Raw genomic sequence first — 121,111 nt, 5'->3', positions numbered from 1 at the left:
GATTTAAATAGAAAAAAATCGATCGAATTGAATTAATTTAAAATTTTAATTTAATTTTTTATTTATTTCGGTTTGATTTAATTTTTAATTTCAAAAATTTTAGTTATTTCAGTTAAATTTGATTTTAATATGAAAAAATTAAAAAAAATTAAATCAAATCGATTAGTAATAATAATATATTATTTTTCATAATATAAAGAGATTAGACCATAATTAAGATTTGAAATATTTCAATTAAATTTTAAAAAGTTTATTAAAAAGTCCAATCGATCAAATCAAATCGAATCAAATTAGTTCAATTCAAATCAATTTCTATCTAAAATCGATTCGATTTTTACAAATATTAAAATTTTGATTTTTAATTTATTCGATTTAATTTTAAATCGAATCGAACGAATATTTACCCTAATTTTCAGAGATTAATCAGAAGATAATAGTATTTAAGTATCCATAAAAAAAAAAACATTTTAGAATACTATATCTCCAATTTCAAGTAAAAATATTTTGTGGAAACTCAATTTAATTTAATAGATTTTTTTCATCAAAGTAATATTTCTTATTTAATATGAAAAAATTCAATTATTTATCCATTTTGAAAGGAATTAAAATCATAATTATTTTATAAAAAGTAATTTTATTTTTCAACACCAACCATTTGAAATGAAACCTGATGATCTGAGATCCAATAGAATAGAGTTTTACAAGGGTTTTTGTTTTAGAAAATAAAGCATAAACATTCTGAGGAGGGGACTCCCCTTTTATCCATTTCGTCTTGCTTGCTGGTGATGTGTAAAGGTCTCTCCAGGATTGGGTCATGCGTCTCTGCCATACAGATTCGGGCGTACGAGGGTATCAGGTGCCTGCCCCATGCGTAACGGCCTCTGATTCTCCCTGTGCGTACGTTCGAACGGATCTGCCAGGTTGTCTGGTGAGTATCATTCTGGATACTGGGTCGGGCCGAGAGTTGGGCCAGAGAGGAAAGGGCCTGTTTTGCACGGACTGAGTCCATCTGGGTGAGGAGGCTTGGTCGAGCCCGACCTTGGAAGTTGGATGAGCCGGACCTGCTTTGGGTGCCAAGTACATGGGCCTTTACTTTGTGGGCTTTAGGTTGTGGTCGAGGCCCTGGGCCGGGATGAAGGGATCTAGCGGTCATCAATTGCCCCTTCGCCTTCTCGGTAGTTATTGTTTTGACTGCCGAGGGGGCGAATATCGAGAACCATTATGACCGCGTCTGTTCGCGTACAGATGCCTTCATAACTCCCTTTCATCTTTTTGTCATTCCTCATTTCTTGAATTCTATCGGCCTCTTTCCCTTTCTGGCCTTTCCTTACCTCTCAAATACTCTGCTCTTCTTTACTTTCTTGTCATTATTGCCTGGACGCGCTTCTTTTTCCTTTTCCATGAATATCTGTTAAAGATCCTGACATTGTGGTCTTAGGGTCTAGAGTTACTTTGCGCTAAGACTTCAGATTTCGAGTATATATCAGTGTGGACTCTTCTTCACTTCTAGGCCCTTTGTCGGAGAAAAGGAGTCTTTCCTTCTAGCGAGATTCTCCTGTTTTTTCCGCAAAGGATGTATTTGATGTTTTCTTCACACAGATTAAGGTGAGCCGGAGGCTTCATTGCTTTGCTGCCCCAGGAATTTGCTTTAACCTTGCTTTCTTTATCCTGACTTCTCTGTTTGAAACTTTTTGCAGTACCTGAGATAAAGATGGATCAGTCCAAAACTCTTGAAAATCTGATATTACCTCGAGGGAGTCTGAATGTTGCTTCTGAGGTCCTTCTAGCAGGGCGGTTGGCGGGTGAAGTCATTCGGCAGGTCGTTGAAACTGTTTTACCCCGATCGTCTGGCTGGCCTCCCCCTTTGGTTGTTGTTTGGGCTCCAAAGAGGCTATGGGCTGCTGGGAGGTCTGTTTTGACTTTATCTTCCTTCAAGAAGGAAATTTTCCCGATGTCCATGTTGTCCGCTTTTGATATAAATGGAAGTGGCGAAAATGATCAATTTATTACCCCCTCTGGTGTGAAGTACCCGTATTATGAAAGGCTGAGATCTGCTGCACTCAGTCAAGCTTTCGGCGATGCCTTCGAATATATGCTCTGTGATCTTCTTGAGGCCGTAACTCGAAGACTTATGTTTTTCATGCGCGACATCCGGACAGCATATAATATCTGAGCTTGTTCGTATGTATCGCGCATCACATTTGGGCAACCGAATGTTTGTCCATAGGGGAACAGTGAGAAATGCTTATGGGAATCAACTTGTTCAGTTCTCCTATAATAACGACGCAGGGTTCGGCCGTCCTACTGAGCTCGTTTCCCGTATTCAAGAGTTCCTCTGTGTCGAAGACTAGGATAGTGATAGGTGATAGTGATGTAAACGTAGACGATGTATCTGGTCATGTAAATCCTCTAAGGATAGCTTTTTGTTCTGTAATGTGGGTATTTGTAACGCGCTGTAATGAAACTTTCGTTTTTTCGTTCATATCCGAACTGTTCTTTATTATGCATGAGATGACTTTTTTCTTCGTGGTTTTCTCTGATCCGACCTGGAATCTATTTAGCCAGTCTGAGTTTTTAGTTTGCTCTTTCCGAGCTGTACCGACCGACCTGCGAGCTTACTTTCAGTTTACTTTGTCCAAGCGAGACTAATCCGACCTCTGAGCTCTATCTGTGTTCAATGATCCGAGCTCTAAGTTTCCTTAACTTTCGATTTTACTTTTTCCGAGCTGAACTGACTGACCTATGAGCTTTTCTTTTAATCAAAAAGGTTGAGCTCCTGACCCATAACTTTGTAAGATTCCGAGGCGCCTTCATCGCGTCGTTCTGGGCTCCTGGCCTTTGCTTAATGATGATCCTTCTTAGGTGATGGGCTGTTCTGACCTTTATCATGCTTCCTCCTGTTTGTCTCCTTGGGCTTTTCTATGACTTATTCTTTTTCCTTGGTTTTTACTGCCTGAGCGGTGATGATGTGCATTTTGCGCGTCAGGTCGTCCTAAGGGAGAGATTCGACTGGAGCTCGGTTTTAAGGTTTTGACAACTTGTTTGTCTTATGCGAATAGCGTGCGGGCCTTCAGCTGATGGGCCATTGTCGTGGGCCTGGCCCTTTGTAGAGGTGGAGAAGCCTAGCGGTCATCTCCATGCCCCTTTACCTTCTCGCCGGTTACTATCTAACCGTTGAGAGGGTAAACTTCGAGAGCAATTAATGATCGCACTGCTCCAAGACAAAACTGCTCAGAACAACGTTTCATCTCATTATTGCCTTTCCCTTCGAATTCTCCCTGTCTTCTGAAGAAACTCGCTCTCTTCTGCTCTCTATTTTCCTGCGACTTCTTCTGCTTTTTTCATCCTATTGCATTTTCAGGTACGCTTTTGTTCTTCCATGGAAGGTCCAAAGCTCCCCGATGTCGTTAATCTTAGGTCGCATATTACTTCTTCCAACATAACTAAGCACATTTCCCAGAGGCTCTTAGATACTCCTCTGTATCTTATTCGAGCGCCTTTTCAAAACGAAAGGATAGTCCTTCCTAACCCTCCTCCTCCTGGTTTGACGGATCCCCAAAGGGGTCGTTGTATAGTGTTCTTTCTCAAACAGAGGGATTTTGGTCTACCGTTTCCTTTTACCCCTTTCTTTATTGAGGTTTTCGAGTACTTTGGGGTAACCCCTCGAATGTTATCCCCAAATTCGATTTTGTTTCTGTCCTATTTTGAGTCTATCTGCCTGAGTTGGGGTTTTACCCCCACAGCGTGTCTGTTTGTCACTTTTTTCCGTCTGGTTAGGGCGGTTCAGAATTTTTATTACTTTTCCCCCGTAGTGGGTTGTCTCTTTTCACGGGCTACAAGGATTCCATAAAGGGATGGGTAGAGAATTTCCTTGTGGCGGAGCTGAAATTAGAGTCCGCCCGATTGTGGGATGTGGATCTAAGTTGGGAGGAGGTCCATCCGGGTTGCAACGAGCTGCCCCAATTGAGCCTTATTGAGCAGGTGGGGTTGCTTCGACTGACTTCCGTTGAAAGGAAGTATGACGTCGAGAAGTGTATGTTCGTGTCCAATCTTAGGGATATCCGGGACACGGGTATATTGCTTTGTCTAGTGATTCTGGTTCTTCTTTACTCATGATATCAGAAAGTATGCTGACTCTTTATAATTTCGTGTTTTTTGCAGCTTCTGAGGTTAAAATGGATGAAATCAGGTTCCCCAAGAACTTTGTCCTATCTCGGGATAATATGTACGCTGTTTTCGATGCTTTTTCGGTTGGGCGTTCGGTGTCTGAGGCCGCTGCGGAGGTGGTTCAAGCTGTTTCCTCCAAAAAGGTTAGCCGACCTCCTGCCAAAGCTTCTTCTCAAGCTTCTAAACCAAGCTCTCGCGGCAACAAATCAGGTCGGCCATCTAGCCGTGGTGGATCGAGCTCAACTCTTAAGCCAGCTGAAGGGTCTAAATCTACTCCAGCTTCCTCGGAGGGCGTGAGGGAAACCTCCCTAACCATTGTAGAGTAGACCCAAGTCGTTGAACAAGTGGAAGCGGGTCTTGTCCATTCTCCTGAAGGGGTGGCAGGGGGAAAATCTAAGTCCCCCGTTACTGAAGACAAGGAGGTCTCTGGGACAGGGATGGAGATCATCCTCATAGAGGACCAAATCCCAGATGTTCCTACCCAAGATGCCCCTGCCTCTGTGGGGACTAGGCCTGAGGGATCTGAGGGCATTCCACTAAAGTCCAGGGATAAGCGCCCAGCCCCTACTGGAACATCTTCCCCATCTTCTGTTCGGAAGAAATCCAGGGCCGCCACAGGATCTTCTCCAGCTCTTCCTCCCATTGGGAAGGAGAAAGGTGTTCCTGTTGTGCCTTTGTTGTCTTCTTCTAACAACGCTCTAAACGCGTCGGACATTACCTCTGAATCTCCGGCCAGTGCCGTTGCCGAGCTGCTTAGAGAGCGAATGTTCGGCGGAATTTCCGAGGCCTCAGATCCGCGTCTTCTTGCCCTGACTGGTCTCTTATCCAGTTATACTAAGGAACAAGCGTCCTTTCGGTCTCGCTCTCGGGAGGAGCTCGGATCGACAATTAGGGAGATGCTTCTGATGGTAAATTACTTTTCCACTTCTCTTTTAGTTTGCTTTATTTCTTTCTCTTGACGATTGTTATTCCGTGCTAGGTGACGGGCCTCTTTATGGAGGTGGATGCTCGTGATTACTCCTTTCGGGAGTCTGTAGACCGTCGGATTGAAGAGGCACGTCTGGATGAAAATTTGTCTGCAACTAGTGATGCCAGGAGTAACCTTGCAGCGGCTCGGGAGCATACCCAGTCCCTCCAGGTAAAGTTGCACTCTGCGCTGGAGGTCATTAAAAAGGCTGAGGAGAAGGCGGCTGAGACAGCATAGCACACCAAGTCTTTAGAAGCAGAGCTGTCTCATACTCGCAAAGTGCTCAAGGAGTCTGATGAGAGAGCAGCTGCCGTGGAGGCTCATTGTGCAGAAGTTTTAAAGCAGTTGTCCTCTATGACGGGGGCCCTTCGAGAGAGAGATGAGGCTGTGAGCCAGAGAACTGAAGTCCAGCGTCAATATGAGGCCTTAAAGGCTGATTCTGAAGGACTGCGGGTTCACCTGAAGGAGGTGAAAGCTCAGAAGGAAGGGGCCCTAGCTCGGGTGGAGGTCCTTGAGCAGGAGTTGAGTACGAGCTCTGATCGTATCAGGGACCTGGCTTCGTCGGCTGAAGAGTTCAACCTTCGCCACCAACAGCTGAACCATGAAGTCAGGACCTTGGAACGTAAGTGTTCAGCCCTGCTCAAGGTAGTAAAACATGTTGAAGACAGGGCTCAGCTGGAGCGTGAGCAATGTATAGCGGAGTACCAGGAGTCTGATAAACTGAAGAGGAAAATCGAGCAGGCTTGTGAGGTTCACCTTCAGGACTACAAGGATTCTTCTGAATTGAAGGCGTTTGTAGCTGAGGCTTGTGAAGCACATCTTGATGAATATAAAGCTTCTGCTGAGATGGGGTCGGCTATTTTTAAGAAAGCCTTCCGTATGTACGTAACCGGTTACAATCGCGGTTTAAGGGAAGCTAGACACGCTCCTGATATTCCTTTGGAAAAGCTTCGTAAGCCCGAATTGGACTCGGATGGCGAGCAGGTGTTATATGGGGAAGATGACTTCCCTATGCCCAGAGGAGATTGTCGCGTCGTAGGCCGGCCATCTGCGTCTTCTTCGGAAGAATCCGAGCCAGAGGGGGAGGACGAGGAAGTCCTTGGGTCAGAGGGAGATGACCCTAATTCTGAGAAGGAGGACCCCCACCTAGGGTCAGAGATTGCCCCCGTTGTTAATGTTGAGAGGCCTGATCCAAAGGAGGCCGTGCTTCCTCCATATGTAGTTGTAAATACAGATAGTGTATGCGAGGATGTTCTCACAGATGTGAGTCTTTTAAGGACTATTTTTCCTTCTACTTCGTCCGAAAAATAGATTGTAACAACTATTTTAATGAAACTTTGATTCCTTTTTCCTTGAACTATTCTTGTTCTTCATATTTATCTCTGCTTTTCGTACTAGTAATATTTACACTACGTATTCTCATTCATAAGCTTTTTTTCCCACTGAATCAGTCTTAAGTTGTGAGCTCGGTTCTTAGCTAATTGTCTGAGAGATCAAGTCTCATATTTTTTAATAGCGACTAAAATGTTTGTTTTCCTGTTTTTAACCCTTTCTTCTTGGTTGTGACTTCGGATGTCTATTCCAGACAAACTGATTTGGGCTTTGAGTATAGCCTTTTTACCTTCATTTATCTTCCTGCTGGTTTCTTCGTTTATGAGCCTTTTTATAGAGGGAGCTTGGCTTTTCGCTCGGCCTTTATACTTCGAGCGTTAGGGTTCAGGACTATCCGAACTGGGGGCTCGGCCTTTTCTTCCTACCCAGGCTTTAACTATTAGCAGTCTTTTCGAGGTCGGTGTTTTTTAGCTGTTATGCCCTGAGCCTTTTCAAGAGGTCGGAACCCCTTTGGGAGATCGGAATCTGATTTTTGCTTGATAGCTTTGAGTCCTTCTTTTTTGTGAAGTTGGAATAGTATTTTTATAAGTTGTCCCTGCATATGATATGAGAAGTTTGTACTTCGGGAGGTTTTTGAGACCTTCACCGACCGTTCTTGTTTTGTTTTTCCGGGAGTTCTTAGGGGATCCCGGTTTTCATGCTCTGGGAGGTCTTTTAAGGTCCTCACCGGCCATTTTTGTTCCGAGGTGACCTCGGAGCCCCGTCGGCTGCCTTTTGCTTCAGGAGATCTTACGGGATCCTGATCTTTTTTTGTTCCGGGGGGACCTCGGGGCCCCGCCGGTTGCTTTTGCGCCAGGAGATCTTACGGGATCCTGGTTATTTTTGTTCTGGGGTGACCTCGGGGCCCCGCCGGTTGCTTTTGCTTCAGGAGATCTTACGGGATCCTAATCTTTTTTTGTTCCGGGGTGACCTCGGGACCCCGCCGGTTGCTTTTGCGCCAGGAGATCTTACGGGATCCTAGTTATTTTTGTATTTTCGGGACGACCTCGGGGCCTCGCCGGTTGCTTTTGCTTCAGGAGATCTTACGGGATCCTGATCTTTTTTTGTTCCGGGGTGACCTCGGAGCCCCGCCGGTTGCTTTTGCGCCAGGAGATCTTACGGGATCCTAGTTATTTTTATATTTTCGGGACGACCTCGGGGCCTCGCCGGTTGCTTTTGCGCCAGGAGATCTTACGGGATCCTAGTTATTTTTATTCCGGGTGACCTTGGGGCCCCGCCGGTTGCTTTTGCGCCAGGAGATCTTACGGGATCCTGGTTATTTTTGTATTTCCGGGACGACCTCGGGGCCTCGCCGATTGCTTTTGCGCCAGGAGATCTTACGAGATCCTGGTTATTTTTGTTCCAGGGTGACCTCGGGGCCCCGCCGGTTGCTTTTGCGCCAGGAGATCTTACGGGATCCTGGTTATTTTTGTATTTTCTTGAGGTTTTGCACAATATTTAGGCACTTTGGCCTTACTGTCGCTTCGTCATCTCAGCTGGTTTTGTGTCTAACTGAGGTCTTGTTTTTCAAGGGGTCTCTCTGAGCCATATTCGTTCTTTTTCACGGAGGAGTATTATTCGCAAAGATAATCACATTGTATAAACAATTTTATTCACTCATGTGTGTCAGAATACAATGTTTTTCTTTACAAATATATTAAGGAAAATACCTCTTTAAGTGCTGGATGTTCCAAGCGTGGGGCTCAGGGTTTCCTTGCATATCTTCGATCCGATATACCCCTGGCTTGACCACTTTTGTCACCCTGAATGGACCCTCCCAGGTCGGTGCTAACTTGCCCGCGACCGCTCTTTTCCCTGTAGCTTCTAGGTTTCTTAAGGCCAGATCTCCCACTTTCAAGCTTCTCTCTCTAACCTTTTGGTTGTAATATCGTGCTGCCCGTTGTTGATAAGCAGCAGTTCGGATTTGGGCTTCTTCCCTAACTTCTTCAAGAGCATCTAGGTTGCTTCTTAACTTGTCCCCATTAGTGTCTTCACTAACGAATTGGACTCGGTGAGTGGGAATCTGCAACTCAACTGGGACTACGGCCTCCGTGCCATAAGCGAGTGCAAAGGGTGTTTCTTTAGTGGGTGCTTTGGGAGTGGTTCGGAGTGCCCACAGGATACTGTTGAGTTCTTCAGCCCAATTCTCCTTTGCGCCATCTAGCCGTTTCTTTAACCCTTGGAGGATAGCTCTGTTAGTGACTTCTGTTTGGCCATTAGTTTGAGGATGGGCCACAGAGGAGAATTTGTGCCATATGCCCATGTTCATCGTGAAGGCTCTGAAGGTACTGCAGTCAAATTGTCTGCCATTGTCTGAGATAAGCACTCTAGGTATGCCGAATCTACAGATGATATGCCCCCACACGAAATCTATCATCTTGCGAGCTGTGATTGTGGCTATCGCTTCTGCCTCCGGCCATTTTGAAAAGTATTCTACAACCACCACTACGAATTTCCTTTGCCCCGTAGTCTTGGGGAACGGCCCCAGGATATCGATTCCCCACTGTGAGAAAGGCCATGGACTAGATATACTTGCTTGAGGAGTGGCAGGAGTTCTGATGGCATTAGCAAATCTCTGACATACGTCGCACTTCCGGACAAACTCTTCTGCTTCTTTTTTAACAGTGGGCCAGTAGTATCCTTGCCTGAATACTTTGTTGGCCAATGTTCCTGCTCCCTCGTGGGCTCCACATAGGCCTCTATGTATCTCTTCCATTACCTTTGTAGCTTCTTCCGGGCTCACACATCGGAGCCATGGACTGGATTTTCCTTTTCTGTATAAGGTCCCCCTTATTGCTTGGTAGTTAGCGGCACGAGCTGCTATCTTTCTGGCTTCATCTTTATCTTCGGGGAGCTCGCCCTTTTCCAAGTATCTCAGGTATGGGGTCATCCAAGTTGGGCTTTGTTCTACCTGCAATATCGTGTTAGTTTTATAAAAAGCAGGTGTATGGACCTGTTGTATGTACACTTCATCGGGAAGCTGTTCCAGTTCTTCTTTGGATAATCGGCTGAGCAGATCTGCTTCCTCATTTTCCTCTCGGGGTATTCTTTGAAACCTGATGGTTACTCCTCGACCCATGAGCTCGGCTTCCAAAGTTTTTACTTTATCAAGGTAGTTCTGCATGATGGGGTCTCTAGCCTGATATACTCCCGTCACCTGGTTGATCACTAGCTGAGAGTCACTATTTACCTCGAGGTCGGTTACCCCTACCTCCAAAGCTACCAACATTCCATTCACCAAGGCTTCATATTCTGCTATGTTATTCGAGGCCTTGAACTCTAGACGTAGGGCGTAACACACCTTAAACTCCTCTGGCCCCTTAAGCATTATTCCGGCACCATTGCCCTCAGTGCTTGATGCTCCGTCTACATACAGCTTCTAGTTAAATTCTGGATGAGGCTCCCCTTCACACTGCTGTCTTGCTATCCCCAAGGATGATCCTCCCCACTCCTCGTTGAATGAGCACTCTGCTATGAAGTCAGCCAAAGCTTGAGATTTTATAGCTGTCCTGGGTCGATATTCTAGACAGTAAGGGCTGATCTCTACGGACCAAGCCAACATCCGACCTGAAGTTTTCGGCCTTCGTAGAATCTTCTTTAAGGGTTGGTCTGTCATCACAACTCCTTGGTGGCCCTCCAAGTAAACCTTGAATTTCCGAACTGCTAGCAATAGGGCGTAAGCCATTTTTTCAATGTTTGAGTATCTGACCTCGGTATCTCTGAGTACCTTGCTGACGTAAAAAACGGGTTTCTGCTCCCCCTCTTCCACCCTCACTAACACTGCGCTGACTGCTTTTTCTGAGGCCGCCAAGTATATCAGAAGCTCCTCTCCTTTTACAGGGCTGCTGAGTACATGGGGCAAGCTAAGATATTTCTTAAGCTCTGTGAAAGCTTTTTTGCAGTCTTCCGTCCATTCGAAGTTCGGTACTTTCCTCAACTTTTGGAAGAACGGCAAGCACTTTTCTGCCGATCTTGACATGAATCGGTTGAGCGCCACTACTCTCCCAGTTAGTCTCTGGACGTCCCTTACACAGGTCGACTCTGGCATATTCAATATGGCTTCCACCTTCTCCGGATTAGGCTCGATGCCTTTTCCGCTCACCATGAATCCCAAGAATTTTCCTCCTCGAATAAAGAAAGCACACTTTGCTGGGTTCAACTTCATTCTATACTGGTTTAATACCCCGAATACTTCCCTCAAATCTGCCATGTGCTGCTGGAAGTTTGGGCTTTTGACCACCATATCATCTACATAAACTTCTACATTCCTGCCAATCTGATTTTTGAAGATTTTATTCATCAGTCTTTGGTACGTTGCCCCGGCATTCCTCAATCCGAATGGCATAGCTCTGTAGCAATAAGTCCCATCTTCAGTTATAAACGAGGTCTTTTCCTCATCCGACCTTTCCATTGGGATTTGATGATAACCAGACATAGCATCCAAAGAAGACATATAATCAAAACCGGCCGTAGAGTCGACCATTTTATTAATATCAGGCAGTGGATAACAATCTTTAGGGCAGGCCTTGTTTAGGTCAGTAAAATCTATGCACATCCTATATTTGCCATTGGCTTTTTTGACTAATACAGGATTTGCTAACCACTGTGGGTACATAACCTCCCTAATGAAGCCTGCCTCCTCAAGTTTTTTCACCTCTTCCCTGGTGGCCTGCTGCTTCTCTCTTCCTACCACTCTCTTCTTCTGTTTTACTGGCTTGGCCTCGGGGAGTACATTCAGCTTGTGTGTCATTACCGTGGGGTCAATTCCAGGCATGTCGGAGGGCTTCCAGGCGAAACTAGACGCATGACCTCGGATCAGGGCCATGACTTCAGCTTTCTGTTCTTTAGTGAGGCCGGCGTTGAGACTAAAGACCTTTTCTATCTCTGCTTCTGATAAAGGGAAGGTCTCCAGCTCCCCCACCGGTTCTGTCCTGGCCTCTGTTTTCTCATCTCAAACCTCTAGGACTTCCGAGTCAAGAGCTTCTCCAGTGGAGCTCGGTTCTGCTACTGTGGCCAAGTATACTGCTCTTGCCTCTTCCTGGCTGTCCCGGACTATTCCCACTCCTTCTTCTGTTGGAAATTTGAGCGCCAAATACCTGATACTGGTGACAGCTTCGAAATTGAACAGCGCAGGCCTCCCCAAGATCACATTATAGCTTAACGGAAGTTTGACTACTAAAAATACCTCGTGGTGAGTACGAGTTCTGGGTGCTTCACCCAAGGTGAGAGCCAGCTTCACCTTTCCTTCTACGACCACCGATACTCCTCCGATCCCCTTGATTGGTGCTTGGTCTCGGACCAACTGTTCTTCCGGAATTCCCATCTGCTGAAAAACCCGGTATGGTAGCAAGTTGACTTTGCTCCCATCATCCACTAAGACCTTCTTTACCCGATAATTGTGAATGACGGCTTCAATGATGAGCGCGTCATCATGGGGCATCTGAATACCCTGAGCATCTTCTGAAGAGAAGGTGATTGTCATGGGAGAGTGGTCAACGATCTGCATGACCTCGGTGCTGCTGGTCTCTCCCTCCCGATTTCTCTTCTTCCCTCGGCGGCCCATCCGTCCTCCAGTTCCTCCAACAATCATGTTGATGGTCCCACTGGATCCATCGTTCACTGGTCCCGCTCCTGTTCTCCTCGGCGCCTGAACCGCCGGGCTGGCCTGAGGCCTTTGTCCCTCTGATTTCTTTACAAAATTCTTTAGGTGCCCCCTCTTTATCAACCTCTCGATTTCTGCTATCAACTGGAAGCAGTTGTTGGTATCGTGGCCATGCATCCGATGATACTGACAGTATTTGTCAGGATTCCGATGATCTGCTTCCGACTTCATAGGTTTGGGCCACTGGAGAAAATCCTTATCCTGGACAGCCATGAGCACCTCGGCTCTGGACGCATTTAATGGAGTTGGCTTCTCAGGGACCCAAGGGGGAGGCAATCTTGATTCAGGGACCCATGGAGGGGGAGGCCTTTGATCCCTTCGCTCCCAGGCCTGCTTGTACGGCTCGAGCCTCTTGCCGTGTTTCCTTTCATGCTTCTCCGGCCTCCTTTCTTCTGGGGCCTTTTCTTTTCCTGTCATCCTTTTGGCAAATCGGCTTGTTACTAAGGCGTCATCCTGCCTTATATACTTCTCCGCTCTCTGCATCAGCTCGGCCAGGGATGTGGGAGGCTTCCTGCTTAAGGAACCGAAGAACTCGGTAGAGGTCGTTTCCTTTTGCATTGCCTCTACCGCCCTTCCTTCATCAAGATCGGGAATCTGTAGGGCCTCCGTATTGAAACGAGCGACATACTCTCTGAGTGATTCACCCTCTCTCTGCCTTACTGTCTCCAAGTAGCTCGTCTTCCTCTCCGCTGGCACTCCGGCTATGAATCGACTGATGAAGCGAATGGCTAGGTCTCCGAAACTCCTGATACTTCCGGCCTCAAGGCTGTTGAACCACGCCCGCGCTGGTCCCGAGAGCGTCGTCGGGAATACTTTACACATTAAGGCATCAGATAGAGTTTGCAACTCCATGAAGGTCTTATAGTTCATGACGTGCTCCCTCGGGTTACCAGTTCCATCATAAGCCGCCATTGATGGCATCATAAACTTCTTAGGGACAGTCTCTTGCTGCACCCACTTGGAGAAAGGGGAAGAAGTAGGCAAAGAGGTTTGGCTTTGGTCTTTCTTACCTAGCTCGGCGAGGAGCTGTTCTCTCAGTTTCTTCAACTTTTGGTCTACCTTCTCGTCTTCTGGGCTGAGTTTTTTCTCCAGGTGGTACTCCTCCTCCTCTTCTTCAGTTCCTGTCCACCCGGTTATTTCGGCGGAATAGTTATCCACCTCCTCATTTTCTATCATCTCTCTCGCCCTCCTCCCGTGGATTCGGGCCTCCGGTCCTTCCTCTTCGCCGGCTCTTCTTCCTCTTTCTTCAGTATCGCGGCTGCTGGTTTGAAGACGGTCGGGTGCGGGTCGAGGGTCATTGGTCTGAGGTTCCTCTACAACCGGGAGTGTATTTGCTGGGGTGTTGAGGCCTCTCTGTTGCATTATCTGCCCCAACCAGTGGGCTGTATTTTATAACTGGAAAGCCATGTTTTGAAGATCTTGGTTAGACAAGGTGACAGCGGGAGTGTTCCCAGCCAAACTTGGCGAGGGATTAAGAGGAACAGGTGTTTGGTTGTTTAATGCCGTAGGACTAGAAAAGGAGAATTGTTGCCCCTCTTGGGCAGAGCTTAGGTCATTTGGGACGTTAAGGTTACTTTCTTGGTGATTAGCCATCGTGGATCTCAGTGGGTTTCTTTAAGAGTGAAAACTCCGGTGATGAAAAGATCTCCGTCGTTTCCCACAGACGGCGCCAATTGATGATCTGAGATCCAATAGAATAGGGTTTTACAAGGGTTTTTGTTTTAGAGAATAAAGCATAAACATTCTGAGGATGGGACTCCCCTTTTATCCATTTCGTCTTGCTTGCTGGTGATGTGTAAAGGTCTCTCCAGGATTGGGTCACGCGTCTCTGCCATACAGATTCGGGAGTACGAGGGTATCAAGTGCCTGCCCCATGCGTAACGGCCTCTGATTCTCCCTGTGCGTACGTTCGAACGGATCTGCCAGGCTGTCTGGTGAGTATCATTCTGGATACTGGGTCGGGCCGAGAGTTGGGCCAGAGAGGAAAGGGCCTGTTTTGCGCGGACTGAGTCCATCTGGGTGAGGAGGCTTGGTCGAGCCCGACCTTGGAAGTTGGATGAGCCGGACCTGCTTTGGGTGCCAAGTACATGGACCTTTACTTTGTGGGCTTTAGGTTGTGGTCGAGACCCTGGGCCGGGATGAAGGGATCCAGCGGTCATCAAAACCTATATAAAAAGTATTACCAACCTTTTTCTTTTGTTTTCTTGAAAAAGTTTAATTTGTGTTTTATCCATTTTTTCTCTCTCCCTTAAAATAAAGAAAATTTTATTTTTATAGTTAAAAAAATATAGATTTCATACTATATATAAAACATATTTATTATGAATAATTTAAGAATAGATAATTTAAGCTTGCTTAATACTTACTAATAAATTAACAAAATATATATAATAAATTTTTTGATGATCAAAAGTTTTGATTTTTCTCTTCGATCTGATCTGATCGGTGCGAACAAAATTGAAACACTCGTGTTACATATAGCGTAAAGGATTTAAATATTATTTTTTATACATACAATTCATCACATCATAAGTGTGGAGATTTTTTTTTTTTTTTTTAATGCAAATGGTTAATCCCTTTAATTTTAGGGAAGAGAGATGGCTTTTTGCTTTCAAAGAGATTGCTTTCTACTTCCTTTCTAATTTGTAGCAAATTAATTAATAAATTAATGTGAACATAAACAAGAGATGATTCAAATAAAAACTCAGCACTTTATAAGAGTTTATGTAATATTTTTATCCGATTTTTTATTCAGAAAAATATTATTCGGAAATAATTTAAAATTGATATATAAAAATTATAAAGATTTTATTGAAATTTTTTATTAGATAAAAAGAGAGATTTATTATTTAGTTTCTGGATATCACCGTCATTAATGAGTCAGTCTTATCTTTTTTTTTCCGTCAATAAAATAGTCTTTTTATCTATTTCTATCGTTAAAAATATAGTAAAAGACCAAATTATCTTTCTTCTTCTTCTTGACACTTTCTCCTCTTTTTTTTTTTATGCTTTTCCCTCTTCTTCTTATTTGATTTTCATGATTCTTCTTCTTTTAAACGCCTTTTCTTTTTTTTTTTTCTTTTTCTTCTTCTTCCTTTTTTTTTGAGGAAGAAGATTATTTCGTTGATAAAGAGAAAAAACAATGATGTTTTAATAGATTGAAAAATGATAAATAAGTTTTAATAGATTTTTAAAAATATAGGAACTGACTTATTAATAATGGCAATACTCAAAAACTAAATAAAGGATTTTATTTAATAACAAAATTAGGTTTTAAAATTTTTTTCTCCCATTCTTTATTTATTTTTAACAGAAAATGAGATAAAAAGACTATTTTATTAACAAAAAGAAAATATAAAAATAATTTAATAAATTTTAAAAAATATAGAAACTGATTTATTAATAATAAAAATATTCAAGAACTAAATAGTAAATCTCCATGTAAAAAAACAAACAAAAGCAGCTTCAACTTTCATTCCACATAGTCAGAGAGTATATAAAATCAATGGTGATCTTCACACTACATGGTGCAAAAGCTAAAAGCTATAGTGGTCCAATCTTAAAGAACTGCTATTGAAAAATACATTTCTTAAAAATTATTAGTTAAAAAAATGTTAAATAATAATTTAAAATTATTTTTAATATGATTTTTTTTGAAAGCATTTTTAATATGATTTAGTAATAAGAATATTAAAATAAAAACAATTTTTCCTAAATTTTTTTTAATAAAAGCATTTAAAATAATATTTTTTTTAAAAAAAAAAAATACTTTTCCACCTCCAAACTCAATACCAAAAACGGAGTCTTACTTGCTTCTCAATTCATTAACGTTCCAAGTATTCATAATGAAAAACAGAAAACAAAACCCTAGAATTTTTCTTACACAGACCAAGTAAAAGCCCAGCATCTATAGAAGCTTGGGAGCATTTTTGTGGAACCCATGTCCAAGATTTGTGGGACCATATATAAATGAAGTAAATATATTTGTAAACTTTGAGGTTAAATATATATATTTATAGAATAAGGTTATTAAAAGATTCAAAAGAATTAATATCAATAAAAGGCTCCAACCCATTTGAGCATGTTCCAAACTACAATCATAATTGTCCTCTTATGCTTCAATCCCATCCCACCATCTTCCACTTTCCACACTTCAAGGATTGAAACCTTTGCAAATTTTTTCAACCATCTTTTTAATTTGTGTGGCTTTCTCCTCTTTTCTAACTAGCCTTCCTACTTGTTAATCATTAATGGTTGTAGCTGGCTAATTAAGGTTATAAAAAGATAATTGTATTTACTAGATCTAACTTTGATTTTATGATATTTTCATATTAAAATGGGAAGAGATTTTTTTTTTAAAATAGAAATTGAGAATTGAAAGAGTAGAATATGAAAATTTCTCAGATTTATTCAGATACACTTACCATCAGGTTAAATCTGTGAATACGGAAGAGACTACCTTTATTATCCATTAAATATATATTTTTTTACTTAAAATATAATCCCACCCTTTAAAATTTGTGAAGTAACTACTACTTCGTGGGAATTCAACGCAACTGAAAAGCAAGCTTTATATCTCCGTTCGGCAGAATTCATTTTGTTAAAAAATAATTAAATGAATTCTTATATGATTTTATAAAAATTTAATTTCTTTAAAAATAAAAATTTTTAAATTATTTTTTTTTTCATTTCAAATAAGAGTATTATTAAAAAAAAACTCAATTAAATTGAATTCGTACCAAATTCTTCATTTGAAATGTAGAATATATAATTAGCTACTTTAAATGCATGATATATATATCACTTAAAAAATTTTTGAAATCCAATAAATTTTTTCGTTAATAATCCTATAAAAATCTGTTGGTAAATGAATTATCAACGGATTATGATATGTTGTTAAAAAACTCGTTAGTAAATTTTTATCAATAGCTTTCAAATCCGTTAGTAATATTAAGAGATTTATTAATAGAGTTTCCGTTATTATTACTAATAGATTTTAAATCCATTAATAAATTTGATAGAAAAGTAATTTATTAACAGATATAAAATCTATTGATAAATTCGTAAATAAATTACCAGCGAATTGAAATTCGTTAATAAATTTATTAAAAATTTAAATAATTTTAAAATAATTATTATTTCGATTAAATAATAAATTTTATTATTAATATTATCTTTTATTAATTTAATAAAATATAAAATTATATTATTATTTTTAGTAAGTTTTTAATTTATGTTTAATATTTATTAGAAATATATAGAAAGTGAAAATAAGAATGAGAGAAAATGATTAAAAAAAAGGAAAAAAAATAATAGAAAAATAAAAATTATAAAAATAAGAAAAGTGATTAGAAAAATGAAAGAAAAAGAAAAAATAATTAGAGAAGGAAATAAATGAGAGAAAATAATAAAATAATATAGATAGAAAAAAAATGATAAAAGAAAATGATATGAGAGAAAATAATATAAATGATAATTATGGAGAAAATAAAGAATAAGAGAAGAAAGGGAAGAAAATAATGGAAAAGGAAATAGAGAAAGTGATTGAAAAATTATGGAAAAAAATAAAGAAAATAGTAGAAGAGGCAAGAGAATGAAATAAAAAAATAAAAGAGATGAAAGGAAAATAATAGAAAAAAAAGAAAATGATAGAAAGGGGAAAAAATACAATAAAAAAAATAATAAAATGAATGAATGATAAAAGGGGAGAGGTAATGTTATATTTATAAATGTAAATTATTATCGGATTTATTAATAGATTTGTAACTTGTTATTAAATATTTTTAAAAAATGGGCTTTTTTCTCTATAAAAATTATCAATGAATTTTAAATTCGTTAATAAATGTGTTGATAATTAAAAAATATAAATTTTTAAAATTTTAAATCCGTTAATAAATATGTTGATAATTGAAAAATATAAATTTTTTTTAAGAATGTATAAATTTTATGAGAGATGTGATTTTAAATTTATAAATAGATTATATTTATTGATAAATTTAATATTTTGTTTACTTATTAAATGTTCAAATCTATTAGTAATTTTTTAAATATATTACTACCAGATTTAGAATTCATTAGTAAATCACTAATAAATTTATTAACGAATTTTAAATTAATTAATAAATTTCAGCTCTAATTATTTTATATATTTATAAATTATCAATAAATTTTAAAATCCCTTAATAATATTAATAGATTTCAAATCTGTTAATAAAATTTTACATAAAATTTTTTATATTAAAATTTACTAATAAATTTTTAAATTTATTAAAATTACTGATGGATGAAAATTTATTAGTAAAATCCGTTAGTAATCCAAAATTTTTTATAATGTATATTTTAAAAATATAAAAATATATATAATATTACACATTAAAAGTCTACCGTGAAAAAGGTATATATAATATATAATAATTAAAAATTTTATGTAAAATTGATATTTAATTTAATACACTCACGGACTTACAGACTTAATCTGATAATAAATGTATCTGAATAAATTTGAGAGATTTTAAATTTTACTTTTTAATTCACGATCTTTATTTAAAAAAAAATTAATTTAATAGTTTTTTTTTTTTTTGAAATAGGGGATTGGGGGAGTCGAACCTTAGACCTCTCAAGATTACAAGAATGCACTTTCCACCAGACTAAGTCTCAGAATGCAATTTAATTTAATAGTTGTAAGACTAGTTTTTATATGGGATGGAACTTGGATTACTCGATTTCAATAAGCCTGTATAGGCAATTAGGTAGAGAAGGATTACTTTGCTATTATTATTAATAAATATTATTTCTACACATATTTAATTAAATAAGACATTATTGCTAATTAATTTCAGCAATCATTAAGAGATGAAGTGTGTAGATGAGATTATTATCACGTGATCTTCAAACAATGGAGTAGTGATTGCTGAATGAAAATAGGAGAATAGGACAACTATTAATAAAGTCTTGTATACTTGTACATAATTTCTTCACATCATTAATATATAGTCTAAAGAATTTAAATTTTATTTATATATAAAACTCATTAATTATTTTTTTAATTTTAAAAAATACATTAAAAATTTATTAATTAATTTTAATTATAAAATATTATAAAAAAGTCTAAAGTGTTTTAATTATGAAGATGGTAATTAGTAGATTTAACTGTTAATATAAGTATTGAGCATAACAGCGAACAGAATCACTTTGCAGTTTGCACTTTTATTTTTTGTACGACATTAGCATTTTCTTACGTTTTAAGGAGACGTACAGTTTTATTACTAGACAGGCTCCATCTTGATGGCTCTAGGTTTTCTCTTTTGTGCTGCTATATGTATTTTTTTAATTACTTTTTCCAATAGTTTACAAAGAGTATTATATTTTTTCATGTTTGATTTTAATATATTTAATATTTTATTTTAAAATATTTTTCGATAAAAACATTCAGAGTTTTAAAAATAAGAGAAAAAAGATAGGTTAGAAAACTAAAAGTTTTATTAAAATTCCTCAAAAATTGAAAAAATGAGTTTTTAAGTTTTTAATAGTTATGAAAAACTATTTATAATAGAAATAAAATTTTAATAGGCAAAATTAAAATATCCAAAATATCTAAAAAAATAATTAAAATACAAAATTGACTCCCTAAATAATGAAATTTTCATATTGAACTTTGTAATAGGCCTGCGGCCCTCATCACACTTTTTAAAAGTCGTGAATTATACGGATTCAATAGGGCAAATTTCTAACAATGGTGTAAAGCAAATTTATGTCATTCAAATGGATCTAAAAGGAGTTCAAAATCATATTTATATGATTCATATATATTAGGAGCATGCTTCAACTCATATGGGACAGATTTGGTGCAACACTTGCAATCATAGGCTTAGGGAGCCTAATCAAACCTATGGGCTAAAACTACACAAAGAGAAGCCTAAAGTGAAGATCAAGTAAGGCTTTTGTGAAGATTCAGCTTTGTTATGATGGGCTTGCTATATTTTTATTATTTAACACTTGTTTTATTTTAGCTTTGTTTTGGCTTGTATTCTGACCATACTTTATCTTTTAAAATTTAGAGTGTTGAGCCATGCTTTGAGCTTATGTTTTAATATTTATGTGTTATTTTAGTGTGTGATTGGGTTTGGACCTTATGTATTTAAGTCAGGTCCAAGAAGAGTGTCTTAGGGTTTTATTTGTTTTTCTCCTTACTATATAAGGATAAAAAACAATTGTAAGAGGGAGCTTTTAATCAAAATTTCAGAATTCTTTTCATGCCTTTGGCGTGTATTGCTTTGAGTGAGAGTGAGGATTTGCTTTCATCAATTGCACCAGGAATCTTAGCTAACTTATCAACTATTCGTTGGGGCGTTTGTCAGATTCTCATCTAAATCCTTCGATCATTGGTGTTTCAGCTTCTCTAAGTTTGGGGTGCCATAGGAGGTGGGTTTATCAAATCTTTGGATTCCATATCTACTTGTGCGTGTGGGTTTGAGGCTTGTGCCATAGGGTTCCGTGTCAGTTGGTATCAGAGCCAAAGTGAGGTAAATTCTGATTTATCTTAGGATCTAGGGTTTTTGAGTTTTTATTTTCTTCCTTGTTTTCGGTGAAAGTTTGTGTGTCCATGGCTGCACCTTCTTGATTATTAATCATCAAAAAAAAAAAAATCGCCTTTGCCTTATTTACCTTGATCTGGCCGAAATTGTGATATGCTTCCTTTTTCATCTATATTGCCTTACCTATCTCAATTAATTGCAGTAATTTATGGGAATCAATTTGAATATTGAATTTTGAATTTGGTCGAATCCAGATTAGAAGATAAAAGAAATTCTGCCTATTTCCTAAAGTGCACATTTAGAGCAATTGCATCTAAATTGATTTGATGTCAAATCATTCTTTTAACACCAGAATTTTCGTCCATATTTCTGATCTGAGAGAAATTTATATTTTTCTTTTCTGATTCTATTTGTGGGGTTTTGATACTTTCCTTTTTGGGTAGATTTAAATAGATCTATATTTAATTTGCGTTGAAGTGAATTAAATGCAATATTTTTTGTCCAAGTTCTTTTTTATTTGATTTCTAAGTTTCTTTTTTTGGTTTAAGCTTGCTTTTGCTTCCTTTACATTGCTGGAGTATTGTTTGCTTGTGTCTATACTCTAGGTGATATTTTTCAAGTAGCACAAAACCTAGTTCATGTGTTACTTTCCAACTTGTCAGTGTCTTCTTTCTAGTTTTTGCGCGCTTCCTTCTTTCTTTAGGATTTCTTCTTTGTTTCATTAAACGCACCTTGTGATTAGTTGGTTGACCTTAGTTTCTGAAGTGCAATTAAAGAATCAGCAAAAGAATGGTAAGAGTGCAAACACTTGAGTACTTTTTTTTAACACAATATTTGCTAGTTCTTTTTGTTTTTTGTTGATTTAAGGTAGGATGAGTAAAGACAAGAATGTGGTGGATCGTACTGATAGAAGTGAATCGAATATGGGTAACGATTATAAGCTCTTTAAGAAGTCAGTCAGTGGTGAGTTACAAAGGCTCAATAAGACTCTTGAGAGGTTGACTGAAACTATGGAGAGTTTGAATGTCTCACAAACTTCCACTTCTACAAGAATACCTCAAAAAACTCCTAATTGCAATAATGACTATGATGATTCGGATGTGTTGGTTAATAATGTGTTGCTTGCTGCACATTGTGAGATGCTTGTTGTTAGGCATGCTCTGAATATGCAGGTTAAGGAAGAAAGCCTAGAATAATGGAAAAACATATTTCACACTAGGTGTTTGGTTAATGGAAAAGTGTGTACTCTCATAATTGATGGAGGTAGTTGCACAAATGTGGCTAGTATGTATATGGTGGAAAAATTGGGCTTGGCTTCTATTAAACACCCTAAGCCATATAGATTGCAATGGTTGAATGATTGTGGTGAGGTTAGGGTTACACGCCAGGTGGTTATACCATTTTCTATTGGTAGGTACAAGGATGAGATATTGTGTGATGTGGTACCTATGCAGGCAAGCCATATGTTGTTGGATAGACCGTGGCAACATGATAGAAAGGTGCAACATGATGGGTTCAATAACAAGTACTCCTTCACTCATGAAGGACAGAAGGTTATACTCGCTTCTTTATCACCTCAAGAGGTATATGTTGATCAAATAAAGATGCTGGAGAGGGAGAGGGAGGCTTCGGCCTTGGCCACAAAGGGGAGTGAGAGCTTGAATTCTGCGGAAAAGATGAGAGAAAAGAGTGAGTTTGAGGGTAAAGAGGCTGGAAAAGAATCAAGACTAGTTCAAGGAGGGAAGGTGGAGAAAGAAAAGGAGAAAGAAGAGGCTAAAGTTCCAATCTCAACTTCCATAGAGATTGAAATTGAAGAGGAAGTTGTAATGCATGAATCTAATGTAGTTGTTGTTGAGAATTCCATCAATGAACTTATAGAAGACGTTGTGAATGATGAGGGACATGGGGAGCACGTGATTGATGAGGTGGAGGAGGCAAATGAGACTGTTTTAGAAGTTGTAGAGGAGAATGGGTCACATCCACAGGATCTTTCTATGACTAATATTTCTATGCCTAGTTCATTTGTTCTTGATGTGCAGGTTGTTGATGAAAACATTCATGACGAAAGTTTTATCCTATTTCCACCTATTCAAAAGGAGGTCTTTAAAGATACATGGGTTCCTAAAGCTTCCCCTTTTGACATAAATATCAGCAAGATTCGAGGACAAATCTTTTTTAAAGAATGAGAGAATGATACGAATTCAATAGGGCAAATTTCTAACAATGGTGTGGAGCAAACTTATGTCATTCAAATGGATCTAAAAGGAGTTCAAAATTATATTCATATGATCCATATATATTTGGGGCGTGTTTCAACTCATATGGAACAGATTTGGTGCAACACTTGCAATCATAGACTTAGGGAGCCTAATCAAACCTATGGGCTAAAACTACACAAAGAGAAGTCTAAAGTGAAGATCAAGTAAGGCTTTTGTGAAGATTCAGCTTTGTTATGATGGGCTTGCTATATTTTTATTATTTAACACTTGTTTTATTTTAGCTTTGTTTGGGCTTGTATTCTGGCCATACTTTATCTTTTAAAATTTAGAGTGTTGGGCCATGCTTTGGGCTTATGTTTTAATACTTATGTGTTATTTTAGTGTGTGATTGGACTTGGGTCTTATGTGTTTAAGTCAGGTCCAAGAAGAGTGTCTTAGGGTTTTATTTGTTTTTCTCCTTACTATATAAGGATAAAAAACAATTGTAAGAGGGAGCTTTTAATTAAAATTTCAGAATTCTTTTCATGCCTTTGGCGTGTATTGCTTTGAGTGAGAGTGAGGATTTGCTTTCATCAATTGCACCAAGAATCTTGGCTAACTTATCAACTATTCGTTGTGACGTTTGTCAGATTCTCATCTAAATCCTTCGATCATTGGTGTTTCAGCTTCTCTAAGTTTGGGGTGCCATAGGAGGTGGGTTTATCAAATCTTTAGATTTCATATCTACTTGTGCGTGTGAGTTTGAGGCTTGTGCCATAGGGTTTCGCGTCAGTGCATCTCAAAATTTTTTTTCCGAAAAGCTATCGTGGATCTCGTCGACCGCAAAAATTAAGTCTGATCCAAGGCTACCGTATAATTTAAGACTAGTTGCACACGTCATTTATTAACTAATAAATTAATTTTATTGAGCAATTTCATTATTAAGGTTAAATGTCACTACGTTGTTTTTCCTAGTTTAAACATGTGGATGTGTTTCTTGTTTACGTAATTATGTATTGCAATATTGTCAGTATTAACTAATGTTAATATAATGGACTGAGAAAAGCCTTTAACCAATCACTTCACATCAATAACTAATTGACCAACTAAAATTGGAACCATAATTGACTAATAACCCTCAAGCTCTAGTAAACTCCACCTTCTTTCTCTTATGGGGATTCTTTTTCTTGCAAAACATTCCTAGCTTATTTACCCTCCCTTTACCTCCACTCAGATCCCAATCCCTTCACTACCAAACACATGCATATATATAGTAAAACAATCTGTCCAAGGAAGAGTATATAGATAGTGCTTACATGCAATGGAGATTAAGCTAGAAGATGGAAACTCTCATGATCACCATCTTAAAGAGAAAAAGCTTCCCTTCCTGGAATCTGCAGGCTTGCCCATGCCTAACACAGAACAGAAAAATCTGATTCAGAAAGCTATTGCTCAGACATTTAAGAGCACAGCCTATTTGGCCAATCTCTTGCCTACAGGAACTGTTCTTTCTTTCCAACTCCTGTCGCCCATATTCTCCAACAAAGGACACTGTGACTCAGTTAGCAGGGTCATGACCATAGTGCTAGTAGCTCTCTGTAGCTTCTCATGTTTCTTGTTGAGCTTCACTGATAGCTTCATAGACAAGACTGGGAACGTTTGTCATGGATTTGCTACAGTTCATGGGTTATGGATTATTGATGGGTCTGGTACTATTGCACCTGAGCTTGGTGTCAAGTACCGGCTGCAGTTTATAGATTTCATGCACGCCTTCATGTCAATACTTGTGTTTGTTGCTATTGCGCTATTTGATCAGAATGTGGTGAATTGCTTGAATCCAACACCATCAGCTGAGATGCAAGAAGTCCTCGGGGCATTGCCAGTGGGGATTGGTGTAGTTTGCAGTGTGTTATTTGTTGTTTTTCCTACACAGCGCCATGGAATTGGCTTCCCTCTATCTGCTATTTGATATATACTTGGTGCCTGCTCCCTAAGATGTGAAGTTGGGAAAATCTTGCCTAGATCAAGGTGTATAAATACCCAACTAATGAAAATTTCTTAAGCATAATATTTTTATGTGAGACGTACGTGCTGAGATTTTAAATAAAATGAGAGTTATTAGTTATGTGTACACCCACTAAGAGGTATTAATTATGAGACCCACTATGATTAATGTAGTAAATTATACTTAGCGAAGCAGAAAAATTCTTAATTTTAATGTAGCAAATTATACTTAGCAAAGCAGAAAAATACTTGATTATTGAGGCCTTGGACCATCATCATGGGTTCAAGATTTTATCATTAACGGAATCCCCATTCGTTCTCTTTCTGCCCTTTCACAATATTAAAAGCTCAATCTCCTATAACTACTCAACTAACTAAAACCAGCAACTAAAACTCCCCCCAAAGGTTTCTGGTCGCAGCTGCAACAAATCGCTCATCCTTTTACTCCCTGTAATTTGTCACTCACTGCAGCATCCATATATATATATTAAGCTTGAAGCTATCAGCTGAATCCAAAAGTCAGGAGAAATTAATTTGACTTTATATGTACACACAAAAAGAAGTTAACATCAGCCACCAGGCCTTTCTATAGTGAAGAAGTACATAAAAGAACAAGAACAAGTATAATTTAGATCACATGAATGATCCCAAGGTGAAAGATAAATCATATGTCATACTGCCTGAACGAAAGTTTCATTGACAGAGGAAAGTTGCAGAGTACAGTTATTGTTTATTGATGCTCTATAATTGTTAAAAAAGGAAATCATTGATCTTTCAATAAGCCATTGGGATGGCTAGGACAAATGAATATCTAACCTGCTAAAACATAAATAAGGTTACATAGAGCAATGTATCTATGCATGGAAGAAGACTTTAACAAGGTGTACTTCATTTGTTGAGATATGATGGTGAAGGCTGATAGCAAATTGGAATCCATGCCCCAAATGAAAAACAAAACATAGCTTTATGTAAATCCCACCACATGCTAGGCTGATAAATTCATCAGCTTAATTGCTAACAGCTCAGCAGCTTCCCGCACCTTTCTTTGATCCCAAAATCCACACACCAATTCATTCCATGTTTCCCAGTCAGGAACACATCCATCCAGCACCATCTCATCAACAATACGAGCGGAACTGTGCAGGTCTTTTTTATAGCAAAAACACTTTATTAGAGAATTGAATGTCTCATATTGAACTGAAATACCTCTTGTACGCATACTTAAATACAATTGGAAGGCTCGACTTTTATCGCCATCGCTAGAAAGACCTTGGACTACTATATTATTAATCCTAACATGAAGGCTCCATGTTAATCTGCTTGGTGAGATCCCCCCAAGTACCATCTCTTCGAGGAAGTTTGCAGCCTCCTGAAACTTGTGATTTTCGCACAACCCATTTATGATCTTCCTATACAGCCCTGCATCTGGTTTTATGCCCTGAAGCTTCATTCTGTCAAGCATCTCCACAGCTTCAGGAAGTTTTCCTTCTTTACAGAGGCCATTTATTAAGGTACTATAAGTTATCATATTAGGTTTACAGTTTTTGCTAATCATCATTTTCAGTAGTTCCATGGCTTGTGAAGATCGCTGATTTTTGCAAAGACCATCCATTAAAGAACTGTAAGTAAACACATTTGGCTCAATGCCTTTGGTCTTCATATCTTCGAGGAATCCCACAGCTTCATCCATATTATTAGACTGTGATAAACCATGTATCAATGAAGTATACATAACCACAGATGGTGAACAACCTTTTGTTTCCATCTCTCTAAACAACTCCTTTGCTTCATGAATCTTCCCTAGTCGACAAAAACCATTTATCAACGTACCATATGTATATGAATCGGGAATACACCCATGATTAGGCATCTCTCTAAATATCCTAAGAGCAGCATCAAAAGTTCTACTGTCCTTGCAAAGGGCTTTGATAAGGACATTGAGAGATACAACACTAGGTGAAATACCCATTTCTCTCATATACCGGTAAAACCTCATTGCAATCTTTAACTGGTTCTCTTCCACAAGAATAGCAAACACGGTAATATAAGACTTCTGTGTGGGTTTGCATTCAAAATCATTCATCTTATGGAAAACCCTGATGGCATCTAATGGCTTATGCACTCTGCCATAGGCTCTGCAAACAGAAAGGAATATATGTTCCGTGATATTACATCTTTCCTCCTTCATTCTCTCAAGCATCTCCTCAGCTTTTCTAAACTGGTTTACAGAGAGCAACTTGGAGATCATGACACCAAATGTGGAATGATCATGCCTAAAACCATTACAGTACTCAGCGGTGGCAGAATCAAATATGAGTAAAGCTTTATGTACGTCCTTTTCTGCCCGTATCAGCTGCTCAACTTGAGAAGGCTTGATTTTTTTCGACCATTTCAACAAAGTTTTCATGCCTATCACTACCTGTTCCCTTTCTCAACAGTACCTTAATACCAACAGCAAAAACCGCAACTGCTGCAACTTCTTTAAGCCGTAAACCACGCAATAACTAAAAGAAAATAAAACAATATACGAAGTGGCGCATTAGGTAGTGTGGTAGAGTCGATACAGATCTTATTCAAGATAAAAGGAAGGCTATTTTTCTTCAAGCATTTTATCAAACAGGTGGAGGGCGAGAATCCAAGAGATGAATGTTGAGAACGATAGAAACAGCGTTCCCTTAAACGACGTGGTTTTGACGGTGTGAAGGAAATAAGAGTATGCAGCGAGGACTTGCAAGAAGCGCAATTGATTTCCCCTCGGTTACTAATGCTTATGAAGCAGGGTTGGGCCATCCCTAAGCCCTTTATGTCAAACTTACAGAATTACCAAATGATGTAAAAAAAAAAAAAAACTAGTATTTAAATTAAATAATAATAAATTTTAATTTAGTTATAATAAAATCATATTTATATTATTATGTTTTAGATTTAAATTTCCAATGAAAAACTAAATAATAATAATAAATAATTTTTACTAAATAAAAAAAATTAAATCACATTAATGCAAGTGAAGCAATGTATAATGTCCTTAAAAAGTTGTTTAATTTTTGCAGTTTTGAAATTTATATTAATTTTAATTTTTAATAATAATTAGTTATTAATACTTTTAATAAAGTTATTGACAACACATATCTTGAAACAGGTTTTTTGTTTTCTTAAAAATATAAATACTAAAATTCATTTATTTAACAAGAAAATATTTTTAATATTTAAATTATTTAAAAAATTAATTAATAAAAATATTTCTCTAATTAAAAAAATTAAGTCATTGATTTCATTTTTTCAAAATAAAAATTTCTACATTTTGAAAATTTTATTAAGTTATATATATATATATATTTGTTAATATATTTTATTTTTAAAATTAAAATTAAACAATAAAATTTAAGTAATTCAATTTAATTTTTTTAAATATTAATTATTTTTCCGCAAATAAATCTAAATTTAAAATTTTATCATATTTCTAAGTTAATTCTACTTTGCTCATAGCAAAATAGTAATGTGAAGACAAAGGACAATTACACTAATTAGGGTGATTCTGGACCTAAATTTGGCAATTTAAGGAAATTGAAATCCATCTGATCTTTATAATTTGATTCACTTCCAATTTATAAAGATTTTTTTCTTGTTTCATTCAAAATCATATCCATAAGCTTAAATTTTGAACCAACCGACTCCTAGCACTAGCAGCGCAGGCCGCACACGAAAACAGAAAAATCAGAGTTAAGAGTAGTGTATAATGTACAATTATGGTATGAGTTTCAATGATTGGAGGCTTGAAAAGAATCAAAGACACCTCAATCTTTCACATTGAGTGGTGGCATTAGCTTAAGACCAAAGCTGCGTGTTTATTCCAGGGCCCCCTCCTAGGTAGTTATGTTCTGTGAATTGTGACCTATGAAAGAGCATGAAAGACTTTTCCCTGTTTAATAGATACATGTGTCGATCCTACGACCTCATTTCCACAGATTCATGGAAATAATCTCGTCGTTTCTGCAATTTCATCCCGTGACCTTAGGTTTAATAACCCTTTGAATAAAAAAAAGTCTTAGATGGATAGCTGCCTCCAATATCGCGTTATAGAGATAAACTGTCAATTGTAAAACGATGAGAGAGGATTGGACAAGACCTTGCTCATCCTCACAAGCCTCTCTCTAAGGATAAGTGGGCCTACTCTATCACCCCATTCTAACTAAAAATCACGCCCACGATATTATCTCCACCCAAATTTATTTTTCTTTATTTGTAATTTACCTCAAGCAAGCATCTCCCATCAAGATATTATCATATTCTAATTTCCATTTCATTTATACACCGTTGATCGTGTGGTAAAATTAATACGTGGTTCTATTATCACTTACTAGCGTGGTCCGCCGATGCATGTGATCGTAACTGAACTCAGTAGCTCCAGAAGGCAATTAACCGCTCGACTTGACATTTGAGAACCACAAAAAACGGTTCTCTCTCCACCATAAGAGCTCACTCTAGCTACCAAAAGCACATTTGCCACCCCTCTCTCTCTCTTTCTGTCTCTGAGTACAATCATGGAGTCGCGAGTGCTGTCACGGGCAACCACCACTACCGTCCATTCTTTGCCTCATTTACGGAGGCCCATGCGAGAGAGCAGCACTTCAAGCTTTGTCTCAATGAAACCAATTGGAGCTGTTGGTGAAGGCGGTAACATCATATGGGGGAGGCAGCTCCGTCCATCTCTGCTCCTGGAAAGCTCTCCAGCAGGAAAACGGGAGATTCTCAGGCAGAACATGGCAGCCGCTTCATCTCCTGCTGAGGGAAGCGATTCCTCCGGGTGAGGTCCGTTTCCTCCGTTCTGACTCCATCCACTCTTTCCTTGTCAGATTCTGACATGCCGTTCGCATGCTGTTTGACTTGATACTTTTGCAGGGATGCAAAGATTGCTCCGGTAGGTTTCTTTAACAAATATCCGGCACTTGTCACCGGATTTTTCTTCTTCATGTGGTAGGTCAAACCTCCGTTTTATCTTCCTTGCTATAATTCGAACATTACAAGATTTGATTTCTTTGCTTTTTTTTGGCAGGTACTTCTTGAACGTGATATTTAACATACTTAACAAGAAAATCTACAATTACTTTCCTTATCCTTAGTGAGTAGAGATTTAGATGCTATATTTTAATGCAGTGCATTTAAAGTGCGTTAAGTGAGAGTGGTTTTGACGAGAAGTCTTGTGAGATTTGTAGTTTTGTTTCGGTGATTCATTTGTTCGTTGGAGTTGTGTATTGCTTGGTTAGCTGGGCCGTCGGTCTTCCTAAGCGCGCTGTGAGTAGATCATCTTTTAGGCCCATTACGTTTGTTCACGTTAATCAATTATAATTTTCATCATAGCTCACTTTGTCTTGTTTGGCCTAATTTAAGTTCGGGCACTTTAAACTTAATTGATCTTTTATCTGAATAATGGAGGTTTCAGACTGCGTTAGGAGCAATCCTGATAACTTTTATTGGTGCTTTATATGTAGCCCATTGACTCAAAGCTCTTGAAGGTGTTGATACCTGTTGCTTTGTGTCACGCAATAGGCCATGTGACCAGTAATGTCTCATTTGCAGCAGTTGCTGTTTCCTTCACCCACACGATCAAAGGTGATATAGAGAAGTCATTTTATTATTCAAATTATAGGGAACTAACATTATTGACTTTTTCATTACACCTAAATAATGGTTTTGTTTCTTTTCAGCGCTTGAGCCCTTCTTCAATGCTGCTGCTTCTCAATTCATTCTAGGCCAGTCAATTCCCATTACTCTATGGCTTTCACTTGCTCCTGTGGTCATTGGTGAGCCTTCTTCTTCTTCATCTTCTTTCCGTCTGCAAATGTCACAGCACCTAATTGGTTTCTGACAAACTTCTATTGGGAATACAAAACCATGTCACATTTATTTTGAGCATTTTCCTTAAATATGGAACTTCTCTTTGATTTCGCATGAACGTTTATCATGTAGATAAATCTTAAGACATGCATGTCATGTGAATAGGATTTGTGCAGTCTAAGAACAGGTTTTGTCCGTTAGGGGCTGTTAAAATACTGGTAATCTTTTATGACATTTAAGTTGTGAATAAAATATAGGTGTGTCCATGGCTTCCTTGACTGAGCTTTCATTCAATTGGCTCGGGTTCATTAGTGCTATGATTTCCAACATCTCCTTCACTTACAGGAGTATCTACTCAAAGAAAGCTATGGTAATTTAATTTGCACTCATTTTTTTATTTTTCTACCAAGTGCTATTTTGGTTTTAGAAAATGCCTTTTGGTATTAATTGCCTGTGTTTTTTTAATTCTCTTGCAGACTGATATGGACAGCACTAATGTCTATGCTTACATTTCCATCATTGCTCTCATTTTCTGTATCCCGCCTGCCATTATTGTGAGTAATTAAAACCTTGAGTCCCCTGAGGTTTCATGTTCATAAGATTACATTCAACCTTTTGAAGTCTCTCCACGCTTGCCTGATTTTGGGTCATGTTATCTTTCCAGGTTGAGGGACCACAACTACTGAATGTCGGGTTTAAGGATGCAATAGCTAAAGTGGGCATGACCAAACTCATCTCGGACCTCTTTTGGGTGGGCATGTTTTATCACCTATACAACCAGGTAATAATCTTCTGAAATTCTAATAATCCTTGTCACAATCATCGTCTCCAATCCCATCGTTTCTTTTAAAATGCGCCTGCGACATTGTTTTTGAGAATAATAAAACAATTTTTGTGAATCAATTTTCAGTTGGCTACCAACACTTTGGAGAGGGTTGCTCCTCTGACCCATGCAGTTGGCAATGTTCTCAAACGTGTATTTGTGATTGGCTTCTCAATCGTTGTCTTTGGTAATTAAAAAACATCCTTTCATTATTATTATCTCTTAATTATTATTAAATTTTCATCTTCCATTAAAAAAAAAAAATCATATCTCATGCTTCCTTCCTGGCAGGTAACAAGATTTCAACACAAACTGGTATTGGAACATGCATCGCAATTGCTGGTGTTGCAATCTACTCTTTCCTCAAAGCCAAGATAGAAGAGGAGAAACGAGTGAGTGTCAACATCAACAATAGATTAAAATTTAGACTTGAGGTTCTCCTTAATAAAAGAAAATAACTCTTAAAGTTGGTTTCTTTGCAGCAAAAGAAAGCGGCTTGAGGTTGGAAAGAGGAATCAACATGATTTGTAAAGTGTTGTTCTGTGGTTTCAAAGATAAAAATGACAATCGAGTGTCCTGTTTGTCATTATGATGCTTTTTTTTTTCCAGCAATTTTCTATGATTCATGTTCTCTTAAAATAATGTTGTATCTATTGCTCTGTTCCTCAGGACAAACCTATATGGTTAGAATCTCTAGAGTGAGTTTGACAATAATGAGAATTAAATATGTGAATTTTCATTGCCACAAACTTGTCACCAAAGAAATAAAATTCAGCTAACAAGAATAATTATTCACAATTATAATTTTATTTTGTTGGGAGAACACTAGAAATATTTAATTAAAAATTTTAAATACATATTATTAATTTGGGCAGTTATATTCTTAGAAGACAGGACTTAGCTTACATGCATATGATTCATATAAACTAAACTGAAAAAACATATGTATGCATCATGTGTACAATGGTACAAAGCTTAAGAAAACAATCCAATCGCATTGATCAAAGCCATGTTTCTAGGTAACTAGTCGATGCGGAAATCCCACATGAGATGATTTTAGTTTAGAGTAAATCTTAAGATTTTAAATATATCTAATTATTTCAGAAGATCCGTTGCATAATTTACTTGTAAATTTGACATAAAATGTTTTATTATTAAATTTATGTCCTTTAATGGCCTAGTAAGCCAAGGGGAAGAGTAAATAGTAGAGCCCAAAGTGAAAGGTGAGACATTGGGCTGCCTTGGGCCCACTAACAGAAACCGGAAATATGGAAACCGAAAGGGTCGAATCCACCAAATAACAAAATTGTTCTTTCTAAGAACCCAGCCAAGCCATCTACGACTATAACCTTCATCAATTTTCCTTTTTTTATTTTTTTTAAACAAAAAAAGGAAATTAATTTGGTGTTTTTGCTCACATGATGAACATTATATATCACAAAACCAAAAAGAAAATAATAATAATAATAATTTTAATATTCTTGCTCTCATTGAAATCTCTAATTTCCCGAACAGATAAAAAGAAAATGTTAATTGATTCGGTCTTTCTCTTCCTTGACTATTACGATATTTACTTCTCAATAGAATAGAAAGAAGGAGAGGATTGGAAAGCCAAACAAATCGCGATTTTACTATTCTCTGTCTCTCTGTTTCTTTATCTTTTTGGTTTGTGTTTTGGTAACCCTAATTCTTTCAATTTGTTGATCTCGAGTTCGCGATCGCTTCAATGGAGACCAATTCTGAAGGTGAGAATCAGAATAGAGGCACCAGTGGCGGCAACAACAATATTGGGAATTCTAATGAAGGACAGAGCAAGCCCAAACGTCAGATGAAGACTCCTTTCCAACTCGAAGCTCTTGAAAAGGCTTATGCTTGTCCGTGCACTTCCTTCTTAATGTTACTCCTTTTTTTTTTTTGAGCTTATGGATGTTCAGATTGGCTTTTGTTGCAATTTTGTGATTTCCTATGTTTTTTTTTCTTCTCTCTATTTTTCTTTCCTTTTGTTTTATTTGTGTTTTTGTGTATTTGTTATTGTATGCAAATGCTGATCTTTTGCTCTTTTACGGTGTGTATGTGTTTGTTTATTCTGTTGAATTTTTGTGAAGTGAATGAATTTTGTTGCTTATATGGGTAAATTTACTGCTTTATCTATGCAAGTGTTTTCAATTTCAATGTAAATTTGGTTTGGTTTGATCATTTGGTGCTTTATTCATGATACAGTGGAGACATACCCATCAGAAGCTATGCGGGCAGAATTATCACAGAAGTTAGGTCTCTCTGATAGGCAACTGCAGATGTGGTTTTGTCACAGGAGATTAAAGGACAAAAAGGAGACTCCTGCAAAGAAGCCTCGTAAGGCAGTACAGTTGACGGAATCTCCTGTGGAGGAGATGAGGGCAGTAGAGCCTGACCCTGACCCTGACCCTGACCCTGTAAGTGATTATGGGTCTGGTTCAGGTTCTGGCTCTAGCCCATTTATGGAGCCAAGGAAGGTGTATTTGGATGATGTGCCAATGATGAGGAGGCACTATGAGTCGTCACCTCAGTCAGTCATGGAACTTAGAGCTATTGCATGTGTGGAGGCACAGTTGGGGGAGCCATTGAGAGAGGATGGGCCAATTCTTGGGATGGAGTTTGATCCATTGCCACCTGATGCGTTCGGGGCCCCTATAGGTATAAGCAGCTTGACGAATTTTCTTTAAGACTGTTTTGCATCCTAATTTATTTATTTATTTTTATTTTTTTATGCTGTATTGCTTTCACTTATTTTTTTTGGTTAAACCATGTCCGATAGCAATGACTGAGCAGCAGAAGCGGCCCTTGCATTCTTATGATGCCAAAGCATATGAGCGACATGATGCAAAATCCAGCAAAGTTGGTTTCTCAAATTCTTTATATGAGTACTCATGTTATATTCAGCATATGTGGCATGCACATTGATGGATTGGATTTTTGATATTTCATTCCAGCTATGAAATTGCAACATGGTTATGCTTGATGAGCCCTAACTAAGCATCTATTATTGTAGTATGTGGTTTTAGTGGGTTCTTTTCCCAGTCTCAAGTCTTTGGTGTTTCCCATATTTTTTTTTAAACATTCACCTTGTTGTTCTCTGTCTTGCTTCTAATAGATAAACCCATTATAAGAATGACAACTTTCATTTAACATTTAAAATAGTTAATGTGCTTCTACAATAGCCTAAAGTTAGGTGGCAACCTGGAGTTGAAAAAAAAAAAAGAATTCCTGCTGGAATTTGTATCAATCGAGTCAAGTCTTGTCTATATTGATCAAGTTCTTAAGGCTACTTTTCTCTTCATTTCTATCATGCTTATTAAAGGCATGCTTGAGGCTCAAGGCTCACCCGGTCCTAACCCTTGTGCCTCTACAGGAGAAAGGGAGGCAACATTCCACTCGCCTTATGAGTGCAATTGTTCGAAGGGCAAGGCTCTAGAAAGGAACATCTTTTTATTGCCACCTTCGGCATGCACTTCATTAGCAAAAACACTATCACTAAATCCAAAATTTGCATTTCTACCAAAATCCTACATTGACCATTGGAAAGTAACATTGCTGGTGATAATTACTCTCCAAAATCTCATCAAACCACCACACTCATGATCATAAACTTCCCACATTTCCATTTTCAACACTCATGGTCCTTTTAATCCCTCTTCTCATATATGTTTTTAATTTATCTTATTATCTTAATCACCTTATCGGGTTTTGTAGTCCACTGATTTTAGTTGATCTAAAAATATCCATTTTTTAAATATTACTAATGTTATGTGGGTTCTTATTTCAATATTTTTATGTTATTTCTTCATTATTCTGATTTTTATTCTTTTTTTTTTTTTCAGAAAAGACATTAACATTGCTATTTAGTTAATTTATTTCTTGCTTATTTACCATCTAATTCATGAAGTATTATTAACATATTATTTAGGTCATATATTTCTAGGTTATCTAAAATTGTTTTTCCTTATTTTTTCTAACAATAAGAGGGCTATTTGCATTTGTATTTGGATATAATTAAGGTGTTTTTAAATGCCAAAATTTGTGTTTAGTTTATTTTCCAACGAGTTCTAAAATGGATGTTAATGGAAATGTCTATATTTTGTACTTCTTTATGCTTATTAGTGCTTTGTAGATTGTTAATCTTACTAAGTTTGGTTAAATAGAGCTATATCTATTATTATTATTTTTTTTATTTTTATTTTTATTTTTCATTGAACTTTATTTTTGAGCCCCGGCTCATTCAGACGTGCACCTTTCGCCTTGTGCCTAGGCTCCAAGACCCTTTTGCACCTTAGTGCACCTTGAGCATCAAAGGCTAAACAAGTATCTGGTAAAATGAAATGATTTAACAAGTTTGCCTGCTTTTTTGCTGTTCCACTCTCTGTTGTAGTTCCTCTTTTCCTGTCTGTTTGTATTAACATGCTAAAGTTCTCCAGGGAACAATGGATTCTTCCTCATAATGCATTTGTATAAATTGTTTATGATGTCAGTGTTCTTAGTTTTAACTAGTGCATGCATTTCCAAGTCAACATAAGGCATCTCATTACATAGTGTATTATAGCTTGGTTTATATTGTTAAAATTCTAATTACATGTCAGGCATCTGCAAGGGCTTCTCATGAGTATCCGTTTATCCAAGACCAGTCCACTATGAGATCTGATGCATATGGACAAGTTGCTCGATCTCCTTATCATGATCCTGCCCTTGATATTCTGAAGGGGAAAGCATCATTCGTGCATGAAGATGAACCATTGGCCAAGGTTCAAGGTGTTCGTCTGTCATCTCAACCAGGAAAGAAGGGACATGTCTTTTCATCGCTTCACAGGGATGATGACTATCTCCTTCAGCATGAATCCTTTACAAACAATAGAATAAGTGCTCACGCTATTGGTCACCCAATTATGGGATCAGAAAATCCAGATATTTTTCCTGACGCTCAAATCTTCCATACTGATACAGGTCCGCAGGTTGGAAAGAAATGCAAGGTATCTTGAACTATTTAAAAGTGTTTGAGATATTTTTGTCTTCTTCCTTTTTTAATGGGCTGAGATCATATACGGTTGATTATTGTAGAATGATGAAGTTAGAATTGCGAGGGAAGTTGAAGCTCAGGAAAATCAGATCCGCAAGGAGCTTGAGAAACAGGACCAATTGAAGCGGAAGGTACTGTCTTATCAATCATGTTCATGACATGTTGATAAATATAATTGATTCTTATCTGATACTAATATTGAACCTTTTAATCGTAGAGCGAAGAGCGCATGAGGAAAGAAATGGAAAGGCATGAGCGTGAAAGACGGAAGGAGGAAGAAAGGCTGATGCGCGAAAGGCAGCGAGAGGAGGAGAGATCACTGCGTGAGCAAAAACGTGAACTTGAGCGAAGGGAAAAGTTTTTACAGAAAGAGTACTTAAGAGTGAGTATGGGATTTATTTTATGCCAATATTTTTATCTTGAGATCAAGATTATCTCTGCTGTATCTATGTTTTGATTTTGAGATCAAAATCATCTCAACTGCATCTTCTTTCTTTTTGTTTATTTTGATTAAAAGGCTGAGAAAAGGAGGCAAAAGGAGGAACTTCGGAGAGAGAGAGAGGCAGTGAAGCGTCAAGCTGCAATTGAGAAGGCGACTGCTCGCAGGATTGCTAAGGAATCGTTGGATCTTATAGAGGATGAACAGTTGGAACTCATGGAATTGGCTGCTGCAAGCAAGGGGTTAACCTCAATAGTTCACCTCAACTACGATACTTTGCAAAATCTCGAGTCATTTAGAGGTAATGATGCCTTGTTGAAGACCTTTAAGATGAATTTTTTTACTTTGTATGTGGTGTGTCAAAAATCTGCCCTATAGAATTTAAATAGTTTCCAGTTTATCTAAACAACATCAGGAGTTTCTGCAAAGGTTCTATTTGACATTACTACGAAGTTGTCTTTGAGAAAAACACTTTTTAAAGCATATTAGTTAGAGGTATTAAAAATTCATTTAGAATTTAGTTTTTCATGTTCTAGAATATTTTAACGTGCTAGCTTCAGGAAAATTCCTATGCACAGTTGAATTTCTAATCACTTAATAGCCTCACCAAATAGGATCATATGCTTGGCATACCAATACAAGGTTGATTTTTTTCTTCTCACAAAGATGAACCAACTGTCAAGGAGCTCCAATTCACTAAAATTTCAAAATTTTGCGTCTTGACTGCATTCCAACTTTTATGCATTATGCATCTTCTTTAATGCTATTTCTGGTAAAAATACTGATGAGATCTTTTTATTGTTGCTATGTCATCATTTTTGTGCACTACTTATTCTTTTCCTTATCAATTGAAACCAAACTTTCTTTTTTATTTTTGCCAGACTCTTTGAGCTTGTTCCCACCGGAGTCCATACAATTGAAAAAACCATTTGCTATTCAACCTTGGATGGATTCAGAGGAACATATTGGGAATCTTCTAATGGTGTGTCCAAAGATCATCTTTATTTCACTCATATACTTATTTCCTTTCTTGTTTATCTCGTTGTACTTTTTTTTATGGATATTTCATGCCAGATGAATTTTGATGATCCATCCCTTGTGCATATTCTGCTCTTAATTTCATTTTTAACCCATGGTGATTTCTGAAATTGGGAGGAACAATAACTGCTTTCAGTTCATGCATGTTTCTCTTTATTTGTATATGTGTGTATGTGTGACTTGGTAAGTGTGCTTTCCTGCTAGGTTGTGTGATTCAGATTTTAGCATTTATTATGTTATTTATCAAGCATCTGATGCATGAGGTACATCTAGTAGTCTAATTCTGCATATGAAATTCGGGTTCCTCTTGTTTGTGGCCTCCCTTCCTTTTCTGTCATAAATTTTCGTTATATATGTTATTCACTCTCCTAAAATTGTTCTGTGCTTGTTGTATTGCTTGACAGGACAATTTAGTTAAATCTCAATTTAATGCCTCATTTTGAGATCTCATATTTTTTTTCTTTTTTGAATTCAGGTATGGAGATTTTTTATTACTTTTGCTGATGTTCTTGGGTTATGGCCTTTTACCCTTGATGAGTTTGTTCAAGCTTTTCATGACTATGTGAGTGAGTAACAGAGGGGTTTTCTTTTCTTTTCTTTTTTCTTTTTGTTTAAAAAAAAATCTAGTTTCATTTTTGGCATCCGATTTTTCCTCCCTATTTACATTCATATTACTTTTGTTTTTAGGATTCGAGGTTGCTGGGTGAGGTACATTTTGCTCTTCTGAAATTGATAATCAAAGATATTGAAGATGTTGCTAGGACACCTACTGGATTGGGAACAAATCAAAATTGTGCTGCTAATCCTGAAGGTGGACATCTGCAGATTGTTGAAGGGGTAACTTGTCTCCTCTAATATGTCAAATTGTGGATGGTGTGTGATTTATTGGCATCATGTGGTTTTCATTCTCTTTTTTACTGTGTATTTAGGCATATATGTGGGGCTTTGACATACGCAACTGGCAGCGACACTTAAATCCATTAACTTGGCCTGAAATATTCCGGCAATTGGCATTATCTGCTGGATTTGGGCCACAGTTGAAGAAAAGGAGTTCAACATGGAAATACTTGGGTGATAATGATGAGGTTTGCCCTTTGAGTCATTTTTGGATTTTCTCGTATTGCTCTCTTGCTCTCTTTCTTTCTCTCTCTCCCACATGCACACACACACACACACACACACACAAACCAACCACATAAAACTGGTATAAGGTGAATTGGGAAATGAGCTCATATTCTGAGCTGAATGTTAAGGTAATAAAGATGAGATGTAGATAGAGATTACCTGAAACTAGGCAGATTGAGAGGAACAGGGAAAAAATAATTCTATAAATGGTAACCATTAGCTATAACTGAATCTTAGCTTAACAAGATCTATCTTTTGATATTGCCATTGAATGTAATTTTATCAGCTACTTGTTTGGTATCAATGAGAAAATGGTTACAATTGATAGCACATATATGATTATCAGTTGCATGAATGGATGTCTTAGTTTGCAGCTATCTTTTAATCTAACAATTCACAATCTAGATGAAAATTTGGGCTGTTGGATCAAATCATTACTTTAAGGTGTAATATGCCTAGGGCTCTAGCGTATGTTTTAATTTGATAATGCTAATGTGTTTATGTAAAACAAATTTGCTTATTTACACAACTTGATGACATTCTTTTAGCTTATGTTGCTTTGTTGAGCAATTGAGTGCATAATTACTTTATGATACATTGATACTTTAATTTCTACCTTTTTATTTAATTGCACATGTCTGTAATTTTCAGGTTAAAGGTTGTGAATATACAATTTCAACGCTACGCAATGGGTCAGCAGCTGAAAATGCATTTTCATTAATGCGAGAGAGGGGCTTACTACTTCCTCGAAGATCTAGGCATCGGTTGACACCTGGAACGGTTAAGTTTGCAGCTTTCCATGTTCTTTCACTTGAGGGAAGCAAGGGTTTAACTGTGCTAGAACTTGCAGATAAGATTCAGGTGAGTTCTTCTATTTGTCATAAGTTTACCTTTAACCCTGTTATGACTTATCATTTTCTACATTGCATTAGAAATCTGGGCTTCGGGACCTGACAACAAGTAAGACACCTGAAGCATCTATATCTGTTGCCTTGACAAGGGATCAAAAGCTTTTTGAAAGAATTGCTCCTTCAACGTATTGCCTACGGGCGGCTTACAGAAAAGATCCTGCAGATGCTGAGGCAATACTTTCAGCTGCTAGGAAGAAGATTCGGATATTTGAAAATGGGTTTTTAGGTGGAGAAGACGGTGATGATGTTGAAAGAGATGAAGATTCTGAAGGGGATGTCGATGAGGACCCTGAAGTTGATGATTTAACTACTCCATTGAGTGCTAACAGGAGTGGAGATCATGCTATTGATGCAAACACTTGCTCAGGGAGTAGAAAAGATAATATCTGCAATGGTATTCCACTAACTGCACAAAATGATCCCGTCAAAGAACCCTCATCCATCCATCTGAATGGCCCAAAGGATGCGAAGACTCCAAGTAGCACTGTTCAATGTGTCCCTCGTGAAGATGTTGTGGTGAGAAATGTAGATCAGGAAAATATTGAGATAGATGAGAGCAAGTCAGGTGAATCATGGATTCAAGGACTTGCAGAAGGGGAATATGCTCATCTAAGTGTTGAGGAGCGTCTTAATGCACTTGTTGCATTGGTTGGTATTGCAAATGAAGGAAATACCATTCGTGCTGTACTTGAGGTAAATGCTCTCTCCTACTAGTTGTATGTCAATTACTAAGCCACTATTTTCTGGAAGAGAGATGAATTCAATTTTGTTAAAAAAAAAAAACACTACCCTCCCCTTTTTTCTCTCTCTCTCTCTGTGTGTTCCCTTTATTTTAAATATATATGAACTGGTAGTATCTGCTTTTGCAGGATCGTTTGGAAGCTGCAAATGCTCTCAAAAAGCAAATGTGGGCTGAAGCACAATTAGATAGAAGTCGCTTGAAAGAAGATATTTTGAGTAAATTAGATTTTCCAACTTATATTGGGGGCAAAGCTGAAATGCAAGTTACCGGTTCTGTAGTGGAGGGTGGCCAAAGCCCATTGCTTCTTGATGATAGTAAAAATAAGGAGGCATCTCCAAGAATTGCAGAAGACCAAAAACTGTTCCCTGCTTCAGGAAATGTCCAGAGTAACTACAACAGCGGTCCTACCGAAAAAGCCTTGATGGTTCAAGATCTCTCCATGAATCCAGATAACTTCTCAAGTCAGCAACATGGATATGCTTCAAAAAGATTACGCTCCCAACTGAAAGCTTATATTGGCCATATAGCAGAAGAGACATATGTCTACAGGTCCTTGCCTCTTGGACAAGACCGCAGACGGAATAGATACTGGCAGTTTGTAGCGTCTGCTTCTAAAAATGATCCTTGTTCTGGTAGGATCTTTGTTGAATTACATGATTGCAACTGGAGGCTTATTGACTCTGAAGAGGTATTCTAACTTGTTTGCTGCACCTACATGTGTTTTTTCATTCTTCTTATGAAATTAACGATGATAAGTCTGTTAACTTATGCCTTATAGGAATCTATGACAATAAGTTTACTTATTTTCATAGACTGTTATTAATGTCTTAATTCATCCATGCCATGTCTTTTAATTGGGCAATGCTAACATCTGACTTGTAAAAATGATGTTATTAAAAGGTATGCATTTAGTTATCTATTAGACATAGATACATATTCATAATTATCTGATTATTTAAGCCATATGGAGTTGTTTATCAAATGATGGTTGTTTTAGGACTAATAGGATCTCCTCCTTTGCCTATTCTACTTCCTGTTGTCTCTTTGTGGAAGGTTGTCCTTGCATTAGGGGATTTTTTTTAAGTTGCTCTTCCCTTTGTCGTGGTTTCTCTTTCTTAGATCATGAAAGTGGGAAAATTGTCTTTTGATAATTGTTTGGATGTCAGTATGAATTTGGTCATTTAATTAGTTATTCTGTGGCTTATACCTTTCAGCATGTGTTCATTAACATTATATTCAATTCCGTTTATTTGTAGGCCTTTGATGCCCTTTTATCATCTTTGGATACTCGTGGCATTAGGGAATCCCATTTGCGAATAATGTTACAAAAGATTGAGAAATCCTTCAAACAAAATGTCCGAAGAAACTTCACGTCCAAAAACATCGTATGCCAAAATGGAATTGCTGCTGAGAATGAAGCTGGTGAAGCAGATTCTAGCCCTAATTGCTCAGCTGGCATCAGCAGTCCAAGCAGTATGGTTTGTGGTTCCAACTCAGATACTTTGGATACATCTTCTTTGTTCAAAATTGAGCTTGGGAGAAATGAAATGGAAAAGAAAGGTGCCATGAAAAGGTACCAAGATTTTCAGAAGTGGACATGGAAGGAATGCTTCAATTCCTTAACTTTGCATGCCATGAAATATGGGAAGAAAAGGTGTTCAGAGCTGTTGACCACGTGTGACTGGTGTTTTGATTCTTATCTAGCTGAAGACCCTGACTCTGTTTCTTGCCACCAGACACTCAATGCTGCTAATAAGAGTTCTAATTTTTCAGAACATGTAATTCAGTGTAAAGTCAAAAGGAAATTAGAACCTGGGGTTTGTGATACTTCTCTACCTCTTGGAATCAGATTGCTGAAGGCTCTTTTAGCTTTCATTGAGGTGAAATTTGCATTTTGAAATTACAGTTTATTAATAATTTTCCTACAATCTGACATCTCAATGTACTGGAGATTATGTCTTGTTGACTCATTTATTATTTGCATATTTTAATGAATAGGTATCTGTTCCACCAGAAGCTCTAGAGTCATTTTGGATGGAAATTCACAGGAAGACCTGGGCCACAAAGTTGAACATGTCATCTTCACCTGAGGAACTCCTGCAGGTTCTGGACATACTTCAGTTGAATTATGTTAACCAACAAAACTGTTGTGGTTTGTTTGACATAAATATATGGTACCCAGTCATAGTTGCCTTGCTATATTTTTTGCTGCATTGCATGCAAGATATATTAGTCTTCTGCATCTATTCTTGCATTGGTTCTATAATTCTTTTTGCTGCAGTTAAATGTAGTGCAATGACATTCTAAGATTATCAATTTGCATGGTACAATTGCATATAGATGGATTAAATGTATTTATATCCATTTGCTTCTTTAAATGGATATATGCCTATAGATGTGCAGTGTGACAAGTTGCGGTCAGCCATTGTCATAAGTTGTCATATTATGCGTAACATTGGGTCTTCATTTTTCCAATATTATGGTATGATTTTACTTGATTAAAAATTTATATTGCAGATATTGACTGTGCTTGAGAATGCCACAAAACGAGACTTTTTATCTGCTAACTTTGAGATGACAAAAGAATTATTGGGTACTTCCATTTCAACAGAGAGTGCATTATTTGGGTCTACTGATCTAGGACCACTTCCTGTGCTGCCCTGGATACCAAAAACCACTGCTGCTGTGGCTCTGAGGCTTTTTGAGCTGGATGGTTCAATTACATACATTCAGCATGAGAAGGCTGAACCTAGTGAAGACAAGTCGGCTAAAGTACATTTGGTCAGTTTTTTCTCCTCATCCTCTGTTTCTTCTTTTTTGTGTCTTTGTTTACGTCTCTTTCCTTTCTTTTTACCTTATTTTCATGTCCGTCTATCTTGGGGGACATATTGGTGTGCTTTAAGCATTGGTGGGTTTCTCCTATGAGGTAGGCTGGCAGAACAGTTATCAAGTTGTATGTGGGCATATGTGGCAATTGGCTTGTCACCTTAATATGTCTTTTAGTGAACAATCTTGAGAGATTTTTTTTTTGTTTTTAAAATTCATTAGGTAACTCCTTCCGCTTGTATGCAGAAGCTTCCTGCAAGATACTCTCCCTTCAAGAATAAAGAGATTGAGCTGAAAGGACCAAGGCAATATGAACATGTCAATGAAGAGCGCTTGACTGACTTGCATAGCAAACGTAACAGCCAAAAACGTAGGCGAGGAGGCCGTGATCAAGGATACGGTACAAAGTGGCCTAGAAGAGTACCTGGTCTTAAATCTGATTCAAATAGGCGTAATGCTAGGGAAAATGAGAAATTTAATATAGGATCAAAACAAGGGCGAAGGGCAAATGCAAAAGGTTCTGGTCGAGGTCTTCGAACAGTTAGGAGGAGGAGAACGGAAATGATGGTAGCTGAGGAGCCTGTAATTGGTCGTATGAGCAATACTGTTGGCCCAAGTAGCTATGGTGGATCGTTAAGGAACTTGGGTGAGGAAAATTGGGGCGTTGAAAAGGTGAGGATGGATGTGGATGATGCTGATAATAGTAACAGTGTGGAAGCAGAAGAATCCGATGATAATGTTGAAGCAGAGGGATATGAACAAGGAAATTGGGAGCAAAGTTTTAATAGAGCCTCCAATAGGTGGAATAGAACAGTAATGGAAATGAGTGATGATGATGGGGATGGGGATGGGGATGGGGATGGGGATGGGGATGGGGATGGGGATGGGGATGGGGATGGGGATGCTTCGGGAGATGATAATGGCATTGAAGAAATTGGAGCGGAAGAGTCAGAGGGAGACATAGAGATAAGTGAGGGTTCAGATGGAGTAGGAAACAAGATAGAGAATGAGGAAGGCTCAGACTCGGAAGTTTCAGATGAGTATAGTGACTGATAATTGTTGGGTTGATAAAAGTCCCAGCAGTCGGTCATTTTGCTGTTGAGCTGCATCATTTTTGGTCTTTTGCAGCTTAAGCAGCGGCAGAATTTATGGCATAAGAGAACCGAGAAACAAGGTTGCCCCTTCCAATTTATGGTGCAATATAATGTAGAAGGTAGAAGTAAAAAATTAGTAAATCCTCTTGGTAATTCATAATTGTTAACGAGCATTGGATTGTAACTTGTAAGCTCAGCGTGTGCCATCAAATATTGAGTTTTTCATTCTCTCTCCCTCTCATTTCAATTTATAATGGTTCCTCTCCCAGGCTAAGTCCTAGCGGTGTGTGGGCTACTTTTAAAAAATATTTTTATAAATTAGTTGCAAAAAATATATTTAATTTTATGAATATCCAAATGAAAATAAAAGAGCTCATTTATGACGTTAGTAAAATGTACAAAAGAATTAAAACATTAATTATTAATTATGATTATTATACATATAATTTATTGTTATGAGAAATACAAGATATTTAATATGTATCTATGGGTGGTATTGAATATTGATCAAAATTAAATAATGCCAGAATTAAATTTTCATCGAGAGAGAACAACATAGGGGGTCTGAGATTTTGAGTTTTTGCCTCTACGGCTGTTAAGTTTTTTTATTTAATTTATCTCTTCTAATTTAATTTTAATATTATGAATAAATTAATATTTATTAAAAATAAGATAATTTGATCCTAAATTAAAGATTTATGTAAATTAAATCAAAATTTATCTTTAGACAAAATTAAACACCATAAGCAAAACTGAAACCTCTCCTGCATTACAACATATATAGTGCAGTTTCAAAACAAAAACATACACGATGCAAAATGGAAATTTTTTTTTTCTTTTTTTAAAAAAATTCATTGGTTCTTTTTAATTTTCTCCCATCTAATTAATGGAAGGGTAAATAATCAGAAAAATTGCAAGTTTTTTTTTTCTTTCCTCATGAGAGTAACTAAACATAATCCTTATCAATAAATTATAAAAATTCAATTTCGAATTTATAATCAAATTCTAGTAAGTCTAAATTTGTAATTGGTTTGGATAAGATAATAATTTAGCATGACTCGGTGGACTAACCTCTCTTTATATATATATATATATAAAGTGTTAGCAATAGAAATTGGATACAATCCCGTTTAAAGATTGTTAAAATCATAACTAAATAAATTAACTTAGTAACTATTTTTTTTTTACACTAATATATAGCCTAACATTATAATTACTATTATAAATATTAAGAATTTTCAATTTATTATTTAATATTATGTTTAATTACATTTTAATTTACTAACCGAATAATTCACTAATCTTTTTTTTGTCAAATAATTATTGAATCGGTTTAATATTGTCAGTAAGGATCATCATTCAATCGGTTTGATTCAAAATCGAATCGAATCAAAATTTTAATATATATAAAAATCGAATCGAACTGATTTTAATTAAAAATCAAATCGAATCAAATCAATCTGATTTAATTCAATTTGATTGATTTAAACTTTTAATAATTTTTTTTATTTTTCACATTTTATTTTTAATATTTTAAAATTTAATTAAAATATTTTAATTTAAATATAATTTAATTTTTTTATATTATTAAAAGTAATATATTACGATTTAATTTAATTTTTTTATTAAAATTAAATCAAATAAAAATAATTAAAATTTTTAAAATTAAAAATTAAATTAAAATAAATAAAAACTTAAAATAAAATTTTAAATTAATTTAATTCGAATAATTTTTTTAATTTGAATAGAATATTAATTCTAATTAATCTAATTTGTTGAGATTAATATAATTTTTTTTAAGAAAATTAATCCTAATAATAATAAAAAGCGATGTTGGAAATGATTGTACACGTGGCACTCTCCCATTCATCCATACTCAGCTTTTCCTTCCCCCGAATAAAGTGATCTAGATCCCAGAGTTTCGCGATGCGCAAAGCCGCTTGGTCAAACATTTAAGAAATTAGACCCAGGTGGCGCAAAACTAATCGACACTTCACGATTAGTAATGAGACCGCACGCTTCTAATGCTCTCTCTATCTAATGAAGCCAAAAGCTAGCTCCCTTTCTCATGATTTTAAGTAGTTACAGAGTCACCATCATCCTCCCCAAGCTCACGTCTTCACTGTGACACTCTCACCTACAGTAACTCAGTTCCGCTTTCAAGAGCTTCTCCGATAAGCAGCTTATGTGATTTCTCACAATGTCTCCGATCACATTGCCTCTCTCCCAATCCAAACTCTTATTTCCATCCTTCACCGGCGTTTCTCTCTCCTCCGTTTCCGCTTCCTCTAACAAACACTCCTCCATTTCCATCCCTTACAATGCTTCTCATTTTAACTTCCCCAGGCTCGCTTCCACCAGTGGATCTCTCCGCGCCCCATCTGCAGCCTCTACCACCACTATCACCACCTCCGTCGTCGACGGGACTGAAGATGACCACTCCGATCTTGGCGGTGGAGCAACCGCCTTCGTCATCCATTCCCGTAAACGAATCGGCCTCCTCCAGGTCATTATTCGTGTATTCAAAGTACTTGGCCTTATTGTCGAGAAGGCCACTGTTGAATATGAAGGGGATTATTTTACGAAAACGTTTTATGTTACCGATTCCAGTGGGAATAGAATTGAGGACGCTGAGAGCTTGGATAAGATTAAGAAAGTGTTGATGCAGGCGATCGAAAGTGGAGAACGTGGAGCCGCCGAGGTGAAGACGGGGTCCACGGGAAGAGGTATAGTGGTGAGGAGGCCTGGATTGAGGCTAGGAGAGAATAGAGCAAAAGTGGAGAGAATGTTCGGCTTAATGGATCGGTTTTTGAAGAACGATCCGGCTACTCTACAAAATGATATTGTGAATCACGTTGAGTATACGGTGGCCAGGTCACGCTTTAGTTTCGACGATTTTGAAGCTTACCAGGTAACGGCAACGGCAACTGGCCAACTGCATTACCTTCTTTTAGAATTAGTATTTATTTATGTTGCCAATTTATTTTCATTCATTTTAAATCTTGGCGGGAACGTGTCCGTAATTTTTTGTCCGTAAATATTAATCCAAAAGTGTTTTAAAAAAGGGAAAAAATTGTATATCCAAATGAAAATGTACAACAGATGCAGGATTATGTTTCTTCTGATTTTCATGTTTATTCATTTAGAATGAGGAAATAGTAGCTATTCTGGATCATTAATAATTTCGTAAGTGGGGTATTGTAAATGACATCTGTTTTTCTGGGAATTCTAAAAGGTTGTGGAATTCATTTTCGTATGGCGATGAATTTAATTTTGGTCTTCAACGCTTCTACCGGTGGCCAGATTTAAATATCAGGAAATGCAAGGAACATTATGCAGGCTGCTCGTTTTGTATCATGCCAATATGGCAGTACTTTTCAAGAATGGTTATTTGATTTTGAATGTCGTTATATGTAGGCTTTGACACATAGCGTGAGAGATCGTTTGATCGAACGTTGGCATGATACCCAAATATGCTTCAGGAGGAAAGATCCAAAGCGTTTATACTTCCTCTCACTTGAGTATCTTATGGGTATTGACGTACTTCATTTGCGTGATTTTCCTTTACTTTTATGATGTTATATCATGTTAAAGGCTGTTATAATAAGCTTTTCCATATTTTTCTTCCTAAGTGATACTTTTTAACTGAATAATGTCTATGATTTATTTCTTCTGGGTTACAACTTAATATTTATACATCTTAAGCTTTTTATGAAGTTGTTTTTGCTTTAGTGAGAAGGAATCCTCAGGTTCATTATGCTTAGAAGGAATTGTTGACTGATTTAACCTTCAATTGCATAGTTGGGCCTGTATTTCTAGCATTCCAGCTGTTAAATTGCTATTTGCTCAGTTTAAATTGGAATATCAGGTCGCTCCTTGTCAAATAGTGTCATCAATCTTGGCATTCGAGACCAATATGCAGATGCATTATCTCAGCTTGGTTTTGATTTTGAAGTTTTGGCAGAGCAGGTTGGCTTGGCATTTTTTTATCCTAATAACTTTGATTTTTCTGTTCATATGGAATTATGTAGCACTATCATGAATATATGGAATGTGTTAATAGTCTAAAAAATGGAATGCACATGTTACAAGGGTAAAAGGGAAGTTGGGGAGAAGCCGCAAAGAAGTCTGTCTGAGCATATGCATGTTACTTTCATGGCATGATATAATTGATCAGTCTTGTCAAAATGTTGAAACTTTGGACTTACTTAAGACTACAATCAAAGAATTAGTCAAGACAAATAAACTTTTGGCATTAATTCGTGATGGATAAGCTAAGCAGATAAAACTTCCTGGACATGTGTTAGGGTATTGGGGAAAATAATCTTAATAATGAATAAGTAGTCTTTAACTATTCTGGAATGCAGTGAGAAGCTTGAAGTTAATTAAATATCTAAATATCCTTGCAAAAGAAATCCATATAAGAAATTCAACCAAATTTCTATTTACAGATGTTATTCCTTGCAAGTATATTCATTCTATCATATGTAGCAAAGTAGATGTTAGGATAATGCACCTGAAGGATCATACTTGCTTGAATTGCTTTCAGCTTGGGTTGGGGGCAAAAGAAGTTTTTGGTTTTACCTCAATAATGAGGAATCTCAGTTGAATTTCTATATTTAATGCTGAAAACAAGTCAATTTATTGTGTTTAGGTATTCTACATGCTATTCATGGTAGACAAACATTATTTTGTTAGAATCTTCTTCTTCATTTTCTCCCATATAGCAACTAACAGATATATTTTACCTCTGGTCTACCGTGTACACACACATGCACTGTGGACATAGGATTAATTGACAAGGAAATAATTGTCTGCATTTTTTGGATTGGACATTGTTTGAGGTTGTTCTAGATTTTTACCAAGTTAATTCACATGCTACAAATTAAAATTTAATTATTCGACTTTCTTGACTGATGTTTAACTTATGTATAAGTTATTGGTTGTGATGTTTTGAGGAAGGGGATGCTGCCCTTGGTAATGGTGGCCTTGCTCGTCTTTCAGCTTGTCAAATGGATTCCTTAGCTACGTTGGACTATCCTGCATGGGGGTATTATTCTGCTATGTCATTCCTTTTATTGATCTTTACACGTTGAAAGTGATAATTTGCTCTCTGAAGTTGTAAACCAGACTGTAAAATTGGCTTTATGTGTCTTTGATCAAGCTTCAATTATTTTATCATCAACATCTGAACAATGTTGTAAAGCCTGACAGACAGTGAAACCACCCTAAAATCAAGAAAAGGAGTCTGATACTTAAATAAAAAAATCCTTCTCCTCTCTGAGATCAATTCCAATACCTTACCCTTCATTACATATTTGAGAAGGGGATAAATTTCTGTTAGAGATAACAGAAAATAAGTGTCCACTAAATGGAAGAGAAACAGCTTGGCTTCTTCCTTAGATGGTCATTTAAGACACAAACTTTTACAATGTTCCCTGAGTTTTGGTGTAACTCATATTCTTTGTTGAACACGCATATAGGCAAATAATTGTGTGAAATCCTGAAAGAACTTTGACATGGTGATCCTTCATCAGTTGGTTATGTTATGCACAGTCCTGTGATTGATGAATGTATAACTGTTTTAGGTGACTGCAAGTTTTCAATGTGTTGTGTTGGAAGATGTTTGTTGATTTTGTAGAATCACACCTTACTTTGTCGCAGTTATGGGCTGCGATACCAGTATGGGTTGTTCCGCCAGGTCATATTGGATGGCTATCAACATGAGCAACCTGATTATTGGTTAAATTTTGGAAATCCTTGGGAGATAGAACGGATTCATGTAACTTATACTGTGAAGGTTGCAAGTACTTCCTCTCTTTCTGTGCAGTGTATGTCACTGCCAATCCATATTCTGTTGTCTTAAACTTCTATAATAACTATTTATCTTGCTGTGTTGGATTAATTAGTTCTATGGGACTGTCGAAGAGGAAAATTTTAAAGGTGGAAAGCATAAAGTATGGGTCCCCAATGAAACGGTAAACTGTAATAATCTTCATTTGTTCAATGTTGCATTCTTCAAAGTTGTCTTTTTAGTTATCTAACATTTATATCTTCATAATAGTTTGTGTTTTAGTGTTACGAAGTACTTTTGTGAAAAAGTACTCTAGTTTCTGATTAGATTTTTTGTCTATTTACTGGTTTGTCTGCAAATTTATGTGCTGATAGGTTGAAGCTGTAGCGTATGATAATCTAATACCTGGCTATGGAACAAGGAATACCATTACACTTCGCCTCTGGGCTGCTAAACCAAGTGATCAAAATGACATGGTAAATTTTACTACAGTTGAACAGTATTCATCTCAAGTATGCATAACTCTCTCTTTTTAATTTTTTTAACACATGCCACAGGGGAGATACTAAACTAGCATAGAACTTCTAGGAAACTATTAACTTGATTTTTAGACACTATATTTAAGATCTCACATATTTAGCATACATTTATTAGTTTCCTTGTAAATATTATATCATTATAAGAGGAAGGTAGAGGCCAAGAAGATATATTTAATTAAGGAATCCCTATATCCCAGTTATATTAGGTCTGCTTGTTCCAGCAGAGGTTTACAGAGCAAGTTTGTGTCAGGATAGTTACAAAGCTGCAAGGCACAAGTTTATGCAATTAGAATTTTGTATTAGCTTGCTCAGGTATTTTGGAGATCTACAGAATTATTGAATACTTTTTTCTGAAAGATTTTGATAGCTTAATATACTTTTATATACAGTGTAGACATAGATAAAAATTTTGCTTTGGTAGGGAAGCAAATAGTTTTATGTTTAAGCATTATTCCCATTTCTGATTTCTGATATTATCTCTCACTATTTCCGAAATTTGGAGTACTGAGTCTCCTTGAGTCCTTCATGATTTGCAGGAGTCGTATAATACTGGAGACTACATCAATGCCGTTGTCAATAGACAGAGGGCAGAAACCATAAGTAGCATTTTATACCCTGATGACCGCTCACATCAGGTTTGCTTTTTTCTCTTATGTTCTATACTATTGCTTACGTTTTGCAACCTGTCTCACCCCCATTGCATCATTTCCTCATGCTTCATTCAAGTGCTTGTATATTGTGGCAGTTTATTGTTTCAGGGCTTTACCATGTGGAGATGAGAGAGGGATAATTCATGCTTTTTCCTATAATATCTTTTTCGTTCTTTCATTTTCAGCTGTTCACTTTTTCTTTTACCGTATCATGCCGTTATAACCTTTTAAGCAGTGGTAAGACTATTGCAAGATTTGATGAGCATGAAATTAATCATTAATCATTGGTCAAGTGGATAAATTCCTGGATGATTCGTTTTTGTATTACGGTTGTTGTGCAGTGGTATGAATGTCCCATTGATTACTCTTTCAGGGGAAGGAACTACGGTTGAAACAACAATATTTTTTTGTCTCTGCGTCATTGCAAGACATTATTCGGAGGTTTAAAGACACTCACAGTAACTTTGATGACTTCCCAGAAAAGGTTTCTTTCTACAGTTACTCATTATCACTGTGCTTTAATCAGTTATTCAAACTAATTAAATGTTATTAAAAAGTCATGCTTCTTAATTTTATTACATACTATTTGGCATTCTAAGCGATATTTCTGCTAGACATTTTTACATATTCTACTATGAGCAAAAAGAAACTCTCCTATTAGACCTGCTTATCATGTAGGCTGGGTTGAGTTGGGCCCTAAACAAAATAATATTAAAGTATGTGTATATGTGAAGGTCATAGAAAAATTTAAACAAAATTTCTATGTATTGTTGCCCCTTCCCTGCAAAATTACAAAAACCTGAAAATTACATTTTATGATAAATGTAGCTGGTGAATTACATGTATAAAATGCATGGGGTGCTTTGAGATTGCCCAGACTATAATTTGCCTTATTCTTAGCCTGCTCATTCGCACTATATTCTTTTACATTATGTAGGTTGCCCTGCAGCTGAATGATACTCACCCGTCTCTTGCAATAGCTGAGGTCATGAGAGTGCTCGTTGACGAAGAGAATTTGAGTTGGAGCAGAGCATGGGACATTTCATGCAAGATTTTTACTTTTACCACTCACACAGTGTTGCCTGAAGCATCAGAGAAAATACCTGTTGATCTACTGGGAAGTCTTCTACCACGCCATTTACAAGTGGGTTCTGATACGTGTTCTAAGTGCAATTTTCTCAAGTAAATATGTTCCAAATTCTTTTTGAAAAAATTTCTGATGATATTGCTTTGGCTTTCCCAAGAACTATGAGTTTCTATTTCAGAATGTTTAACTGCGTTATCACTTAATGTTAGATATATATGTCCTTTATATTTTAGATCCAATCAGATTTTGAAACATGCAACAGTTGGAAGACAAATTGTCTATATATTCTTTCTTTCCTGATGGAATTGTTCTTTTATTCAGATAATATATGAAATAAACTTTAGATTCCTTGAAGAGTTGAAGAAGCGAATTGGTTTAGATTATGACCGACTTTCCAGGATGTCAATTATTGAGGAAGGTGCAGTGAAGGTATTTGTAATATCCATTCAAAATTTTCTCTTTTCAACAGTTTTTTTTTTCCTGCCTGATTTTGAGAAGTAAAAGTGGCATTAGAAAATGAGGAGTATTAGATGGCAATGTAATCTGGTAAACAGTTTTGCAAAATTGAGCAACCGGTATCTCTCAACTATTTTAAGACCTTGAAGTTATTCATATTTGAGATTATATTTTCTTTACAAGTATCTTCAAGACTGGGAAGCTTACAACCTCTAGCTTGGTCTAGGCTCTAAAAGTCAAATGCACGAGTTTTTGTGTCCCTTTAGATATCTCGGCATTATTTGTCATTATACATTGATGAAAACAATAGGGCTGAAGTAGTAAAAGTTTTACACTGTATTTGATAACAGAATACTTGACTTTAATTGGAGATGAATTAAGGAACAGGATCTATATACTACTTGACTAATCTGGGGTTGAGAACTAATTGGATTGTACCTTTCAAATGTTATTCTCCCTCTTTCTATCTATCTTTCTCTCTTTCTAATGGAAAGGGAATAATCAATTGCTTCTTACTTTTAGGGTAATTTAGTACTCATTTCTTAATAAGTTCCCCCCTTGAATGCACAGCTCAGTTTGGTGGTAAATTGTGAAGTAGTGTGGAATTTGAGGTTTTATTTACATTGCTTGACAGAGTATTCGAATGGCAAATCTATCAATTGTCTGCTCTCACACTGTGAATGGTGTCTCTAAAATGCACGCAGAGTTATTAAAAACAAGAGTGTTCAAGGTAAAATATCATTCCCATTTTTTACATGCTTGTTTCATCCTTTCCTGATATATGCTTGTTGGAGTGTCATCAGAAAATTTTATCTTAGACTCCCTAGAACATCTTTGCAGGACTTCTATGAGTTGTGGCCTCACAAATTTCATTACAAGACAAATGGAGTAACCCAGGTTGAGATTATTTACTGTCTTCAATATGCTTTTTTGTAATTTATCATTTTCTAAATCAAACTGTTTAAAATTCTTAACTTCTATATATGTGAATGGATTTTGATGGTCCATATGGACCTTGTACTTTGGATGTGATCATCTACAAATGAAGACCCGAACATTTCTAGTATCTAAGGCAGCTGGACTGTACTACAACATTTTTAGCAGTGTGAAATCTCAACTACCTGTGGTTTTGTGGGTCCTTATTTTGGGTCCACGATAATCCCATGTGTTTGATGGTTAATGTGTCAGTACTGTAGGAAGTATAAATGTAGACTCCTTAATGCAACAGATACTCTCTCGTAGTTTGAACTATTCAGAAATTTAACATGCTGAATTGCTCTCGAATGTGCTTCTTTCCACAGTTCTAATGATTCCCCTTCAAAGCAGCCTGCATTTTTAGAATTCAAAATGCACTAGATCTGACACATGTCTAGGGTTGATAATTACCGTGCAAGAACTTTATATGCATTTCTCACAAATGTCTACAGCATTTGTTCAGCATGGTTTTGTTCCATATATTAGTTCTTGGTACTATTGAAAGATTAAGCAATATGGTATAAGTTTGCCATATGGGGCTGAGAACTAAATTGAGTTTATTTTTGCTTATTTCATGTGTGTGTGTGAAGTGCATTTGATCTATTAACATGTAATGTCTCTCTCAGCGTCGCTGGGTTGTTGTCAGCAACCCAAGTTTGTGTGCTCTTATCTCAAAATGGCTTGGAACAGAAGCTTGGATTCGTGATATGGACCTATTAGTAGGTTTGCAAGAGTATGCAACAAATGGTGATCTACATGAAGAATGGAAGATGGTAACTTTCAGCTTTAATGTGCATGCTAATATTTGAAAGCAAATCAGATAGTTTTGTAATGGGTGAATATATTTGTCACTATTTTTTTACTGTTGCAGGTGAGGAAGGTTAACAAAATGAGGCTTGCAGAATATATTGAAGCAATGAGTGGAGTCAAGGTTTGAGTGAGCTTTTTTGGAATTATTATGCGTCTCCTTGTTCTTTTTTGAGAAGGTTTATGCCTTCTAGAAGCTTTTATCTGATCTAAGCTACGTTTGGTATGACGTGATCAAAGATGTAAAGTAATTGTTATTACTTTGCAAGTTTAATTACTTTGTTTGGTGAAAATTAGATAATACGCTTTAGGTAATGTAATAGTCATACATACAGAAATCATGATTACCTGTTTTGATTTCTTTCATTTGTTGTCAATTACCACCATCACTGCCCCACCCCATCCTACCTTGCCACCACCTCATCCAACCATCACCATCATAATTACCACCAATTATTAGCACCATAAATAAACTAAATATTAAAATAAAAACGACTATTACATCATTCATTACTTTACATGATTAATTACACTGCATTGCATTATATTATACAAAGCATAACCTTATGTTAGTAGTGTATTTTCTCAATTGCAGGTCAGTGTGGATGCAATGTTTGATGTGCAGTTAAAGCGAATACATGAGTACAAAAGACAGTTTCTCAATATACTTGGCATCATCCACAGATATGATTGCATTAAGGTAACGGGAATCTTCTTGAGTAAAAAATTTTATTAGCTTCAGTTAACCATATTTCAGCTGGATCTAGAATGAGACTCTACATGCCAACTTACTAACTTGAGTGAATATATGTGTCTTCTGATATGATTGCATAATGTATGATATTCTGACTTTGTTTCAGAACATGGAGAAGAAAGACAGGAGAAATGTTGTTCCTCGAGTTTGCATAATTGGGGGAAAAGCTGCTCCTGGTTATGAAATTGCAAAGAAGATTATCAAACTATGTCATGCTGTAGCAGAAAAGATTAACAATGACCCAGATATTGGAGATCTTTTGAAGCTGGTAAGAGCATAATTTATCTTGTCTAAATTTGTTAGACAAACATTGGCACGCTTGCTTGTGTAACATTTACTACAAAATGGGTCTCCTGTGTCCCGACCAATTTCAAAGCACAATCAAGGCAAAAATTAGCTGGCTACCAGACTTCTTTGAGCACTGAAATTTTGTCCATCCACTTTGTTATGAAAGGTTATTCCTATTTAGTATAGAATTTGTATTTCTGAATAAGTAGAGCATTTTTAGTTTATATATCCTTATTTAAATAGATAATTCCTTTATTTATGAGTTTATGGTCTCATGTCATATATGTCTTAGGTCTTCCATTGTAAATTGGAAACTTTTTTCATTACGATATATAGAATATAATTGAATAAAAAATGTATCCCATTGAGGTTGTGTATGTGGACGTAGGGTTGTCGTTGCTAAACCATGTAAATCTTCTCAAACTATTTTCTTTCTTCTCCCTTGTTTTTCTAACTTTAACATGGTATCAAATCTTTCGATTTCTAACTTTAACATGGTATCAAATCTTTCGATTCATTGAGACTTTTATCTACATTATCGTTAGTATTTTTCATTGCATTGTTCAAGCCTAAGTTTTTGTGTTTGGTTAGTTGTTTTGTGCAACCACGTGGGTTGTTTTATATTGATGTTTGCTTGTTTGTATTTCCTTTAGAGGGGAAATGCAACTATATGAGTTGCTTTTTATTGATGTTTTCTTACCTGCATCACCTTTAAAGAAAAAAGTGGAATTCTAAGGATTGCTTTGTCTTTTTTTTTTTTTTTTTGATTTATATGGGCGCTTTATGAAGATGTTTAGCTGCTAATTGTTTTATTTATGCTATTTTTTTGAGCTATTGTGAGGAAGAATTGGTTTCAATAAGAATCTCAGAGTAATGGAATTAATGAGATTCCACACTCCAACCTGAGGAAGAGTATTATCTCTTAATTTATGGTAATAATGTTATATGTGGGTATTTTTATTATAAATGAGGAAGTTTATGTATCATGAGATATAGAATACTATTAAAAAAGATTTAGCTTTTGTGTCCGTACATATAGCCTCTCATTGTCAAACTATGTAAATTTTCTCTTAATATTTTCTTCTTTCTCTTTTATTATTTTAACTTTTAACACACTTAACTTTTATTCATACAATCATTATTGAGCAGCTATTGCGTTATAGCCTTTTATATCTATACAGAACAAATCTTTTTATTATGAGTTAACTTCACATTCTGTTTCCTGCCAGAGGCTTAGCACTTGTCAGTTACTGAAGATTTACTTTTCCGTTAACATTTCTAATTCTGGTTTTGTACCATGATAGGTTTTTATCCCAGATTACAATATCACTGTTGCTGAGTTGGTAATTCCAGGGGCTGACCTCTCACAACACTTAAGGTTTGTAGATCTCTTACTTGCCAGTTTGATGAAAGCCTACTTTCAACTTCAATCATTTTGCTTGTTGCAAATTGCTAATATCCCAACCCAGTTAAGAATTTTAATTTTAGGAACCGTTATTTTGCCAATTAAAATTTCTAGTTTCTGAGGAAGCCAATTCGGATTGCCACTAGCAGGGAGGGTGGAGGGGGGACAGGGACAAGGACAAGGAGGAGCCTTGGCCCCTCTAACTAACCCTTGCAAAATTGCAATGGTTGATTAAAAAATAATTTGTTTTGTTTAATCCGAAAAAAAAATGGTGCAAATATTTAGAAAGTTTAATACCATTTAGCTGTCATTATTTGTTTAAAAAAAATCTATTAATTAAAAAGTTAGCTAGTAAAATTAAACTATAGTTGGTTGTTGTGTAAAAAAAAAAATCAGAATGCTATATATTTTTTTCAAATCCTATGTAGGAACAATAATAAAAAATCCGAAGAAAAAATTTTAAAATTTATGTTCACGTGTTCTTTTCCCTCTTAAGGATTTTCAACCTCTTAACATTTATCATATAAGACTACAATGGGTAGATAAATTATTTCTGATCTTTATTTTATTTTAAGCTTTGAACTTTGTTTTATAAAGTTAAGTTCACTCCATTTTCTTTTTATTTTTCAAAACTGATTTTTTTAACTTGATGATATTATTTATTTTCTATTTATATATATAGTTCATTATATAGAATTGTATATTTAATTAATTTTCATATATTTAAAAAAGTACTAATTTGTAATTTGTAGAATCTAAAAGTTGTATGATAATGTAAATTGTTCTTGTATATATTCTATCTATAAATTTTTTTTATGGATATTTCAATTATATAATTTTTTTTATTATTTATAAATTATAATATATTCAAATCAGTAATAATTCATTTTTTATTAGGAAAAAAGTTTTAACCACTCACAGCTAATTAATTATTTTTTCTATCCAATAACAACATATAATTTTGGTCTAAGTTTGGGCTCCCTTAAAAAATTTAAGGGCTCCTAGCCACTGGTCCGATTAAGTGCTTTTTTGAATGTACTAAGAGATTAAAAACAAAAGGATCATTTGTTTATTTTTCAACTTTGTCAATGTGGTGTTCGTATTAGTGACATTAGTCTCCTGTCTGAATTTCTTGATGATATCGCTAATCTACTTTTCTTCCATAAAGCATGTGCGATTTGCCCATCCTGTGGATTATGCAACTCCTTTAATATTTATGTATTTCATACAATTTAGTGGAAGTTTCTTGATGTGCTTTTCTGTGCAAATATTCTTGATGTCGTCTAAAATTCATTTTTTTTCCCCTCTTTTCCTTCTTTCTTTCTACGCAGCACTGCGGGACATGAGGCATCGGGAACCGGCTGCATGAAGTTTTTGATGAATGGATGTTTACTTTTAGCTACTGCAGATGGTTCAACCATTGAAATTATAGAAGAAATAGGCGCAGATAACATGGTAAGAACCATCAGAAATGAAGTTCGAAATATGTTATTTCAAGGAGAAAGTTGTGCCCACGTGATCTATAATTAACATATTGATAAATGGGCGAAATATGTTTCATGAGTGCAAAATGATCGAGATAACCTGCTCTGATGGTTGGGATTCAGCTCAAGTTGATTTCTGTATTAAGTATTGTCAACAAGCTTTTTGAAAGTGCATTAAGGCTTTCTTCTTTGTTCCCTGTTCTTCCTTACTTTTAAAACAATTGGGTCTCATCATCTGCTTATTATTCTTCTAATAAGATGAATGAATTTTCTTTCCAGTTTTTGTTCGGTGCAAAAGTCAGCGAAGTTCCAGTTTTGCGCAAGAAAGCACCTAATCTTAAAGTACCTCTTCAATTTGCTCGTGTTGTAAGGTATCTCCCTCCCTCCCCTTCAAATAAATAAAGAATATAAAATATAAAGAACAGAGGCATTCTTCCTTGTGACTTATGAAGAGTGACGTTAAATGACTGCTTTTGGAGGATAAAAGGCTTATACTTCATGGTGGTTAACTTGTTATTGTATTGATCATTCTGTGGAATTGTTGGTGTGCGTGTGCGTGATGTACTTTAGACTATGATTTTGAATGACTTGACTGCCGCTAGCAGAATGGTTCGAAATGGCTACTTTGGCTTCGAAGACTATTTTGAATCGTTATGTGACAGCGTGGAGGTTGACAATGACTTTTACCTCCTAGGTGCTGATTTTGAGAGCTATCTGGAGGCACAGGTAATAATCATTTGATTATAATTTTGGCATGGTTTCACTAAGAATGGTGCAAAAAAATTATCTGCTTCAAACATTATACAACTGCAGGCCGCAGCGGACAAGGCATTTATTGATGAAGAGAAGTGGACTCAAATGAGCATTCTTAGCACAGCTGGGTCTGGAAGATTTAGCAGTGATAGAACAATCGACGATTATGCAGAGAAGACTTGGGGAATTGAACGCTGCAGATGCCCAGCCTGATCTCTTATTCCTCTGAATTGAGATACCAGTCGAGCAGAACAAATAATGGATCAAGGCACATGCGAGCTTTCATTTTTATGCATTACAGTTCTCCCAGCGGCACTACTTGGCATCAGTTTTCACGCCAAATGCTGAAAGGCCTACATCAGAAGAAGCAAGCAGGAAGCTATGGAAGCTCAGCATGTAACTTGAAGAGAATAATAAAGGAGTATCTAGCAGGAGTAATCTGCATATCATTATATATGCAATAAATAAAATTTAGATATGCAGTTATACTTCATGGAAATGTAAAAAAAATAAAAATGTAGCTTCACTCGTGAGTTAACTGTAATAAAATTTTGTTAGCTTTGTTATAAAAATGATAATCATGATTGATTATCATTTTTTTAAAAAGCTACTTTGGAATAATTACCTATAACCAATTCTTTAAGACTCTTAGTTGGCATTTTTCCCCTTCATTACTCATCCTCCGAAGCATTACAAAATTAAGTGTACCCTCTCTTCCCCTCTTCTATTTTCGAACGGTAACTTGGCAAGTTGAGAAGATCCATTCTCTTAAACCCATTGTTCATGGATTTAACTCTTCGGCTTGGATAGGTATTTCCGATTAATTTACAGCGTTTGATTCTGGAATAATTTGCTTATAAAAACATTTATAGAAAATATTATCGGTGGAAAATTTTTTTTATAGAAATATTTTTTACAAAAATTATTTTTTATTTTTTTATTATAATTTTAAAAAATAAAAATATTAATAAATTTATATGTAATATAGTGTTAACAACTAGAAAATAACTTTCTTCCTCAGTATGTCTTAAAAAAATATTTTTTAGAAAATATTTGTGGTGGGATAAAATTAAATCATTTTAAGAAAAATGATTTTTTTAAAAAAATTAATTTCATATTTTAAAATTTTTACTAAGATTTTTATATATAAATTTATTAATATATTTGTTTCTTAAATTAAAATTAAATAATAAAAAAAATAAATTATTACGTTGAAAAATATATTTTTAAAAAATATTTTTAAATATAAACAGATAAAATCTTTAAAAAAATAATTCTTCTTTACATATAACTATTATTTTATTTTTAATTAAAAAAATATTTTTTATTAATTAATTTTTTTTATAGAAATATTTTTTACAAAAATTATTTATTTTTTTATTATAATTTAAAAAAATAAAAATATTAATAAATTTATATGTAATATAGTGTTAACAACTAGAAAATAACTTTCTTCCTCTGTATGTCGTAAAAAAATATTTTTTGAGAAAATATTTATCGAGGGATAAAATTAAATCATTTTAAGAAAAATGATTTTTTTTAAATTAAATTCTATATTTTAACATTTTTACTAAAATTTATATATATAAATTTATTAATATATTTGTTTTTTAAATTAAAATTAAATAATAAAAAAATAAATTATTTCGTTGAAAAATATATTTTTTTAAAAATATTTTTTATAAAAAATATTTTTAAATATAAATTATTTTCTATAAACAGATAAAATCTTTAAAAAAATAATTCTTCTTTACATATAACTATTATTTTATTTTTAATTAAAAAAATATTTTTTATTAATTAATTTTTTTTAGTGTCGCAAGCATCAGAAAAATGCTTGAAACAAAGAAACATATTCGGGAAGTTTTTTTTTTCTCAATCACTTGAGGCAAAATTCACCATCATAACCTCATGTGCTTTCACTTGGTTTTTCGTTGGTAGATGGATGAAGAACCGAGAAAATTTACCCAAGCCCAATTATTTAAATACGTCTAAAGGTCACATATTTTCAATGATTTCTGGTGGTTGTTATTTATTATAATTGGGGAAGAACTCAATTTGAATCTATATGAACCAATGAAAATTAATTGCTTGATTTTCAGTTCATCTCTCAAGCAACCATTTTACTGGATTTAATTGTAGATTTAACTATCAACGCATGACATGCCAAGCTAAACAGACGAGAACTTTTTACCTCCAACGCCATTTTGCAAAGAGTTCATTAACCAATCTCTGATCTTCAAATCTTATCTTGAAGATGGAGGACACAAAATGGGAGCAGAGACTACAAGCCCTAACCCACATCCTAATCAGCCCCACTACAACACCTCCTCTCTACTCTCAATTCTTCATCTCCACACAAATCCCTTGCTATCTCAACTGGGACTACCCACCAATTCTCTGCACCAAAGACCACAGGATCTTTCCTTCTCTCCATCTGAGGTGGGCTTTCTCTCTATTCCTCAAAAGGGTATCCAGATTAGGGCTCCCTGAGACTTCTTGGAGGTCCAAGTGCCCTTATCAGCAGCCCCCACCTCTGATTCCAGCAAAGGGAGTAGAGGAAGCACAGTGGGGTGATGAGCAAAAAAGAGAGTATATTAGGAAGAGGTTGAGAAGGAAAAGACTTGGCAATAATATTCACCCTTCTATTCCTATTTTAGTTCCTAATCTCTTCCTGTTTTCACTCATGTTCTGGAACCCATTTCCTCATCTTGATTCTTGAGAAATATTATGGGTTTGTAACATGTGCTTGTAATAATTTTGCATTATGGTTATTGTGGTTTGGTTATGCGTTTGAGTTTTGGAACTTCTGCTCTGCTTTTGTGAACCTTATCTCAATCATTACAAAAAACAGTGAACGATATGACCTCCCCATTTGAAGAGATGGGTGGTCAATTAGACTAATCTAATTGATATAATTTTTTCTTGAATTCGTTAGGTGTAGGTTTTACTAGAGTTGAAACTCGAAACTTCATGAGTAATGACCTTAACCTAATTGATAATTTAATAAGACAACGAGAGAAAGTATTGTTTCTTCCTTTATGAAATTGCAGTTGTTGAGCAGAACTGAAAAAAGGGGTGGAGAATACAAAAGTCAAAATCATCATCCCTCTAGCTAATCTAATAATTCTCCTTGGTTTTGCTTATGGCGCGACTAAATTATGATTCTAATTAGAAGGGAGCCGTATTCAGTTCAATCGAAAAAATTGATCGAATTAAATTAATTTAAAATTTTAATTTTGTTTTTATTTATTTCGATTCGGTTTGATTTTTAATTTTAAAAAATTTGATTATTTCGATTCGATTCGATTTGATTTTAATAATAAAAAAATTGAAAAAAATTAAATCGAACCGATTATTGATAATAATATATTATTTTCGATGAGAAATTAAATCATATTAAAATTAAAATATTTTAATTAAATTTTAAACTACTAAAAATAAAGTATAAAAAGTAAAAAAAATTATTAAAATTGAAACCGATCAAACCGAATCGAATCGAATTGAATAAGACCGGTTTGATTCGATTCGATTTCTGATCAAAGTCGGTTCGGTATGATTTTTATAAATATTAAAATTTTAATTCTCAGTTTATTCAATTCGATTTGATTTTTAACCGAACAAATGCTAACCTTAATTTTAATGCTTTATCAAAGTTTTATCAATTTAAGAAAAATTACTTTTTAATTCCTGAGATTTAGCATAATTAACACTTCTATACCTCTATTTTGGTGACTCAACACTTAAGTTCCTCACTTTCTTTTCCGTCCAAATTTGTAGTCCTTCTGTCTAAAATAGCCGTTTAGTTAGAGAGTCAAAGGTGAGAGGTGAGAATATTTTCCAAAAATGCTCTTAACGAACTTGTTAAATCCCTCAATATGAAACCCTCCATCTTTTCCTCTTTTGTAGCTTCTCTATCTCTTTTTTTTTTCTCTCTCTCTTTTTCCTCTTTCTTCTCCCTCGTATCTTCTCTATTTTCTTTTGGCATTATTGATTTTCCTTCTTTCTTTTTTTTTTTTTTCTCTTTTCCATCTTTCTTCTCTTCCATATCTTTCTCTTTTTTTCCTCTAAAATATTTGCAACAAGTAGACAATAGAAGCTCATCATCAACTTCTCTCAACACCCTTCTGTAATACCCGGCTAGATTCCAGTATCGAAATCCCTACCTTCCAGCGGAATCTCCGTTGAAATCTGGAATTTTGAAGATGTCAGAGTCTTCTAAAGGGGTAAAATGTGTTTCTAAAATGTTTTCACATGATTTTTATGGTTTTAAATGGAAAAGGAATTGAGTTTTTAAAAGATTAGGCTAAGGAGGTATTTTCCAGGTTTGACCGCCGAACATGGGGCTGTTTCGGGAGTGCCTTAGGCTTCCGAAAGTCTTGAGGGCAGAAACCAGGTTCGGCTGCCGAACCTCAAGTTCGGCCGCCGAACATAGGATAGTTTAGGAAGCTCGTTCGGCTGCCGAAGGTGGTGAAACTGCGGAAGCAGCTTAGGCCGCCGAAGGTCGTTGACCGACCACCTATAAAAGGCCCTCAGACCGAAAATGGGTGAGTTTTCTCCCCATTCTCGAGCTCAGGTGTGTTCATGTCCTCCTTTGGTCGTTTTCATGCTTTTTCTTCAACTCCTTCATGTTTTTATGAGTTTCATGGTTGTTTTGAAGAGTTTTAAAGCTTAGATCGAAGTTTTGGAGCTTGGAGATCTAAGGAGCTTGTTTCCGCCACATCTCCAAGTTAGGGATCGCACCAACCCTCGAACTTCAAGAGGTAAGTGTAGATATTTGCTTCCTTTATGTTTTAATGAAGTTTTAAGTAAGTTTAAAGATGTTTTGATGGTTGAGTATGGGTAGACATGCATGTTAAGGTTTATGTGGGTTTTATGCCCAATGTATGTTTATGTGATGTTTTGATGGGAGTTTAAGTTGGTTTATGCCCTATATGCATGTGGGAGAGTGTATGCATGTTTGGGAGAGAGCAAGTGAGGTTTTGAGTGGTTTTGATGGTTTTGGCTTATGTGGGTCATAAGCTATTTATGTATGCTTTATGATGTTCTTTGTTGGAGTTTAAGCTTGTTTTAAGTTCCTTTATGCATGATTAAGGGTTTATGCATGTTTTTAAGAGGTTGGATGCATGTTTTGGGTGTTTGGAGGCTTGTTTTGGGTGTTTGGAGGCTTGTTTGTGCTTAAGGCTGAGTTCTGAATGAACTTAGGTTCGGCAGCCGAAGGGACTTTCGGCCGCCGAACCTGCCTGTGGTGGCTTGTTTTGGCTGCCGAACCTTGCCCCCGAAAGTTGGACTTTCGGCTCTGGAGGGGAGTTTCGGCCGCAGAAGGTGCCGCCGAACATGCATGAGTTTCGGCTCTGGAAAGGACTTTCGGCCGCCGAAGGTGCCGCCGAAAGTGGCTGAGTTTCGGCTCTGGAGGGACTTTCGGCCGCCGAACCTGCCGCCGAAAGTGCCCTGTCTAGCCTTTTCTTGGGTGTTTTCTATGCATGCTTTGGTGATGTTTTAGGGGGTTTTTGAGGAGTTGTTTATGAGTTGTTTAGAGTGTGTTTGGCACCTCATTCGAGTCCACCTATGTAGGATCGGACCCGAGGGACCGAGGAGGCCAGCAGTGTTAGCTGTTGCAGAGTCAGTCCAGCGTCTGCCAGAGGTGAGTGGAACTAAACTAATCTTTTATCTTAAAGAAAATCAAATGCCTAAAGCATATTCATGCATCATGATTATATGTAATAGGTTGATTGCACTAGTGTCACGAATATGATGCATTGCATTATTTGCTGTTGATGTGGATGGACCAAGGCGACTTCAATAGCCCATAGATCTATCATGATTGAAAGTCCTGTGTGAGCTCCTTCGGGGGCCGGGCATTGAAAGTCCTGTGTGAGTCCTTTGAGAGCCGGGCATTTGATGGATAAGTCCTGTGTGAGCCCTTTTAGGGTCGAGCACCATGCTATGTGTTGAAAGTCCTGTGTGAGCTCTCTGTGGACCGGGCACCGACAGAGGGAGTTTTGAGATAATGTCCAATCCGTGACGTGAATTGTTTGTGCTGTGACGCATTTCATGAAAGCATGTAATTAATGAACTGTTTTTATTGTTTCTACTCACTGGGCTTTTTAGCTCACCCCTCTCCCCTAACCCCAGGTTTGCAGGTCAGAGGTAGTCCAGGAAGACGTCAAGGGTAATGTTATGCTTATGTAATAGATTAGTGTTTTAGTGTGGACATGTAAAGTAAATTGATATAATGTATTGTAAGATAATGTAATGAGATGTAACGTAAAGCAGAGTTATGTTTATGGATTAGTACTGTGCTTGGCCCTAAGGCTTGGTTAGTCCCTTCTTAGTACATGATGTATGTAATGGTTTAATGTTGAGTTGTGTGTGAACCAAACTTGTGGCATGGGATGTTTACCACGCTAGAGTATTTGATGAGGACTCTAGTGGAGGTTTTATGCTTATGGTCTTGAAGCATGCACATGTTAGGTTTTGGTTCATCGGATGTGATCCAAGCTTGATGTATGTTATGTTGACCCAGCTAGAGCAATTGATGAGGGCTCTAGTATGGGGGTTTATATGTTTACAGTTATGTCGCATACAGGTCAAGCTCGGTATATACATTAGATGTTCAAGTTTTATGTTAATGTTTTGATCATGTATGAGATTTGACTAGGTGATAGGATGGATGTTTTGCTTGCTACGGGTCCCGGCGGCCTTAAGCCGATCTGGATCCTAGCGCCGGTAGCGGTCTGGTTTCCGGGTCGTTACACCTTCTCTCTCCAAATCCACCACCACTTCCCTGATCAACACCACCACCATCATTCATAAGATGGGATTCCAAGTCTTAGGATCTCTAAATCATTATTTGAGAGTTGTAAATTCTTTTCTTGGAGGGTTAATAGAGAGATGAGAGAGTGAGCTCTTGCAAAAATAGAGAGAGATTTATTGCAAAAGAGGTAGGAGTTATGATAAGGACACTGACATGGGAACTGAGGGATTAGTAATTTGGAGATGGAGAGTTAGAGAAATAGTATGAGAAAGAAGAAGAAGAATCTGCAGTGAAGAGATATTGGGTTTGAGTTTCATGATTTTAAAATAATGGGACTTTCAGTGAGGGTCAATTTTGTCAATTCCCAGACGGCTATTTTAGACAGAAGGACTACGAATTTGGACGGAAGAGAAAGTGAGGGACTTAAGTGTTGGGTCGCCAAAATAGAGGGATAGAAGTGTTAATTTTGCTAAATCTCAGGCACTAAAAAGTAATTTTTCCCATCAATTTATTTTTTAATTTGTTTATTTTTTATAATTTAAAAAAAAATAACTAATTTATATATCAAATATATTTATATCAGACTTTTCTGAAAGTGAATTTCCTAAAGATTTAATTTGTAAGAAATAATAAATAGAGTATTTAAAAATTCCTATTAATAACATAGGACTTTGGATACTACTCTTTTTGGGCATCAAGGCTTCAACAACTTGTCCTTTTTTTCTTCCTAACTAATCTTTAAGGTCTTTATCTTTTACTTTTTTGGTACCACATTTTGGCAATTCCAGTTGGCTTTATTATTATCAGTAATTATTATTATTTTATACTTCTCCGCTAATGATGCCAAATTGCTACTGCCAATATAAGCTTTAAATTGCTACTGCCAATATAAGCTTCGAATACCGCTGATCACGGAATAAACTTCACCTAAACCAAGAAAAATAAAATGGCATAAAGAGTTTTGGGTGATATGTCAACATGTAATTGGTTAAAATATCAAACACTTACAAAAAAAATGGTTCTAATTTACAATGAAATTGAAGGATTGTTCAAGGAATGGTCATGTTTTATTTCTAAACATCTCTCTTTTTTTTACCTGTTGAATTCACCAATGGGAAGAAGCTTTTTTATACCTTTAGCTTTTTCTTTTTCCCTTTAAATAATTTATCTAAAGGGAAAAAGAAAAGCAAAGGTATAAACATCAAGTTCTTTAATTTGAGTGAATTTAGAATTCTTTTACATTTTAAAGAAAAAAAAAATAAGGAAAATAGAAGATTGCGCATGCAAATTGGAGAACATGAATATTGAATAAATGCTTAAATGTGATTATTAGGTTTGTCCCACCTCCCACAATCCCCGCATAATTACTCAACCATTTCCATCATTACATTTTCTTTCCATACATAAACTTTCTTGGCTCCCAAACATGCCCTTTGTTAATTATTTTTTCCAAAAAGAAAAATATCATGTCAAATAAGAAGCTTCTTAGCCATATTTTTTATCCACGTATTTTTTAAATTTCAAATTTCTATAACCTTATCTCATATAATAAAAGAAATAATCTAAAATTAATTAGGTACCAGAATTTTTCAGTTCATGAGTCAGGTATTTTTCAAATAATAACAATAAGATTTCTTAGGTAATTTAAAATAAATTTGATCAGATTTGAAATGGATTTAAATTTCATTCTTTGGATGTTAATAGAGGTAAGTTTGATTTGCTTAACAGATAAGAAAGATACAAAGGGATTATTAGGCTAAATCATTGTGATCTTATTTGATAATTCAGATCTAATTAACTAATTAGGAATATAAGCAAAAAAAAAAATTGTTTGAATGGGTTTTTATTTTTTTAGGAGAGGGGATAATAATATTATTAAAAGAAAGCAAAAATTATTAAAAATAAAATAATGACAAAAAATATTTTTTAAAGTTTTTTTCTCATGCAGCAGGGACTACAATAGTCACTACTGCCTTCATATCCAACCAATGAGTTGAAAATATGGAGAGATGAGAACCTCTCTATATATAGAGATTGCACCCATTAGAAATTCTCAGTGAACACTGCCCACTACCACTTCTCATCTTAGCTTCCTATTGCTACTCATGGCTTCCTCTCCACTTCTTTCCTTTTTCTTCCTCCTAGCCTTTTTCTTTATTCAAACTCATGCTAGAGATAGCCAGTTTTTCAGCAAGGTCTCTGCCACCACCACCCCTACCACCACCATCAACAGCAAAGAGGCTGCAGCGATCCCCAACAAAGAAGAGAACTTGAACAAGCAAGAACAAGAACCAACCTTCATGCCAGAGACCCAAAATGCTTATGGCCTGTATGGTCAAGAATCCACCCAGACCCAGTTTCCCACCACCAATAAATTGGGTAATGAACCCTACACCACAGCCACTTACAGCCCGTACAGAACCCAAACCCAGTTTCCCACCACCACTAAATTGGGTAATGAACCCTACACCACCGCCACTTACAGCCCTTACAGAACCCAGACTCAAACCCAAGAAACCTACGACCCCAACACCAACACCAACACCAACACCAACACCAACACCAACACCGGCGCCAATTACTACAATAACAAGCAGTACAGCAACAACGCATACGAGGAAGAGCAACAAAATCTGAGCGAAACAAGCCTTCAAGAAAGCAGCTACACCACTCCCATGTCCGACCAGAACAACAACCATCACTACTACAATGGCGCGAATGGGTACAAAAACGAAGGGAAGCAAGGCATGAGCGACACCAGGTTCTTGCAAAATGGAAAGTATTACTACAACGTTAAGGGTGAGAACAACTATTACCCAAATCAGTACCAGGATTCAAGAGACAATTACGATACTAAGGGTTATTACAACAACAATGAGAATACCTCCGAGTACGGTAACTCCATGGAAAGCTACCAGAACCAGGAGAACTTCCAAGACTTCCAAGATGAGCGCTATGTGCCTTGAGTTATAGCCTTTTAATTTGGTTTTTTGATCAAGAGGTGTAGTCAAGAAAATGATTGAGTTGATCAGTTCAACTATATCTAATGGGTTGTGGCTTTTAGAGGTTAAATTAAATATATGTTCTTATGGAAAGGAGATATAAATTGATTTATTGTGGTAAGCTTGTTATCTTGTTGAATGTTTGCTTAGGTCTTAGGCTTCAAGCTTTCAGAAATTATGAATAATTAATTTAATAAATGTATATTACATATAATGCACTTGTGTTTCTAATATCTTTTATTATATAAAAGTTAGGTTTGTTTGTTTTTGTAAAGTGATGAGAGATTTAGGATTTGAATCATGATTAATTTTAAAAAAAGAAAAGACAAAAAAAAAAAGATTTTATCCATTAATTTGCGCCTTAATTGGTTCCAGTGACTGTAACTGAGAAATTCCACAAAGTGAAGTTCAAGTCTTATCTCATTCCAAGTAGTTGGGGTCCATGAACCCTACTTTACATACCAGAACATGGTACACAGAACCCTTAACCTTAAATCAGACAATCACCTTTGTCTATATGAGGAGCTTCCGATCGAGCTATGCGAAGGTTCCACTACCGTACAAAAACAAAAGGATATCGACCCAAATGCACCATCGTAGTATATATGTAAGAATCAACAGTGATCTTATCCTTCAACATGCAAACAACCATATGTTGATCAAAAGTGTTGAGCAGTGTGTAGCACCAAGGCACTCGCAAAACTTGCACCTAAGATTTGCGCAATTGACCAAATTTCTGTTGGTGGGCTGTGCTAGCTCTGCTCTGTTAGGCACTTGTTTTGGCTCTCGACTACTGCATGTGCCTTGTCTCTGCACCATGCCACTTGCAACACGATAGTCTTCCTCTTATTGACTAATGCATGCATGTGCCTTGTCAATTAACTAATCCTGTTTTCATCCATTGGAAGTGGGCATGAGTGGTTGAACTATTGGTATAACAAGTATATATCAACACAGGCAACTGCGCACTTCGGCTTCCGCCGTGATTGGTGGGCTTATTTTCTCATGCTTTGGAGTCTTTTTCTCTTTTTGACTTGTAGAACTCTACATGAGCTGGCTTCCCTTTATTTGGCATAGAAATACTTTAGGATTTTTTTTTTCTTTTTTCACATTTCAGTTTAATTAACTAATAGTGCTGCTAGTTGTGTAGCAGTGACATGAAACAATCTTTTTAATATATATTTTTATTTTTACAAAAAAATTATTTTTAATGTATAATTTTTAATTTTCTCACTTTAAGTTGTTTTTTAATCATTTTGCTTCAATTATTTCGTAATTTTGTCATTATTAATTTAATTATAAAATTAGTTATATTTTAAAGCTAATTATTTTATCTAATTAGGAATTTAGATTATTTTCACTTCAAATATTGTTAAATATTAAAATATGAAAATACATTGTATAATTTTTTTAAAACTATATTACTGTTAAGAGTTAAAATGGAATGTCACGAATTTTCATTAATTTTAAATATAAAATATTTTTTAAAATTTAAAAAATTGAGAATATTTTACTTTTTTAATAAATTTTAATAAATAATGAGATTTGTTATGCCCGGATGAGACTGAGTCTTAAAAAAAAATATAGCCCAAAGCTCATCAGCACTCCTAAAGCAGACCGGCTCGATATCGCATATTTCAACTCATTACAGGCGAAAAGAACTAAATGATCGTTTGACAAAAAAATACACTGATATCTGTATGTACAGATTTAAATAATAAGGATAGATAATATTATAATAAATTGACAGTTTTATGTCAAAAAAAAAAATCTTTTCAAGCTAAATTTGTTCTCATAATATAAAACTCTATTTTCTGATATCATAATACCAATAAGTAAATTTTAAATATTGCATGATTTTTGGTGAAAAAATCATTAACTAGGGGTGAGTAATTGTTGAAGCACTGATGATGTTGGTACAGAAGGGTGAAAATAGGTTGGGGTATATAACGGTGAGTAATGATCACACCCACCCACTTCTGTTGCCCACTCCATCAATTTTATCCCTTTTATCATAATGCCTATTTTCTGAACTTATTATTTGATCACCACTTAATTTATTACTATTCAATCATCAATAATTAAATTTTAATTTATGGACTAATAATTTTATAAATTATAAGACAAGGGATGACTTTTATTTTAATAATTTATTTGCATTATATATTTAATATTCTTGAAAATTTAATATTTAAATAATTTATCTTCACTATATATTCTGGTGTATGATAGTCTTATAGGTTTGAAAGCTCTTAGAAGTGAAGATGATAATATATTTGAGCAACAAATCCATGTCTTAAATCTTAGCCCCGGCCCATTGGGCCAACTCAATATAAAAACAGATCTGAGCTCAAATAACGAATATAAGTATAAGACACCCAGTTCCAGTTATGGGCTGATGAATAGTCCAATGGATATATTTTTAAATTATGTGATATTTGACGAAAATGTTTCTATTAAACAGTTAATAATTTAAAAATTATTTCTATTTGTTACTATTTAACATATGATTAACTTCGGATTTTTAGCATTCGGTCTGATGTCGAGTTTAGAAAAAGTAGACCCAAAATTCAGTAGCATCTTTTAAGCAAGCAAACTCAAAACTTAGTAGCACCTTCTAAGCATACTGACCTATCAGCACATCATTTAGCCCGTGATCGAAATAGACCGGACGGACTCAACACTTGAATCTCTTAGACTAGCACCAATGATGTGACAAAAAATAAGAGAGGAGGTCCGACTACGTCTCGGCTTTACCATCATGTACGCCGAAGGAAATTAAATAGTCACCTGACGAGTATGGAGGAATAAGTACGTTCATACATACAGTTTTGTGTAACAAAAATTAGTGGTAGTGTAATAAAGTGGCGATTACGGATCACTAAAAAATAAAAAAAAAGAAATAAAAAAAAATGACCTTCTAAATTAAGACCCTATTTTTTTATCTCAAAATAATTGTCCAATAGTGTTGGAATCAGATGCTTTTACGGTAGTGAAGGCTTTACTTTCTTCTTCAACTTCTGATTTTTCTAGTTTTGGGTCCCTTATTTATGATTGTAAATCTCTAATAGAAGAGATAAATTCAGTATCTGTGAGTTTTATTCCTCGATCTGCAAATAGTGTGGTACATCTTATAGCTAGAGCTGCCTCTACTATTTCAGACAGGATGAAGTGGTTGAGCACCCCTCCACAATTAATTGTTCATACTTTGATGTTAAACTTTCAAATTTGAATGCAATTACATTTTTAGTTAAAAAAAATATATATATAATAATATTTAAATATTTATTTTATAAAATTTATTTTGAAAGAATTATAAAAAAATTTGAAGTGCCGGTTGAATTGGGAAATTAGGGTGTCGACATCGCGGCTCTCGGGGAAGTTATTAGCCCAACTAACGACCAAAACATTGCTTTTCGTGTGCTCATGTCATGGCCACGTCTAACTGTTCCACTTTTGGGTTCTCTGCTCTCCGCTCTCTTATCTCCGCTGATAACGACATGATATATTTATTACAATATGACGAAGTAGACGATGATGATGACGATAGCCATGGCCTCTCTTTCCACTGTTCTCACATCAGCATCGCCAGGCCCATCCACATTTGCAGTGTAGCTTCAGTCTCTTCCGAACTGGAAATTTCAATAAATGTTTACCCCTTTGCCTGCCTACCCAGTCACCCATTTCAGCAGGAGTATTCAACTCTCGCATACAATGGTTGGTGCTATTAGCTGTAGAGTTGTTAAAGTGTCTTGTTACCTTCAATGCGGCAGAGAAAAGAGAGAATTATCGCCTAACTCTTTGCCAAGACTTCAAGTACGCAATCAGTAGAAGATAGCATATGCCCATGAATTGAACGCTCTTGATTAATTACTCTTTCTTTTCTGTAGTGTCTTTAAAACTGGTAGTGATTTATCTGTTGCGTTCCTTTTTCTTCCATGTCTGTAACAGTGTGATTATCAATTGCTCATTAAATAAAAATTTGTTCTGATTTCAAAATCTGAACGTACAAAGTGGGACCCTGGAGCCCAATGATTATCTAGAGGTTAAGGAGGAATATTAAGAGAGGACAAAAAGGCTAAGTTCACTTCTCTAGTCTTATCATGTACAATTTATCAGAAATTGTCTGCAAGAATTGAGGTTATCAATCACTCTTGCATTTCGTTTCCTTGTGGGAGCTCTACACATCCATGGCAACAACAGAGGTAAGAGCCACTCTTTCTTCTTGTGTCAATTCTTATTTTCCATATGTTAGCTATTGTGCTGATTCTTGATCATCTAGGTGTGGTTCTTCCGAATTGTTCTTTTGGGAGAATTCTTTTCTTTGGTTGGAATAGGAACTAGAGTTGTGCTTTCTGTTTTTGTTACCATTTGATTGCTTTGTAAGCAAAGTGTTTGCCTTCATGGGTGTGTGGATGGTGGGTGGGGTTAGGCTGGGGAGAGTTTTCCCATATGTGGAAATTTCTAATTATTTCTCCAATGGGCACAGTCGCATGAAGTGCTTAAAAACTCCAAAATTGGTAGTATATGGGATTTGAGTGATACATTTACTGCAAAATACATGAAAATGATCTTCTTTTTCCTTAGAAATCGGTTAGGTGCTGAAGTGTTGGTTGATTTAGGTGGCTTATAATCTTCAGTTAATTGTTTGATCAGTGTTCTGACCACTGCCTCTAAAAACAAGCACATACGAGTGATAAGGGAAGGAAAAGACAGAATGGGATTCTGATAATGCAATAGAGCAGAAAACTAATACATGTTTGTCAGCAAGCAGTGGATTTACACCATTGACAGTTCTGTTAATAGGAACTTTCTAGGCTTTTTCAGCTGACCGAACTGAGAACTGGTCTCAGAATTTAGAATTTCCACTGATTATAAGAGACCTAATTTGTCTAGTAAGTTAGAAATGCCTTGATTATTTGATGTTTAGGTCAATCTGATGAAACTGGGGTTCACAAAGTCTCTTGTAGAATCAGTTGTTCTCCCAGCAAGAATTGCCCTTTTCTTAGATTGATCTCAACTTCCTAAGTTATATCAAAATTTCAGAAAATTACTAGTCTTGCTTGTGAATCAACAATATGCTCATCTATACCTTTGCTCTTTGATTTTGAAGAAAGTTTTTCCAGAATGCAGCTAGGTACCTGTTCAGTATCAAGCTTCTTTTTCAGCACATTATGGGTAGATAAAGCATAATTTTCTTTTGAGTAAATTATATTTTAGTCTCTGAGTTATAGCATAATTAACGGATCAGTTCTTATATTTTTAAAACCAAACACTTATACCCTTTATTTTTATTTTGTCCAAATGCACGATCTCTCCGTACATTTTTGTATTAGTTCAAAGATAAATGACTAGTTAAACCTCTAAAAATTATTTTTTCTTCCCACAATACCTTTATTGCACCATACATATATAAAAAAAAAATTTATATCTAAAAATCTAAATCCTCCTTCCTTTCTCAAATTTGCTGCTATTTTCAATTTTATTTGCTTCAAAATTCAAGTAATTTTAAACATTTAAGTCCTACTTTTATACATTAAAGTCATATCAATCCTAAAAGTAAAATTTATATTTTTCTTAAATTTTCTGTCATTTTCAATTTCATTAGTATAAAATTAAACTAATCATATAACAATTAGCTCCTTCATTTTTTATACACTAAAAAACACGTCCTTATCCAAATTACTGCCATTTCTCAATTTTCTGAGTATAAAATTCAGCTAGTTATAAATATTTAAATCCTTCACATTTTATATATTAAAACACATCAGTCCATACTAATAAAATTTGTAATTTTCAGAAATTTTATGTCATTTTTAATTTCTCTTATCTTTTACGGTCACAACAACTATTAAAAAACTAACACTTTCATTCATTTAAACTTTTATACAACTAAAATATTTTTGCTACTAGCACAAGTAATAAAATATACAAATTAAAAATAAAATTTTCAAATTTCCTAATACACATTCAACCCTCCTAAATTTTTCTAAAATAATTTTAGAATCTTTCTTAACTTTCTTCACATCATAAAATGTCTCATAACCATTTGAAATAGAGATTTCTCTACTTGCAACTATCTTTCAGAGAAGAATGAGAGAGGAAGGAGGAGTTGTGTTTTCAAATGTAAAAGTTTCAATTAAATATGTTGCAGTTGTAGTAAGGATATTATGGAAAGAAAAATATCTTTTGTTAGGTTTAACCAGTCATTTACTTTTGAACTGACGGAGAAATGAATGAAGGGACTGTGCATTTAAATGCAATGAAAATAAAGGGGTTTAAGTGTTCAGTTTTAAAATACAGGGACTGATTCGTTAATTATAATATAACTTAAAAATTAAAGTGTAATTTACCCTTTTCTTTTTGTTGTTGTTTTATTGGTCAACTATACTCGGGGAGGGGAGTTGATTTCCCCTGTTATGGCAACTCCGAATGTTAATGTTGAACCTTCCAGCACAATCCACAGTGATCCCCCAACTTCTCATTTTGATTTTTATTCAGTTAATGAATTGAAGATCCTGGCTAGCTGATGAAAACATCAGTAATGTTAATTGATGTTCCTTCCAGGAAAATGAGACATTCAACGGATGGCCGCTCGGGCTAGAGATCATGACCGGGAGACTTCGAGTTATGGAAAGCATACAGGCTGCTCCAGCAGAACCATATTCCAATACACACTTGCGCTCACCCAGTTTTTCCTCATTCACATCCTCCAACTTTGACACTGAGGTGAAGTAACTACTTTTCTTTCCCCAGTTTCTCCATTTCTCTTTTAGGTGTGTATTCTATTAGCCCATGCTACAAGATTGCTAAGATGGGTTTTACAGTTAGAACCCATTTATGCATCTAGTCTACCTGGCAAGAAATGAATCCTTTATACCTTTGCAATTTACTTTTCTATCAATGACACACAAAAAGAGAAAAAGCTTGAGAAGTTTAAGCAAGCTTTTGTCTTATTACTGTTTCCTCTAGAATTAGTTCTCATGTCAACCTCAATTTTATTTGTCTGCGAGTTTAACCAGTCTACAGCATCCTTCTTCCAAGACCGTAGTGTGTCATTAGGCAGGCTAATCGGCATTCGACCAGGCAAAGGCAATGGAGACTTTTACTTCCCGAGTAGAGAGGGCAAATCTGTAAGAGCAGTGAGCTGTGAAGTATCCAGAGGACACAGACCAGAAATGTCTCAAGGAAATTGCATTCCTCTGCTAGTTGGCACCTTAGAAAAGATGAGCAGAAGCAAGAGCATGAAATTTAATGGTTATAAGCATTAGAAGGGAATAAACATGGCTGACATGAAGCACTTCTGTTTGTTTTGTTCTATGCTTATAAGAATCAATTGTAAATTGAACGACTGATGTTCTATTTCACATTCAAATAGAGCAGCTTTGTTCATTTTCTTCCTGCTTAACATCATGATGGAAAGTTTTATCTTAGGTCCTCCATTTATAAAAATGAATAAATTGAAAGTTTCTCCCACAATTTTCTGTCAATATCCTCAAAACATAAATTACTTTTTTGTTCTTTAATTTTGTTTAAATTAACATAAATATTTCTCCACTTTTTTAAAAATATTGCTTCAATTTCTGTGATTTGAATTTGTCAAATTAGATGTAAATATTCGAATTTGGCAATTTGAATCCAAATATTAATTTGCAAATCCGTCCAAAACCTGATATTATGCTATTTATATCTGATTTTTAAAGTTCGGTCGGGTCAAGTTAAATACCCGAAAATACCGTACCCGTCATCAACCCTACCTGATAATATCAGCTGAAAAACCCGGCTTGTAGTCAAAACCCTCTACTTACTGTCTTTAGTTGCTTCTCCACGTCTGTCCTAAATAATCCCAGTAGCCATGTCCGCCGCAGCCGCCAGGTTTTTCCTTCGCTCCACAGCCAACCGAACTGCTGGGCTTGCCTCTGTATCCAAGTCCTGTCTCGGAAGCAAACGAGCATTTTCTCCATTCCGTATCTCGAAGCAAAGTCCCCTGTCACACCGCATTTTCAGGTAACAAAAATCTAGCCCCAACTCAATTTTCTCAGTGTCAATAATATTTTTCTAAAAGGAAGAACTAAATTTCGAACTCAATTTATGATTTTTTTTTACAAATATGGAAGGTCACCGGTGGAAATGAGCTGCTGTGTGGAGACGATGCTTCCATATCACACTGCGACTGCTTCAGCCTTGCTTACTTCAATGCTCTCCGTCTCTCGCTGTAGCTATGGTTGGACCCCTGAAGGTAAATTAGATATGGTGATACACTCATGTTTTAGTTTATGCTCTGAATTTCGAGTGGACTAGAATTCTTTATCCACAAAAGATCAATAATTATAATTTTAAATTGAAAGATTAAAACCGAAATCCGAAATGAATTATTGTGCTTAAATGAAATTTGGGATGTTCTGTAATGTAAATCAAAGATGAAGGATTGCATAGTTAGTTGAGAGGCCGTCTGTTGCTAGTGATTTTCTTTTATTGATAAAGCAGCTGCCAACTCTTTTCAGATTAATTTAGAAGATTATCTTCTGATCCTTTGGAAACCCTTTTTTGTATTAGGTATCTAGGTAAGTGGGGAACATTGCACGCGTAGATAAATGATTAATTGCCTATGATGAGGAAGTCTTCATCCATACTGAAACCATTGTGATGTGCCCTTTTCTGCATCAAGATTTTGGTCTCATTCTTTAAGTAGTGCCATTTTGTCTCTCTTCTCTCCCTTGTGAAATATGAAAACATCCATTCTTCCTTTTGTAGGGCAATGCAAGCCTAGATGAAGAGCAAGCAACCAAAGATGCAGTCATTTGGATTCTTTTCTAATAAACTTTTTTAAAGTATTGGCTCTTTTTTCTTTGTTTTTTTTTTCTCAAGAAAGTAGTTAACTGAGGAGATGACTCTTCTGGAAATAATGTTGACAGTTGAGATATTGAATTCTATCGAGGGGTTTTGTGAATTTTTTTCTGTTCCTATATCTCCTCTTCTTTAGACATTGGAAACAAATTAAGCTTTTGCTTCAGCAATTTTTATGTCTGTAGCCATTGAACTAGATTTTTCTGCTGTAGAAGGCTCCTTTGTGAAAAGGACCACAAACCCCTATCTGGTTCAAAGATAATTGTTATACAGAGAATTTGCATTTTTCCATGTTGGTTAGTAATGATTTCATTTCTGTATGGCTCCTACATTTTTCTATCAATCCTTGTGAAAGTGAGGCTAAAACAGAACTATACGACAATTAGATGGCTATGCAAAAGTGTAGTCTTTCCTGAGTAAATCTAAATTAATTCTATCCTTTCCCTCATTTTCATATGAATTAGTGAATATGATCACATGAGACCATGCTAATTTGTTGTATTCACTCAGATTGCAATGATGATGTATGATGAATGTCTGAGGATTCAAGCAAAGTTTTTGTACATGCACTCAATTGGAAGGTGGTGAAGTAAAGTTTTTCTTAGCTCCATAGCACGTTAGATGCTTCTTGCTGTTTATAAAGCTAAGCTAACAACGTGGTGAATGACAATTCTGATTCTTTTATTTTTGGTCATCTGAGAAGTGTAGGAAGGTATTAGCTATGTCTTGTGTTGGTAATTGTACATAGTTTGTAATTCAAAATAAGATACTAACCCTGAATGTTAATCTTCTTGTCTTAGAATGTGTTTTTGTTACAGCTACATTTGCTCTTTTTCCACCTTTGGCTTTTATTGTTGTCGTTTGAGTTTGAGATATTCCTGGGCATCATTGAACTCAACTAATGGGCTTTAATTAGGTTGAGGAATTAAAAGCTCCCCCTCGTAGCACTGCTATCAGAATTCATACATGTTACATTCTTGACCAGCAATTTTGCAAGTAGATGGATGATTGTTACATATCTGCTATCATGCCACTTAGTACAGTAGTAGATGGATGATTGTTCTTCATTTGAATGTGGTGCATTGGTCATAACTTTTCATGGATTTCACTGGACTTTCTTAGTCTTTGCTTGACACATCATTCGCCTTGTTAGAATGAGATAATCCAAAAGTAGTTCTGCAAGCATATGTTAAGTAGGTACCTTGTGGAGATGGATATAGTTTTGTAATTTCCAGCTGCTTAGCGTTGACCTTTACTGAAATTATTTTTTGCTAACGCCAGTGATTTAAGTTATTCTGTTGTGGTTTTAATCTCTCCCTCTCTCTCTCCATTTTGTTCTATTGATAAATTATGCTGCTGTGGCTCTCTAGTCATAAACCCACTATTCCAATTTCCAACCCCCAATGAGATTTGCAGCAGAGATATCAGATATTAGCCAGTTAGCCTTAAAGGTGTCATGTCTGAACCTATTTATGGTTGGTCTCACTATGCTCACCTTGTCAACTGTGAGCAGTCCAGTTACTAGTTAGATTAGTTACTGCTTAGGTGAACTGTGCCAAAGTCCATTAATTAGTGCAGCTGTGCTTCCAAAAGCCATAATTTTGCTTTCAGGGCAACACTCTCATTAAATTGCGACACGATTGCTTCCAAGCCTGACCTTTGTCATCATCTGAAGGAACCCAGTTGGATCGAATTTTCTATCTTTCGAGTTCTACAGGGCAGTATATTCCAGTGCTTATTTTTTAAGCTTTTCCTTAAGTATAACGCATAACAGAAAAGAACATTTCTATACCCGTTAAGTTCTTGCGTAAAACAGATTGGACCTCAGAATCTCTGATTATTTTAAAAGCATTCAGGTATAACCATGCATTAAAAATGATCAAAGAAAAACATGAATGCAAAATCAAATGAATGACTACAAAGGCTTGGTTCAGTTACCTAAGTAGCTCTTCTTTTTTTTTTTCACATTTGTCTCCAAGGAGTATTACATTGTCATATTTCAAGTCGTAACCTGTAGGAAGCCTCAAGAGCTTGTTTTTATCTTGTTGAACTATCGACTAACGATCTTTGGGATTCACAGTCGCTGGAAGCCTCAGGAGCCTAAACCCTGCACTGCACCCACCCCACCATACCCTTCTCATATGAAGGATGAAAAAGGTTCCCTTGGATAAGTTTGAAAGAGTATGAATTGGAAAAACAGCGCTTCTCTCTCGATTGAGAAATTAGAAAAACAAAAACAAAATTTCAGGAAAAAGAAAAAAACGCAACACACACAACTTCAAGGCAAAAAGAAAAGGAAGAGCAAAGCAAATTGATAATGGGGCCTTTACTATTAACACAAATACTTCCATTCCAAGTTCAATGTGCACCATTTCTTCATAAAGACTGAAGCAAGTGACAATATCCACGCACTTAAATGTCACAAATAATCCTAATAGATGTTAACAAAGTTAAAATTAGGATATTAACCGATTTCATGGACACTTGTATACCAAATCCAGTGTTGTTGCAATTATATCTTAATAGCACCTCATGCAGTAGGACGAAAGAGCATAACCATCACGCTTTTAAATTCATAAACCACGTAGGCATCAGACTGCTGACTTCTACTATATTTCCATCACTCTTCAGCAGCAACAGTCACCAATTCATACTCCACCAGAGACAGATTATTATCCTCTTTTACAGTGAATGTAGCAGGCTCAGTGACCTCAATTCGGCCCCATTTGTCAACAGCTAGCCTCATGGAACCCTTAAACATGTCAATCTTCGCATTCCGGAGAATGACAGTAGTTCCTGGCTTCATCAAGTCAACTGCACCACATGTAGGTATCATTAACAACAACTCACCAGTGACCAATATATTTCATTGACATGCTGATGCAGTATTGGCAACGTAAATGGATTATCATAGCTCGTAAATTATTGGGCAAAAAAAAGGTTATAATACAAGGGAAAGAATGAAACCAAAATGACAAATCAATTCATCAGTGCAGGAAACAGATTAACTAAATGTAATTATTTCTTCCTTACTCCGCTTCACCTAAAAACTCCATATGCCAGGAAAAGGCATCATGAGCACATGCAATCAAGTTTGAAGCCATTCATAAGTCTTAACCATCACATTGTACAGTGTATGTGCGTGGAGCTTATAAACTTAATTAGAGAGGTCGAGAGAGTGTGAAACAGGGACGTAAGCTTGCACCACTGTGTTTAAAAAACTCATTCACTACCTTGCTTGAAAGGAGAAATTGAAGTTCTTAAATAAGCCATTCTTTCATTATTAACATTATCTAGATGTCCACCAATGAACTTTGATAGGTATTACTAGAATTGTCTTAAGAACCGTAAAGCCATTTAGGGCCATAAAAAAAAAGCTCCAGATGTCTCAGATTGAACTCCCTCTCCCTCTGTACTAAGAACTAACACCAAAATTAAACTAGGCGTAGATTCTTGTAACGTGAAATAAACGCTATAAACTATTCACCTTCATTATGTTCTCAAGGAAGATAAGGAAGAAAGAAAAAAAAAGAAACAAGAAACTAAATCAATTAACCAACCCACCCGAATCTGCCATAAGAATCGCCGAATTTAGCATTAAAAATAAAAGATCGCCACGACCCACCAAAATTCAAACAGAACACCAATCATCACAACAGAAACCAGTACGATGTACATACATCACCTAAAGATGTGCAAATGATAGATATAATTAGAGAAGAATTAGGATTAGACCTTGATCATTACGGGCGGTGAAGAGGATGGTTCCGGTCTCATCACCGACAAGACACTCAGCGATGCGGGTATTGCGGAGGCGGGTGGAGGCGGCTGTTGCTCGGCCCTTTTGCAAAACCGTATTAGAGGTCAAGACCTTGGCGATCAAGGTGTGGCCGTTGGTTCCAGGCTTAAGCTGATCCACTTTAATAAAGACTGGCTTTCTCTTCTCAGTCTTGTTTATGTTTCCCTGTTGCTGATGCTCCTGGTTTGGTGTCGTTGTTGCCATTAATTTTGATTTGGAGTTTGAAAGCTACGTTCTTGTTTCTGGGTCGAATTGATTTTGTTTTGTGTTGAGGAGAAAACCCTAAAGACAACGATTGTGGCTTTTCAATTGCGAAATGCCAGAATTTATTGGTCACCAGTAGCTGTTACTCCTTTATAGTGCCGTCCTAAGCTTTTTCCTGGCCGTTTTGATTACTACACGACGGGTCGTTTCTTTCCTTCAACAAACATTCATATATCCAAGATGGGAGGTAAAGGGTCTCGCTTGTGCCATTGGCCTATTCAAAACTTGCACCCTTTAAGGCGAAGCTCACACCGTTCGAGGACTCCTTTACTTATCAAACTTGTTTAAAAAATAGTGCAATTACAGAATTGTCCCAAAGTTTCAATAAAATCTACAATTTAGGCTTTGTTTAATCGAAAATAATTCAGTTAAATAAGTTTAAACTTTTTAAAAATCATGAAAATTGTATCTGATTGATTAGTATTCTCTTAATTTAATTAAATTAATTTTTAAAAATTTTATTCACTTTTCAAAGTAATTAATTTCAATTAAATTAAATCTTAATTTTTTATATAGTGAATAATTTAGCTTATAAATTTTTATTTTTTTCATTTTATAATTTTTCTTTATTTTATTTTTTATATACATAAAAAATATTAAATTTTATTAAATATTAAATAATATTTTAAGAAAATTTTTAAAAATAAAATTATAATAGTTAATTTATATGTTATTATAATATAAAAAAGAAAATAGATAAAAATTTTAAAATAATTAAAAAAAAGAGATGTGATAAAAATTATGAGATAGAATGAGCAGTATTATTATTATTTAATTGTTAACTTAAAAAATTAAATCAAATTAAAAGAATTAATTATTATAATTATAAGAATTAAATTAATAAATTAAAATTAAATTATTATAAAAATGGAATTTAAATTATTAAATTATTATAATTTAACAATAAATTTTAAGAGAATAACTCTTTTAAACTCACAAATTTACTTATAAATTTAATTTGATAATAAATACATAAATATGTTGTCAGATTCTGTTCTCCCAATTCCTAATTTCTATTTTAAAAAAATTATTTTATTAAAAAAATTAAAAATTAAAATAATAAAAACTAAACTATAGTTATTATTAAATCTAATCTAAGTAGGTTATAAATCACTTCAAAAATAATATAAGTATATTAAACTAAATAATACTCAAACTATGAGATAATCTGGAAAATTTTAAACTTACTTTTCGTCTACCCTACATTTAATTATAAAAAATAATTTAAATTTTAAAAAATATTTTTATAATATAATTTATATATAAAAAATTTCATAGTGTTAATAAAATTTTTAAAAATAATTTTTTTAATTATAAAAATATTTTTAATTAATTAAATTATTTAATGCTTCAAATGTTATAAATAATAAAATATTTTTTTTAATATTTCAATTTTTCTATCCTTCTAATAAAAATATAGTATATGGCCAGACTTGAAAGAGTTTTTCAATTGGGTGATTTATTAAAAAAAAATTATATCTTTCTCACTGATTCGAACAAGAGAGAGAAACTCTTTTTGAAATTTAGCTTTAAATTCATGCAACTATCCCATTCTTTAGTGTGTATAAATAAATTTTTTTATTCTTTTTAGAGTGAATCTGTGGTTACGAGTGAGATTTGATTTTAATATGCTCAATGTGATTGTTGTGGCTTTGTTTGCTTTTCAGCTTGATATTTTGCATGCGAGTTTGCGGTGCTTTATTGGCTCTTCTCTATCTCTAGTTGCTCTCGTTTTCACCAAGTTTGTTGAGTACATATCACATTTCTCATTTATTATCAAGTCTCAAATAATATAGTGTAGTCTCCAATGGAGAAATTAGAGATTCCAAAAGGTATGAATGGATCGCTGAAAAGGATCCTCACCTTCAAATAATGATGTCTTAGATTTGTCACTCTCTTATGGCTGGTGCTTCTCTTTACAGTGATAAGATCTTTTTCTGTCATCTATACATGAAGTGGGATCTCCTTGCTCTAAATATGGGAAAGATTTTTTGGTTTAGCTCTTACTTTCGACCCTAGTTATATTTATTTATTTTGTCTGAAACTTCCTTTTTTTGTTGTTGAAGCTTCCTTTTTTTGTTATTGCCTTAGTCAAGTTATCGGTGTTTGAATGCGGTGGAGGTAAAACGAGATGGATGAATTTCAGGTTGCTCTCTTCCAGTGACCTACTCGGAGTATATTTGGATATGCTTTGAGTCTTAAACCTTTTATATAGATTGGATTTAATTTTTATGGTTTTATTGTAATAGGCTAATCAAGTTATTTCTCTTTGCCTTCTATGGTTTGATTCAATATTAATTACTTTTGAAAAAAAAAATACTGATATATTATTGATGTTCTAAGATTAAGAGAAAATAGAGTTTTTGAGTGTGTGTAAGTTTAGTATGGAGGGATCACGTTTTTCTTTTTTATTCATTTTTCACTTGTCCTCTAGTGACGTATAATTGTCACTTTATTACAGTGTCACTTGTCTCTAATACGTAGAACCGTACATACGGGCGTACCGGCCTGCCCATCCTCGTCAGACGACCATTTAATTCTACTTTATCGCGTGTGCTGATAGAGTTGCGACGTAGCTCAACTTGCTCTCCTACCATCACATCAAACGAGTTAGGCTCCTTCTGGAAGGTTTGGGCCCTCAGTCAGCCTGGCCTGCTTTAATCACGAGTTGAATGATGTATTGATGGATCGACCTAATTAGCGGACTCTAATGGACTTTAGATCTGTCTCTTTTTTCCGGACTCGACTTCAGCCCTAATGCCAATGGTCATCAATTATTAACGGGACTCATTACGAGAGATTGTAATACCCGACTAGACTCCGGCATCGGAATTTCTACCGTCCGGTAGAATCTCAGATGTCGGAACCCTCTAGAAGGGTAAAATCATGTTTTTATAAAATATTTTCATGTATTTTATGGTTTTTATGAAGAAAGAAATTGAGTAAAAGTTTTATAGAAAAGAAAGAAAGAGAATGAAGGAAGGGCCCAGGTTCGGCCGTCGAACCTCATGTTCGGCCGTCGAACCTCATGTTCGGCCGCCGAACATAGGATACATGCGGAGGCACGTTAGACCCCCAAAAGTGGCCTGGCCAGCTACCTATAAAGGGGTCCCCTATCCAAAATGGGCGAGTTTTCTCTCCCCATTTCCGGCCAAGGTGAGTCTCCGTCCTCCCTTGTCGATCTTGTGTTCTTCCTTCAAGTCTCTCATGTTTTTATGAGTTATTTAACTTGGTTTTGAAGATTTTTGGAGCTAAGATCAAGATTTGAAGCTTGGAGACCCCGGAGCTTTCTTCCTCCATTTCTCCAAGTTTAGGTCGCCTCCCCTCTCGATCTTCAAGAGGTAAGGGTAGATCTTTAGCTTATCCCATGTTTTAAATAAGTTTTATGAGGGTTTATGGGGTAAAAATGCATGTTTAGGTTAGTTGATTGTTGTTAGGGTTAATGTTGAGTTTATGGATAATGTATGTTGTATGTGTATATGCTTTGTGTTGATTTTTGGGGTTTAGGATAGTTTGAGACCCTTATATGCTTGTTTGCTTGTGTATGCATGTTGTAGAATAGCTATATGCATGTTTGAAAGTTTTGGGAGGCAAAATGTGCATGAGGAGGCTGAGTTCTGCCACTTTGGAAGAACTCAGGTTTGGCAGCCGAAGGCACTTTCGGCCGCCAAACCTGCCTGTGGTGGCATGTTTTGGCTGCCGAACCCTGCCCCCGAAAGTTGGACTTTCGGCTCTGGATGGGAGTTTCGGCCGGCAAACCTGCCGCCGAACATGCATGAGTTTCAGATCTGGAAGGCACTTTCGGCCGCCGAAGGTGCCGCCGAAGGTGCATGACTTTCGGCTTTAGAGGGACTTTCGGCCGCCGAACCTGCCGCCGAAAGTGCCATGTTCAGTCTTCCTTTGCATGTTTTCTATGATTGTTTTAAGGTGTTTTAGGGGATTTTTGGGGAGATGTTTAGAGTCAAGTTTATGTATGTTTGGTCCCTCATTTGAGTCCACCTGTGTAGGCTCGGACCCGAGGAACCGAGGACCCCAGCAGTGAGATAGCTGCTTCAGAGTCTTTTCAGAGCTAACCTGAGGTGAGTAGAATGACTTTTTATGTTGCAAAGTAAATAAAGAAATTTTGAGCATGTTCATGCATCACGAATGCCATGAGATATATTAGGTTGTTTGCATTAGAATTCACGAATATGTTGCATTGCATAATATAATGTTGATGTGGATGAACATTGGATGATCCATTAAGCCCTCGTATGGAATGATATGATATGATGATGATACGGTATGGAAGTCCAGGAAAAACCCATTCTACGTCCCTGGCACAATGTAAGAGAAAGTCCAAGAAGACTCATTCTACGTCCCTGGCACATTGGAATGTTATGATATGTTATGTAATGGAAAGACCAGAGACCTATTATACATCCTGGCACTATTGGATATGTAGAAGGCTATTGGTGACAAGTTCATCCTTAAGGTGATTTGTTTATGATGTGATGCATTTCATGAAAGCATAAATTTTAATGTAATATTTTACTATTCTGCTCACTGGGCTCTACTAGCTCACCACTTTCCCTTAACCCCCAGGTTTGCAGATGCGGGCTAGACCAGGAAGTCACCAGGAATAGAAGTTTATGTATGTAATAGATTAGTTGTGGACATGAACGACAATGTAATGTAAAGTATTGTGTAATGATGTATATTGAGGTTTAGTATTGTGCTTGACCCTAGTATGTATAGTTAATCCCTTTGCACATGATCTATGAAATGTTTTTATGATGTATTACGTAAACCAAGCTTAGTATATGTTATGTTATCCTATTGGAGCATTTGATGAGGGCTCCAGTGTGGGGTTTATGTTCATAAGTATGAGTATGCACAGGTTAAGTTTGGTGAATGAAAGAAAAAGTTTAAAGTTTTTATATATATGTATGATCATGTATGGGATTCAACAGGTATACAGGAAGTATGTTAGGCTTGTTACGGGTCCCGACGACCTTAAGTCGATTTGGATCCTAGCGCCGGTAGCGGTCCGGTTTCCGGGTCGCTACAATTTCTCTCCCACGACATCTGAATAGGGCATATTGATCGAGTTTAAACAAGATGCATAGGATCTGAACAGAATTGACTTCCAAAAAGTAACGTAATTCAGCACTATTGCTTCCCATTTTCTTTATTTCTATTTAAAATCAATAAATTTATAAAATTTAATACAATTAATTTAACATTAGGTTTAGACAGGCATTTGAAGAGAATCTGTACTAAATTATCTTATGCAGGGTTTGATTTTGAATATAAATTTTTGTTAGACTCTAAAACTGATATTTCTGTTAGATTGATTTGCCGTTATAATACTCTAACTGCTCATAATTTGGTTAGAGAATTTATTAGGTATAATCATCTTTCTGTTTGGGACCATATTTCTTTTTGTTTAATAAAATTTTATTAATACGTTTTGCTTTAAAAAAATGAAATTATGTTGTTTTGTTTTAAAAAATAATATAAAATAAACAGAAACTATGATAATTATTTAAATTCAATTAATTAATCTAAACAGTTAGATTAAATATCTTATTATATATATACAGAAATTGTATTCAGAGCTTAATTCGAATAAATACATTTAGTTTCAGATTTAACACTCCAATTTTCCATCCCTTACCAAAATAAAAAATATAAATAGTGACAAAGGATTTTGATTTTAAATGTCAGTTTCTAAAAAAAATTGTTGGATAAAACAAGACCCTGAATTAAAACAAGAGTTCTGAGAGATTATAGTAGAGCGAGGGAGAAGGAAAGCCAGGCCTACAACAACTAAGGGGAACAACCGGCGGTGAAGCCTTGATCTTTGGTACCATTCACCCTTAGGAAATTAGATGTTTATGGAGAATATCGATAACGTTTGGCTTCTCCGGAGAGAAAAATTATCCTTTCATCGAAGAGAAAACTGGAGTCTAACTGGTACTTCCATGATTCCTTTCAACAAATGAAGCATCCTATATAGTTTTTTTTTTTTATTTTATGAAATCAATTATTCTATATAATTATTATATTAGATTCCTACAATCTTATTATGATTATTATTATTAATGAGATGCTATTATTATAAAATGACATCATATAATATTTTTATTTAAAATTATATTTATTTATATATTTTAATTAATTTTACTTCATATAAATATGTAATATTATAGTTACAAAATTAATTTTTATATTAAGTTTATATTACATCAACCTTTTCCTTTACTAATATCGTGATTTTCTTATAAATACCTTCCACGCAGTAATAGAATACTTATAAATATTAACATGATATATAGTTTCTGTTGTCCCAAAATAAGTGACCAAGATCGATGAATGAATTTCTTTGCCAGTTTTTCAGTTTTTATTCAAAATTTTAATAAAAATTTATGACTATTAATTCTGAAAGTAAAAAGGTGTTATTTTTCAACTCTTACTCAAAGTTTTAATAAAAAACTGTGACTACTAATTCTAAAAATAAAAAGGTGATGAATTCAATTAGGTTTTTCAAATATTTTATTGGAAGATTTTGAAAATCAATTAAAATCAGATACTCATGTAAATGATAGAAGCAATTAAATGAAAGCAGAGATCAAAATAGCAAGCTAATTTTATCAAAAGCTTATCAGCAATAATTCTAACTTACAAATAGATATATCAAATTAATAATGAAAGCTTAAAAGTAAGGAGATAAGGGAGAAGAAGTTCAAACACTAAGATTTTATAGTGGTTCGGCAAACTTAGCCTACGTCCACTATCCAAGGTCCTTTCTTGAGTCTTCACTTCACTAAATCTCTTTTAATAGGCAAGAGAACAGTCTTTCATACAACCAACAAGCTTCCTAGGTGCTTGTGGACCTTTATACGTTTGATTCACGCTCAAATTCTCACTTAAACTTTAACAGGTGTTTAGGACATCTATCAAGTGACCACACACTTGATCAACCTTATATAGGTTTTTATTCAGAAGAAAGACACTCTCAACAACTCTTATCAGATATAGCAGAAATGCTATTAAGAATAGAGAGTAGATTTGCCAATGAAGATCAGGTGTAAGAATGAAAAGTTTTTAATGCAAAAGTTTCAGATACTCTCAGAGATTCAATGCTTTCATTTTTATATTTATGAAGAGATTTAATCTCTTAAATAGATGTCTAAAAAGCTTTTCTTTCTTAACTGTAGAGTTAGTTCAACTATAATAATTTTGAAAAACTAGCCGTTAATCAGTTTGACAATCGTGCAGTTTGAAATCAATTTCTTTCACAGTCTGAAAGTAGTTAACTAAAATAAGTACAGACATAAATTAGATATCTAAATTTAAAACTATATCTAAAATTAGATACCTAATTTTAGCCTTTCAGAATAATTTAGAAAAAATAACTAAAAATAATTTCTTTGCTTTTCAAGAAATGAAATGAAATGGATAATTTCTTGGCATATCAACTCACTCACTCTTTTACAATAAATCCTAAATATATCTTTTTATACTTATTCTTTCTTTGATTCATCTTGTGTTGCCATTTGAGTCTTCATTCTTTCTAATATAAAATTTTCTTGTGCCTCTAATACTTTCTAGATATTCTGCTTTCAATACTAAAGATGGTTAGATAAAACATGATTCATTAAGTTTTGATATCATCAAAATCAAGCTCTTTCAAAGCTTATGTGGTCAATAATCTTTCTCTTTCTAACGATGACAAAACTTACTGATTTTTAACAGAGAGTGATAGAAAATATAAAATTTATATATACTATGATGAATAAAAAATTAACATGGCAATTATCAAGGCTCTCCCTCAACATATGCATAAGATACATACAATTATCAGATCAGCAACATAATTATCATGTAAGTATATCAAAATAAACTATTAACGGATCATGATAAACATTAACAGATAAAGCATATGAAAAGAATATATATGACCATGACCAGATTTCTCCCATTTTTTGTCATCAACAAAAAGGAAATAAGAGTCCAAAAATGATTTGTTCAAAAAGATCATTTAGAAAATTAAAAAGAGATTGCTTCAAAATTAGCATTAAAAACAGAGAAGAGATTTAGAGATTCATTGGCTTTTCCTTGCTTCCTGGTTCACTAGGTTTGACAATATTCGTTCTTAAACCATGGCAATCACTTCTTCTAAGTTGAATTTTTAGGGATTCCTCCTCAAAACTAGAAGAAGAGCTATCAGATGAATCAGATGAATTCTTATTTTCAAATTGCTCCTTAAAAACTTGAACTGGGTCCATATCAGATTGAGATGAAGAATTGATGGTCTGAGGCTTTGGAAGAATTGGTTGAATTGACTTCCAAACAGTTAATTTTGAGAATTTCCTTGTAGGAATAAGTGCAATGGGAGCATCAGAAGGCTTCTGTTCAAAGGTTGCAGATGCTTAAATCACCATATTTGTCTTTGTTGAGAGGCTCTTTTGGTGAGATGGGCTGGCTTTCAGATGACTTTTCCTTCGGTGAGGCTACAGGTGATGGTTGGATTGTTTGAAGCGGAGATGGTTGAGAGAATGGTTCATTATCAGTGGGTTGCTGAGATTGTGTAGATGGCCCTGCAGAAGGGTCTACTCCAAATGATCCTGAAAACCCAAAATTTAATCCAAAACCTCTAACTCTATCAGAAAACAACTTCTCCAAAATTATGTCTATTTTCTTTTCAACCATTTCAATTCTGTGTAATAGAAGAATCATAGAACTATCTCTGTCTTGAGCTATAGACTGTTGTAGCTTGGAGGTATCACTCAAGACATCACCCACCATTTTTAATGTCTTCTGAATGGTTCTCATCATCTTGAAGGTATCTTTGGGGACCTCAATTTTTTCACCAAGATTTGCTCTCATTTTCTCTGAATTTCCAGAACTAAAATTGGATAGAGAGTCTTCAGCTTCTTTTTTTTTCTTTTCCTTTATCTGTCTTCTCCTTCTTTTCTTTCTTTTCCTCTTTGCTACTGTAGGTCTCTTTTATTACCAAAGTTTGATAACCTTTCTTCTCCTTTGTAAGATTTACTTTCAGTTTTTTGAAAAGCAGAGTTAAGAACATCCCATAAGGTAGGCTTCTCAAATAAGTTAGATTCAACTTATATTTAGTTAGGACATGCCACAAAATACACCAGTCAAGTTTATTGATATATGACTTCCTGTTGTAGGACATAGGTAGTAGATGATGAAGCTCTGCAGAACGCGATTTGTTAGGGTAAGGATGAGGTATTTGTTCTTTCTATTGCAAAGTTGCTATTGGGTACAAGGGTATCAATAAAAACAGATTCATTATAACCCCTCAGCCTATTCACTTCCTTGAATGACCCAATCTTGTTTTCCTCATTCTTTACACTAAAAGCAGAGGCAAGTAAATCAATAGAAATACATATACTTGACTTCTAATTTTCACTCTAAAAGAGTTATTTTTCTCAGTTTCTTCTAGGAATTCATAAAACTCTTCAATCAAATCTGGATAGTATTCCTTATTTGTTTTCAAAAAACTTTCCCAACCTTGGAATACAAATAGCTCTAATAACTTGAGATCTAGATTCAAGAAGGAAACTCATTGGATGTACCTTGGTATGAAGATATTCCTCTTGACATGCGATAGCTTTTCCTTTGTCTTCATTTTCTTTGCAACAAGTTTTGAGACGGTGATCTCGCTACTTCTTTTCTTAAACTTTGAGATAGGAATCTTTTCTTCTGTTGATTTTGAGCTACTAAATGTTTCCTCAACAGTTTTTTTTTTTTCATTTTTCAGTGGGCAACATGTTTAATCCTTGCTATTTTATGAAAAGAGAATGAAAGAGGGATGAACTTTGAAAATTTTTGAAGAGAGTAAAAGGAGAATATCTAAAACAAAGAGGATAAAAACAAGTCTGAAAATTTTTGTATTTTTAAAGAGGAAAAAACAGAGAGGGAAAAACTTCTGTCATTTCCACTTCCCACGTTCAAAAAAGCATTTTGAGAAGTGAGCTTGCGAAAAATTAGCTAGTGGAGTTAATGGGGTAACCAGTGTAAAGGAAGTTTTTAGGTCTGCTTATAAGATCAGATTGAAAGGAGGTGTCAGAAGATTATGCAATTAGACAACTGATTTGAAAAATATTTCAGAAAAGTTTTCATTTTGTCACTTAAACACGAAATGAGGAGAGGACAAAAATCCCGTCATTTCAGAATATTTGAGTTTAAAAGGCTCAAAGGTTAAAATTGTCTTTTTTGGAAAAACATAAAAAATATTGTGTTTTATAAAAGTACAGAATGCACCATTTCATTAAATCAATTTAACATACAACTTTAAAGATCAAATTTCATCGTTTTGAGCAAATAGAACGAAGACAGTACTTGAAAATAGATAGGATTTTGGCAACCTAATTTTAAATAAACATTTGCTACAAATGGAAAGATTTAAAAATAGATATTTAAAAAATAAACTGAGTGACAAAATTAGAGCAGAAAATATATTCATGATCTATTCAGAATAGCAAACAAATTTCATTCAATTCATTCAAGATCTATCATGCATAGTTCCCTTCTGATTCTACAAAAAACTTTCTCACTTAAAGACTTAGTAAAAATATCAACAAGCTGTTTTTCTATTGGAACAAATTCTAGTTCTATATCACCACTTTGCACATGATCTCTTATGAAGTGATGTATGATTTCTATGTATTTTGTCCTTAAATGCTAGATTGAATTTTTAGTTAGGTTGATAGCACTGATATTATCACATTTTATGGGTACATGATTAACCTTTATACTATAGTCATTAAACTGTTGCTTTATCCAAAGGATTTGAGCAACACAGTTTTCAGCAGCTATATATTCAGTCTCGGCTGTAGATAGAGCTACTGAAGTCTGTTTCTTACTAAACCAAGAGATTAAGATATGACCAAAGAACTGACAAGTTCCAGATGTACTTTTTTCTATCCATTCTACTTCCCACAAAGTCAGAATCACTATATCCAATAAGATTGAAATTTTCACACTTAGGATTCCAGAAACTAACAGATGCTATGTTTATTAGATATCTAAAAATTCTTTTAATAGTAATAAGATGAGATTCTTTAGGACTAGACTGTAATCTAGCACACAAACACACTAAAATAAATGTCAGGTCTGGATGCAGTAAAATAGAGAAGAGAACCAATCATACATCTATAATTTATAATATACTTTTTTACTTTTTTCATCTCTATCCAATTTGATATTTGAATTCATCAGAGTCTCAATCTCTTTTAGCTCATTCATCTTGAATTTCTTCAGCGGATCTTTGATGTATTTCGATTGATTTATGTAGATTTCATCAGCTACTTATTTAATTTGTAGTCCAAAGAAGAATGTAAGTTTCCCTATTAGACTTATCTCAAATTCACTCTGCATTAGCTTAGAAAAATTCTTACATAAAGAATCATTAGTAGCATTAAAAATTATATCATCAATATAAATTTGAACAACCAAACTATCATTCTTTTGAATTTTTATAAATAAAGTTGTATCTACTTTTCCTCGTGTGAAACTATTTTCTAACAAGAACTTGTTCAATCTTTCATACCAAGCTCTAAGAGTTTGTTTCAAACTATAAAGAGCTTTTGAAAGTTTAAAAACACAATTTGGATAAATTGTAATTTTAAAACCTAGGGGTTGTGCTACATAAACCTCTTCATCTATGTAACCATTTAAAAATGCACTTGTAAAATCCATTTGAAATAATATAAAATTTTTAAAACATGCAAAAGCACAAAACATCCTAATAGCTTCAATTCTAGCAACCGGAGCAAAGGTTTCATCAAAATCTATTACTTCCTCTTGGTTGTATCATCTAGCTACTAATCTAACTTTGTTTCTAACAACATTTCTACTTTCATCCATTTTGTTTCGAAAAATCCATTTAGTGCCAATGATAGATTGATTTTTAGGCTTTGGAACAAGTTTCCAAACCTTATTTTTTTTGAAATTGATTCAGTTCTTCTTGCATTGCAAAAATCCAACTTTCATCATTTTGAGCTTCTTCAAAAGATGTTGATTCTGATTTTGAAATAAAAGCAACATTATCGAAATATCTTCTCAATTGACCCCTTGTCATCATTCTGATTTTGACTATCAATGATATCTCCAATCTTGTGGAAGGTCCTTATAAACTTGATCATTGATTTGCAAATCTTCACATTTGGTTATTATTCTTCACTTCTTTTATTAGTTGAAATTTCTCCAAGATCAGCTTGAGTTTCAGCAATTTGTTCATCTATTGTTCTCTCAACTATTTTCTCTTGGCTAGAAGTCTGCTCCAAATCAGATTCATAAGAATCTTTCTTTTGCACGATATGATTAGATTCATCAAATATGACATTAATAGATTATTCAACAATAAAGTTTTTTCTATTAAAGACTCTAAAAGATTTGCTTGTAGAAAAATATCAAAGAAAAAATCCTTAAAAAACCTTTTCATCAAACTTACCAAGATATTTTTTATTATTTAAAATATAGCATTTACAACAAAAAAAAAAAAGAAAAAAATGAAATGTTTGATTTTTTGTCTTTCCTCAATTCATAAGGTGTTTTCTTTAGAAATACTCTAATGGTGACTCTATTAACAATATAGCATGATGTATTGATAGCTTCAGCTTAAAAATATTTTGGAAGATAATTTTCATTTAATATAGTTCTAGCAATTTATTACAAGGTTCTATTTTTCTATTCAACCACTCCATTTTTTTTTGGAGTTCTTGGAGCAGAAAAATAATGAAATAAGTCACGATTTGAACAAAAGCTGTTAAATATGTGATTTTCAAATTATTTTTCATGATCATTTCTCAAAGATGTCATGTAATAGTCTTTCTCATTTTGAACACGTTTGCAAAAAGTTTCAAAAACATTGAAAGTTTCAAAAATATTGAAAGTTTTATCTTTATGAGCCAAGAAGAAAAACCAAAAAAACCTTGAATAATCATCAACAATAACAAAAACATATGATTTTTCACCAAGACTTGTGGGAGTTATTGGTCCAAATAGATCAAGATGCAATAACTCTAATGGTTTTGATGTTGAAACTTTATTTTTTGGTTTAAAAGAGACTCTTATTTATTTTTCCATTGAGCATGCTTTACATGGATGATCTTTTTCAAAATTCAATTTTGGTAATCCTCTAACAAGATTTTTCTTCAAGAGTTTTAAAATCAGATGCGTGCTTGCATGACCTAACTTTCTATGCCACAACCGGCTATTATCATCAAAATTAGCAAAATATTTTTCTTCACTATTCTTAAAACATTCAAGATTAAACCGATAAACATTATCTATTCTAGATGCTATAAACATGAAATTATCATTCATATCAAGAATTTCACAATGTGTGAACAGAAATGTTACCTTAAAACCTTTATTACAAAGTTGACTTACACTTAACATGTTGTAATTTAGACCTTGAACAAGTGCCACATTTTTTTATACATGGTTTTAACTCAGTTGTTCCATTTCCAATCTGTTCTCTTCCTATCTCCAAATGTTACAAATCCTTTTGATTTCATGATAAGCTTACTGAATAAGGTCTTGTCTCCGTCATATGGCATGAACTTCTACTGTCAATATGTCATTTATTTGTTTTCTCTTTATGCTTTAGACAAACCCGAAATCAGATATCTAATTTTGGTACCCAAATTCTTTTAAGTCATTTGCATGTTAGTAAAAACAGGGTTTGTACCTTTTGGTACCCATATTTTTTTAACTTTTATGTTTCCTCTTTTTATAGGATATAAATGAACTAAATGACCTTTTTTATTGCAGTAAAAACATGTAATGTTAGGAAAATATGATGATGATGCTTTCACAAAATAATTTCTATATTTATGATTATGATTTGCAAATCCATTATATCCAATTCCTGATTTTTTTTCTAGACATTTTTTGTGAACCAAGTAAAAGCTTAAGCGATTGTTTTTCTTTTGTGAATTTTGCAAGATCATTTATCAAAAACTGTTTTTATTTCAAGAACTTTGTTCTTTTCTAAAAGTTTTTCAGAATTTTATTTTGAAACTTCTAACTCCTTTTTCAAGTCATTAAATAAAATCATTTGGACTTTGTAAAAATCATTTTCTTTCAAAATCATACTAAGAAAAATATTTTCAGATCGCAAAGATGCATTTTCAAGCTTCAATGATGTATATTTTCTTTTGTATGTTTTATACTCATAATAAATTTTAGCAAAAATAAGCTCTAACTCTTCTATATTAGGTGGTTCAGATTTGATTACTTCAATTTTTTCTTCTTTTGAAGGTTCAACAACTTCTTTTTCAAGAGCCATACAATAGAGATTGGCTTCATTATTTTCGTTTGAGTCACCACTAGAACTTTCATCAGTTGCATCCCAAACAACAGCCATAACTTTCTTTTCTTTATCTTCCTTTTTCTTCTTTTTGTCAGCTTTTCTGATTTTAAAACTATACATTTCTTACCTTTTTTTTTCTTTGTGATCTCCTTTTTGAACATCATTTTATGGACAATTAGTGATCCAATAAACTCATCATATGTGTACCTTATGAAGTCTTTGATCTTTTGTATCAAAGATGACTGTGGTATTTGCTTCCCAAAATTTTGATAATGATCTCAAAATTTTCTTCACCAGCTCAGCTTCTTCAAAGCTTTTCCCAAGAGCTTTTCCCAATAGCTTTTTCCAAGAGCTTTTAGAAGATTAACTAGATCAATAAATCTAGTACTCATTTCAGTAATTGTTTCGCCTGGTTTCATCTCAAATAGTTCGAAGTCACAAACCAACAAGTTTGCTTTTGATTCTTCACTTAATTTGTGCCTTCATAAGTCACTTTAAGCTTGTCCCATCCTTCTTTAGCAGACTCACAACCTAAAACACGATTGCATTCAGTTACATATAAAGCACAATGAAGAATGTTTAAAGCTTTTAGCTTTAGCATTTACAGAAATCTTTTTCTAATCAGCATCAGTAAATTCTTCCTCAGTCTTCTCTCTAGTTTCTCCTATAACCAAAGGAATTTTAGAGCTTTTAATAATTCCTTGCCAAGCTTCTATATCAAAAAATTGTATAAATTTTTTCATTATAACTTTTCAAAAAGAGTTATTTGTGCCATTAAAAAGAGGTGGTCTTGTAATTGAACAGTCTTCGCCTAAAGGTACAGACATGCCAACAGAATTAGAAGAACCAACCATTTTAGGACCTCTCTAAGGTATTTGAACCTCAAGCAAGATACCTTAGCTCCGATACCAATTTGTTGTCCCAATATAAGTGACTAAAAGGGGGTGAATAGGTCACTTTGCTAATTTTTCAGCCCTTGTTCAAAGTTTTAATGAAAAATTATGGCTATTAATTTTGAAAGTAAAAAGGTGATGGATTCAAATAGGTTTTTCAAATGTTTTCTTGAAAGATTTTGAAAATAAACTAAAATCAGATACTCATGTAAACGACAGAAGCAATTAAATGAAAGCAGAGATCAAAATAGTAAGCTAATTTTATCAAACTCTTATCAGCAATAATTCTAACTTGCAAAAAAATATATCATATTAATAATGAAAGATTAAAAGTAAGAAGAAAAGGGAGAAGAAGATTAAACACTGAGATTTTATAGTGGTTCGACAAACTTAGCCTACATCCACTCTCTCAAGGTCCTTCCTTACATTTTCACTTCACTAAACCTCTTTTAACAAGCAAAATAATAATCTTTCATACAATCAGCAAGTTTCCCAGGTACTTGTAGACCTTTGCATATTTGATTCACACTCAAATTCTCACTTAACCTTTAACAGGTGTTTAGGACCTCTATTAAGTGACCACACATTTGATCAACCTTATATAGATTTTGATTCAGAAGAAATACACTTTCAACGACTCTTATCAAATACAGCAGAAATGCTATTAAGAAGGGAGAGTAGATTTGCCAATGAAAATTAGATGTAAGAATGAAAAGCTTTTAATGTAAAGGTTTCAGATGCTCTCAGAAATTTGGTGCTTTCATTTTTTATTTATGAAGAGATTTAATCTCTTAAATAAATGTCTAAAAATTTTTTTTCTTAGTTGCAGAGATAGTTTAACAGTAATAATTTTGAAAAACTAGCCGTTAATTAGTTTAAAAATTATATAGTCTGAAATCAGTTTATTTCACTGTATGAAAGTAGTTAACTAAAATAAGTATAGACAGAAATTAGTTATCTAAATTTAAAATTAGATTTAAAATTAGATGTCTAATTTTAATTTTTCAAAACAGTTTATAAAAAATAACTAAAAACATTTTCTTTACTTTTTAAGAAATGAAATAAGATGGATAATTTCATCATTGGCATATCAACTCACCCACTCTTTTACAACAAATCCTAAAGATGTGTCTCTATAATTTTTCTTTCTTTGATTCATCTTATATTGTGATTTGAATTTTCATTATTTCTGATATAAAATTTCGTTGTATCTCCAATACTTTCTAAATATTCTGCTTTTAATAGTAAATATGGTTAGATAAACATGATTAATTAAGTTTTGGTATTATCAAAATCAAAGTCTTTCAAAATTTAGAGAGTCAAACAGTTTCAAATTAATTAAAATTTAATTCTCTATATTATTTTAATTCATAATAGTTTTGATAAAAATTCATTACATTTCTTTTCTTTTTTTTTTCTCAAAGGCACAAAATCAGCATTACATATATTTGCACACAATATAAGGATATACATTGTTACAGATTATGATAAATTTTTATAGTAAGCTATTTACAATTAGTCATAATATTTTACAAAAATGTGTGATTTTTAATGACCAATAAATTAAATTTCTAGAAATTTAGTTTTAGAAACAATGATATTCAAATTATAGTTTTTAGTAATATAAATTTTAGAATTTACTACATTTATATATCTGAATAATGTTCCATTTTTTTTGTTATTAAAAATTTTTATTATTCAAAAAATAATCAAATAAAATTTTAATAAATTTAAGTGATAAAGTATTAATAGATCAATCAGAGAGTGGCACCTTTCTCATAATAAATAAAAGGGAGATTTATAATTTATTTTTGGGTATTATCATTATTAATAGTTCAATTCCTGCATTTTTAAAAATCTATTAAAATGTTCTTTCCGTCAACAAAATAGTCTTTTCGTCTATTTTTACCGTTAAAATTATAGTAAAAAACTAAATTATCTCATTCTTTTCCTCCTCCTCCTTTTTCTTCTTCTTCATTGATTCTTCCTCCTCCTCCTTCTTCTTCTTCTTCATTGATTCTTCCTCCTCTTCTTCTTTAGTTTTTCTTTTTTTTCTTCCTCTTCTTTGATTATTCTTCGATTTTTCTTTTTATTCTTCTTTTTTGAGGAGGAGGAAGAGATTTTTCTTCTTCTTCTCCTCCTTCTTTCTTTTTCTTCTTCTTCTCCTTCAGTATCATCTTCTTCTTCTTCTTTTTTTCTTTTTTTTTTTTAAGAAAGAGGAAGATAAACTATTTCGTTGATGAAAAGAAACGATAAAAACGTTTTAATAGATATAAGAAAATATAAAAACGTTTTAATAGATATAAGAAAATATAAAAATATTTTAATATATATGAAAAAGATAAAAATATTTTAATAAATATGATAAAAGATAAGAACGTTTTAATAGATTTATAAAAATATAAGGATTGACTTGTTAATAATAACAATATTCAAAAACTAAATAAAGAGTTTTATTTAAGAACAAAATTAAATTTAAAAAATTTTTTTTTTATTCTTTATTTATTTTTAATAAAAAAATAAAAAAAATTATTTTATTGATAAAAAAAATAAAATTTTTTTAATAAATTTTTAAAAATATAAAAATTAATTTATTAATAATAATAATACTTAAAGAATAAATTATAAACATTAATAATCACAAAATTTTCTAAACAAAAAATTAAAAAGGTTAAACATTAAGAATCACAAAATTTTTTTAAAAAAATAGAAAAAAGAGACGGAGGCTGTAATTTTAAGACCACAAAATTCGAGCTTAAGGAACGTGCGTTTGATTACAGAGAAAATCCGACATTTGCTCTCACTTTGCTTACGTCATCTCCTGCAATGGCCACATAGCCTCTCTCTCTCTCTCTTTCCTTAATTCAATCGTCATATCTTGAAGCTTCCTCCCCTTCCATGAACACAGAAAAACCAACCCTTTAAAAGAAGCAGTCAAATTCAACATGCAATAGAATACAAGTTACATATCCTTCTCCTTTTCTTTTCTTTCATCTTTTTTCCTGGATCAATTCCTCCAAACAGTTTCTTCTACAGAAACAAGTCAAACATCCAAGAATATACATATACCTCACAGATAAAAGCATCTATTTCTATTCCCTCTTTCTTTTTTTGTTCTTTTTTCCCTTTATCTTTATCTTAAATTTTTATTATAATTTATTTTAGAGCTGATCAAAAGGATATATAGGAAAAAAGCTTCAAAACCAGCTTAAAATCATTGATCTTTCAAGGGAAATGGACTCTGATTTCTGGACCTCTCGCCTAGCTGCCGCCAAACGCCAATACACCTTGCAGCACCATCATCAGAGCTCCCACCTAGGTTGGTCGTCTTTTATTTTATTTTCTCTTCCTCCTTTTTTTTCTAATTAATTTTTTTTCTGGGTTATTTTGATCGCTGCTACTTGAACGTTAGAAATGTTTAAGTTTTATCACTTTTTTTATAATTTTTTTGATATGTGATATAGATCGGTTGAGCATCGATGATTTCGAGGTAGAAGAAGAGGTCCGACCCGATTTCCCATGTCCTTATTGTTATGAGGATTTCGACATCGCATCTCTGTGTTCTCATCTCGAAGATGAACACTCTTGCGAATCCAAAGTCACCGTAAGTTGAAACAAAATGTTATTGTGTGCATTCCTGCTCATATACTTGTTTTTTGAATTTGATTTTGTTTCAAATAGCTTAAAGCTGTGATCTTTGTTGTGATTTTGATTTAATGTTTAAAGATATGGTTTCGTTTTGACAAAACCTGACACTTTTGATTGCGCTTACTTATTTTGGTAACTTAATGTTTGCGTTTATCGCTCCTAGGCTCATGACCCTTGTCTTTCCTCTTCTGTTTATGTCAATTTGACATTTGTTTTGTTAATTTGTGCCTTAAAATCCCATTATTTTTGGGTTGGGGGGACCAAACTTTTGTTGATATCTTTATATTTGGATATGTATGGTCCGAAAATTGATGTTTTTTCATTCAAGACCATGGGATGTTGGAAGTGGATGCTACCTTGTTGGGTATCCCATGTTAATTGATGATAATATTGCTGCTTGGTTTACTTTTGGGAATCCTGCTCAACGTTTTGTGTTGTAAGGGGAAGTAGTGCTGCCGTGAAGTATTGAACTTTTTGGGGCCTTGCATCTATAATCAAATTGGTTGTGCAGTAGAAGATTAATTTGCTTTATGCATTTGTTAGAGTTTGTTTGTTTCGAAAGCTGGTGATCTTTGTTTGAATAGACAATTCACTTAGTAGCCATTTTGGTGTTGCTACTTGATCTTTCAATTATTTATTTTGCTGGGTATCTGACCTGCAACTTTGATCATCGTCTGAATCTAACTGATGATGTTGTTCATGTGATAGAAGGCAAACAGTAATTGTAAGAGCTGGCGATCTTATCCGTTTTTAGAACAACAAACGTTTTTTGTTTGCCGAAAATAGCATGAAAGATCTGCTTTTATGAATGGTGTCAAATATGTGGTAGTGGGTACAATATTTTGGGGGCATGTTGCTGTGTCAATTTTTGGAAACGTTTTAATCTTGTGATCTGCTTTTGGGAGAAACGTTTTATCTTTTCTTCTCTATATTTTTGTACATCTTGTGTGGCTTTCTCCTTAGTGTACATCTTGCAATTTCTCCCAGTTATCAATATTGGAGATACAATGAAGCCTGTTTGTTATTGAGACATTATATTACACACCTGACAATGTTACCTCCTTGTTCGGTGCTCCTCTGTCTTTGCAGTCAATGTGTTGTATTTCTTTCTTTGAGCTTTTATGAGGCTATATCCTATATGGTAAAATATGTGGTGTATGTTTTCATTGTTTATAGAAAGGGAAAAATTCTTGAAACTAAAAAAACTTTTGATCTACCGTTCTCATGTGGTAATTCAAGGATTTGATTCATCCGCAAGGAAAAATGGGAAAAGTGTCCTAACGACAACCTAAAGGAGGAGGAGTAATTGTGTAATAAGTATGTATGGATGCACACAAGTATGAAGTTCTTTTTCTTGCATAAACTACAGAAAATGCAAAATTATAGTGGTTTCCTTAACTGCCTTAAAAAGAACACATAGCTCACCAAACCTTATCAGCTTTGTTCATTTAAACATTCTGTTTGAAGATCTTGATCTGATTTATTTACCATGTCTTTCATTCTGTCATACAAGCATAATTTTTATTTTCTTTTGTATCTTTTCGGTCCAAGATGATGCTAGGAAACAGAATGTAAGAAGAAAAATTAATTAAAAAGAAATGAACAAATGGGTATCATGATTGTTATTGTTAACCATGACGGAGGATGATTTGTATAACAAGCTTTTGATTCTAATTGATGCTTCCTGACAAGATTTTCATACTGCATCCGCTTTGCCATTGCAGGTTTGTCCTATTTGCTCTGTTAAAGTTGCACGGGACATGCTAAGTCATATCACACTGCAACATGGACACTTGTTCAAGATATCCTTAAATTGAAACTTCCATAAGCAAATGTTTCTTATTTTTATGATTAATGGTGATCTTAACAAAATCAATATATTTTCCGGGTTTCCTTTAACTGGAGATTACTTGCAGAGACGTCGCAGATTACGTAGAGTTGCAATTCCCAACAGTCAGGCATTGTCTCTACTTGGACGGGATCTTCGCGAAGCTCATTTACAAGTTCTCTTAGGAGGTGGTGGATATAGGTCAAGCAGTGCTAATGTGTCTAATGCAGCTACTGACCCATTCCTTTCATCACTTATTTTGAATTTCCCTGCATCTGAAGCTGAAGAAATCTCAAAATCTGCGGCAACAAGTGTGGAAGATACTCCTGCAAAAAATGCAGCACCAGCATACATGTGGAGATCAAGGTACTGAACCTCTTCCAATTTTTTACTAATAAATGGAGCAAATCATGAAGGCATCGGCGCCTTTGTTTCCTCTTTAATTTGTTAGATTAAAACACACAAAGGAGTTCTCAATATCATTTCTTCATTTATTCTTATTTAGTTGTTTATCTGTGTCCGTTGTTTACTTTCCCACTCAAGGAACTCATCCAGAATAAGACAATCATTTTGTATATTTTTCTTGGCAGCCAATCATTACATCTACTCCTAATAGATGAGTGCATTGGTTGAAGATGAAATTTTGCTAACAAAGCATTGCCTTTGTGGTTTATGCTGCAGTTTGGATCCTTCTTTGAGCTATGAAGAAAGGGAGAAAAGGATGAGGCAGGCTACTGGAAGAGCTGGTTTTGTGCAGGATCTGCTTCTATCGACTTTGTTAAGCGACTAACAAAAGCAGTAAGTTCATTTGGTGAAAAAAGAGAAATAATGGATGAGATGTAAAGTCTTCACAAGTAATAGCCTTGGGGTGGGGATTCTAATTGTTTTTACATTGCTTAATGCTCATCCACCTCGATGCATATCTCGTTTACATGTTAAAGCAGCCCCATGACGGCTTGATGATAGATTGATTATATCTCATCCTTTTTAGTTCTGTCTTGACAAGTGATGTACTACCTTCTGCAGAAAGCCAGAAACAATGATATTTTCTAGTTTATGGAAGACTTTAATTTATTAATACGTTCTTCTGTTGCAAGATAAACCCTTTTGAATGCCTATTTGCAGCTCAGCATCACATAGCCATCATGTAGAGCAGTAGCCTCTGTGCAAAGCAACAAATCCAAGGAGAATGTCTTGGATAAACCATTATTTTCTTTTCTTTTTCGAATTCTGCGAGAATATCACTACTCATTAGAGTGCCATGTAGAAAACAATAGTCGATACATTCTGGACCCATAGCTTTCAATTGTGGGATTCAACTGAGGGATACAGCACACAAGAATCTGAGCAACCTTCTCTGATCTACTACAAGCTGTTCTGGAAAGAAAATTAGCCCTTCACAGATTTGCTTCTCACCTTAAATAATAACAATAGTATTAATAATAATATTGCCTCCCATTCCATGGGAGACACTTGCATGCCAATGGCAGGAATGCCAGGCACATCACTAAAACTGCAAGAAAAGGATTAAAAACGTTTTTTTTTTCATATTTTTATAAAATTAAATGCTTAAAATTTTGTCAAAAAGATCAATTTATTTTAGATCTAGAATTTTTTTTTTTCAATAGATATTTAGAGGAAAAATGGAAAACTTACCAATAAATTTTTTTTGAATATATCTTGTCAATAAATGTTTAATTTTTATAATTATAATTATATATTATTTAATTTTATAAATTTAAATATTCATATTATATAGTCTTAAGATAAAATAAATAAATAAATATTTTTTAATAAAAAAAGAATTTAATTTTATAAAATATAAAAATCAACAAGTAAATTTTTTAAAAGTTAATTAATTTGGTCCTAACTGTAATTTAACCTTTAAGTGACGGTCACTTGGTACCCAACAGTGGTTGGTGGCGGCGGGTCGGTGCCACTAATTATCACTCATCACTTATGGCGTTTGTTTTTTTTAAATCAATCGCTTGCGGTGGTTTGGATAAACGTAAACACATAAAGCAAAACAAAATAAAATAAATAAAAACTGAAAAAAGCCCATGGCAATTTGGGCTCCCACCGGGATTAAAGTCACAAATTCTCAAGTTCAACGCTTTATCCACAACTGGTTTTTTCCTTTTCTCCTGGAACTCGCGTGTATCTATCTCCATCTACCCTTTCATCCAACGGTCTCAAACGGCCAGAACCAGCTGTAGTCTATTGATTGTCCAATAAGATAATAAAAGATATTCCGTGTTACGGGAACTAAAAGCTAAATAACAGACTGCCCTTTCTCTTTACGACGTTTCTTCTAATATAAAGCGACAGGCTTGAGAGGGCTCTCTACTTGTGTCTCTTGGGACTCGGGTAAATTTTTCTTTGAGGAAAGGGGTTATGGCGGTGGAGCTATTTGTGTTGGGTTGCACTGGAGTTGTGATGTTTCTCCACGGAGCTAATTTCTTCTTCCATGCTCTCTCGCAGCACCTAGCCGTTCGTTCTCTCAGGTACTTGTTTTCCTCCCCAATCCAAAGTTTCCATTTTGCTGTGTGATCAAGGTTCCAGTTTTTCTTTTTCAAGCAAAAAGATGGAAGATTTAATGGTGTTTCGTGCAAAAGGATCAAAGCTTTATTATTTTGTGGGATTTAAGTGTTAATCATACTTCTGAGCGCTGATTAACTATTCAATTCCTTACAATCTCCCTTGCACCCCTTGTAATAATATACTGGGTTTTGGTTGCAGTTTTCTGGGTTTTGCTGGATGGTGAAGGAAAGTGAAGATGGCAGCTCGCAGTGCTTCTCTTTGTATATAATTATTATCTTTTTGGGGGCAAAATAAGTGCTAGCGTAGATTGTAAAAGCAATACGGCTTCAAAACTCTGTATAAATTTTCGATCTAAATTTATCTTATTTGATTCATTTGTTACTCTGTTTTTCTAAATCAGAGAATTGTCCATTCTTCTAATGTTAATGTTTTTGTCGGAGCACAGAGGGATCATACCACAAACTTCATAGTTTTCATCAGGATTTGGTTTTTGCTTATTGCTTTTTGTTGTTGGCCCCTGCGACTATAATATACACCCTTTTGAAATGGTAAAGAGTTGTTCGTTGGGTGGGGAACTGTATTGAATAAGCGAAGCAAAATGTCTTGTAATTTTGGCAAGCAATTAGTTAAGAGATCATTTTCGCTTCTCAAATTGATTCTTTATCAATCTGTGGGTCAACACCAGAAAGATTAGATGTCTAGAGATGGAAGAAGGTGGTTTTCTGAGTTGGTGCGGCCAATTTGGCAAACGCAACGCATGATTGCCACCAACTTCTGCTTTGCTATCAACTTATGTTCTCTCTTGTCTGTTAAACCGTGCATTATAAGTCAGATCCCAAGTCCTTTATGAAAAGTATGCCAATGTTTTAAAAAGCCTTTCTCTGGGGTGTTAAAGTTTGAATCTTGTCCTTACCATGGATAAGATTGAAGATGTTACTAGTGATGGATTTGAAGTAACAATAGTTTAGAATTACAAAATTCTGTAATAAAATGAAATATTGACTGCAGAAATTAAAAATTGAATCCTTGCATAAACTTACTTTTCTTTTTCATCCGTACCAAATTGTAGCTCAATCATGATTTATTTGTTTTCTTAATATATTGAAGAAGGCAAACAAATCCATTAACCTATTTATCAGCATGTGAACAAGAACGAATCCATGTTCACATCTTGAATTTTGGATTCATGTCAGATATTTTCCCTGGGAATTCTCTCGTTAACATGTAGGGCAACTTTGGAAGCATAGATGATGCAGACCATGCTTTCTTTGAAATACCTCAGAGAGGAACAGTATCAAGGTCTACAGTGATTGGAGGACTTGCTCAACAAGCCATGGGAAAGAGGCCCTCCAGTTGTTCAATCAGCGCTAATAGATGGTGTTACTCCTAATCACATAACTCTTGTTAGTGTACTTTGTGCTTGTAATCATGCAGGTTTGGTTGCTGAAGCCCAATAATAATTCAAATCAATGAAAAAGTTGTTCAGTATTGGAACATTGCAACTGTGCAAGAGCATTATGCTTGCATGATTGATCCCTTTGTCCCAATAAGATAGTTTAGATTCTTATGCGAAATTGACTTTTGCTAAAAAATTTCGAATCAGTTACTTTAAGATGCTGAATTTAAGCAAATAATGGAGAGATTAGTAACATTTACAACAGAATACAAATTGAAGTACATTTGTTGTCGAGTAAGCTTCCTCACATCAACATCATCGACTCCTCTGACATTATTGCTAACAATGAATACTTGGCTTTGATTGAGATTCTACCACCTTCTACACACAGCTTAGCACCAGTGATCACCCAATATCCAGGCAGGTGTTCTGGACCCCTCACCATTTCGTTTGTGTCCACAAAGTTTGACATTTTCGGTGCCCTTGTCACCGACGGTGGACCTCCAGGAAAAACTGCAGAATTCACATCAACTTTCACTGGTTTTTCTGGCGGTGGATTCAAACTAGCACTGAATCTTGTGCTGATCAACATTGAAAGGACCCCTGATCTCCGTGACAAAGTTGAAGGTCCATCCCATTCTGACCTGCGGACTCTTGCTGATGCCACCATTGAGAACCCAAGCCTCAGGAACAGAACTTTCTTCACCCCAATAATCTTAACCTCAAACCAGGCCCTTGTCACAATAAAAGCAGAGTCATCAATGTGGCCTCCATTGTACTGCACTGGGGCAGTGCACACATGGGAAAATATGCTCCAATTGACAGGTTCAAAGTAGGCTCGTTCCACAGGTTCTTCAATGGGCTCATGTCTATGATCATCTGAGAGTTGGACAATACTGGGAAGAGAAGAGAGATGCTGGAGATGGATAGCCAAATGGTCACTTCTCTTACCTTCCAAGTACAAGCGGATTCCTGTCACTGGCCTATTTCCAGAATCAACCTGTAATGCAAGGATTTGTAAACCCAAAAGCAGGTAAATGGTCAGTGAAACTAGAAAGATGCCTAAAATAATCACATTGCAAATGGATTTAAATCATAGAACTGATCGTATTCATGTTGTGCAGTAGAGGAATCACCTGCGAAGTGTTGACGTAAAGCTTAGGGCCCATAAGGGTAAATCGAAGAGATGGAGATGATTGCTTTCTGCGCCTGAGAGTAAGCGGCAGATCACCATATACTGGAGCCCATTGCCTAGGTAGCTGAAACTCTAGAAACTGGTGGAGTTCCTCTATGGGTGGTTTGTCTGCAAGCTTTCGTTAGACATCTATATATATACACAAAAACAAAACTAGAGAGATATTACGCACATCGAAGGTAAAGATTCACTGCATGGCTTAAAAATCCATTGCCTCTGACACCACTCAACAGAGAAGTTATAGGCACAAAGGACATTGAGATGACATTTGGTGACTGTGATATAGTTGAGAGCCACTGATAATGACTTTGACCAATATCTGCACCTCCCTTTCGGATAGCAATGCTCAATATATCCTGCCAAAATAATAATATAACAACAATAATAAATCAACTAAAATTCTTGGCCTGATCAGCTCAGGTTGTGTACCATTGGAGCATTCAACTGTTACCAACAGCTCACCTCTTTCTTTATGGAAGCAATGACAGGAGTGGGAGCAAATCCATGGAGAGCCCATGATACAGAATGTCCATCTTGCTGAAAAACAAATAGAAAAAAAAAATATAGGTAATCAAAAGGATTTTCATTATCATTTTCCAAAAGAGTCCCATAAATTTATTTGGAAACCAGAGATATCATGATTAGACAAAGTGCATATTCCCAAATTATTTAAGTAAGATTTGTTGATTGTAATCGGGAATTATTGATTGCAGTCAACTGAGTTCCTTTGATGAGGATGAAAGTAATTTTTTGAAGGAAAAAAATGAGGAACAAAAACTCTGAAGGTGGGGGGAAGCTCCGGTTTGAAACTGCTGGTAAAGCTCCTCGAAGATGAATCATCTCCACATACAATTCTACTCTCATAAACCATACAAACTTCAACAAAGAAGAGAGTCATTAAATAATAGGGAATGGATTGATGAAAGGGATGGGGTCCTTCATGTAGACTTAGCATAACACATAAAGTTCAAAGCATTTGACTTGGGACGGATAGTTGTGGAGTTGAAAGGGAGCAACTAAGAAAATTTGCCGTATGCATATGCAATCATGAACTAAATAAGCATTTCAATCTGGAATTGTCTTCCAAGTTGATAATAGTTACATTTCCATATCCTTTTTGGGGAAAAAAAGAGAGGTTTGAGCCAAGAAGAATAGAGCAGTAGCTGAATGCACGGATAAACCGAGATTAACACAATGTCTGACATACTTTTCTTAGCATCTTCTTCTGTTTTCGACTTGTCATCATACAAGATGTCTGCTGTAATATCCAGCTAAATTCCAGTGTCGGAATTCCTACTTTCCGACGGAATCTCCATCGAAATCCTGAATCTCGAAGCTGGAATTTTTAAAAAGGGTTTTCATAAAATGATTTTTAAAAGTTTTTTGAAGAAGGCTTTAAAGGTTCGGCCGCTGAAGGTGGTTTCTCCGGTCGCCGAAAGTGGTTTCTCCAGTCGCCGAAAGTGGTTTCTACAGCCACCTATAAAAGGCCTCCGGCCCGAAAATTGAGAGAACTTTTCTCCATCTTCGGGCAAAGGTAAGCCCATGTCCTATTCATAATGTTCTTGCTAGATTTGGCTTCAATTTCTTGGAGAATTCATGAGTTTTTAACTATGTTTTTGAATATTTGAGTTCGAATCTGAAAGTTTTAAATCTTGAAGACCTCTGGAGATCGATTTTCTCTCTTCTCCAAGTTTGGATTGTTGTCACCATTGCGTCTCCAAGAGGTAAGTTTAAACCCTTGCTTTTCATATGTTTTCGAAAGGTTTTCAACTTGTGTTTTGAGGGTTTAATGGGTTGTTGATGCATGTTTGTTTATTCTAAAGTTTTAGGGTTGAGTTTCATGATGAATATTTTTCTCTCGGGAATCTGTAATGCATGTTGAGTTTAGCGCAAGTTTTGAGGTCCCATATGTGTGTTAGGTGGCTATGTTAGCTATTAGCTTGTTGCATATGAGAAAGGGAGCTTTTGGGTGGCTGTGAATATAGAGCAGAATCGGGTTTTGCCTTGCTAGAGAACTCAGGTTTTGCCGCCGAAATAAGGTTCGGCCGTCGAACCTGCTAGTGGAAGCAGCCGTTTGGCCGCCTAACCTGCCCCCGAAGGTTTCAACCTTCGGATCTGTGACAGTCTTTAAGCCGCCGAACCTGCCCCCGAAAATTTTGGCTTTCGGATCTGTGACAAGCTTTAGATCGCCGAACATGCTCCCGAAAGTTCTGACTTTCGGATCTGTGAGGGACCTTCGGCCGCCGAACTTGCCGCCAAAAGTCCTATGCCCAGCCTTTCCCTGTTTGTTTTATATATATGTGCTGGTATGTTTTTAGGAGTTTCTTGGGGGTTGTTTAGAGTTTTGTAAAAGTTATGTTTGATCCCTCATTTGAATCCATCTGTGTAGGATCAGACTTGGGAGACCGTAGAGGCCTGCAGTGAGTTAGCTGCGTCAATTTTAGGCGAGCATCAGCCAGAAGTGAGTAGAACTGAACTGATCTATTATTTTAAAGAAATCAAACTTTTTAAGCATGTTCATGCATCACGAATGCCATGTATGTAATTAGGTTGTTTGCATTAAAATTCACGAATATGATGCATTGCATATTTTAGTTGTTGTTGTGGATGGACGTTGGATGACCCACTAGCCCTCGAGTATATCATGATGTATACGGAAGTCTAAGTCGAAACCCATTCTACGCCCCTGACATTATGGATATGTTACATTATGTTATGTTATATTTAAGAGGAAGTCCTGAGAAGCACCCGTTGTGGGCCGAGCACTATTGGAATTTGTAGAGGGTTACTAGTGACAAATCCATCTTGATGTGAATTGTTTATATTGTGACGCATTTCATACGATCATATGTTTATTGAAGTGTTTTTATGTTCTGCTCACTAGACTTTTGTAACTTATCCCTTTTCTCTAACCTCAGGTTTGCAGGATCAGAGTTAGCTCGGGGAAGTCGGCTGAGTTGCTGATTAGTCTATTGTAATTGTATAGATGTGGACATGTATTGTTTTACGGTTTAGAATTGTGTTTTGCCCTAGTGTTTGTCCTTATAATCTCTGTTTGCATGATCCTTATGTAAAAGTTTTAATTATGAATTATGTTTGAATTGAGATTGAGACATGTTTTGTTGATCATACTGGAGCATTTGATGAGGGCATCAGTATGAGTTTTTATGATTTCAGTTTCGATACATGCACAGGTCAAGTCTTAATTCATGAAATGTTTATATTTTTGTTAAATCGTGTGATCATGTATGAGATTTTATCAAGTATAACAAGATGTATAATAGGCTTGTTGCGGGTTTCGACGACCTTAAAACGATCTGAACCCTAGCGTCGGTAGCGGTTCGATTTCTAAGTCGTTACATCTGTGATATGTCTCACTATCTTATTCTCATTGTACAATGATGGTTATCATAATTTGAGATTCCGCATACCTTTGATTTTCTTGACAGTTCAGCAGCATTTCCCTCCTCAGAAAACCTCTCATCAGCTAATCGTGTTAACAATTTCTGTACTTCGGGAAGCTGAACATTTGATTTCTGTAATTGCTTTATGTGAATCACGTCTTTACCGCCCATCTTTACCCCAACAACAACATGAGTACCATATTTCTCAATGAATCTGAAAAACAACAATATTGAATATTGACATGTATTGATCTCTGTGACAAAGCAGTTTTATGACTCAGCTCTGCTTAAATACATTTACAAGCATAATAGCTTTCATAAATATTTGGTGGGGGTCCCCAAGAGTGGAGGAGATCATAGAGATGCAACATCCCATTCATGTTCTAATTTAATAAAAGAAGGTTTTGCTTTGTATGCTGTATGCTGCATTAACATGTTCAGATCATTAAGAGGACATTTAATTCAACCACATTTAGGTCATAGAAAACTACACATTAACTTCTTAAATCAGATATCGTCATGCATCTGATGTTTAGTCTTGTTGGCCTATCATGATCATCTGTGATTGAGGAATACTGATTACTTCAAGAAATAGAAAGGACTTCTAGACTTAAAAAAGTATGATAAATGTATATTATCTTACCGATATACTTTCTCCGTACCTGTCTTTCTAATTTTAACTGTCCCAAAATATTATCTCATTTTTTTTATATGTATTATGATTAATATATAAAGGAACTATTATAATCCTATTTAATTTTATATTATCTCCAATACAATCCTTCGTTGATTATTTATTTTTCTAGATGAGTATTCAAACTGATTAGCTTTGAGCTTTAAAGAACTTACTCAGCAAGAGCAGCAGCATCCCATGAAGTAGGCACTTCTTGTTTCAGATGCTCGGCCAATGTTAAATGAGATCTTTCCAACTCAATGTTGTATAGTGTTATGAACCAACCATCATAAGCGAGACTTTTCGCAGAAGCAGCATCCTTCTGCCAGCAACCCCTGAAGTCGAACATGGCATTAAATAGCCCAGAAGGAACTTTTCCTGACAAAGAAACATCCTGATTGAACTTCTCCGACATCTGCAATAAAATATATAGAGAGTAAATAACAAATTTAATAAAGGATCACGGCTTGACCTAATTGCAGAATATTTACCAAAAATCACAATCAGCTTAAGCGTCATCATCACTAACTATTATTAAGTATTGAGTTGACCTCAACACGGATCGAATATTTGGAGGAAAAAAAAGAAAGAAAGAAAATGCAGCAACTGTTTATTTCATTTAGCATTTGCTGGAAAAAAAAACACATCTTTTACCTGATTAAAGGAGAGAATATCGGAGCGGAACCTTGTACGCTCCCCCTTGTCACACTTGATACCAGTGGGAGCATTTCTAACAACCACGCCACCAGGAATGACAAGATTTCGGGTGAGATTCGAGTCAAGCTCGATCAATCTCGACCCGGATGGACCCGGTTTGCAAGCAGACAATCTAACATCATTGGTGAAATCGTAGCCAAACCCAATAACGGAAACGGCCTTCTCCGCGGCGGATTGAGGGTCGAGGAGGTGAAGAGCCATGGAGCAGGAAAGAGTTGGCGGCGATGGAGAGCAGCAGCAAGAAAGTTCTTAAGTACTGCAAGGTGCGTTAATGATGGAGTCGTCAACGAGCGGAAGAGAAGACCCTTTGGAGTGGTCGCGGGTTTAAAGAAGAGGTAAGGTGGCTATTAAGCAGTTCAATGGAATTTTAAAATGAGCAGAAAGTGACATTTTCAAAGGTTTGCTTTGAATTTTGTTCTTACATGGGGTTTTCAAATGGGGACGCTGGCACCAAAATGGCGGCTGCGTTCCAGTCTTCGCCACGTGGCAGATTGTCAGATACGATGTTCTTCGTAGTTCTTGCCCTTTTTGCCGCTAAAAGGCGTATCCGAGGGTGAAAGTTTAATAGACGCTGGGAATTTTATTTTATTTTATTTTATTTCGACGTTTTACTCTGTTTGATCCAAGGTTTTTCTAAACGACGTCGGTTGTGTTGCTTTTCTTTTGTTCTCTTTCCTTCCTCTTCCGGCTTTTTGACTTAGAGACGTCGACATTTTGACTATTTCCTGTATATAAAATCAAACCTACATCTTAATTTAATGATAAAACCACGTGAAAATTAGGATTACTTGTTCTGTCAGATTAAAATCCAAATACAGGTTCATTAAACAGTTTAATTTAATAGGTATTTAAAATGATATTGTAATGCATTATTGCAATTTAATAAAAAAAAATCGTTTGAGAATGAAAAAATATTTATAATCTCAATAATAACTGATGAATTGAGATCCAGAGAGACACAGGGTTTATGATGGTTGAGTAAACTTGGCCTGAGAGGAGGGAACTCTTTTCCTTTTATTCTTTTCTTTTGTCGGCTAGTGAGGTCTAACGGCCCTGCCACTATTGGGCCACCTGTCTCTATCATGCGGATACGTACGTACTGAAATATCAGACGTTTGCTCCATGCTAAACAGTCATTTAATTCCCCTCTGGCACGCGTGTAACAAGTCTGCCTGACGTATGGGCCGGCTGCCCCTTATCACATTGGACTCCAGAGCCGAACCAGGTGTGAGAAGACTGAGGCCCACGAGAGACCCGACCTCAAGGCTGGGAGGTTCAGGTCGGCTAGCTGAAGAGGCCCTTTGACCCTTGGATCAGGGTCGCCATCGTGGGCTAGGCCTTATATCGGAGTGGTGAAGCTCAGCGGTCATCAATTGCCTCTTTACCTTCTCATCAGTTATTTCATGAATATTGAGGGGTAAATATCGAGAATAATTATGACCGCGCGGCCTAAAGACAGTTTCCCTTAAAACATCCCCCCTTCATATTACTGTTTCAAATTTTGAATTCTCTCAGTCTTCCAAAAACTCTCACTCTTCTCTGCTCTCTGCGCGTATTGCTAGCTCTGTCCTCCTGCCCCGCCGTTTTCAAGGTATGCTCTTCATTCCTCCATGGATAGCCCAAAACTCCCTGATGTCATTAACCTAGAGTCTAGTATTACTCCTTCTACTCTGAAAATTTTCTTTTCTCTGGAGTATCTGGATGCCCCTCTTTTCCATATCCGGACTCCCTATCGGAATGAGAGGATCGTCCTTCCCGATCCTCCTCCTCCTGGTTTGATCGACCCTCAAAAGAACCTCAGTCTGGTCTTTTTCGTCAAACAGCGAGAGTATGGTCTGACCTTTCCATTTTCCCCCTTTTTCATCGAGGTCTTCCGGTATTTCGGGATAACCCCTCAGATGCTGGCTCCCAACTCTATTCTTTTCATGTGCTCTTTTGAGTCCATCTGTCTCAGTTGGGGGTTCACACCCACGGCGCGTCTGTTTATTACCTTCTTTAGGTTGGTTAGGGCGAGTCAGAGCTTTTATTATTTCGCCCCTCGTGGAGGGCTGTCCATCTTTTCGGGTCATAAGGACTCGATAAAACGCTGGGTAGAGAGGTTTGCAGTGGTAGAGCTGAAAAAGGACTCCGGATTGTCTTGGGAGATGGAGCTCTCCTAGGAGGATGTCCCTTTAGGCTGCAACAACCTGTCCCAGTTAAGCCTTTCCGAGCAGATTGGGTTTCTTCGACTGACTTCTGTTGAGAAAAAGTATGACGTCGAAAAATGCATGTTTGTGTCCAGTCTTTAGGACTGCAGGGACGCGGGTATTTCATCTCATTTAATTGCTTTATTCCATATTTTTCGATTTTCTCCGAAGACTTTTCTAACTGGTTTCATTTTTTGGTCTTTGCAGCTTCTCACGCCGATATGGACAAGATCAAGCCTCCGAAGAACTTTACTTTGTCTCGGGAGAGTATGATGGCCGCTCTGGACGCTTTCCGAGCTGGGCGGTCTGTGTCTGAAGCGACTCAGGATGTGGCCCAGGTCATTTCCTCCAGGTCGGCTGGCCAATCTACTCGCCCAGCTCCAGCTTCTTCTCAAGCTCCTAAGCCGAGCTCCTGGGGTGTCAGGACCTCCAAGCCCTCCAGCCGCAGTAGTTCTATCTCCCTTCCTCGATCCTCTCGGGCTACTGGGTCCCAACAGGCTGCCCTTGTGAGGACGAAGGTTGCACCGAAGATTAGTGACAGACCAGTTGAGGATCCTGTGCAAGTGAGGGCGGGTGCTGCCTCGTCTTTTGGGGATGCCTCTGAGGAGAGGTTTGAGGTTTCTCCAGCTGGTGGTAGGGCTCCCGAGGGTGAAGTGCAGATCGGCCCAGCAGGTGAGAGTGTCCAGGGAGCTGCCATCGGAGCTGCCCCGTTGATAAGGGCATTCTAGTGGAGGGGGCTGAGTCTAAGCCAGTTGGTGGTGTTCCTCCTCGAGGGAAGACCTCAGCCATTCCTGAGGGCGCTGCTAAGGGGGTCACGAGTAAGCGTCCCCCTTCTTCTGAAGTTCCTGCCCCGGCTCCTACTCCTAAGAAGTCCCGGGCTTCTAGAAGGCCAACTCCAGCCCTGCCTCCCCTTGAAAAAGAAAAAACTCCCGTGGTGCCCCTGCTATATGGTCCTGACAACGAGATTCTGAACACGGAGGACATCACCCATCAATCTCCGGCGAGTGCAGTTGCGGGGGTACTACGGGAGAGAATGTTCGGTGGGGTCACGGAGGCTTCCGACCCTCGCTTGCTTACTCTCACTGGTCTTTTGGCCAGCTCTACTCTAGAGCAAGCAGCGTTTCGGTCTCGGACACGAGGGGAGCTCGGAGAAACGATCAGAGAAATGCTTCTCATGGTAAGTTTTCTTTGGTTTTAGGTTTTTATTCCATTTTTCCTGGCCCTCTGTCCTTAACGGTTTTCTCTTCTCACCAGGTGATGGGCCTCTTTATGAAGGTTGATGCCTGTGACCAATCTCTTCGGGACACGGTGGATCGCCAGATTGAAGAGGCACGCCGTAAGGAGAACCTTGTTGCGACCGGTGATGCCCGGGGCCATCTTGCCGCAGCCCAAGGGCATCTGAAGACCTTGCAAGGGGAACTATCCTATACCCTGGAAGCTCTTAAGAGGTCTGACAAGAAGGCATCCGAGGCAGAGGCACGCCGTAACGAGGTCTTGGCACAGTTGTCCTCTCTGAAGGGGGTCCGGCGGGAGAGGGATGAGGCTGTGGACCAGAGGAATGAGGTCCGGCATCGGTACGAGGCCTTAAAGGCAAATTACGAGGGAGCTCAGGCTCGTTATGACACTGTGATGGCCTAGAGGGATGAGACCCTAGCTTGGATAGTGGTTCTCGAGCAGGAGCTGAGCAAGCGCACTGAGAATCTTAAAGACTTGACCTTGGCTGTAGAGGAGTCCAAGCTTCAAAATCAGTATCTTTGCCAAGAAGTCGAGGCCTTGAAGAAGAGGTGTTTAACCCTGCTCGAGGACGCTAAGCTCACTGAAGATAGGGTCCAGTTGGCTTGTGACGAGCGCCTGCAGGAATATAGGGGGTCCGCCGAACTGAGGGCAGAGATTGATCAGGCCTGTCAAAGGCACTTGTTAGGGGAAAGGGGTGAGCTAAAAAGCCCAGTGAGCAGAACAGAAAAACAATAATAAATCATGCTTTCATGGAATGCGTCACAGCACAAACATTTCACATCACGGATGGACATGACCACCAAAACTCCCTCTGTCTGTAACATATCATGGTGCCCGGCCCTCAAAGGAGCTCCTCAGGACTTCTGTAACATAACATAGTGCCCGGCCCTTCGGGCTCCTCAGGACTTCATTATTGCCCGGCCCTTCGGACTCCTCAGGACTTTATTATGCTCGGCCCTCGGTGGGGCTCCTCAGGACTTCATTAACATAGCATATCTAGGGCTATTGGGGTCGCCTTGGTCCATCCACATCAACAACAAATTATGCAGTGCAACATCTTCGTGAAATCTAATGCAAGCAACCTAATACATATACATGGTATTCATGATGCATGAACATGCTTAAAACATTTGAGTTAGTTCTACTCACCTCTGGCAGATGCTGGACTGACTCTGCAACAGCTAACTCTGCTGGCCTCCTCGATCCCTCGGGTCCGATCCTACGGGTCCGATCCTACACAGGTGGACTCGAATGAGGTGCCAAACACACTCTAAACAACTCATAAACAACTCCCCAAAAACCCCCCCCAAACATCCTCAAAACATGCATAAGAAACAACCAAGAAAGGGCTGGATAGGGCACTTTCGGCGGCACCTTCGGCGGCCGAATGTCCCTTCCAGAGCCGAAAGCCATGCAGGTTCGGGGGCACTTTCGGCGGCCGAAAGTCGTTCCAGAGCCGAAAGTCTGGCACCTTCGGCGGCAGGTTCGGCGGCCGAAGCCTCTCATAGATCTGAAAGTCCTGGCCTTCGGGGGCACGTTAGGCGGCCAAAGCTGCCTTCCATCCAGGTTCAGCGGCCGAACCGACTTTCGGCGGCCGAACCTGGTTCCCTCCGAACAGCAGGTCCAAATCCATCATAAGCAAAACCAACCTCCAAATCACCCAAAACCTCACATGCTCTCCCCCAAACATGCAAACACATTCCCACATGCATAAAGGGGCATAAACTAACTTAAACCCCAACACAAACATCACATAAACATACATTGGGCATAAAACCCACATAAACCCTAACATGCATATCTACCCATACTCAAGCATTAAAACTTCCTTAAAACTTACTTAAAACTTTATTAAACATAAAGGAAAGCAAGGATCTACACTTACCTCTTGAAGATCGAGGGTTGGTGCGGTCCTAACTTGGAGATGGGAGGAAACAAACTCATTGGGTCTCCAAGCTCCCAAAACTTGATTTAAGCCTTAAAACTTCAAAACCCAAAAGGAAACTCATAAAAATGAGAAGGATTTGAAGAAAGAACATGAAATCAGCCAAAGGAGGATATGAACATACCTGAGCTCGAGAATGGGGAGAAAACTCGCCCATTTTCGGTCTGAGGGCCTTTTATAGGTGGCCAGTCAACCACCTTCGGCGGCCTAAGCTGTCTCCACTGCTCCACCACCTTCGGCAGCCTAACTTGCCTCCTAAACTAACCCATGTTCGGTGGCCAAACTTGAGGTTCGGCGGCCGAACTTGAGGTTCGGCGGCCAAACCTGGTTTCTCCCCTCAAAACCTTCGGAGGCCTAAAGCACTCCCGAAACAACCCCATGTTCGGCGGCCGAACCTGGGTCCTTCCTCCTTGGCCTATTCTTTTCAAAACTCCATTTCTTTTCCATTTAAAACCATAAAATTATGTGAAAACATTTTAGAAACACATTTTACCCTTCTAGAAGACTCTGGCATCATCAGAATTCCAGATTCCAACGGAGATTCCGCCAAAAGGTAGGGATTCCGATGTCGGAATCTAGCCGGGTATTACATGTGCTATGGGGAGGATGATATTCCTCTGCCCAAAGGGGTTTCTCCTACTGCAACTGGACCCCTTGAAGAAGGAGCTGAGCTAGAGGAGGGAGATGAGCAAGAAAGTGGCGATCCTGAAGGGAGCGATGCCAGGGCTCAAGGAGAAGATGCCAAGTCCCCTGGGGAAGATGCTGGACCCCAGGGAGGGGAGATAGTGCCTTTTGTAGGTGCTGGGGGGTCGGAACAGGAGAGTACTGGGCCCTCCAGGGATAGTAGCGTAGATAATGTAATAAATAATGTAAGTCCCCTACGGACAATCTTTCCTCCCATAGTCATAGATGATTAAGTAAGACTGTAATTATTTTTCTCTTGTTTAATGGAATTTGTTTTTTGTTTGTGTTTATGTCTGAGTTTATTTTCGCTTTTGTCTGTTTTTCTGGTTCCATTGAGCTGCTTAAAAAATTTAACTTATTCAGGGCCTAATTCGTTCTTCCTATAAGGACAGAAATCTTTTGGGTCTTATGTTTACTCAACAATCTTTTAAAGGATTAACTTATATTAAGTTAATGAGCCCTGCTAAAAATCTTCCCTCCTTCGGATCAACCCGAGCTGGAGTTTTAGTAACTAACTAAGCTTTTCTCTTGTGAACTTTTCTAATCTTGCGAAAGCATTCCCGTTCTTTATTTCATCGATTTATCAGTAATGCAAGCTTGGACACGTAATTTTCGTATAACCAAAGTAAGTTAGGTCATGTACCTTCTTAGAATGATGAACCTGTCTTTCTGGATTTGTTTTCCATCCTGTGTTGAGTGGAACTGAGGTTGTGTCCTTGCCCTCTGTTCATGCCTTCGATATGCTCTTTGGGGTTAGAGGAAACTTGTAACTTTCATTTTGCCATTTGGCTTCCCTAGTTTAGTTCTTTCTTCGCTTAGTTTCTCCGAGCTCAGGTTTGTGTATCTCAGCTCGGGATTCAGCCTTCATTGTCTTGAACAAGATTCAGGCACTTTTGGCCTTACTGTCGCTTCATAAGCTCAGCCGGTTTTGTGGTGCCGGGGTCTCTTGGGGAGTCCGGTCACCTACCTCACTGAGGTCTTGAACAAGATTCAGGCTCTTTGGCCTTACTATCGCTTCATCATCTCAACCGGTTTTATGGTACCAGGATCGCTTGGGGAACCCGGTCAACTACCTCACTAAGGTCTTGAATAAGATTCAGGCACTTTGGCCTTACTGTCGCTTCATCATCTCAGCCGATTTTGTGGTGCTGGAATCGCTTGGGGAGCCCGGTCACCTACCTCACTGAGGTCTTGAATAAGATTCAGGCACTTTGGCCTTATTGTCGCTTCATCATCTCAGCCGGTTTTGTGGTGATGGGAACGCTTGGGGAGCCCGATCACCTACCTCACTGAGGTCTTGAACAAGATTCAGGCACCTTGGCCTTACTGTCGCTTCATCATCTCAGCCGGTTTTGCGGTGCCGGGGTCGCTTGGGGAGCCCGGTCACCTACCTCACTGAGGTCTTAAACAAGATTCAGGCACCTTGGCCTTACTGTCGCTTCATCATCTCAGCCGGTTTTGCGGTGCCGGGATCGCTTAGGGAGCCCGGTCACCTACCTCACTGAGGTCTTGAATAAGATTCAGGCACTTTTGTTGTGCCTGTTTTCTGTTTCTTTTTCTTTTTAAAGAAGGTGGGACAAGTTATGGCAAACGACACAATTTTGATAATAACATTTATTTTATTTGCATATGTCAAAATACAACGGTTCACTTTACATTGGGCAATACTTTAAGGAAAATACCTCTTTAAATGTTGGATATTCCAGGCATGAGGTTCAGGGTTCCCTTGCATGTCCGCGATTTGGTATACGCCTGGTTTAACCACTTTAATTACTCTGAAAGGGCCTTCTCAGGTAGGTGCCAGTTTTCCAACTGCAGCTCTTTTTCCAGTGGCTTCCAGGTTCCTCAACGCTAAATCTCCCACCTTCAGGCTCCTTTCCCTGACTCTTTGGTTATAGTAGCAAGCCGCTTTCTGCTAATAGGCAGCGGTACGAATCTGAGCTTCTTCCCTGACTTCCTCTAGGGCATCCAGGTTACTTCTCAATTTAT

General features: G+C 35.9%; 12 protein-coding genes and 1 long non-coding RNA gene across 20 annotated transcripts; 10 read left to right on the top strand and 3 right to left on the bottom strand.

Annotated features, from left to right (window-relative positions):
• Positions 1-24,220: 24,220 nt before the first annotated feature.
• Positions 24,221-24,868, top strand: LOC110604888 (protein DMP4). The gene has a single exon (XM_021743177.1). The coding sequence runs from the start codon at positions 24,221-24,223 to the stop codon at positions 24,866-24,868; it is 648 nt and encodes a 215-aa protein (XP_021598869.1).
• Positions 24,869-25,552: 684 nt separating this feature from the next.
• Positions 25,553-27,676, bottom strand: LOC110604809 (pentatricopeptide repeat-containing protein At5g46100). The gene has a single exon (XM_021743118.2). The coding sequence runs from the start codon at positions 27,308-27,310 to the stop codon at positions 25,889-25,891; it is 1,422 nt and encodes a 473-aa protein (XP_021598810.1). The 5' UTR covers positions 27,311-27,676; the 3' UTR covers positions 25,553-25,888.
• A 1,647-nt stretch (positions 27,677-29,323) lies between these two features.
• Positions 29,324-32,310, top strand: LOC110605129 (triose phosphate/phosphate translocator TPT, chloroplastic). 2 transcript variants are annotated; one of them, XM_021743466.2, is made up of 12 exons: positions 29,324-29,707; positions 29,803-29,877; positions 29,957-30,022; positions 30,117-30,195; positions 30,393-30,513; positions 30,609-30,704; positions 30,996-31,108; positions 31,215-31,292; positions 31,403-31,519; positions 31,649-31,748; positions 31,853-31,953; positions 32,044-32,310. In XM_021743466.2, exons 1-12 carry the CDS (start codon positions 29,445-29,447, stop codon positions 32,059-32,061), a joined length of 1,227 nt encoding a protein of 408 aa, XP_021599158.1. In that variant the 5' UTR covers positions 29,324-29,444; the 3' UTR covers positions 32,062-32,310. The 2 variants fall into 2 exon arrangements, with proteins under 2 accessions (XP_021599158.1, XP_021599159.1); XM_021743467.2 differs by having other exon boundaries at positions 29,570-29,712.
• Positions 32,311-32,451: 141 nt separating this feature from the next.
• Positions 32,452-45,011, top strand: LOC110605128 (homeobox-DDT domain protein RLT1). Of its 4 annotated transcripts, none has more exons than XM_043952742.1 (18): positions 32,452-33,435; positions 33,782-34,234; positions 34,356-34,435; positions 36,175-36,561; positions 36,650-36,739; positions 36,826-36,990; positions 37,126-37,348; positions 37,929-38,029; positions 38,561-38,647; positions 38,773-38,922; positions 39,015-39,170; positions 39,862-40,071; positions 40,143-40,814; positions 40,991-41,551; positions 42,120-42,743; positions 42,862-42,966; positions 43,381-43,644; positions 43,939-45,011. In XM_043952742.1, the coding sequence occupies exons 1-18, from the start codon at positions 33,288-33,290 to the stop codon at positions 44,740-44,742; spliced, it is 5,280 nt and encodes a 1,759-aa protein (XP_043808677.1). In that variant the 5' UTR covers positions 32,452-33,287; the 3' UTR covers positions 44,743-45,011. The 4 variants fall into 4 exon arrangements, with proteins under 4 accessions (XP_043808677.1, XP_043808676.1, XP_043808679.1 ...); XM_043952741.1 differs by having other exon boundaries at positions 43,936-45,011; XM_043952744.1 differs by lacking the exon at positions 43,939-45,011 and having other exon boundaries at positions 42,862-43,037; positions 43,381-43,522.
• Positions 45,012-46,765: 1,754 nt separating this feature from the next.
• LOC110604394 (glycogen phosphorylase 1) lies at positions 46,766-60,417 on the top strand. The gene is made up of 22 exons (XM_021742545.2): positions 46,766-47,694; positions 48,201-48,315; positions 48,652-48,752; positions 49,742-49,833; positions 50,448-50,583; positions 50,693-50,761; positions 50,952-51,053; positions 51,653-51,751; positions 52,140-52,250; positions 52,704-52,910; positions 53,175-53,282; positions 53,944-54,039; positions 54,150-54,206; positions 54,911-55,057; positions 55,156-55,215; positions 55,687-55,791; positions 55,952-56,113; positions 57,438-57,511; positions 58,870-58,993; positions 59,302-59,393; positions 59,628-59,748; positions 59,836-60,417. Exons 1-22 carry the CDS (start codon positions 46,984-46,986, stop codon positions 59,986-59,988), a joined length of 3,042 nt encoding a protein of 1,013 aa, XP_021598237.1. The 5' UTR covers positions 46,766-46,983; the 3' UTR covers positions 59,989-60,417.
• Positions 60,418-61,785: 1,368 nt separating this feature from the next.
• Positions 61,786-62,563, top strand: LOC122722195. The gene has a single exon (XM_043952367.1). The coding sequence runs from the start codon at positions 62,033-62,035 to the stop codon at positions 62,495-62,497; it is 465 nt and encodes a 154-aa protein (XP_043808302.1). The 5' UTR covers positions 61,786-62,032; the 3' UTR covers positions 62,498-62,563.
• A 6,015-nt stretch (positions 62,564-68,578) lies between these two features.
• LOC110604487 (protein E6) lies at positions 68,579-69,655 on the top strand. Its single transcript, XM_021742666.2, has one exon. The coding sequence runs from the start codon at positions 68,638-68,640 to the stop codon at positions 69,496-69,498; it is 861 nt and encodes a 286-aa protein (XP_021598358.1). The 5' UTR covers positions 68,579-68,637; the 3' UTR covers positions 69,499-69,655.
• A 3,332-nt stretch (positions 69,656-72,987) lies between these two features.
• Positions 72,988-76,944, top strand: LOC110605690. Of its 2 annotated transcripts, none has more exons than XM_043952575.1 (3): positions 72,988-73,739; positions 76,102-76,263; positions 76,557-76,944. In XM_043952575.1, exons 1-3 carry the CDS (start codon positions 73,725-73,727, stop codon positions 76,803-76,805), a joined length of 426 nt encoding a protein of 141 aa, XP_043808510.1. In that variant the 5' UTR covers positions 72,988-73,724; the 3' UTR covers positions 76,806-76,944. The 2 variants fall into 2 exon arrangements, with proteins under 2 accessions (XP_043808510.1, XP_021600029.1); XM_021744337.2 differs by lacking the exon at positions 72,988-73,739 and adding an exon at positions 75,412-75,999.
• A 338-nt stretch (positions 76,945-77,282) lies between these two features.
• LOC110605692 (protein NUCLEAR FUSION DEFECTIVE 6, mitochondrial) lies at positions 77,283-79,219 on the top strand. Of its 3 annotated transcripts, XM_021744342.2 has the most exons (4): positions 77,375-77,541; positions 77,652-77,773; positions 78,091-78,098; positions 78,289-78,672. In XM_021744342.2, the coding sequence occupies exons 1-3, from the start codon at positions 77,390-77,392 to the stop codon at positions 78,096-78,098; spliced, it is 282 nt and encodes a 93-aa protein (XP_021600034.1). In that variant the 5' UTR covers positions 77,375-77,389; the 3' UTR covers positions 78,289-78,672. The 3 variants fall into 3 exon arrangements, with proteins under 3 accessions (XP_021600033.1, XP_021600032.1, XP_021600034.1); XM_021744341.2 differs by lacking the exons at positions 78,091-78,098; positions 78,289-78,672 and adding an exon at positions 78,892-79,219 and having other exon boundaries at positions 77,283-77,541; XM_021744340.2 differs by lacking the exon at positions 78,091-78,098 and having other exon boundaries at positions 77,289-77,541.
• Positions 79,220-80,692: 1,473 nt separating this feature from the next.
• LOC110604484 (uncharacterized protein At4g28440) lies at positions 80,693-82,598 on the bottom strand. The gene is made up of 2 exons (XM_021742663.2): positions 82,117-82,598; positions 80,693-81,195 (listed from the first exon to the last, which is right to left on the bottom strand). The coding sequence occupies exons 1-2, from the start codon at positions 82,382-82,384 to the stop codon at positions 81,002-81,004; spliced, it is 462 nt and encodes a 153-aa protein (XP_021598355.1). The 5' UTR covers positions 82,385-82,598; the 3' UTR covers positions 80,693-81,001.
• A 17,836-nt stretch (positions 82,599-100,434) lies between these two features.
• On the top strand, positions 100,435-104,225 carry LOC110605467 (protein DEHYDRATION-INDUCED 19 homolog 4). Its single transcript, XM_021744059.2, has 5 exons — positions 100,435-100,988; positions 101,134-101,273; positions 103,042-103,119; positions 103,228-103,511; positions 103,827-104,225. Exons 1-5 carry the CDS (start codon positions 100,904-100,906, stop codon positions 103,933-103,935), a joined length of 696 nt encoding a protein of 231 aa, XP_021599751.1. The 5' UTR covers positions 100,435-100,903; the 3' UTR covers positions 103,936-104,225.
• Positions 104,226-104,919: 694 nt separating this feature from the next.
• On the top strand, positions 104,920-106,067 carry LOC110605695. The gene is made up of 2 exons (XR_002486438.2): positions 104,920-105,649; positions 105,885-106,067. It is a non-coding gene; the product is annotated as an uncharacterized LOC110605695 (long non-coding RNA).
• A 1,222-nt stretch (positions 106,068-107,289) lies between these two features.
• Positions 107,290-113,585, bottom strand: LOC110605693 (MACPF domain-containing protein NSL1). The gene is made up of 7 exons (XM_021744343.2): positions 113,009-113,585; positions 112,531-112,769; positions 111,709-111,895; positions 108,740-108,814; positions 108,450-108,633; positions 108,219-108,385; positions 107,290-108,082 (listed from the first exon to the last, which is right to left on the bottom strand). Exons 1-7 carry the CDS (start codon positions 113,270-113,272, stop codon positions 107,387-107,389), a joined length of 1,812 nt encoding a protein of 603 aa, XP_021600035.1. The 5' UTR covers positions 113,273-113,585; the 3' UTR covers positions 107,290-107,386.
• Positions 113,586-121,111: the final 7,526 nt, after the last annotated feature.

The sequence above is a fragment of the Manihot esculenta genome, chromosome 17 (genome assembly GCF_001659605.2).
Source record: "Manihot esculenta cultivar AM560-2 chromosome 17, M.esculenta_v8, whole genome shotgun sequence".
NCBI classification, from domain to species: domain Eukaryota; kingdom Viridiplantae; phylum Streptophyta; class Magnoliopsida; order Malpighiales; family Euphorbiaceae; genus Manihot; species Manihot esculenta.
This window is presented reverse-complemented; position numbering and strand designations above follow the sequence as displayed.

Excerpts from the sequence above, each read along its gene's own strand:
- LOC110604888 (XM_021743177.1), top strand. The coding sequence starts at position 24,221 with ATGGAGATTAAGCTAGAAGATGGAAACTCTCATGATCACCATCTTAAA.
- LOC110604809 (XM_021743118.2), bottom strand. The coding sequence starts at position 27,310 with ATGAAAACTTTGTTGAAATGGTCGAAAAAAATCAAGCCTTCTCAAGTT.
- LOC110605129 (XM_021743466.2), top strand. The coding sequence starts at position 29,445 with ATGGAGTCGCGAGTGCTGTCACGGGCAACCACCACTACCGTCCATTCT. Across the intron at positions 30,023-30,116 it reads AATTACTTTCCTTATCCTTA|TTTTGTTTCGGTGATTCATT; the intron begins GTGAGTAGAGAT and ends TGAGATTTGTAG. Across the intron at positions 31,293-31,402 it reads GTATCCCGCCTGCCATTATT|GTTGAGGGACCACAACTACT; the intron begins GTGAGTAATTAA and ends TTATCTTTCCAG.
- LOC110605128 (XM_043952741.1), top strand. The coding sequence starts at position 33,288 with ATGGAGACCAATTCTGAAGGTGAGAATCAGAATAGAGGCACCAGTGGC. Across the intron at positions 38,648-38,772 it reads TTCAAGCTTTTCATGACTAT|GATTCGAGGTTGCTGGGTGA; the intron begins GTGAGTGAGTAA and ends TTTTGTTTTTAG. Across the intron at positions 40,072-40,142 it reads AACTTGCAGATAAGATTCAG|AAATCTGGGCTTCGGGACCT; the intron begins GTGAGTTCTTCT and ends ACATTGCATTAG.
- LOC110604394 (XM_021742545.2), top strand. The coding sequence starts at position 46,984 with ATGTCTCCGATCACATTGCCTCTCTCCCAATCCAAACTCTTATTTCCA. Across the intron at positions 58,994-59,301 it reads AAATAGGCGCAGATAACATG|TTTTTGTTCGGTGCAAAAGT; the intron begins GTAAGAACCATC and ends TTTTCTTTCCAG. Across the intron at positions 59,394-59,627 it reads CAATTTGCTCGTGTTGTAAG|AATGGTTCGAAATGGCTACT; the intron begins GTATCTCCCTCC and ends TGCCGCTAGCAG.
- LOC122722195 (XM_043952367.1), top strand. The coding sequence starts at position 62,033 with ATGGAGGACACAAAATGGGAGCAGAGACTACAAGCCCTAACCCACATC.
- LOC110604487 (XM_021742666.2), top strand. The coding sequence starts at position 68,638 with ATGGCTTCCTCTCCACTTCTTTCCTTTTTCTTCCTCCTAGCCTTTTTC.
- LOC110605690 (XM_021744337.2), top strand. The coding sequence starts at position 75,967 with ATGTTAATGTTGAACCTTCCAGCACAATCCACA. Across the intron at positions 76,000-76,101 it reads ACCTTCCAGCACAATCCACA|GAAAATGAGACATTCAACGG; the intron begins GTGATCCCCCAA and ends TGTTCCTTCCAG. Across the intron at positions 76,264-76,556 it reads CCTCCAACTTTGACACTGAG|TCTACAGCATCCTTCTTCCA; the intron begins GTGAAGTAACTA and ends GAGTTTAACCAG.
- LOC110605692 (XM_021744341.2), top strand. The coding sequence starts at position 77,390 with ATGTCCGCCGCAGCCGCCAGGTTTTTCCTTCGCTCCACAGCCAACCGA. Across the intron at positions 77,542-77,651 it reads CTGTCACACCGCATTTTCAG|GTCACCGGTGGAAATGAGCT; the intron begins GTAACAAAAATC and ends CAAATATGGAAG. Across the intron at positions 77,774-78,891 it reads CTATGGTTGGACCCCTGAAG|ATTGCAATGATGATGTATGA; the intron begins GTAAATTAGATA and ends GTATTCACTCAG.
- LOC110604484 (XM_021742663.2), bottom strand. The coding sequence starts at position 82,384 with ATGGCAACAACGACACCAAACCAGGAGCATCAGCAACAGGGAAACATA. Across the intron at positions 81,196-82,116 it reads CACCGCCCGTAATGATCAAG|TTGACTTGATGAAGCCAGGA; the intron begins GTCTAATCCTAA and ends CATGTGGTGCAG.
- LOC110605467 (XM_021744059.2), top strand. The coding sequence starts at position 100,904 with ATGGACTCTGATTTCTGGACCTCTCGCCTAGCTGCCGCCAAACGCCAA. Across the intron at positions 100,989-101,133 it reads TCATCAGAGCTCCCACCTAG|ATCGGTTGAGCATCGATGAT; the intron begins GTTGGTCGTCTT and ends TATGTGATATAG. Across the intron at positions 103,512-103,826 it reads GCATACATGTGGAGATCAAG|TTTGGATCCTTCTTTGAGCT; the intron begins GTACTGAACCTC and ends TTTATGCTGCAG.
- LOC110605693 (XM_021744343.2), bottom strand. The coding sequence starts at position 113,272 with ATGGCTCTTCACCTCCTCGACCCTCAATCCGCCGCGGAGAAGGCCGTT. Across the intron at positions 108,815-111,708 it reads AACTGTCAAGAAAATCAAAG|CAAGATGGACATTCTGTATC; the intron begins GTATGCGGAATC and ends TTTGTTTTTCAG. Across the intron at positions 108,386-108,449 it reads AGTGAATCTTTACCTTCGAT|ACAAACCACCCATAGAGGAA; the intron begins GTGCGTAATATC and ends GAAAGCTTGCAG.